Source organism: Notothenia rossii (assembly GCF_949606895.1).
Source record: "Notothenia rossii genome assembly, chromosome: 3".
In the NCBI taxonomy this organism is placed as follows: Eukaryota; Metazoa; Chordata; class Actinopteri; order Perciformes; family Nototheniidae; genus Notothenia; species Notothenia rossii.
In genome coordinates this window covers 79,613,417-79,747,784 of record NC_136901.1, presented here as the reverse complement: position 1 = coordinate 79,747,784, position 134,368 = coordinate 79,613,417, and the positions used below count along the sequence as shown (strand labels likewise).

Sequence of the window (134,368 nt, the reverse complement as noted above, 5' to 3'; positions counted from 1 at the left end):
GTTTGCTCAGCTGTGCGGTATTATTTTCTGTGCCCCACCCAGTAACCAAAGGCTTGGATATCTTTTTCCATTTCACTCTTCTCCACCCACCTTCTCTCCATCTCTCTCTTTCATATTTGCACAGGTGAGAGGACAGCAGTCCAATAGGTGTGGGTGAGAGACTTGAAAGTCAGGTTTTGCCTGCTGGTGGGAGGACTGTGGATGGATGGAGACCTGATGGCAGGGGCCCAGCCAGCCTTTTGTCTGGAGAGACAGACAGCAAACACGCAAAAACAGAGGAATTCTGCCGATGAGCTTTTCACTCATTAGGTAATTACTCATAAGGCCCTGCAACACCGTGAAAGAGCAGGAGTAGGGGGGACAACTGTACAAGGAACTGAAATAAGGAGTTGCAGAATAAAAACCTGTCTGACACACATAATTCGAGATGCACGAAATCAGAAAGGGAGGTACCCAGCGAAGGAGGACAGAGAGCAGGGAGGCAGGTGAAGCAGTGCAGGAGTCATAAGGGTTGGGAGGTTTTGCTCCCAAGGCCAAAAGTTCAGCGCGGGGCAGGGCGAGCAGGTAACCCTAGCCTCCATGTGCCAGAGCCTCACGTGTTCTCCTCATTGTCTTAACAAGCTGAAGCTCAGGTTTCCGAAAACGCAGAGAACGTCCTGGGAGATGAGGTCCAAGCACCCCCACCCTCCTCCCCTGGACCCCTTGCTCCACCCTGTGAAGGCAAACACACACTCAATAAGCAAACATATACATAATACATCAACACATACACATGTGAGCATTAGGCAAACATTGAGGTTACACGATTTAACCTGAGAAACCGCCTTTATCATGCAAGCTCAAGCACAAGCAACACCAACAGACACAAAACTGCTCCGAGTGGGCAAATAACGTACATTTGGTCCAAATCAAAGCAAGGCCCTTTTCTATTAGGGAGAATTGTGATGATCCACTCACCGCCTTCCCTTGTAGAAAAAACATACTGCCCATGTGATATAATGGCAGCAACTGGAGGAACAAGTCGTAAATCACCATAATTACCATTACGCCCATGTCAAGAGAGTCTCGCTCAGACACATGAGGCGGGATTATCAGACGTGAGGATATGTACACCAGAGGCAATTTCCCTCCCTCTCTCTCCTTCTCCTTCCCTCGCTCCTCTTGTATAATTCCACCAGAGGATCTTTAGTCTGATTCATTACTTAGTCACTGAGATGTTAGTCTTTAGTGACTGACATTGTTGGTTTGGGCAGCAACTGAGTGCAAATTCCTTTTTGGTTTCCTGCTAACAATGTGCGATTAATTGTAATTACAGATTTGATAAATAGCATAGTTTATGGTGCTTTAATTTGTTGTCCTCCGGTAACTTTTCACTTGCTTGATGTAATTCAACTCTGAGACATACATGCGATTGAAGTCTAATTATATTCGGACCAGCATGATTATTTTCTGTTTAAAATACTACCAGTTATGGAGAATCTATTTAAAAATATAGATTTCTCCTGGAAGCAGGTAAAAATGTTATAATTGCATGGGTAATCTTCCACCTTTAACTGAAGCAACTGGACTTGCCGATTGTCTCAAAGATAAAGCCAAGTTGAAGAAAGCCTTGTTTTTCTAATAAGCTTTTGCCAGATGTAAGGTCTTGCCATTGAGAGTCATGGTCCCAAGAGGAAGAATACTACTAGAGTGATGACTCTCGCGCCATTGACAGCAGGCAGACATATTTTTTCTTTTAGTGAAATATCTTGATAACTATTGCATGACTTGGGTTTTAACTTCTGTACATGAATCCACGTTTAACAGAGGATGAATCCTTCAGACATTGCTGATCTCCTGACTCTTCATTTTGTCTCATCATCAGGTCAAAACTTCAGCTTGTCAAAAGCTTCTGCACTTACAAAACTAATTTCTCGTGAGCCTTAGCTGAACTTAATGTTTAGTGCCAAATGGCGAATGTTGGCATACTACACCCTAAGCAAGCATTGGGTAACATATCAAGTGCTCAAGTACAGCCCTCAGCTGCATAGCTTCAGACTTTGTTCGTAGTTTTATTTGCAATGAAGATTGAAGGAGTTATCAATATAGTTCATGGTAATGTATTGCTTGTAAGGGCTGTGTTTTGCACAGTCAGTAAAAGAAAGGGCCCTTTGTGCAATTATTTAAGCACAGTGTTGAAGTCAGTTATCAAAGATGTTCAGTAGGTAGACCACGGATTAGGGTGCTACAAAGAACTGTGTTGATATTTGCCACTACTCTCTCTATACCCTCATTTCATGTCATATCGTTACGCCAATCCCTCAAATGAAGGAACATTTTTGTTCTTTATGCACTGTAAAGCAATGGTTCAAACAGGTCTAAAAAATGGCCAAAGCTTTGAATCTTGTGTTGCTAATCTTTCTTTCTTTCTGTGATAATTTGGTTCCGCTAACGCTTGTTGCAAGCTAGCTTACCGCAGTTATTGTAAGTGCTGGTGAAGACACACCAGCCACCTGCAAATTAAGACCACACTACACAGTCAAAATTCACACACTGCACTAAGTGTTCCCAGTGCACGACATGCAGTGAACTAAAGGGAAGTATCCGAATTGAGACACAGCACTGGTCTTCCTGTCTCTGTGTCTCTCACGGCTGAAGTTCCAGCCTGAAGGCCTGATCGCTGAACACACAGAGCCGGAATCACTGTGATGTCATCCGGATTCCACGAGGCCTGCACAATGACCGTCTCCACGACAACATTACTCAACCAATCATAGAGATGTGAAGAGGTAGGAGTTTTTTTTTTGAGCCCCCTGAAAAAATCCCACTTAATGTTTCAATGAACCTAACATTTGATAATGATACCACCTCAAGTGAAGAGATTCTGGTTAAAAATGCGGTCCAAAATATGAATGACTGTGTAGGAAATATCTGGTTCATTGATAAAAAAAAGTAAAATATAAAAGCTTGTGTAAATAAATATTTAGGATGATTTAATACGACCAAGGTTTATATCTGCAAGGAATGTGTCACAAATTTGAAAGTAGAGCTAGCATCAGTTGGATGCAAAAGAAATAAACATATTTTGTAATCAGCAGATTAAATCTGTTAATAAAATAAATGTTGTGCCACTTTTTGTTAACAAATGCAAAAACGAAGCAGCCACTCGGATCTGTTCCTATACCGACTTATTTTCCATGGCAACAGCGGTGGATGATTTGTATTAATTATGGCTGTTCACCATGCCAGAATGATGCTAAAAAATGATTTATCAGACAATTGAAATTGGCAGTGTAAATGTATGCGTGAGAGCCCCTAAAAGTATGACTTAAACTCCCATTAAAGCACCTCTCAAGGTGGAGTGTACTTAATAACGACATAAAGCATCATGTATCTAACGTCTACATATTTTAAAATAAATGTGAGATGCACCTCTGACTTCCAAAACAGCACATGGTATCTCAGATTGCTGTCATTCCCATAATGGCTGTATAGATACTGGTAGATAAGCAAGTCTCTCTCCATAGGGGGCCAAGGGCCACTGGTCTCGCCTTGATTGCTGTTGGCAAGGTGCTCAGGCAAATGGCCCCCCACTGGGAGAACAAATGACCCCAGGAGTTAGAGCTACATGGATTGCTGTAGGTGGGAATTCTAGCAGGTACAAGTAGTCTCACCTGATCAGGTCATGAATAAACCTGAATATGTATCCTCGACACCCCAGTATAGATACTGACACCCTTTTAAAACAATCGTGTCCTAAAGAGCTGCATCTCTCCTCTACTGAATTGATATACCACAATGTAAGAAGCGGTGGTGTGTAAACATACCAGGTCTGCACACATTAAAATAAATACCGTAGAGGAAAACTTCAGCCCAAAAGGACAAATGACATACCATGTACTCAACCCTTGTTACCTTGTATTTGTGTGTTGGTTTAAAAGGTTTAAGCCAAAAATGCAATCAGCAAACAAGCCCATGGCATAAATGAGACTTGGAATGTAACGCATGTTGTTTTACACTTTGTAAACTAGTGTTGTAGTTTTTCTGTTGTAAAAAAGCAGGCCCCATTTACTTCCCAGTGTTGGATTGTTTGTTTACTTTGGAGGCATGAAAACAAAGTGTTCTTCATTCATAAGTTTAACATTGCTGAAGTATTTATTTAATGCAAAACAACAACAGCATGGCTTTAAAACTGAACTTGTTAAATCAACCTCTCTCTGATAGTATGAAAACAATTAAAGCACAAGAAAGTACTATGTCATAAAGAATCATTGTAACGTTAGAGGCTCCTGTTTTATCTCCATAACTTCTTACTTCTAAGTTATCAAAGCTATAAGTCTGGTTTTCCTTGGCATTTTGGAGCCTCTGGAGCCATTGGCCGCTGTGTGGAGGTGTGAATGCTAACATGGCTCAATCTGTATACTACAGAGAAAAAACAATCCATGCTAATCTGCCTCCATAGACAGGAGTCCAGTTAGGCCAATCAGGAGGGGAATCATCTGGAGTGGAGAGGGCTCAGAAGCCTGGATCAGGGCCCTGATTGCAGCCGGGTGATTTACAGCCCGAGAACAATGATGGCTGCCTTGGTCAGCACTGATGAAGAGGCTCTGACTGCACCAGCACAGACAGCAAAAACTCACCTGACGTTTATGCACTGATGTGCATACATGCATGAGCACACGTGCAAGCACACACACAGCCACCAAATTTGTGTTAGTAACAAAGGTACTGGGATCAACCTTGCCAGGTTTGCTCTGTGACCTAAACATGCCCCCAAGGCTTGCATTTGACCCTCCGTGTTTCACTAACAACACACAAACCAAAACAACTCAGCAAGCTACTTCCTATGAACTCAGCACAGATAAAACGGGAAACTGCCTTTGCCCTGCAGCCGCGTGTGTAAATACGAAAGCAAAGGCTGAGATTTGCATGAATGAAAGAAGGAGGGAGTTCAGATGTTAAGTGGGCATATGAGGGCAGTGGGAGAAAGAAGCAGGGAGGAGGGAGGGGGGTCACTATTAAGAGTTCTCTTTAGAGCATCCTCTTTGATCTACCCGGTCATCATTTTGGGAAAGAGTGAGGACCACAAGGGACAAAAAGGTCTCTTCAAAATGACCCCGTGGTTCCTCTGGTAACACCAGCACCTGGGTGGTGCATCAGATCAATTTGGCTAAAACTAATAGATTACATTAATAACATAAATAATACAAATAGTTTCAATTCAATAAATAAATGATGTGAAGTATTCCACAAGTAAGTCTTTTTTTATAAAATAAGGTCTGGGGGCTTTTAGCAATGCACTTAATAAAATAAATAATTAAAGTTTATCAGAGTTTTGGATCCTAGGAATATGATTTAGATAAAACTTGTTAGCTGAGTCTCTCACCACAAACGTTATTCTTTAAAATAATAGCTGAAAACATACTCATAATGCAAATGATTACATGTCCTGCAGCTTATGTTCAATATTTGATTATTGACAACAGGCACCAGATTTACACCTTTAGCTTTGAATAAAGATTTCAAAAAGTGCAGATTTGACCGATTTTGCTGACAGTAAAAGTACCGTGGTCCTGCAGCTGTAAGGTGCTGTTAAAAGTGGATCTGGTCCCTACTTGCATCTGCAGGAGTTATACCGGTATTAAGAAAGAGTTAATTCAGGGTTTGGCTTGTGTGTTTCAAAGTGGCCGCACTATTGCCCCAGGTCCTGTGTGGGAGTTGAGAGGCTGGCTTTGACATGCGATGCTACACAGGCGAGATTGCTCTCAGCTTCTAGAATAGGCAGGTGAGTACATGCACATGTGCCCCCCCTCCCCACACACACACGCACACACAAACATAAATACTAAGTCATAGGAGATATAGTGATAGAAGAAGGGAGCTAAATATATTGTCATATTGTGTTGCACATTTGTTTTACAAAGTTCTTTGGCTTTCTTTTTTTCTAGTTTCTCCTGTATATTTCAACTTGTTGTAAACACTTGTCTTTATTCTTTTTTAATGTTAGATCGTTTTTGTTATTACATTTTCTTTGTAAAATCATCATATTTGTTATTTTGTTTATGTTTGCACCACCAGACACCAAAGCAAATTCCTTGTATGTGTTAAGGTAGCTGGAAGTGAGCATATCCTACATTTGGTAAACTTTTAAATAAATATTTTCCCCCAATAGACCTACGGATACTTTAAGTTGAACTCGTAGTAAAATGTTCCCAGGGTGTTTTGTAAACATCTGACAGTGATACATGGTGCTTATAGGACATGTCTGACGGATGACAGAGAGTGGAAACCATGGTTACTGTTGGCAAATAGATCCAGCTTTAGACCTCAGGGCCGTGACTCACAACACCAAAACCAACACCTAATACTTTGAGGGTTCAGTTGTTGTACGATCTCCTGGAAACTAACAGGCACCTTCCAGCAGCACGCACTGTACACCCTGGTGAGGGTGAGGAGGCAGTGGGGGAGGTGAGAGAAGACTTTTAGGGTGCCTATGAGTTTTGGGGTCTGACTGGGTCTATTTAGCCCCCAGCAGACTGCCCCCCTCTCCTTCCCTCCTCCTCCACCCCTCTCCTCCCCCTGGCTTTGTGTGCCCTGAGCCCACTCCTCCCCCTTTTGTCACCCGGGCATTCCGCTTTGGTTAGCACACACAATGGGCGCTCAGTGCTCACCCTCCTGACACTGCATTCTGCCTGTGCACCAGGGAGTGGGCATGGGAGGGGGAGGGAAAAGGGGTCCAGGGGGAGGGTTAAAGGATGACAGCAACTCGCCCCATGTGACCAAGTATCACCCCCCCCCCCCCAGACCACCACCTCCTCCCCTTTTTCAAAGACCATCGTCTAACTTCACCCATCCATACAGATGGGCAGTAAAAAGTGCCAGCGGGCCTGGTTGGCACGTAGAAAAACAAAACCTCGATTTCGCCTGGGCAAACAAATGAACAGGTGTCTCTCATGGCTGACTGGCGATGTGGAGCCCTGCCTCCCTGCAGTTGGCCTCTCAGGGTCTGTGTGCCCCTCTACATGTGTGTTCCCTTAGTCTTCATGCTGCTGGGCACACATCGTACACGGAATTTTAAGACCTGGCTTCAGAACATTTTTGTCTGAAAATTAATCCCCAACATCGAAAAAAAATGGTAAGTGTAAAATTGGCATCATTACAAGTCCAGGCTTCGTCGCTTTGACATGTTTATCAAATATTTGGAACTCTCTCTGGCCCTCCAGCATCTTTGCCCCGCTGGTAATATGGCACAGTTTCACATGTCAAGGCTTATGTTGTGTTTTGTAAATAGCTGCACATTAAAAAACGTACACATGATTCCCCCTATCTATAAAGGGATAAAGTCACATGAACCCAAATACAACAACACAGAGACAAACTAAATGGTATCAAGAGCAGCTTTCCTTCTAATCTGTACAGACATGACTCTTCCTTAATGGAACCATCAACAAACACCACATCCTGATCATGTGTCACCTGAAAGAATCTCAGGTGCAGAAAAGTTGAGAATGAAGTTGCAGAACATGTAACTACACACTGACATTTAATTCCTATTTAGGGATAGCAACAAGTGGAGGGCAAGAGGATGACTGGGTCTGTGTATGTGTGTGTGGCAGCAGCTCAGAGGCTGGTGGGGGGTTAGTTTGAGTTTCAAAGACCCTGCTTGTTCGCCCATATTTCACACCACGGTGACATCTTAAAGCCTAGACAGGCCTGGTTGCTTCGCCCTCTCTTTCACTTTCTGAGAAAAAAGGGGAATTGGGATGTGAGGGAGGGGGTTACTGAAATATATGCAAATGGTCCCCCAGAGGGGATACGAATTTTATGGGTTTCGAATTTAGTTCAGCCAACCTGAATAATCAAATGTGGGAACAAAAAAACGAGCCCCCCACCATCCCACCACCACTACTACTCCGTACCTCGAGCTTCTACCCCCACATCAGGCCTCATCTCAGTTCCCTCCTGCCAGGTCCTCACATAAGAGGAACTCAGTACGTCCAAACTCTTATTAGGATCTCCTTACGGGGCAGGGGAATGGAAGAGAAATGAGAGGGGGTCGTGGGGCTGAAGAGGAGGAGGAGGGGTCTGAGGAAAGGAGAAGAGGGGCTAGTGTACCTGATCAGGCAGAACTGCCGGCTCCTGATTACGACACCATTTTCTCAGCAGGCTTCCCAGCCTCATCCTGCTTCTGTGAATATGGAGCACAGGGCCAGCCAATCCCCTCAGCGCTGCCTCTCATCTAATGGCAGAATTAAGACCGTTTAGAGTGATTTCCTCTGCCTTCATGGTCGCACTCTGAAAGGGCTGAATCTTTTTCCCTTTGCACCGATTTACAATGTGGGGGGTCTGGCATGCAACGGGTGAGAGAAAAGTTCTACATGACTGAACATAACATTACAACAGGTGGGGAATTGAACAGAGGCTCTGCAGAACATGGCTGAGAACCGCTCCACTTCACCTATGCATTCATTGTACATTGAACCACTATTTCAGTTGTGTAGAAAAGTTAGACTTTAGTAGCACACTTACCTTGATGTGGGTTTATGAAGTGTACAAGAAGCTCTCCCGGGGAAGCCCAATCACACCAGGGCTCAGCCAACATGTCACCCACATATCTCCAACACTGCACATCTAAATCAGGTGATTAAACACATGCAAAGTGATGTCACAGATCCCCTATGTAAACTGTCTTCAGTGTTTCTATATTGTATTACTACTATGTCTGTGCATGCAAAACAATTATGAGGTTAAGTATACAAATGCACCCTGATTCATATGTTTTTAATTTACCCAATAACGTCATAAAATATGTTAGTAAAACTCCCTGTTCCCCATTACATGACCCCTGAGTGACATTTTCTAAATGTTTTTTGTTTGCCTGCTGAAGCATTTTAAACACATCATTCAAGGGGTTATGGAGATATTGACCCCGACATGTCTTCTCAGTTCTAATTAAAAACAAGAAAAAGATCCTCTAAACATGACAGAGCGGTAGGCAACGGTTCAAATGGAAGCTTTAGGCTGAACTTACTATGAAAATAAAAGTGTTATTGCTATTCAATGAATTAGCAATATAGTTGTGCATCTGTTTATTTAAAAAAGGACAAAGGAAAAGTAAACAATCAGCATACGAATATAAAAGTGCCAAAAGTAAAACAACCCATTATGCAAAACAGACCATGTCTGAATAATGTACTGTATTATAGAATTGAATTATTTGTATAGACTTATTCGATTTAAGAAATAAAAGCCCTATTGAGTTCATTTCTCATTTGATCCAGTAAAAACCATGTATCCCCTTAAAATAAAATCAGTGTTGTTTTTTGCCATTGAAAGTTTACATTTAGAAGATTTTCGTGGGACTTGTTTTCATTTAATATACATGTTATCCTTTAATAAAAGTAAAACATGCCAAAAGTTTAAAGCTGATCTTGCGTCAGATCAAACTGATTCAGAATGACACTCAGCCAAACAGAGAGTAAATCTGGACACAAATCTGCTTAAACGCACTCCCTTCATGTCAAACTGCATTACGTCAGGCCCATCACTGGGATAGGGCATAGCACCAAATCAAACAACCACACTTTGAACCTGTTGCTTTTGTGTTCCCCATGCTTAATGATTCCCCCCCCCCCTTTTCCTCCAACCTCCAGTAGACAAATCCTTCAGCTTTATTGCCCAGACTCAAGGGCTGCAGGTGCACAGGCCACAAAAGGGAGCCAAGAAGGGGGGACGTGCAGGGGTGGAGGAGGGGATGGGAAGGAGAATGGTCAGTGGGGAGATAAGAGAGGAAGGAACAGAGCCCCCCTACCCTGGTTTAACCTCTACACCCATCCATCCCACCCCTCATGTCCCTAACCCTGCAACACCTCTGTTTGGCTCCACTGCGCTGCCACACATGAAGGTGGAGCAAACTGTGATGTTGCTGCCTGGCGCTACCAGGCCTTCCTGGTGTGTGTGACAGCGGGCAGGGGGCAGGCGTGGCAGAGGGGCCATGTGGCGGAAGCGGCCCTTTTCTTCTGAGGCAGCAGAGGAGCAGTAATGGCTCTGAGCTACAGCTGTGCCCACTGAGGCTTGCCCTACCTTGCCCTGCACTGCTACCTTTAGAGTAAACCTTAAGGGTATGAAAGTCTAGTATTTTTCTCATCGATGAGGCATTTCTTTAAAAGAGAAAAACGTCAGATATTGAACAAAACTAAAATGAGAGATAGTGTTTCCTTCAATAAAGCATGAAATACTCCAGTTGGACTCAGATGTTGCACTTTTCCATGTTTATGTTATGTTTTGTTGTTGGTTTTTTTGCGTTAACTGACAAGTGGGACTAAGTATTTTTTTTCTATGTTTTTGTGTTTCTCTTATTTTCCTACGATACTGTTATGATTGGCTGTGAATAAGAACATATTAAGGACAGACCATCTAGTTCTATTTATTTATTTAATTTTGAGAAAGGGGCAGGTAATATACGATTATTTTCTTCTCCCTGCTCCTTTTCGGGTATGGTGTGTTTATAGAGACATGTTTTGTAAATAATTGTTATACATTAAGTTGTGCATACCATGAACGGAACAAATAAAAAGGAAATTAAAATAACTATTTAATAAGAAAGAAAATTGTTGTAATATATTAATTTGAGGTTTCCTACATTTAAAAAAACCCAGTAAACAAAAACACAGATATCAGATAATGATTAAACAAATAAAACGTATAAATCCTAGTCTGTTTTCTGTTGTCCAATCAACACTCGTAAAATAAAACAAACATTTTACAATCACATAAAACAATTTGTAAACAAAAAGTGTCAAATCCTTTCACATTCCATGTTAGTTTAAAAAATAGCTCAGTCTCAGTTGACGGACAAATGTAAAACATTTAATTGACACAATTTGACACCAATTGAACGTTTTTAGACTTGTAGAACTTCAATATCAGCATACTGTGACACATAGGTGTAAACAAAGGAGCTGTGGCTCAATGGATTAGTGCACAGATTTTTGGATTAGGGGGAGCACTGGTTCAATCCCAACAGCAATCAGCATGTTGCTGTGTCCCTGGGAAAGAAACTCAACCCCAAATTGCTCCTGTGGGGTTGCTTGAGGAGTATGTAAGTTGCTTTGGGTAAAAATGACATGTACTTGATTTATTTTCATTGGTAAACAGTCCTTGTTAACACAACTAGAGCGGGATATCTAACAAATTAAAAGGAAAGTATGAAATCGTATTTGAAAATGTCAGTGCTACATCAGGCCCAATCTTCAAATGCGTTGACCTTCTTAGGATTTGTTTTCCTTTTGATTGTGTGTTTGTTTAAGTTGTTTTAGTGCAGCTACGAACATATCAAATTGGTGCTCTAATGAGGCATACTGCATTGTTTTGTAAGATTTATTTCTGCCACGAGTGTCTTACAGGCCTGCTAGGATGTGTCATCCTTTTGCTATGAGACGCAAATAAGTGTCATTTAGTGATTTACAATTGGTTGCCTCTATAATTATAGCTGTCACTCAGTTGGAGTCAAACTGGGTATCCCACATTATGAAATATTTTTCTGTATTTAGATCTCAGTAATCTTTAAGAAAGCCTACATTTATTTGGCCATTATTGAGTTCTAAATGGTATCAGCAGGGATAAGACAAATGCAGAACACGATAATGTGAGAGAAAAATTAAAAAATTAAAAAGATAAAACCTCCTTCAAAATCAAAGAGGCTGCTAGATGGCAGGTTTTGTTTGTGGTTTAAATGAGTCAGTTTTAGTGACAGCCTTAACAGGACACACCGTGTGAGTCACAGATAGAGCAGATTACGGTGTCGTGCCACTGAAAATACATCCAACTTTACATTCGTGAAAATACTTGGCATGTACTCTCTGTTCCTCCATGTTTCTACTTATGGACAAGAAGTCACCTTCTATGCACTTGTAAAAATGCTAGCATAATGATCTAGCTTGCTCTCTGTCACATATATAAACACACACACACACCTGCCGTGTTACTGGAGTTGTTTGGCTGGGAACACACCCTCAGGGACAGGAATAACAGGCCACTCCAGAGCATGAGGACATCTGAGACACAGTGGCACCATATGAGCATGATGACTCTTTAACGTGTCCTTATCTCCATCCCTAATCCTTGCCAACTTCACCGTCGGCTACTGTTTACACCAAGCACAAGTCAAGAGTAGAAGCAAAAAATGGACTATCGTAATTCTGATTGACTAAAGTCCACTAGAAAGCCATTGAGGATGGCCTCTAGTGTGGAGGGAGCCTCATATTGAATACGGATGGAAATTTACATGACAACTTAGGAAAAATGCTTTTTTATTACTCATTCATCCCCTAAATCACTTGGCTCCCCCGCTCCTTTCCTCTGCCTGAGCTATTAAATCACCATCTTGACCCCGCGACCTGGGGCCGCAACCATAAAGAGCCCCCTGTGGGTCAGGGGCCTGATTGTAACATTTGAATATGAAATGGACTTGGTTGGGCTTGGAAACAGCCCCATGCGCTGAGACACTGGCTGACCCCCAGGAGAGAGGCCTGCCTCAGCAGCCTGGAGGCTCCCTCTTCTCTCAGCCAGGATTTACTTGGACTTGAGAAGGAGGGAGAGGGCTGAAGTCGGGGGTGGAGGGTGAAATGGGGTAGGGGTTGAGCGAGAGCGAGGGAGAGGAGAAAGAGAGATGGCAGACATTTGAATAAGACAAGAAGCGATTGGTGTTTGCATGACAAAGGAGCCCGCCATCTCCCCTGATTGGTGTCACAGCGCGGCACTAAAGCCATGCAGGCCCCCCCGGGGAGGGGTGATGTGTGGAGCACAGACATGTTTATGCATCCAAGGTGTGATATTAGTCAGGGATAGTGGGGGCCCGTCGTCAAGTTTCGGGTTAAGAAGTTTGTGCGCATATTCTTAAAAGGAGAAGGAGTTTGCATTATTCTGACTAAATTAACAATTTCAAGTGAAAATCCCAAATGTTATTGTTTCTCTTTAAAGACTGTTGTTTAAAACTTAAAAAAACTCTAAAAGGAGAAACATTAAAGGCTTCATTTCACACAGTTAGGCCTTCTTGTTTTGTTGTGAAAACCTTGTTCTCAGAAAAGTAATTTCTGCGAAGTGAAAACTATATTGACATTGTCACATCAAAATCCAACAGGGCCAGAAAGAGGAGCGTTCAGCCATTCAGACAAGTTGTAAACAAGCCAAACGTTTAGCCAGATTCTATAAATCAATTTAACATGAACATGAGGGAAAACCAAAAGTGAATTCACCCGAAATGATGGTATTAAAAAGGCTTTTGTACATAGAAACTGCAAAATGTCCTGAACATCGTTTGGCTAAAACTGTTGTGGTTTGGCAGTTCTTTACAAAAACATTTTGGAAGCAAGGAGTTTGTCTAAAACTTGAATTACTTTTTTCTTTTTGAGTACCTTCTGACTTATTTTCAGAAAAATAATTTTCTTGTTAAATGTTAATACAGTTATGCTGCCCTGTTCTCTACCTGAATTCTCAAGCCCCTAATTATTCCAGAGAGGTGTGAAGACCATCACCCTCACGGTCCCCTGCTGGGCTGTCAGTGGAGTCGTCAGCGCCTGCAGGTGGACCTCCAGCACCACCGGATCCTCCATCTCCCGGCTGCACCCACTCCTGTTACCCCTCCTTCCTAACGTTAGATGGGAACAATGACAGTACAAGAACAGAGATGAGAGAGGATCATATGAGTAGGCAAATCCAAGGGGCTATGAAGGGGATTTCCCAGCTCAATTTGTTTACAATCCCCATTATTGCAGGCCCCTCGGGAGTAAGTTTGTATAAATATTGATGCATTTTAGATATCAGCAGATTAGCTGGGAGTTTGGTCCACTCTGGAGAAAGATGCAAAAGTGCGAGAACCACAGGGGGTCAAAAGAAGACGGATGAGGATGAAGGAAGCACGAGTGAGAGTTAGCGAGGTCACACGCTCACACTCACCCACACAGGGTACACACACACACACACACGGTACACACACACACACACGGTACACACACACACACACACACACACACACACACACACACACACACACACACACACACACACACACACACACACACACACACACACACACACACACACACACACACACACACACACACACACACACACACACACACACACACACACACACACACACACACACACACACACACACACACACACACACACACACACACTCTCTCTGACCCCCTGCAGACAAAGCCTCCACAGGCTCATCTGGGCAGTGCTGCTGGCCCTCGGGGACACACCTCCAAGAGAGATGGCCTGACTAACTCTCCATGGCAACTAATCAATAAGTGACAGAGTCAGTCAGGACTGACCTGCAGCCCAGTGTCCCACCTCCCCCCATGTTCCCAGGGTTACACTCCCATAAACCCCACACACATACAGACTGGACTACACTAAATAACGAAGTGCCCCCCACCTAACTATTACCCTACAGGGAAATACATCTTTCATCCTACTTTGCATTTGACAACATAAGCTTGATTTTGTTTTGAAGTGTGTGTGTGTGTGTGTGTGTGTGTGTGTGTGTGTGTGTGTGTGTGTGTGTGTGTGTGTGTGTGTGTGTGTGTGTGTGTGTGTGTGTGTGTGTGTGTGTGTGTGTGTGTGTGTGTGTGTGTGTGTGTGTGTGTGTGTGTGTGTGTGTGTGTGTGTGTGTACAGGTTACTGAATGACTACTGACAATAGCAATATGATCACATCACACTATCATTGTGTATCTGTCAATCTGTGTTTCCTCTCACTGTCCTCAGCAAACACTAATCAATATCTGTGGCCTAGATGAGAAGCCTAATCTTCCCCCTTGCCCCCAACCCCCTTAAGTCCTTATGCCCCAAGACTCTGCATTGTCTTGCAGGAGTCCCAAATTCTCTGTACTGTCCCAAGGCATAGTACATACATCTGCCCACATACACTTGGCCCCATTTTTCTGGGCTTCCAAGACAGGTCAGAAGTGGGGTCATAACTCTAGTTTGGCAAATTAAAAGCAACGCTACATGCTCCAGTGTTCATAGACAAAGTGATGTGTTCTTCAGAAAGGGACCATCTGCAACATACACACTTTTACACACTACAGTGTCTCGCTAGGTGCCTCTGCTTTCCTTAACACACATTGGAAGCAACCGTTTGTATGTAATTGCCCTTACAGGTTATTCAGGAAAAGGCCTCCTAATCCAGTTTCATTCATGGTTGTGTGCTCACATATATGTGTGTTTGTGTGTGTGTTTTTATGTGTGTGTAATTTTACAAATCTTTGTTAACCACAATTACAAGCAAAAACAAGTCCGAGTAAACCTCAGTAGTGCTTGAACAAAAAAGTCAAAGGATCCTTGTCGGAACAACTCTCTAAACATACAACCCGGGCAGAGAAAAAACAGAATCCTCGTTTTCAGCTGTTCGTGTGATTTGTATTTGTTTTGTTTGGGACAAAAGAAGCGGTAATCCTGTCTCATATTTGAAGAGTCTCATATTCACACACACCTGCTGGGACAAAGTAAACACACCTTCAGAGTCAGACACCTTAATGGATGACCCTCGCATTAAAACTCTAAGTAAGGATAAACCCTAAATCAGGCATGTTGACATGATATAGTAAAGAGACATGCCCAATCCAGATATGAATGATGAGAAGTCGCCACATCACAGCGAACGCGTGTGTACTGTGTGTCTGTACATAGGTCGAAAAACATCATGGTCACGTGCTTTGAGATTTCTTTCCTCCCTTGTTTTAAAAATATCACATAGATTTCTCCAAAAATCTAAAAAGGTTTAATTGGGATTAGTTTCCCACCTGCTTCATCACAGGTGTCAGTTGTTTCTAACAAATCTTTCAGCAACAATCTCCTGTATCAGATCAAAGTCAACCCTTTGGCTAAGGCAGTAAAAACAAACTTGTCAAACATCTTTGCTGTTCTTCACTTAGAAATATTATTTTTAACTTCACCTGTATATTACCACCGTAAATAATATCTCATATCTCTCTATAACGCAGGCACCAGAAAGTCTATAAAGCCTTAACTTAAATAATTGTCTTTCAACTGCATAAACACAAGTAACTCGCTGCTGGGCGGATGCAGTTTGTTGAGTGGCGGCATGCTTGCCTTTGAAGCGTTTCCCACTCAGCATTCCTTGTGGTTTTGTAAGGCATAGCGAATCCAACCACAGCTATCAATAATGAGACATTTGCATCATGGAACAAGTCCCTCAGTGCTCACATGCGTGCAGGCGAGTAGCTCAAAATTGGGGATGTACTTAAAAGAGGAGAGGTATGGAAATGGTCAAATGTGATTTTCTAGTGTCTCCGGTGAGTGCTGTCAGTGAATGAGTGAATGGAGAGTGGATTGAGGGGACGGTGCAGTGGAGAGGGATGGCTCTCAGTGGGTCAGCCCAAAAGCCCTGACCCCAGGAGGATTTGATGCCATTTTCCCACGCAGGGAGTCGACCTGAGAGGAGCTCGTTAACAACATCTGCCCCAGTTCAGGGAGATTAACCCCCACCCCCAACCCCCGCACCTCTACACACTCACACCGCTCTGCTGTCAATCTCAGTACCTCACACGAGTCTCACCGCTCTGGACAGGCCTGTCTAGCATGGATAGGCCTGTCCAGCATGGACTCTAGGCCCCTCCAGGCTCAACTCAAAGGGCCTCCCAGAGACCCCAGCCACAGAAAATCAATACAGTCTGACTGTCAGGTGCAGTCCCAAACTGAACTCATCCGTTACACTAAAAATATGTCGTAGGTGATGATTGATCAGCACACCAGAGGAAGTTCCTGATTTGAGTTTGAGATTACGTGGAACCCTGAGAGTGTGTTCAGGTGTGTCCTCTGATGGAAGTTGCCAATCCAGTCGAGCAGGCGGGTCAGTGATGTCACCAACGTCAGTCTGTCAGCCAGATTTGTGTAATGAGTTTTCCACTCATCATGCTGACGTAAAGAAAGACACTCTAACCACGCTCCTGTTGCTCAAACCAGCTTGTTTACACATACACAAGACATGTAACTGGTAGGGCATGTTCTGACATAATATTAGGAGACGCATGTGAAAAACAGGATGGACTGAAACACGGCCTACAGCACTGCCGCTGTTAAACTGGAGCCTTGCATCTACGCTGCACCCATAGGTGCACGTAGACGCACAGTGGCAGAATCCACTGGGAATCCGCTGAATCCATGTTCTACAGGGCTATAATTAGGTTCGTTTTTGGAGAGGGGGTTAAACAAACAGGGGCTGTGAGGTCATAGGCAGATGGAAGTGGGATATGCCTGCACTTGCTGAGTGGGCACAGAGCTCCACATGACAGGAGAGAGAGGCCCTCCGGGTGCTCAGCAGGGGGAGAGAGAGGGGGGATGGGAGTGGGGGTGGTGGGGAGCCCAAACTCGGATGGCCTCACTGCCAGAACATTCAAACACAATCAATAGAGAGACACGGTGAAGCCACACACCTTTCCCCAAACAGTTTAAATTCTAAATCATCACAAGGGAGGACATTTCTGTGCCAGTCACGTATATATGAACAAAAACTGAGCTCCACTGACTGTTGAATGTTTTAACTTTTGCATGACTTGTTAAGCAGAAACCACAACATTTCGGTTGAAAGTTTACCTTTTCAATTTATCAGTTTTGCAGATGAAAGCCATACTGAGTCAACATCATTTTTAAGGGTGAGATAAATAATTTAAAAACCATCAGGCTGTCTAGCCCGCAGCAAACTGCTCTGACACAGAGGAGCAGGAAGAGAAAAGCTGCTTAATCACAAAAAAATGAGTTTGAAAGTGTGATTAGGTGACGGGTGGCTGCTGGCACGCTAGAGTGACTTAAGACCCTGTCAGTGAATGCAGGGAGGTCTGGATAATCTTTCCCTCCACAAAGGTGCGTGGGGCTAATCCAGGCCGCTGTGCTGAGCTGTGGATCAAGTCCTACAGGGAGTGTGGGAAGGCCAGCAGGACTGCCACTGCTCCGGCCGTCTTGGTGGCCGGAGCTCATTTATCCCAAGGTACACTGCAACAGCAGGCCCGGCCATTCTTCCACACACCTCTGCATTATTAGTGTCAGCCACAGTAAGTGTGGTTTAGAGCTTTTAAGTTCATGAATGTGATGTAATTTCAGTACTATTTGTTTAAATTAAAAGCACCATAAATTAGAGTTACCTGAGTCATCTCTAAATTTTAAATAAACCAACTCGCAGGTGGACACACCACCACAGAGATCCGCAATTTCAAAATGATCCAAATGAGCACAAAGTGTGCATTTAGGAAATGATACAAAAGACCAAATGAGGATATCTTATTAACATTAGAAAATGCTTATTGATGGGTTGGTGTAGTTTATTTTCCATGCCCAACAGAAAGTCACAAATGATTTCAGCACTGAAATATAAAATCAGTTAATAAATCTTTTCAAAAAATGTTTCTGATGGCGACTCTTGTGATTTATGGGATATATTTGTACGTTTTTGAGTTTCCAAACTTTTAGATGTAAAGTGATCGGTTGTTCATCCCTTGTCTATTTGCTTCATAGGTTATAGCATTCATTTTTATAAAGTAAATATATTGTAACCAAATTCTAAAATATGACAAACAATTTATATATGATTGAAGCCGCAAAGCAAAAACAACCTGTGGATTTAAAATCTCTCCAAGTAAATACTGAAATAAGTCAGTGCACTGGGTTACTATAGGGAATTAAAAAGTTTAACAATTTGATAAGGCAAAGACAGAGTCTGTTAACCAATTAAGAAATAAATTAGAAAGGGGGAAAAGTAAAAGACCACCCTTGGTTTCTACTAATGTCAATACCAAAACTAAAGCTTCTGTAAAGAAGTATCTATCGGAAATGTCAGATAACATTTTCAAAAGGCCTGAGAATTACGTAAAATGTTTTCCTTCATATTAAATGCATGTAAAAACAATTATTACTCGTAAACAAGTCCAGAAAGGGAATTTATAATTGTCTCACTATCCTATAAAGGCTTGTAAAAGGTATAAGAACACCAAATAATTTGTATAGCATTGTTTTGCATTTGGAAAATCTGATGTGTTGCCAAAGTAAAAATATCACTGTACTTTTTCTTTATAAAATAAATATGGTGAGCAAACATTTAAAATGTATTGTATTAGGGTTAGGGTAATATTATCCTTGTAAATATTACATATTGTCTTGTTTGAAGATCTTTCAACACCTTAAATAAACCTTGTTGTAAAACAATTTCTTTCAAAACACCCAAGGTCAACATTTCCTGTCATTACACAGTAAAAGACGGAGTCACAAATTATGTTTCATACAAATTTATTCAGCATTTAAGAATAGAGGATGGTCTTAAAATATGTAGAAACGTCAGTTTAAATAAACCTTTTCGTTCAGGATAATGAGTAAACATGACACTGTCAAAACCATCACAGAAAATAACATTTTACAAAAACAATATTTGAACATTTTTCACGTGACAAAAACATCGGGTTCACAAGCTATAAAGAAAAAGAAATACTATAAATAAAACTTGCGTTTGCGACCCGCAGTCTTAACATTTATTTTAACCTATAGGTCATGAGAGGGGAGAAAATAAAAATACTAGAAAATGTGGACACAGTCGAGACAACTGACATTCTACAAATTAAGTGTAAACATTTATGAAGCAACTTTCCATCCAGCTTTTCTGAAATACAACAGCCTCTCTTAATGAGGCCACATGCCTTTTCGTAGAGAGAAAATATGGCATTAATTAAAATATAGAAGTACAATTCTTCTACATACGTTGATTGCTTATACTTGTGATAAAAAGCCTCTTTGCAATGCAATTTACTCTGATGGGCTCAACCTTAAGTTTCGGTCCACTTCAAATTCATTTCGAATGGACAACTCAAGAGATATTGAGATAAAATTGTTCTTTAGCAACCAAAAAGTTCAAGTATCCGAAGTACTTTTTTTTTTAAGTTTGAAGTCTTTTGCTCTCTGTTGCTCTCAGATGTGGGTGAGAGGTAGTGTGCCATTGACGCCAGTCCCTGCGGTCTGATAGTGCGGATGGACGCTGTGTAATCGGCTGCCCTGCAGGGAGGAATGCTCCGCGTTCTCCCCGCCGGGTGGCAGGTACATGCTTATCATATCCCTCAGGTCCCCCAAACACGCCCGCTGAGAGTGGGATGTGATGGCCGGCGGAGGTGAGCTGGGCTCGGTCTTGCACACGGACGCCATGGAGCTCAGTCCCATGGCGCTGGAGGTCTGCTGCGTGTAAGCTGGAGACATGCCGTACGTGGAAGCTGCGTTCATGTAGGTCTGCGCCGAGGACATCATCGGGTACTGGAGCCCCGCCATCTCGTACCGGTGCATCTGCTGGATCTGGGGGCTGTTCATGCTGTGATGCTGAGGGTAGGCCAGCTGGTCCTGCATGAGGGAGTACGCACTGTTCGTCCAGCCGTTCATGTGCGCGTAACCGTCCATCCGCTGCCCCACCGACACGGAGTTGTTGACGGAGTTGACTCCTGGCGCCAACAGTCCCCCGGGCAAAGAATACTTGTCTTTCTTGAGCAAGGTCTTGGTCTTCCTGCGGGGACGGTATTTATAATCCGGATGTTCCTTCATGTGCATGGCGCGTAGACGCTTGGCCTCATCGATGAATGGTCTCTTTTCAGCGTCGGTCAGAAGTTTCCAGTCAGCACCGAGTCGCTTGCTGATTTCAGAGTTGTGCATTTTGGGGTTTTCTTGAGCCATCTTCCTCCGCTGTCCCCGGGACCAGACCATGAAGGCGTTCATGGGTCTCTTCACACGCTCCTGGTCGGTGCCACTGTTGTTCTTAGCGCCCGGCCCCTGGTTAGACTGCGGGAGCGGGGTCTTCAGCTCGGTTTCCATCATGTTGTACATTCTGGCGGCTTTTAGCGTTCACTCACAGGCAAATTAAAAAAAGTTCACTAAACAGCGCCAAAAGTCAAAGAGGTAGAGGTACTGACCAGTTTCCTAAGAAGATGGAAAAAAGTTGTGCCCAAAGAGGCAAGTGTGTCTGCAGGTGCTTCTGGTTGCTCTGCTCTCAAAGCTGCTCTGTCCCGCCCGGCTCTAAACAGAAGTCTGTAAACTTGTTCGCCAAGCGCATGTGTTAATAGGCCTAGTGGCCGGACCATGTGATGTAGATTGACAGCATGACAATGAGGGGCCGGCAACCAATCAGCGCGCAGCTCCCATATCCCCCGTGTAACCAACCGGAGCAGCCAGCGCTGTGTTTTGGTGGGAGGAGGAGGGAGAGGTAAAGTTTTAAAACAGCAGCTCAGCAACCTGATAGAGATTTACAACCTTTATAATGTAAAAAAACTAAATGAAAAGTTGTATTAAAACGATGGTGATTAACTTTGTTTTTGGAAACATTTTCCATCGAAACAAGGTTCTAGTCAAATGTTTCTTGTTTCACAATTGGGACTCAGATTAAACAAATCTGGAAGACTCAAACACTTAAATAAAACATTTAAATATAACGTAGAAAATGTAAGTTATTCCTGATCTAAAACGAAAATGAGTATGAGCTTTACATGCAGTAAAGGCTGCAGGGAAACAACGTCATGAAGGATCAATGCCAATAAATTAATTACAGAGGCGAATCCCAACAGGCCAAACCAAAACGACTTCCAATACTTTAGGTTAGAAGTGCAATATTGGTATAAATGTGCCCTAAGCAGAACAACCCCTTTCATGTGCCGTCTGAGGAGCTTTTGTTGCTTTAATCACAATTACACAATTATCTTTTTTGCCAACATCAAAACAACTCTATTTTGAGGAATTAAATGCTGTAAAAAGCGTCAACGTGCAGTTTATGTTTTAAAAAAAGACAGATGGCCTTAAATGATTCACGAGAAAAACATTATAAATTGGAAGTGTCTTTTCCTCAGGAGTTGTTTAGCCTCTTTCGACGCTGAACCATAAATGTTTTCAAGAAGAAAAACAAAATGTAATGATTTCAACCTGCCGAGAGGTTGAAATCAATCAATTTCCAATACGTCATATGTGGAGGGATATATTTCAGATTGAAATGTATTGAAATTAAAAGATGATAATAATAAATCAACAGAGTATAAATCCAATCCAATAATATTTTTGTTAAAGCAATTCATATAACCGTATGATCTTATAAATGTACCTAACCATGCTTTAGATTAAATAAACTTACATTTTTAAACTTAAAATGAATGGCACGTTACGGGGATGTTTCTGCAGCGATCAGGCACCACAAAGCAAAACTGTAATACATCAACGACCTCTTGTGGAGGGGACGGGCCATATCTTTAATCCCTGAGGAAAAGTTTGCTTTGGGACTCTTTACAGGCAGCTCGTGCGAGTGTCAGCTTCTGTTTGCGGACTTGTTTTCTCTCTGCAGTGTTGATGGTTATTAAAATGTTTCGCATGGAGTGGCCTTCATTTGCATGTTTCTGCTTACAAACCACCTGAAACCCCACAGAATCCGATCGCCCAACATGGCAAAGCTCACACCTGCTAATGATAATGAGAGAATTGCCCATCGAAAACCACTATTAACACCTCAGTATTTTGAAGAGCTCTGCAGGGATCCTGCTGGTTTATATGTGCATTTTAGAGCGCTTCACCTCCTGGAGCTTGCAATCTGAAAAGTACGACTCATGCATTTTATTATAGATGCAGAGCACCTTAGGGACCGGAGCACCCAGTCTTTTTTATTATAAATATATGATCGTTGTAGAGAGCAAATGCCAAAAACAGAGTCCACCTGGAAAACCACTAAATTAGTTTAAAACACTGACTCAGGATAAGGGTGCAATGAGCTGCATTTGATTAAATTAGCATTGAACCGATAATATCATTATTTCATTTCAATAATAAGTCACCGTTAAAAAAATACAACAATACATATTTACAATTACGAATGTTTTTCGACTGTCAATAACATTTATTTTTACAAAAGTTGTACTGTGGCTTTAAAAAAAGACCTACAGTACAAATAAAATGCTTGTTTCAAATGAGACCACATAAAGAAAAATGATGTGTTATCTTACTGTGAGGGAAAGCTTTAAATCCCTCGTATAGTTGCAGTAAATCAGCTGAAAAGAAACATCACTCCATGAATTTAATTTTCGCGTTCAATGGGGCGTTGCAAACAGAGCAAGAGCAATAAAACTAACGTCCAATTAGCAGCCATCTATTCTCAGGGACCAGTTATTTGTTTATCTGGGCAGATCTCAATACTGATCCGCTTGTAATCTTCTTATGGAAATTGACCGGTAGCAGAGAGGGACACAGAGAAAGGGGAGAAAAACACCAGGAGTAACCCGGAGTTTGGTAATGAGGGCCTCTGTGCAGCTAATTTCCTAATTAAGGAACGGAGGACCACCAGCACAGTCTGCTCTGATTCAACGAGCCTGACAGCCCAGAGGGGCTCTCAGGTCGCGCGGCTGCAGGATCACTGTTGAATTTTGGGGGAGATGTGGATGTCCTGATGGGAGGATATAACCTGCTTGTTGCTCGATAGATAATTAATCTTTATAAAAATTGATGAATTGCGCATGTATTTCTTCTCAAACCATTGATTTATTTAGGAGAATTCCATTGCATTCAAGTATTTTTTTCGTAATGATTCAGATTCTCAGTAGTATAAGAATCAAATGGCGTGTTAGAATTAAATATTCATGCCTAAACATCATTCAATCTGGGGGATCAGTTTGGCAGGACTCGCAGAAAACAAAAGGTTTTTTTTGGTCGAAAAAAAGTGTCTTATTCTGGCCTTTGGGCCTATAAAACAAAACAAACCAAAATGTAAGTTATATTTGCAAAGAGCTTTAAGGGAATTAAAATCCATTGAGCTCGACACAAAAACCCCATTAATCCCACCTTTGAAAACAGTTGAGTTCTCTGCATGTCCGCATCCTTTGCTCGGCCAATAGAGCTTTATGGTCAGACAATTTGAATTAATGACGGACAAAATACGCTCAACTTTAATATTATACGACTAGACACTGGCGCTGCATGTCTGCCATTCAGCTGCAAATAAGTGCTTGTAATCTATGGCTTTTTTATTGCCATTGTATCGTTATAAACTGCGTTTACAAGTTTTTTATCGTTCTTTTTTTTAACAATTTCCAAATTAGAAAAAGATATTTTTTACAATCGTAATCGCATATCAAACCCACAATAAACAACACTATTTTACGCGTCCATTTTAAACTCCACGACCTGCAGAATCAATAACTTTTTTTGTTTCAGCTCAGTGACTTCGGACAAGGCCTTTGAGAAACAGTAATTAACAAAGAATGGGTTTTCAATTACAGCCACAATGGAGACTGTCTCATTAAGATTTGCATGATTTTTGGACCAGGAATGCAAATGAAGATGCAATTTACGCACGGTCTGCTGTTCCCATTGTGTCGGCGTGAATGGTTGCGTCCTCACAGTTCCAACACAGGTAAAATAATATTCACGGGTCATTTAAAGGAATAAAAGTGATGCTATTATCACCTCTTTATTTGACAAAGCAGGGCTAGTACTGATGATGGTAATTTGACTTATTTGACCCAAAAATAGCTAAAAGTGTTTAATGCGTGTGTGTAATGCAGAATCATGGCTTTGGAAACATTTACTCTGACCGTCTTAGGGTTTTTACAGCAGACTCTTTAATCATCAATCATGGTTCATAATTGTATGGTAAGGAATTCTGAATAAAAAACATTATTTAAGACAAACATTTATTTTATTCCTGGATGTTCAGTTCAGAGAATAATATATATTAGCCAGTCCAGCAACAGGTAAATCTGAATGTATGCAACTTTGCCTCTTAAAGACTGCATATAGCAAATCTTTTAGGACAGTCACCTAAAGTGAGTTTTAGTTTACTTAGTTTTATAAAATACTTTTCTCCAAAAAATAATGATATGAAAATGATTTTTCCCTCTGCACTGCATATATTTATGTTTAACTTTTATTAAAGAACAACCTCAATTTGGGAAGAAAACAAAAGTTAAAAAAAACAAGAAAGTCCTTGATTTTTTATATATAATCTAATTACGTTTCCCTAATAAAGATGTCTATTACTAAATAGGTCCAACTTGGGTCTGGAAGAAAACCTCCAAAAAATTAATTGATTTTTTAAAGATGGTGTGAATACTATTTACTCACTAGCATTGATCTGGACATTTTTGGATTCTTACTGCTGCCTGTCATCATGTGCCCCATTTGTTGCACCACAGAGCAGCTGCTGTATGGAGCTTAAGTTAGAGACAATGGAAAGGGATGAAGCGGGCAGTAAACTCACCAAATGTTGGGATGCAACCTGACGATCAGATTTTACTGTGGGCCCATCGGAGGCAGTAAAAGCATCTACGTTCAATCATGAGGTGGAGGGACTGTCACTCAAACCTTCAAAAAAGAAACACAACACACGAGGACAGATGCATCGATTTTCAGGAGAGCTTTGGTGGAGTGTTGCAAGTCTGTCAGGAGGACTCAAGGGCTAATAGAGAACGCTACATTTCTGCCTCCACTGTAGCAGAGTAATTTGTATTTTCATTGTGGTGAAGGGGAAGTTAAGCCCAGGAGTGATATGTGTCCGTCACCTTGTTCTGCCCGGGGGAATGTGACTGTTTTGATTATTGACCTGGGCTTGTAAGACAACATGCAAAAAGCTGTTTTGCCTCCTGTAGCTGCCGGTGAAGAATGCTTCAAACTTTAGTCTCTTTTTTTCCCCGGCAGGCCAAGCATGTCCTTCCTCATTATGTTCCTGCGTGAGCAAGGCCAAGGCTGCTGACACAGACCCAGTGTAATCTCTTTAACCCGCCACTGTCACGAGCAGACAAGGCGTGACCACCCAACGCTCTGCTCCATCTCACTTAGCCAAGGGGAATAGTTTTTCACTCCATCACCTCACCCTTTTTGGGTTGTAGCCGCTTATCATTTAGGGATGCACATTTTAGACATATTTTATCAAGCATGCTCGACACACAAGTGCATGCAAAATTGCACACACTGCCGGGGTTAATCATTGTTACAAGACCACTTAATATAATCTTGTGCAGCAGTGTGCAGTTAAAAATTCATATACTCACTGACCCTTGGAGTTCCCATAATTGACACAAGCTTTTTCCCTGCGGTTATTGACTAATGAAGCTAAAAGCCAATGAAATTATATCACAGCAGAGGACGTCAGTAGAAGAATTTTTAAATGAATACACAATGATTATGAGCTCCTTGAAGTCATTTCTTAGACAAAGACTCTTTACGTTTACTTAGCAGATTAGGAGGTACGCTCATATTAAAACATTTGGTATATGATGCGTTAAATGAAAAATAAAATACTAAATTACTGTGAATTATAACCTCTTATCCATTGAAAGCTAATTTCAATTCAGTTTAAATTAGGCAGAAAATTTCAATAAATATGGTTTTGCTTCTGAGCCACTGGGCGAGGCTGGATTAAGCCATCTAGAGCGCAACATGATCACTTCTGTGTTTGCTCAGGAACAAAGTCTGCTGCCTCAACTAAAGCTCAGCTCACACTTGAACCTCTAATCTTTGCAATCTTCATTTATCCTATAGAGTCTTTGTATTACATCTAATTTGCCGGATTCAAGGGTTTGCTCTGCAGGCGTTTTCAGGATAAGATGCACCCTGAATAAAACCAAATGCTGTAAACGTGCAACAAAAGAGAACTCAGTTAAAATTAGGCCTCTAGATGCTTTCTTTGCAGCCGCATTAAAAGTTATGATCAGTCTGTCAGCAAGCAGACGCCTGCCGCCTGTGAATGGCATTATCAAGCACCTCTATATGAAGATCATTTTAAATACTGTTATTGCCTGACTGGCTAATTACAGCACTCATTATTTTCCATGTATCTTTTGAATCATTGCCATGTTCAGTTTTTCCAAAAACAATGGAAACTTTCTCAGTTTTTTGTTTGGAAGAAACTGCTGAATCGTCACTTTTTGATTTGTGCCATGCCCAAGCAAGCAGCCCTCTTTTGTTTTAGCCATAATTGAGATCCCACTAATCTAGCCTCTTTAAAAAAAAAATGAAACAGTCCCTTTGTCAAGCCTTCATTAGTTTAAGATAATATTGTGAGGATGCGCAATTAATTTGCAGTGTAACTTTAGTTAATTAAATCCACCCAATGTTGTAATATGATTAATGCCACCAAGTTGTTATCTGTATTCGCTTCCAAAATGAATATGTAACAGCGATACGGCACCACACATTAATTGCAGAAATTGGGGCTTTTAAGAAGCTAAAACTGGGTTAAGTAATTACCAGAGGTAATTTATTAAACCTTAAATAAAGAAACAAACAAGCATAAATTGATATATAAATCACGAGTACCATTGTGTGTAATCTGGCTGTAATTTGGGAGAAAATGACAAATCTTTGTTGCGTGCAGAGCACTTGATAAAGCAGATAGTGGTCATAAATTTAGCCCCAGTCAAGGTCTCATTAAAGGAGGCATAATTTAATTAAGAGTTAGCCATCGCCCTCTAAATATATTAATTACCTTGAGCATGACGAGATGAGTGCGGTGATTATTGCGTATTTCATTAGAGGCTTCGCGGGGAAGAGCTAACTAAGGTGGGAAGCTGACTGTGGTGACAAGGTAATGGATGGGCTGGTCTGAGATGAATTTGGTCACCTTGCTGTGGGCTGAGCTCAGAGGAGGTGAGACAGAGGACAGCAGGTCCTCCGGGAGGTCTTCGCTCTCTTTACTGGGTTTCCTATTTTCTCTGGGACTGGAAAAATATAGAGCATTCAGGTAAGTGTTTGAAAAAGGTTGGCCAAGTCAGACTTTCAATGATTTCTTACTACATTAAGTAATTAATATATGAAGAATAGTAGGGTTTATGATAAAGCAAGCATAATAAAAATGTTAAGAATCAGTTCAGGGTAAATAATGATTTAGTGTTTAATGTGAAAAACCAATATCATTATATTACATGCTGGAGCTTTTACTTTAAAAGAGGTTTACATTTTAAATACGTTCCTATCAGACAGAAAATGCATCTATATATATATATATCAGCTTTAATGTCTCTTGTTGCTATAACCTTGCAATATGAAAGATAATAATAACATAAAAAAGATGTGAAAGCATTACAAAAATAAATTGTGCATTCTACTTGATGTAGCTGCTTGACTCAGAGCTACTGCCTCTTAGCAGCTCCATCACTTGCAGTGCATTGCACTCGTTTACTAAAAAAAATTGCTTATATCAACTTTCACTAACATAGATAACAAAGACGTACACCTTGGTATGCCACCTATTTGTACAAACTCAGACACACACACACACACACACACACACAGGAACACACACAAACACACACCAGAGGACAGCAGAGGCGACGGCTCATTGCCCCATAGACTGATATGTCAATGAAACCTACAAGATGTTGCCGCTGCATTGGAGCGATTTCCAGCCTCGCTCCTCTCCTGGCTGACAGCGGGACAAAGAGCCTAAGCTACCATTATCTGGAAGCAACCTCTCATTCTTGCTTTCATTTTTCTCTTCACTTACACAAACATAGATGCGCTTGTGCAAACGCACCGAGCTCAGCATAAAGTCGCCGATGCATCCAGTGTGCATATCACACAAACCGTTGGTATGGTGAGGGGTTTGAACATCAACGTTAAAGTATCAAAACTGTTATAGACTGTTTGGCGTTGTCATATAAAAAGAGGCATAGCAGTATTTTCTGTCACTTTTGTACATTTTTGGTGCGTTACATGGGTTCAAATCCCCAAACTTTATTCTTCTGTTATTTTTAATGATTTTGTCCAGGTTGACGTATATGCCAACAGGTAACGTGTGATTAATAAAACATAATTTAGCTAAAGTCCGACGATGTCTTGACCAAAGCATGAACAGAGACAGTAAACAACTCCCTGCACCCTCTCCCTGGACGCCCCCTCCCTCTTCTCTCCTCTCTTTGCTACTAACCTCCTCCCACTCTGGCCAGAAATTTGAGGAAACTCACCAGGGTCTGGCTGGTCCCAATGCTGCTGCTGCTCCCCAATCCCTCTGTTAGACACACCTTCAGCAGCTGGCTGTCAGCAGGGCCAGGAGCAGGATCATGGCCTGGAAGATAGCAGTGACATCCACAGCACAGAGCCTCAGCGCACACACTCCAACCACGGCCTTTCAGACGGCAGCAGCAGCACCATGGCAGCTCCCTGTGCAGCAGAGAAATATAAAGAGGAGAGAGCCGGGCAGTCGCTGGTGTGGTAGTGCACACTGCAGCCGAGCTCTCCCTGCTCTGGGACCCATCTCATTCAGCCAAGATTGCTTCATACAAAAGTTGACAATGCACCAGTCAAAGCCATTGTTGATATTCAACATTTTTTAAATAGCTTAGCAGAATAGACAACATGGCAGGCTGCAAAACTTGGCAAGGGAAACTGACCTGGAGCTTCCCGTTTGAAAGGGTTGCCACGCTGGGTGAGAGGAGAGAGGGCTATTGTGTTGGAAAAAAAAAACCGAGAGGGAGAGCTGGTGTGAAAGAGCTCAAAAAACAAAACATCTCCCATCCCGAGAGAGTACAATGCTTTCTGTCCAGCCGGAAGAGGACAATCACCTCGCACGGTCACAAGCATATAAGCATTACCAAGACAGGGCAGAACAATGAAATCAATGCAATAAGATCCATTTTTAAAACAGGATATTGTGTTTCCGACTCTAAAACCAAAGAAGGAAGCTCCATCCACACATAAGGCCCTAAACCTGAAAACACTGTGGTGTCAAACCCAACATTCAGACCCAACAGTAAAATATCTCTAAAGTGTGAAGAGTCATTCCCTCAAAGTGCATTGGCTGGGCTAACATCCAGAGGAATGTCTTCCAGAGGGCCATCTATTTCTCTAATGTTGCACTGATGAGGACGATACTGCCTGACGCTGGTAATGGTGTTCAGTTTCCGTCATTGTCAAGCTGACAAGGCTGCAGATTGATATGGATATTTAAGAAACCTTTAAGCTTTACATTTGTCAGGACATCAGAGTGCCGCTCGTGCCTCAGAAGCTATCAAAACATCTCATGGTGTGTGTGTGTGTGTGTGTGTGTGTGTGTGTGTGTGTGTGTGTGTATGTGTTTGTGTGTGTGTGTGTGTGTGTGTGTGTGTGTGTGTGTGTGTGTGTGTGTGTGTGTGTGTGTGTGTGTGTGTGTGTGTGTGTGTGTGTGTGTTTCCCTGAGGCAGCTCCCAGTGTTGTGTTTCGTGCATCCTCGTGTTTCTCATGGGGAAGCAGGGCGGGAGAGAGGGCCACAGGGACCAATGATTTTAAACCCCTGAAGGAAACAGCTGCAACACCTGAGACCCTTCTCATCCAGCACAATACACTAAGTAGTACATTCACTCATTTCATAACGTATCACAATACTGTAAACTCAAAGTACCTAAAAGTGCACATTAAAAAAAACTCCATGGAAGGATAACAAGTGCTTTTTGCCTGCTGATGAATCAACTGTTGCAAAAAAAACCTACCAGCACTGAAACTGATGCAGCAAAGGCAACAAATGGCAATTAAAAAACCCAAGGGAATCGAAAAAGCTGCAAATACTTACTCCTGAAATGCCATTTTCTGATGTAAATGTTCTTAAATTATTAAATCAACTATTTTAAAATAGACAAAGATTAGACTAATGAACAGGATAGATTGGGGTAAACGCTTCCCTAAAATCAGGTATCAAAATGTTTTGGGGAAAAAAACCACATCCCAATAGACTCTGATAGGGAGCACTATTGAAAGAGTTCCATCAACTAAACCTCAAATGAAGGGCAGATTGTTTGCATTTCGTCATGTTTTACATCTGAGCTTTCTGCGAGCACAAACAGAAGTTACGCAACATTTTCTGTAGGGTATATCTAATGTGTTTGAATAAATAATGAATTAAGATAAAGTGTATTTTTTGAGGTTGTAAAAAAGAGCCTGATGTCTCCAGCATCAGGAACAGAGCATGACGGTTAATCGAGTTATTATTTCAGCACTAATACTACAGTCTCATACACAAATGTGAAATGAAGGACTTCAGTAACAAAATCTGTCCGTCCTGTGAGAGAGACAAGAAGGCGCACAGAGAAACGAGACCGGTCTGGCCCTTTGACACAGGCAGGCCTGCAGTCGGAGATGTATAATTACATTGAGCGGGGAGAAATTACAGCTCTGAGGAAGAAGGCAGGGCCCACATAATCTCATAGGTGTGTCAGTGCTTGGCTGCAGGACAGAGAAAGGCAGAGAGAGAGAGAGAGGGAACCTGTGGCGTCTTTACTGGAAATCCACATCAGCGCCACCCATCACAAACTATTAGCTGCCATCAAAGCTCTAATTTTACTCTAGCATTACACCCCACTCCCTGTATCCCCCTCCCTCCCCTGCTGCTCTGGATGGTGCAGCCTGGTGGGAAAACGACATTCAATCCGCTGTCCGCCCCATTCAGGCCAAATTGGCAAATGACAGCTCTCCGCCTCTCAGGTTTCGGGAAGTGAAAGGTACCGCCACCATCCGAAGGTGGGGGGAGTATAGGGGGAGAGTGAGGACCGGCGAGGCCGAGGAGTGGACCGAGGTGGGTTAACAGCTTCCCTTGTCCTCCTCGCTGGTGACGGTGCTGGACAGAGAACACAGAGAAAAGAGAGAAGAATGCCTACTCAGCAGATCAAAAGGAACTTCCCAGAGTCCAATGGGAAAAGTTGACCTAAATCCCCTAATCACCCACTTTACCAACTCGGGCAGATGGGAATACAGTGTTTGCCCTCATGGGGGTCAACAGTACTGAGAGGGCGGCACACACAGTTGAATTTAGAGAGATGCGCTGACTCGGAAGCACAAGCCTGCACTCTGCCTTAAGACCAGCTTTTATTGCGCACATCATATTGACATGTGTTTTATGTCTTATATAGATTTATGTTGTATTGTTACAAGAACCTATAACCCAAGACTTTCATTGCACAACTACACTTTAGCTGTGTACATGACATATAAAATCCTGCCAAAATAACAAGCCATAAACACAACAAGACATGACATGTTTGGTCTGATAAGCTGAATAGGAAAAGAAACTTGCAAATAAAATATAAGGGACATGCAGCACAGCTCGACACACATGCACCAGCGATAAGGTCTTTCATCAGCGTTTTACCATGACACACAGGGAAAAGACACAGACCATATTGTGTTAGACACTAACTGGCCGCCCGGCTGAATGGTACTCTTACTGCTAATTAAGTGCTAATGGCAGTTCCCCCTGCGGAGAATACTAATTAATGTTCCTTTCTTCTGCGGGCTGAGCGCGTACTCCAGCGCGGCCTAATGAGGGGAGGCAGGTACGTCTTCTCCCAGGCTGGGTTAATAAGCACAACACAGTGGGGTCTGAGTAGAGAGGGCCATACCAGGGGGCTGCTTCCTGTTCCCTAATCTTAACAGACCCCCCTCAGAACACTCACAAAGAGCAACGGAGGTAATGAAAGGATTTCTCCAATAAACTCAGAAAATAGGCCACCTTGTTTGTCTGTGTGGAAAGCACCTCGGAAGTTTTGGTGTCTGCATTAATGCAACATTAGCTTAGAGGAAATTACTCATTTTAAAACAAAACAACTTGTACAAAATGTGTGTCCATTTTTCACTGAGAAGGGTATGTAACTTAGTATATAACTATGAATGTATGTACTATTTGCACCCTGTATTGCAGTATAAAGTTCTTGAAAAACTGTTCCTTTAGTAAAAAAAAGCATTTTAACACTGAATACCATTTCATATTGCGTATGTCTTCTTCTGTGTCTTCCTACAGAATTACGACCTAGAAACTGCTGATGTCTCTGAGAAAACAACTTCTATATAGTTCCCAGCTCCCCGGGAATATGTGCCACGGGAAAATAAATAAATACATTACCTGTTTGGATGCAGAAAGCCTGAGAATCAGATTCAAAGTGTTGAAGAATGAATGGATGTGCGAGCATGCGGGTGCGTGCATGAGCGTAAACATAGATTGAGGATGGTATTGGAATTACCTGAGTGAGATAATGGTGGTGCATTAGATTAACTTTCAGCCCTTAAATGCAACACATTTAGGCAATCTTGTCCCTCAAAAACATGTCAATGTCTGAAAGGCCTCCCTCTCGCTATCAGGAGCCTCTGGTCCCCCACACTGATGCAGCTGGCAAGGCGCTACCGCCGACAGTCAAAACGCAACGCCAGATCTAGTTATAAAATAATTGAATTTTCATATCAGAGGGGACCAGAGTCCCAGCAGACAATAGGACTGCTGAGTCCTCTCTGATATTGGCTCAGGCCCTTTGCCATGCGCATGAAATCAGTATGTTAATGTTCCAGGGTTTTCTTTTTTTAAGGGCACTTGTGCTCTCGCAATGTACTACCGATGCGGTTTCAAAAAATTGCAACTATTGATAAGTAGTCAGCCAGCAACCCCCTCGACCCCTCCTCCCACCCAACATGCCCACCCCGCCTCCCCCCAACCCACCAAGGCTCTAGACGTTCTCGCACCCCCATCCTCCCCCATTATTAAAATTGTAATTTATTTTTCTAAATCAGAATGACAGCTTGCTTTCTTTTCTCTGCAGCAGGCAGTGAATCACCAAGCTTTAATTACTTTCGTAACTTCGCTGACCCTGTGAGCGTGCTGCTCTGCCAGAGAAAATGGGACCTCCAACAAAGGCCCTCCACCACAGCCGCCTTCGGTTCATTCAAAATGCGGAAAATTTATCAAACTACGGATTTTATACGATTTTGTTAACATTTCACCTCCTATCTTTTTCACACCCTCCCAAACACCCCCGCTTGCAACAGTTCTGCACTCCCTCCTGGCCCACCCCCTGAAGAAACTCAGTGCACCAAACAACCTTTTCCAACTCTCCCTCTTCCCCTCTCTCCGTGCTTGTGTTGACTCAACAAGGTCTCCTCGGGTCAAAACGGCCAGAGGTCACACTACCATCAGTAACCCCCTCATATCCAGGCCGTGGCCCCGGCAGCAGGGACACAGGCAGGCCATGGCCCCGGCAGCAGGGACACAGGCAGCGCGGGGCCCCGGGGCCACAAAGCACAGATCAAAAGGGATGAACGCCACATTTGATCACTTCCACAGATCTTTGGAATGCAGAGATCAGGGTCAAGCTTTATTTAGCACGGCCTTCAGAGTCTATCACACAGCTTTCCACAGCCTTTTCGGACAACAGGTCATCGCCACAAAGGAGTCGCTTCAGTGTTTAAAAGCATCCCTGAAACCGTCAAAGGATCATGGCTGTGACACTGATGTGCGAGCAAGGCATGTGCGACTTTTAAGTCTATCAGGAAGACAGTTTAAGATACTGCCCTCTTCGGCTTTGTTGCTACAAAGTTCAGCCATGTTTCGTGTTCGCCAACAGATCCCTATTTGCTTGACATTATTCCCCACGCCTGACTTATTAAAGAAGCTAATATGTTGTAATCCCCGCTATCGCTCTTACCTTCTCGCTGGCACACCTCTGTTTTGGGCTGTGCCACTGTGTGAACCAGGGGTGCGCAGGCACGGTTGGTCTTTTGCTGACTGCCTGATAATTGAATGAGCGATTATCCCTCCCATTAATAGACAATGATACAGAAAGCACTGCCATATGTACGGAATATTAATGAGTGGCTGCAGCGGCCTAGATAAGAGAAGCGCCATGCGGTTGCTGTAATAGGGGTTAAAACAATTTGCTCCCCAACACCCTATCCATCCTCACACACAGACACACACACACACACACACATGCACACACACCTTCCCAACGCCTTCCACTATGCTAATCCTCCATCCTCTCTCTAACTAAGCAGGCTTCCACCATCATCCACCCCCCATGGCCTGGACTTGTACTTTGTGCTGACCTCACTGCTGCCAAGGCCGACCCGCCATTGTGTGAGAATGTGAGCAGGGTCACTCAACAACAAAATGACATGCTAATGATGGGAAGTGGCGGGTGTTTAGTATTTATGGTATGAGGCATTTTTTAACAAAAGAGCTGGAAACACATGCAGCTAGGGCTGGAGGATATGGAAAGAAATATCAAATATCAGAGCATTTCTGATCAAATACCTAAACATCGATATTGAGATGATACTGTAGGGTTTATCATTGATACTTTTGGCCCTTTTTTACACAATGAGCATTTTGTAAGCATCAGTAATGGGGATTTATTGACTAAGTGGGTAAGGCAAATAAAAGCCACAACATGACAAGAAATTATATTGATTTATGGTAATACAATTGAATCAGGAAAAGACACTCATGGGATATTAAAATATCAGAAATCTAAGAAAATATCTATTCTCATACCACAATATCAATACAAATATCGATATTATTGCAAAGCCAGGTTCAGGAAACTCAAAACCTCCTGTTGTTTTATTTTTGAAGTTGTCTCACTTCATCTCAGTGTTTCACTGCTGAATCGGTCTTCATCATCTTGCTGTCACAAGTATTTTTTCCAGATATTCAGCTAAAGTAAAGCTGCAGCCGATCCATCACTCCAGCATCACCTCCATCACATTTCATTAAAAGGTTACAGAGAATCAGGCAGGTTGGGGCACACTTCTATATGAATGACCATGCCAATCAATATCTAACATCTATTAGCATTGGAAAGCAATATTTCCCCTTTTTACCTTGCAATAATTGTGCTTAATGCTGTGAAGTACCTTATCATAGGTCTGACGGCAAAAGAAAGGCCGGTTACCATGGCGACTGTGAAAGCCATTGGTTTCCTTTTCAGCAGAATAATGAACTTCTCTCCTCTGTGTGTCACTCTTCCACTCCACTCTCAGCCTCTTCGATTAAATTGAAGTCCACGCGTCCTTGAAATCCCTCGTCCCGTCTTATAATTTGCCAAACAAGAGAAAAACACAGAATTTTTTTTCCAAGGTTCAGCAAATGCATCGCTTTAAGCCGAGGCGTGGGTTTACCTCAGAAACACGGTGTATACTTTTTTAAATGTTCATACAGGATGTCTTCCTAATAAAGATAATCTATATTTTTATGATAGAATAGGGTGACATCTCATTGACAGTGTTAAGGCTCTAAGATTATAATCATTTAATTTTCTATTAGAAAATCTGCATTCATTCTCTCAGATTAAACAGTACAAATAATATTTAATAATTCCTATATAATCAGTTAAAATGGCTTTTATTTTTTAGGATTTGAAACTGAAATGCCTTAAAACCACCTTTTGCTGCAGGTGAAAATGTTATACTGTAAATATATTTTAAAGTCATCACACAAGGTAAAGGCTACTGTCACATTTAATGATGATGGATACATGGAGCTGAATAGACTTCTCAAAGTAAGTCTGAAACGTTCCCCACAGTCAGGTCAGTTTTTCTCTATTTCTATAGGAATTTTTTTTTTAAATCTAAATGTTGAAAATCCGATCAATGATTGCAAGCTCTATCCACAGCGTCCTTGAGCCCATCCTCACTGCCGGAGGACATAAAGAGTTTTATTCAGCATTGATGTCTGCACGATGGTCGGAAATAATAAAACATATAGTCCTGCAAGTAATTCAAGTAACCCGAGACAATCCAGACACACAGATCCAATGCCAATTAAAATCTAGATTTTTCTTTACGTTTTGTATTAGCTGAATATGGCAAAGCATTAATTAGTGATTAATTAATTTGAAAACTTTAATGACATCAACGATTGCTTTCTTTTTCACAGTGCAGAGGAACTGCAACTGGATTAAATGTTTTAGAGGAATATAGGTAGGTTTACCACATGGCATAAACAATGCATTATTTTTTTTATTTTTTTTCACGTAATGGTAATTTATGGAATGTTCCACCGACGTTACAACAGACAAATCCATCTAATGCGTTGATTTAATGTTGTTTTCGATTAGTTTTTGGCATGATCATTATTTGAAAACTATGTTTATAAATATTAATGCTACTGCTTTGCCACAATAAAAGTGACAACCGCTCCGCTAATAAAGTTATTGATCAAATAATTGCATCGTAAAACAAATAAAAATAAAGATGTGTCATTAACATCTTATTATATATTTTCCCCGTTAAACTGTAAATGATAGACTCTTTGATTTAAATGATTCAATTAGCGTTTTCCTACAAATTCAACAAATAAACATGAAAACAGAAATACTAGAAAGGGCGAAAAATACCCGCGTTGCTGTCTTACAGGCGTGGGATCAGGCCCGATCACAAACAACCCTGACATCTTAAACATAATCAAAGGAAACACAGCTACAGCTCAATATTGACATAATCCTTAAACCGCTTAGTATGTGGCAGCAAATTAAGAACATATCGGTGAGTCGGTGACACTTTGCAAAAGGCTTCTCTTCGCTGTATCACCTAGCAATATTGTAGTCATTAAGAACATATCTGATAGTACATGGAAACAGCAATATCAAGAGAACAATAACTTTCTTCTTATTGATAAAGTAATGTATAATCAGATCCTACAACGCACACAAGTGTTAACAACTACAGACAGCCGCACAGAGAGATGGTCACCAAAATGTACTGTTAGCATGAGAATGAATGAGACAAAGATGTCTAATGTTGGCATTTTTTCAACGTAGGCTTTTAGTAGCCGAGTTTGGAATAAATTAACTCGGATAATATAACACACAAACTAATAAAAACAACAAGGCCTGGTTGTTTTTGGTCTAATGGTCATGCATGTCAGTTTATTAAACTGTTCATTAAACAGGGACTCTTCCTTCAGTATGACATACACGTTCAAAGTCACTAAAAAGTAGTGTAGCCTAGCTCAATACTATTCAATTCAATCCAGATGCTTTTAATCCTTCAAGGAGAATTTCCAAAAAGCTAACTTTTCTGAGATCAACACAACAAGGCCAAAGCCAGCAAGTCAACCATACAAACTGAGAGGATGCAACTTCCTGAGAACAGCACTTCAACAACTTTGCACAATGCACCGATCAGATCAAGTTGATTAGAGGCATTCGCTAAGTAATAAAAATTGTTTGCAATATCAACAATGCTGCTTTTCCTTGGTCATTTTAATGAGGGGTCGCCTCCATTTTGACACTCGTCACCTGCTCTCGGTGTCAATCGACAAATTACAAACACCACTCATACCAGAGAAGGCCAGGCTCCTAAACTGCCCTCAGATATGCTTAGACTTCAAATAAAAACGAGTTTTAATATGAAATGTTGCATCCATATGAATGTGTTGCAACTTAAGCCCAGTCGATGGATGTGTCTGCGTGCTCTCGTGAAGGCCTGCATCTGCTACATTATGTTTCTATGTTAGTGTTTCAATGTTAAACAATTTATAACTTCACATTCACAGCGTTTGTTCAGCAGATTAATAGCTTGAATGTCCTGAACATAAATCTTACCGTGTTTCTGAAGCGTTTATAGGCTACTTTCCTCTGGTCTCTGACAGCGTCCAGGGCCTAAATATCCAATTGGCACTTTTAGCTCACTAAAAAAGACGAGATAATTTGGTTGTTTTTCCTGCAAAACGTTTTCTGATAATTTTATTTCAGACGCTCAACTGAACATGTGAACTTCCATGACCTGAATGCAATGTCCTGTCAACACCCGCCACAGGGAGGCGCTCATGAGCTTACATGACAGGACTGAATGCGCTGCAGAGGCAAATGTGCCATTCACAGTGAGGTGAACTGTTTAAAGGGAACAGAGCTGACATATGCAAACTTTTAAAAACATTTATCTGGGGTTTATCTGGGGTTAATTGTAAAATTAATAATTTTTACAATTATAGGATGTGTCAAGTAATCAGATCTTAGTCACTGTCTCCTTTTTCTGTTTTACATGCTAAGAGATGGTGAACTTGACTATGAAGTATAAAAGTTGGATGCTGGTTAAAAGAACGTTTTGAAGGCTGGTTACTTATAGTAAAGAGTTTTGAGATACACTCAGTAATTAACTTCAGTTTTGAAGAGATCAGAAATTACTGGCAACGTAATTTGTGTCTAATCATCCATTGTTTGCAGACAATATGGAGCAGTATATCAAAACAGTCAACAACTCTAATGAAAGTTAAATATCTGAATTTTTTTAGTGTTCCACATTGAACTATATCTTGTGTATATAGCACTGTATAATGCAATCGGCATTATCTCATGTCCTTCTGCTTTCGCATGACTCCCTCATTCTGACTGATTGAAGATTTCAAAATAATTCTGCCTGCACTTCTCCAACATCAGATACACTGCACGTCTGCACCTATTCAGTAACAGCAAGCAGTAGTGCATGCAATACTCAGATGCTTTACTTAGTATTTAAGTAATACCACACTGTAGAAATACTCTACGAAATATCCTGCATTTTTAAACTTTAAATATAATGAGGAACCAAAAATAAAAGTACTCATTCTGCACAACAGCCCATGTAAGAAAAGTATATATTATTTTATTGAGATATACTTATGGATTATTATTGTTATATGTTCTCCTATTCATCTGAATCTTAAAGTTAAGTGAAGTGATCAGATAAATGTAGTGGAGAAAAAAATACAATATTTCCCAGAATTAGTACAGTACAAGAATATAGGACCAGCAAAGGGAAACACTCAGTAAAAGTACTTTAAAATTGTACTTAACGATAGTAGTACTGTCCTCACTGAAAGCGAGCTGTGTTAGTTTCAGTCTGGCTAAACACATGTATTTAAGGTTTTCAGAACTGGCAGATATGATGCTGTACCTTAAATTCATAGATCACTTTACATCACTCTTTTCCTGAGTGTGAGTTATAGAAGAAGAAGAACTCAGAGCTTAGTGATATCACAAGTGATTTTCACCCAGGCAAGAGAGGAAACAGTCATTGCATAATGTGATAATGATACATTGCATATAGTACAGTTACTTATTATCTAACACTTTATATTACATATCTAACTGTCATTACAAAGATATCTTCAAAGACAGTGCTCACACCAAATATCACAAGCACAACATGTGACGCATAGCTTTATGAATACATCTGCTACAGCATTGGTTCATACAGTATGTCAACAATAAAAACCAGTGCGGACGGAGGCAGAAATGCTCTGTAATTAAGTTTTGAATGCTGCTTTCACATGTTGCAAAACCATCAAGAAAAAAAACGGGCTTAACATTCCATGTATCAATCCCAAAGGTAAAAGGGAAAATAGGAAAATTGCTTATCCCTCGAATGGGGCGTGGGTGGTTTGAAAAGATATGTCTTGTTTAGAGCCATCTCTTTGCTTTTACTCCACAGTCAAACAAAAGACAGCTGCGAAAGTTGAAGGACAAAAACAGCTGGGACCCGGAGCTGAACTGACCATAGCTGCAGTTTCTGGGTAACATACTGACATTGTTGATACAACAGGAAGGATTGCCTCATAATTTCCTCATTTCTGAGGACATAGCCAGAGTGTCTGTCATCTTTGGTCAGAAATTAACTTTAATACTTAGATCAGTCATGGTCAAATTGATGACAACAATTCAGTTACTATAATTTACTTTAAGGCACCTGTGAACAACTAACAAAGTTGCTCAGTTTCTGTTCCCATAATTTAAAAGTAAAGATTTCTTCTGCCATTTTATACTGCTATTCTTTCTATCCTCACAAATTACAGTATACAGCAGCGTGAATACTGTCTTTCATAAGTTGTGTTTTGACTTAAAATCCAATTGTGGTAGAAGGGTTGTAAGTAAGGAAAGAGTTCACACTCCTTCCCACACAAACACAGTAACCTCAAAAGAGTGAGGGAAATTAAAACATGGTCTTTATGCCTGTTGAACACAGGCATTACACAACATTGATGAATTGAAAGCATATACTGTAAGTAAATGGTACAGTAAACTAATTATCTTCTACATTTTTCAGTGCAAAAAAAAGGAAGAACAAACAGGCCACAGTTTGAGCAGTTACAAATGTTCGAAGACAAATACTTCAGATTCATGCAATAGTTCCCACTATTTCTCAGAATCTTCACTGGCTTTAAGAGCTGTGTTTTTATATGCCAGAGCGATGTCATGGTGATTTTTCGGCCGTGTTTGTGAACGTTCAGTTGTATGGTTGCTCGTCGTCTGTCTTCTTGCTCTCAGAACAGACATCATTTTGGACCGGTAGTGGTCCCCAGCCATGAAATACAGGATTGGGTCAATACAGCTGTTGATGCTGGCCAGAGGCCTGGTGATCTTGTAAGTAAAGTTGACAATGTTGAGGAATTCACAGTCAAGATTCAACACACGGGAGGTGTAGTAGAGCGTCCGTGTGATGTGAAATGGAACGAAGCTCACAGCAAACACCACCAACACCACGATAATGAGTTTAATGGACTTCTGACTTGTGGCGGTGCCCTGCTGGCTGGAAGACAATCCCTGTCTGGGTCGGCACAGCGCCCGCGCCATCAAGCAGTAACACACCATAATGACCAGAAACGGGATGCCAAACAGGAGCACCATGACCACAGAGCTGTAGTCCACATACTCCTCAAAGGACCCTTGGCTGGTGGTGTCATGGCACAGGGTGTCATTGTCCCTCCTGGAGGTGGTGACGAAGATGAGGTTGGGCACCAGGCACACGCTCACCACGGCCCACACCATGCCGCACACCAGGTGGGCATGGCGGGACTTCACAAGGGTCAGCGCCTTGATTGGGTGGCAGATGCCCAGGTAACGGTGCACGCTGATGCAGGTGAGGAGGAGGATGCTGCAGTAGAGGTTTGCATAGAAGAGGAAGCGCACTATTTTGCAGGCGGCCACTCCAAAGGGCCAGTGACTGCGGTTGGCGTAGTAGTAGATCAAGGTTGGCAGGGAGAGGACGTACAGGAAGTCGGACAGGGCGAGGTGGAACATGAACACGGTGCTGGGGTTCCACGGGCGCATCTTCAGGAACACCCACAGAGCGGTGGCATTGAGCACGAAGCCCACCACAAACACCAGGCTGTAGGACACAGGAAGCAGGATGTATTTGAACTCCTCATCAAAGCGACAGCTCGAGTTGAATATTGTGGTGAACACCGACGACTGGTTGTGCGATGCAGGGCTGCTGATGAGTGTCTCCATTGTGATGCAACTTCTCACTGCAGCACTTTCAAGGCAGCAGGTGACCGATCCTGCAAAGCAAGAGAACAACTCTGTGACATCTACATTTCATTAAACTCAAGCAAGTATTCATGAGTGATCTGGTTCTTGTAGTTTTAAATTTGTGTTGTTCTGTCTGAGTTTTCTTGTTGGGCTCTGAGTTGTGTGTATTCATATATTATCAGTGGTGTAAAGTAACTGAGAGCATTTACTCAAGTACTGTACTTAAGTACAATGTTGAGATACTTGTACTTTACTTGAGTATTTCAATGTTATGCTACTTTTTACTTCTACTCCACCATAATTCAGAGGTAAATTGTGCACTTTTAGTCCACTACATTTATTGAATACCTTTAGTTACTTAAAATATTTGGATTAAAGGTGTGAACTATGATAAAAAAAAAACAGAAACTGTGAACCCCTAGGGTTACGTGGGTTCACGTGACAGGGGTTAAAAGGGGAGTGATTTGTAAAATATCCAAAAAGAAAAATCTGCTTACAGTTCTCTTTCAAATGGGTGTTGAAAGATGAATCCATAGATCTCTTCATGTTGCTCTCAAAGTGCACCAGATTGATGCTTTTAACTTCAATATTATTCCCGGGGGAGCATGCCCCCGGACCCCCCTAGAGGAGGTTAGGTCCCCCCACTCCACTTAAATCATGTTCACAAGGATAGGATACTAAATACATTTGCACACATCTTGTGTCCATATCTTTCTGTTTTGGTGGTCATGCCACACCGTGCACATGCATGCATACGTGAGTCATGGTAAGATATCTGGATTAAGAGGTTGCTTTTTCTTTGCACAGAATGAAAGAAAGGCCAAATGAATGGGCTGTGAATTTAGTTTTTTGACACCATTTCAGCCCAGATTTACAAACTCCTGGCAGGACAAGCTCGAGCTCAATTCTCGCACTGAATTTAAACAAAGTGAGTGAGGGACTGCAATATAAGAAGGAAAGAAAGAGAAACTTTAAAACTGTTCAATTGTTATGATGTGTAAAGACTGATATCGTTCTATAATCGGCTGAAACTGTTAAGTCATGATGTGAAACGGTTAACAAAGAAAAAGGGAAACCCAAGCTGCTGCTACACTTTATTTTATTTATCTAAATCAAGCACTTTAAGATGCACATCTTTTCAAAAGCTATTTTATTTATTTTCTCTATTTTATTTTTAAATGCAGCCTGAGAGGAACATTACACATATCCACAGTATTTACTGTATATCTGTATAGTTCAATGTTAATTGACAATAAATATTGTTGTTTTTGAATTGTACTTTCTTTATTTGATTGGCAGTCAGTTGTTGATTACATGCAGACGTTGATAATGCTGCAGGCTACTTCAATATATATCACACTAATTCATAAAGCAACTTAGACATTTTGATGTTCCGGACCTTTGCATGGGGAGATTTTCTCTAACTGGACCTCGTTGAATTTTAGTTGAATACCCCTGCTCTATGTGCACCAACAGTATGACCTTTAACTCAGGTGAACTGAGAACATCCTGATATGGCCTCCCTAACTTCCAGAATGCTCCTTTCGGTATCACCAACCTCACCCCCTCCCTTTCTCCTCTCTCTTTGTTTAAATATGCAACCCAAACTCTATTTTCTTTCACTCTGCAGACTGTATGCTCTCTGTATGACTGACTCAACTTTCTTGCAAGAAATAAAATATGACAAAGACGGCTGAATGGTTTGATTCTCTATCCACATTTGTCCGACAGCGGCTCAGTCAGTACGGGCTTGGACTGGGAACTGTAGGGTCGCCGGTTCAAGTCCCCGACCAGACCTAAAATATGGAGTGTGGACTGCTACTTGGACAGGTCCCAGTTCACCTCCTGCCCTGCCGTGGTGCCCTTGAGCAAGGCACCAGACGCTCCCCGGGCGCTGTATAATAGCTGCCCACTGCTCCTAGTACTAGACTCCTGGTACTAGGATGGGTTAAATGCAGAGAACACATTTCACTGTGTGCTGTTAGGGTTTCATCCCTCCCAAGAAAAAAAAAGAAATCCCACCACAGTTCTTTAAAGGCAAATAAATGTGCAGATCAAAAACGTCAAACATTTTTGAATATTGGATCACTCCAATATTGAATGGTACTTTTTCGTGAATTAGTTTTTTCATGTACTATTTTTGCTTGATTATACATTTAAGTAACATAGTATTAAATACATAGTGTTTTTGTGGTTGGAAAATGCATCCTGTATTTAATTAAAGTAGTAATGCCACTGGGTAAAAAGACTATGTCTTTAATACTATGTTACTTAAATGTCTAATCAAGCAAAGTATTATATTAAAAAAAAAGTCAGGAAAAAGTACCAACATCCACTTAGGCATAGTCCCATGGAGTGTTAATAAGAGTAATACAACAAAATAGGAGGCTTGATATAGTATTCCTAATAGTTGCCATTATTATAGATGCATGTACATTTAACTTGATGCTGTAGGAGGTTATGTTGGAGCTATTCCTGTTTTTACTGTTAAATAACTTCTAACAAAGTGTAACCATTAACTAGCTCTAAAAGGAATTGAAAGTAAGCTAAACGTTTCCCTTTGACATAGTGGAGTAGAGTTACAGCGATAAAGTGAAATACAGCAGTAAGAGCTTCAAAAGTACTTGAATAAATAAATACACTTTCCACCACTGTTTGTTTTTGCAAAAATCCATATCCACCTCGGTCACACAAACATAGGAACCGAGTTCTAGTGACACTTCGGATACTCACCCCAAACGGGATCCTAAACACGGGGCTGGCGTCAGGCTGCTGTCGGTCCCGTCGCTCCAGAGAAGTCGTCTTCACTTTTCAGCCGGGATCCACTAGCTGCTCCTCTCCCTCCGTCGTCTTCGTCAGCCGTCCAGCTGGAGCACATTGGATACGCACTAAAAGTTATTTTTCGGTGTAGGCTAAGTCTTATGGGATGGGTGGGGGCACATGCAGCTCTACGGTGCACTGTGAGGCTGAAATGGGAAGTCACATTGCTGAGTGGACAAAACTACCGCCCCAAAACAGCCTTAAGTGTGTAAATCACGTTCAATGTTGTGCACCTCGTATAACTGGTATAGGATTATTTACGCATTAACACAACTCCCTTATTTTACCTGAGGCGTTTGGTTACTTGGAGCTGGTCCTTGCGCTCTTCCAAAAACGACTTAACCATCAATGTATGTCCTCATTCTGGGTTCAAATGTGTGTTGCAATTCAAAGGTAATTTCACAACAGTTCAGGTAAATATTATCCCTTTTAATACTATTATATTTTAAACGTTTGGGTTCATGGCATAATGCAACTATGGAATAATCCAGCCAAACGAAGTATAAACTAGACTCAATATAGGCTAAGACACGAGGAACCAGCCCTCTACTATGGAGCACTGAATGCATAACTCCATTGTGATATTGCTATTTTAGCTTAAGTACAATATGTGAAAACGTATTTCCCTGTTATGAGTCTGATTCCCACTGGTGGACTAGAGAGAGAGAACATTAGTGCCCTTTAGGAGAGAAAACGAGATGCCCAATCAAAGGCATGTGGTGCCCTTTTAGCCCCGCCCTTGGACAGCCTCAGTTCACACCTGCTTATTCCCATGACAACACTTAATGGCCCTCAATGCTGCAATGCTATAAATGTTATTATTTGCACAGCTGTATAGTAGGCCTACAGCTGTAATTAAAAAAAAAAAGCAACATTTGCTCTATGGAGCTTTTAGGGATCTACTGAATAGTCTCTCCAGTTATCTTTGTCTTCTCAGGCTTTTCTGTGAGATTCACGTGATAAGGCGTGGATTTATAAAGCCTGGTCATAAAGGAATAAAAGTAAGGAGGTGCAATGATGGTGTGACAGATAAAAAAGAAAGATAAAGATAAACAGCTGTGATGTGACGGTAACTTAATAAGTTACCCAAAAACTCAAGTTTGATTGACCCACAGTTGCTTACAAGTTCCTATAAACACTCCAATGACCAGAGACTATAAACACATAAGGATTTAATTACCCTTTTATGGTCTACATTCAGTTAGACAAAGGAATGTAAAATATGACTCTGTTCATGTGCAAAGGCATTTTATAATGACCTATAGGACTCAAATGTGGAGGCTAAATACCTATACATATCTAAAATACTTTAAATAATTGACCCTGTTCAAGGATGTAGCACGAACATACAGTATGTGTATATGTAGGGGGGGGCGGGGGGGGGGGGTCTTAGTGGTATGTTTCTGTGCTGTGTCCATGTACTGTTTGGGTTTCTCTGGTTGAGTTGTCAAGAATGTGAGTGGGCAACGGACAAAGCCTGTTCTTCATCTGTAACCCGCTCAAAGCACATTTGCAGACCCTCACTGACTAAAATATGTACACAAACTATTTTAATCGGATTGTTAATGAAATTGTTGATATTAACTTGTTTTTCTTAATCCCTGATTTGTCCTTCTGTCCCCTGCCTCCCCAGAATGAGCACATTATTACCTTACTAGGATGTTTGACCTCCATTTTGCAAAATGATGTGTGATTTGAAAACTAGTTTGTTTGGTCCTTTAGGTAACACGGAAAAGGGTGCTGTGGGACTCTGAAATAACCAAGTGCACAGACCATAAGAATTTAATTTTTACCATTTTGAATATATTTACATGTTAATCTATGCTTTTGGACTGGAGTAAGAAGGATGTGTAATTTTACTTTATGTTTGATAATTATATGACGAAGACTATTTTGAAGTCTGAAAAATAATCTCAAGCTCAATAATCATTTACTAAAGCATGCTGCTGTTTAATAATGGACCAAATGCACAAGCCTCTGGAATTCCCTGCCTGTCAGCTCAGAGCTCACTCAGGATTTATACAAATCCTACAGTCAAGCACTGGTAAAAAAAAACTATTAAACTATTATAAACATTTTGTGTCCGTGTGTGTGCGTGTGCGTGTGTGTGTGTCATCATGGATGCTTGCTTGTGCTTATTCTATTTACTGATATAACTATTTAAAACTAAATCATTCCTTATATTACAAACATCTTTCTAGGGACTCGTTTGGGCAGTTAGCTCTGCCTCTAGCTAAATGAGTGGGTACAGTACAGCCAAAACTGGTTCTGTAAATGTCAATGTTTCTCATTTTGTGTCTTTAAACACCACCACACCTATCCATAACTTCACCCTCAACATAGACGGCTTCCCACTTAAAATCTCCCCTCACATCCGGAACCTAGGCACCATATTTGACCAAACCCTCTCCGACAACAAACACATCAAACAGATCACCAAGACAGCCTTCTTCCACCTCAAAAACATTGCCTGTCTACGTCCATCCCTCTCCCCTACTGTTGTAGAAACCCTCATCACCTCCCTTCTGGACTATTGCAACAGCCTCCTCTATGGTTCACCTGCAAAAATCAAAACTTCAATACATCCAGAACTCCGCCGCCCGTCTACTCACCCACACCCGAATCCGTGAACACATCACCCCCGTCCTCATCAAGCTCCACTGGCTCCCCATCCCCCAGAGAATTCAGTACAAAATCCTCCTAATGACATACAAAGCCCTCCATAACCTGGCCCCATCCTAACTGACCTCCTCCACAGACACGCTCCCACTCGCTCCCTCCGCTCTGCTACTGCCGACCTCCTGTCCCTCCCCACCCGGACCAACCTCAAGTCCCGGGGCGGCAGAGCCTTCTCCGTTGCTGCACCCACCCTCTGGAACTCACTACCCCGATCCATCAGAGATTCTTACTCCCTCACAGCACACAACATCACTCAAAACACACCTGTTCAACACTGCATTCAACCACTGACCCCCCCCCCCCTATTTTCTGTTTTGTTAATCTCTTTTTGTATTTTTCTTTGTTTTGTTTTTTTAATTCTCTGTCAAAGCGTCTTTGAGTTTCCTGAAAAGCCTGAAAGTCTCATGTATTATTATTATTATTATTATTATTAAATAAACAAATACATACAATCAGACAAACTGTCTCAAACCAAACGGTCTGATCCGTTAAACATTTAAAAACAACAAATCATGAAGTTTCCCCCTTTTTCTTTGATTTCTACGTTACTGGAAAGGGAGATAACATCACTAGTCAGTGAACCTCATACCTGCTGCCAGAACACAGAGGGATGTGTTTGGTCATGCCCTAATGAGTAACTACCTCAACTGAGGACTACAAGCAAAAACACAGACACTCCCACACTGAGTGGATTACAATACGTAGGGGGTATTTTAAGGCCAGATCAAGGTTGTATCATCTCTTTCTGCTGTGGTCTATATTTACCTGAGCTGACAAATACAACTTTCATATGTTTGTTCATGGATTTGGCCGTTATCTTGGTCCCCCTCAGTCACAACTGTAGTCTTATATTTACACTGGGATATCATGGTTAGTAATTCAGTCTTTTAACTTTATTTTATAGGCATTTTCGAACTATAACCTAAAAAAAACAATTGCTGTTCATTATTAAAAATGTGGGTAAACCTAGCTAGTAGAAAAGCATATTGGTAATTGCATGGCTTTTATTGTAAAACAAAACCATTAAATAGGCTTCGCCATAGAGCGAGGTGACATTAAACAACATAGTATAAGCAGCGTTAGTGCAATGAATTGGAACATATTTGAATTGTTTCTCTGTTTCCAGCCCCTGACAGCATGAAATAACACTTGTGATTGCTTAGTGACAGCCAAGAGTTGCTTTATGCACTTTACTTTAAAAAAAAAAAAAAAAAAGGGTGCACAAAACATGCACAGTGGACATTGCTACCGATTAAGTGACATGATAGCAACAGTAGGACACAGTAAACAAACTTTACAGACAATGTTCCAGTAGATATGTACAGATATTGATTGTATGCTCCATAGGTTTAATAGAGGGCTTTTAGAAGGCAGGATCCAGGCTCAATAATAGCAGAGTAAAGGAAAGCACACAGTAAAAGGGATGAAGGTGAATGGTAAACACTAGCCTTGAGTGAACACTGAAAATTGAAGGACTATATTTTTATAGTCATTGAAAATCCATTAAACATGAAATCAATACCATGATCAATATTGGTTTATGTGTGAGTAACTCAAGATACGTGTCAACGCTTCCTGTCATACCACCCACAGCTTTCTTTATGCGTCAACATGGATAGATGGCTATAAGCCGGCTGTGCAATGAGTACTTTCTGCGTCACGTTCCCTTTACTGTATTGACAAACTAAGGTTACAGTATTAATCCAGTAAATAAAAAGGCCACAGCAGTGTGGCAAAGTCCAGCGGATGTGATTGATTTTTTATCAGTCTTTCTGTCCTTTAAGATCTTGGTTATAACAGTCATTCCAGTTTCTAAATGAGCGGACTACGAGGTTTCGTACCAGCATTTTTTTTTACGTGTATTTCAGTTCCAGTTTCTGGGCAGGTTGTCGAGGATCCTGCGCCGATGTGAAGGATTTGTCACTCCTGCGGCGCGTAAATCCTCCTCAGTGATACCACTGCAGGGAGGAAAAATGGCACAAAATCAAACCTGACTGAAACTTCAATAGTTAATTACTTAGTTCGTAAGGTTCCTGTAATCACGACCAGATTTATTTCTACATTTGTGCCTCAGTTGGGCTCTAACCGACATGTTCAGTCATCCTGACATGTTCAGTCATCTTACTTAAAATGAGCATGACTGTCACATGCACGCAGATAATTTGACCAGGCCTACAAGTGACTATTGCAAGTGTCTCATTACCACTGAGGTTATCTGTAGGGACAAATATATCTTGAGTAGTCACAGCCAGCCACAATATTTGTGTCTGAAGGTGAAATGCAGTAAATAGCCTACTTAAGTACAGCTTGGGAAACATGTTATCAGAAACAATTTTACCTGAAGTAATCCAGATCATCCCAGCCATTGAGGCTAAGTCCCAGGGTGTATTTCTGGAGACCCAGAGCGCTGAGAAGCTCCCGCACGGTTTCTGGTGCACATTGGAGGACCGAGACCTGCATGGAAAAAGAAGACAGAAGTTTTACAGAGAACAAGCCACGTCTTTTAAAAACTGTCTTAGAGAATAGTGACCTACTTCTTTCTCCCAGCTGTAGCCTCTATCTCCATGCATAGAAGGTCCATTCCTATAATTTGGCCTATGGTTGAGTATAGATGGGCCTCTCTGCATAGGGGGGAAGAAGTCAACTTCGCTGAGGGACTTGGCCATCTGCAGAGCAGTGAGCGAGTTGTCTCCTGAAGGTCCAGGCGGTTGCTGATCCACTATCCAGGGCACAGAGGCCTGAGAGTGTGCTGAGGCAGGGGGGGTGTGGGGGAACGCTGACGGCACCTTGGAGGCCCGGATAGGACTGGTTCTCTCTGGGAGAAGCTGATGATGATCCCTTCTGGTTTTTTCCCTGATGATTGCTGATTGGTTCATATACAAGTTCCTCAGGTTCTTGTCTGGCAGTACGGAGTCTTGAACGTTTTTCTTACATTGGTATTTGTCTCTGGGTTGTGAGGTCTGTTCCTGGTACTGTGACATGGTGTTGCCTGATGGTGGAGGTACGGGAGATTGGCTCTTGGCTGGGAAGAGCTGATAGGAGGAGTTTGTTTGGGGTGTATGATGGTCAGTGGTTGGAGTGTACTGGGGTGGGATGGCTGGAATTTCAATCTCTGTAAAGTCTGATCTGCGACAGGGTCTTCTGTCGAAGCCCTGACGTCCTGAGATTTTTGGGAGCTGCAATGCCTCATTTCCAGACCAGATGACCTGAGGGTCCCTCAGCTGAGGGAGAGCCTCCTCCACCCTGCGTGTCACTGACACACCTTCAAAGATGAAGTAGGCTGGGTTGGTGTAGCTGCTTGCAGTGAGTTTAGGAGGAACTGCCAAAGACCTGCAATGAAAACTAATACTTTTAGAATGTTTACGATTGAGTGTTTTTGTACTAAATGTGACCTCTATTCTCAATGAATGTCTTTGCATTATTTTTTCTTCTTCTCTGTAGTGATCATATCAAAAGTGTCACTGTGATAAAAAAATGTGTTTGGGCATGTGGCTTGAGTTACAGATGGAAGATAAAATACAATCAAAGAGTCCAGCTTGAGTCATACGGCCATGATTTTAACACTACACACCAGCGTAAAAAAAAACAAAGTTAACTTGAAAAACCATTAAAAGTTTGTGGTATAGTTTTGGAAATATATATTGTAACTATATTTATAGGATTTAGGAACTGAGGATTCTTTAAAAAGTTAGTCTAACTCACTCAAGTTTAGCTTGGGTCAGTGCCATTTAACACTGATAGTGGTGGCTGTGGCTTGGGGGGGGGGGGAGGGTAAGTGGGTGTCTACCAGGAGGTCAGTGGTTTGATCCCAAGCCCTTGCAATCAACATGTCAAAGTCTCCTTGGGTAAGATTCTAAACACCACATTGCTCCAGAAGGTCTAGGGTACTCAAGGGTATGTAAGTTGTGGGAAGTTTATTAAAAAAAACTTGGGAGAACTTTTCCTTGAGAGGCGTTCTGCTGCCTTACCCTGATGCTCAGAAACATTAAGAGGTGCTCACCTGTTTATTGGGACACGTGTAGATGCAGGAGACATGTGTCCTCTGGCAAGACCTTTGCCATTTTTCTCAAAGGAGAAGCACTCTGAAAAAAGTCAAATCAGAGGAAATAAACACATTTCATAATCAGCCACACTTCCTTCAAGTCTGTTTGGTGCCTGTAGGGAAAGGCCATGCCAGTTGCCAATCACACAGCATGGTGATGTTTGTTGGAGGGTCTGACCTGGTGACATGCTTTCAACCTGCCCTGTATCACTGTCTCAGGATGCATCTGCTCAGTGTCAGTCAATCAGGAGCCAAAAGAGGAAGCGTTCGATAGACCAGCAAGGATAAAGTCAGGCCAGGGGTTATTAGGAAACCAAATAGAGGAAGTAATGGGAGACTCACGGGGGAGTCAAAGAAGTCAGGGACTGTGCACATGAAAGTTTAGTGGGAAGTGATAGTGCAAGCATGGCAGAGGGTAGGAGAGGTTCAGGCTGACGCACCATAGGTCTTCTCCCGTGTTCCCCGTCTCTCCTTGGGCACATGAACCCTGACGCGTCCTCTTATCGAACCCATCTCCTCACCTCGGTGACTCAAAAAGGTCTCAAACTGCTCAGATGCACCGGTGAGTGAGCACAGAGCCACACAGCATTCCCCTATAAAACAACATTTATAGATTATTTATAAGATCAATATGACATTTCACACTGAAACAAAATGTAGAGTGCAATCTATTCTTCTAGATGGTTGAGCGGGATTTTCTTAGACCTTGACTGACTGTTGTTAAACTATATTGAAGGTAAATCAAATTTGATTTGGAGAACTAAATCATATCTTTATATACAACACTTAGTACCTCAAAATACAGTATTCCATCCACTTTAATCTGAACATTTCCTGCTTCTCGTATAGATGAAAAAACTCTCCGTAGAAAAAGTGAATTAAACCTTTAACAAATCAATGTGCCATTTTGAAAGATATTCAATACAACGTTTTGGAGGTCAAGTTTAAATTAAATTAGCCAAATGTATCAAAATCTAATGAAAATATCTAGAATAATAGATAGCACTTGTGATAAGAGTGTTAAAATAAGACAATTTCATGTTATGAGTAATTATTAGACAAAATGTATTTGCCGTGACCAACCGTATGACTCAAATCCATCACATGACTTGACAGACAACAGCAGGTGCTGGTCCTGAAGATACTCCATGTCAGACTTGATTGGAAAAAGCTATGACAGACATAAAAACATCAAGGTAAGACATTGATTTAAAAAACAAACAAATATTTTAAGCCGTTTCGAAATGAGTCTCTAACCTTTGGCAGTTGTTTGAAGGACCAGCCCAGTTTGAGAAATCTGGGAACATCACAGCTCTGTGAATCATTCTCACTTGATCGCCGTGTATCTGCGAAGAAGACAGGAAGGAATCTTTGCCAATGTGATGCATAATGGCTTTTCTATTTTAAAAAAAACATTGTAACCATACCTTCGATGCAAGGAGAATGAAAATCAATGAAGAATTTGGCCTTGCTTGCCGTCTTCACAATGGCCTCGATGCCTTCAAGCTCTATCCAGGCCCTCTCCACACCTGACTTTGTTTCTGTGCGAGACAAAGGCAGAACAACACTGTTCACTTGATGAAGGGGTTGAAACACATTCTCTCGGTTTGTGTCCAAAAGGCAACAACAATGACAGCACCTGTTTTGGAGCTGAACTGTGACGTGACTCCCACTTGGAACGTGGCAAAAACAGGAGAGTGATCGCTGGTGAAGATGTCATCCGTGCAACCTGGACACAAATAGAACTTTATTATGAGAACACTCAATATCTGATATGTATTATAGCTAAGCATGCAAGGATATTAAAATGCATATTTCGTAAATAGATAAGCCAAATAATTGTGATTCCTTATCCTGAGTATTTTTAATTCCTCACAGATTTGACACTTTGGGGCAAAATCCTTTTTAGTTGAAAAACAAACAATCCAACCAAATGTGATAATAATAAATCATAAGTTATCCCTGCATATATACTGTATTAATGTTCTTTCTTACAAAATACTTTCTGTTTCTTTAAAATCAGGGTCCATTTTTTACACCCTTACTGTAACAGCGAGATAGTCAGCATTTTCAAATCACTAATGTAAGGGTGTTAAAGATTATCCTGAAAATGTATTTTAGGCTTTATTGTGCTAGTGATACATTTCTATATAGTCGCATCTGTAATTAAAATCATATAAATTGCAAAGCACTGTAAGGCAGATGAGCTGTCAGCCATCCTGTTTTTCACAAAATGTGACAAATGGGGATGCATAAAGTACTATTGCTACTATGCAGGAGTTTTAAAGTTTTCATTGTTTTCTGAGGTAGGAGACAGAAGCTCGGGCAGAATGAGAGGAAATTACTTTGTTCCTCCATGGACCACAGACCAGGATGTAGGGTTTGACCGTTGGTCTTTTAGGGTTGCTCTCAATTTGCAGATGGTACAAATAAAGAATTACCACAGATATCTGATTCGAGAGTGCTGCATCAAAATCTTTAGCTACTGTATGTCTAGACCTATGCACTGATATCTGATGCTCTTAGTTTATGCATGGCTTAACTATTTACTTTTCTACTAAAGAAATCTGAGCTTGTTTTGTCCCATTCTCCAGGTCTTACCATATGCTGTGCAGAAGATGTGTGTCTCTGGGTAAGACTTCCACAGAATCCGATCACACCACGATGGCACATTGACTCGTACCTACAGGAACAGATTCAGCTATAAAACAACAATGTACAACAAATACAATTGCCAGATGTAGAAATGGTATGCAAGGAATGGTGCTTTCATTCCTGTTATGTCAGACGTATCTTCTTTTTGACTACAGCTATTTTTAGGGATCATGGCAGCTGCTGTCTGTCACCTCTCTCTACAGATCCCTTAAATTGGATCAAGTTACACATACAAATATCTGTTTACTAATAGTAGAATTGAAACATTAGTTGTTCTTTGCTGGTACAGAATAAATTGCATATTTAGCATCACAGTCTAAAATCCTTGTGCTTTGTTTTAACTGGATATTAGCTTATCACGCAATTATGTTAAAGACGTTGTGCTGCCATTGTATTGACACACTTACCGTCCTTTATAAAACAATAGACACACAAAATAATTATGTTTTAAATTGATAAAAGAAACATTCAATCATTTGAAAACTCTTCATCAGGAACTTATTATAAACAAGTAAAAAGTTGTGAAGAAATATCAGTCAGGACCAAAAAAGACAGACTAACAAATGGCCTCAAATCTAAAATCCTTGAATAGTTCATGGCTTGTGTGTCCAGACATTTTTCGTCGACTACTCAGAGGTGCGGATGTAGCTTTTATTATAGGCATCTGTTCTCTTTCCTGAAGCTTAAATATTTTTTGATGGACATGTCATCCTGTTTTTCTGTGTTGCGTTTGTGTTAAAAGAAAATGACTCACTCCTGAAGTTTTGTACTTTTGCCAAAGGTAGCAGTCTCTGGAGCCCCTCTCATACCGGTAGGTGGGTGGGAACGCAATCTTCTCTTCCTCTTAACCACGATAAACAGGGATAGAGAATAAAGTCAGCTAAGCCAAAGTAGAGCCGATAAAAAAAATGTCACTTATTAACTTATGATTAATTATGGAATTGCAAATAGCTTTAAAGAGCATTATATATTTTAATAAAGAACAAAGGCAAATTGCAAAGGGAAAACTCACTGAAATTGAGAAAGGACTTCCTCTTGTGTCTCTCTCGGGTCAGCTGGTCTGCACACATGAGATCCTCAAATTCCCTCTTAGAAACATGTTTCAGGATGTCCTAAAGTGAGGAACAGAAAGAAGCAGTTACATTAATGTCTGGGGATTTTTTAATAATACACCTTGAATTACACCTAGGCATTGTGCATAATGACTTCTATTATTATTGACAATTCAAGTCAGTGAGTTCCAAAAGAGGATCTGTGACAAAGGTTCCTCTGGGTTACTGCAGGGGTGCTGCCAAATTACAGTTTGAAAAAAATGTTTTAAAAACACATAACATTTACATAAATCCAATATATTATGCAATCTAGCAAAGGTAAATCAACATTGATAATAGGCTTGTTGCCCATGTGTTGTGTGGAATCCTTTAAACTAGCTTATTTATGCAAAATCCCTTTGTGTCACCTATCCACAATGGAAAGCTAGATAGATGGATACATTCAATTTTATTATTTTAATGGCAGAGAATGTAATGCACCATAAAACTATAAATGTACAGATTACATTTTAGGTCGCCTCACTTATTATTATATTACAGCTTAGTGATCCTTAGCCTACATTTTTTTTGAAAACCCCTAATTTAAGTATATTTTGATGCTAATACTTCAGTGCTTTTACAGAAGTAACCATTTGAATGAAGAACTGTTACTTGCAACATAATATTTCAACATAGTAGTATTGCCTAAAGATCTGAGTACTTCTTCAAACACTGCCATTAAGTCAGTCTTCAAGGGTGCTAAACCAAAACAATTAAAATAGAGCAATGAATAATAAAGAAATAAAAACAGACCTGTACGTCCAAGTCGAGTCTGTAGTTGAGGTCTCCGCACCAGAAGAGATGGGAGAAGTGCAGGCTGAGGTCAAAGGCCCCGAGCTGTTTGTCCCCCAGAGAGAGCAGCCTGAGAATGTCCACAAAGTTCTGGTTCCTCCTGAACAGGACACACATCATAAGAGACAATTGTACTATTTTATGTAATACAAAGAAATGAAACGGGAGCACACACATTTAATGTTTGTTCACAATACCTTAGGACTTTCTCACTTCCAGAGGTCAGGTGGCAGTTAACAAACCCAAAAGATGTCCCGTTAAAGAGGAAAGACACACCGACTGCTCCCTTGTTTCCTGAAACAACAGAGACATTCAACATCAAACCTCCAGGTTAATATCACATTGTATTCTGTTAATCATGCACTTTTATTCCTGGCTGGCAGCACTGATACTGTACATTTTCTGTGTTTGCTCTGTCTGTATTTGTACTTGTGAGATCATGCAGGGCAGTTTACCCAAAGTGTTTCCCAGGCCAGTCTTCACACTGGCCGTGTTCACATGGCTGATGCGACTCTCGTGCTCCGGCTTCACAAACACGGCCAGCCTCATGTTCCAGAGGGACTGTACTGCCACCTAAAGGACAATGCTCCACATTACAATGAAGGACAGGAATCGTTTCCAACCAGTCAAATAAAACATAATTACTGACTTCTCAAAGGATGGGATCAATTTCTATAAAGTCAGCCTCCAAATCCAGTAGACACTGCCAGTGAAACATATATATACTCTCACATTCAAACAATCCCTCAAAACTCACCTTTTCACTCTTGCCTTCAACTCCTAATCAACTAACCCCTTGCCCTTATTCCTCCTAGCTTAGCACTTTCTACTTTTGTTGTTATTTAGTTTTACTTGCCTGTAAGCACTTTGAGCACCAGGAAAAGCGCTTTATAAATGTAATGTATTATTATTATTATTATATTTATTACATATTTGTAATAAAAAAAATACCACCATATAAAATCTGTCGTTGAGGTGATATTTTCCAAGAATACTTTCAACAAAATATCAAAACCGCTCGTAATCCTTTCATTTAGTTTCAGATGTTGCAAAAACATTTCATTTTAAGTGAACAATGTGCTTCACGCTTAATGCGCAAAATTGTCTATCAGATGTAATATTTCAAGGTTAATCGTGGGGCTGGATTCCTTTTGAAAGGCTGAAGAATGTGTTTTCATCTTTCCAAATGTACAAAACTAGAATGAATTAAGCACTGATTCACAAAAGGTCAACATAAAAGCAATCTCACACTAAAATACCAGGATTGACCCCACCATTGCAGAATGTATTTAAAACTTAATGCGGCAGTTTATATTGAAGAAAGAAAGCTCGTCCAACAGATTGCACTAATAAGAATAAATATTTTTAGAAAATCTTAGCCCCATGATTTACCGTTTTTAGCTTGAGGAGAAAACATAAATGATTTTTGAAAAAATATTTTTATTTTAAGAGTAAGATAGCTGCATTCATTATTTTAAAAAAAAATGCATCTTAGTTTGAAGAAATGTGTCAAATCTATTTAGGTAAAGTATATTAGTGGGTTTGGCTTCACTTTGGGATGTTTTCAGGATGGGCATATTTTATTCAATATATTATTTTTGCATAAACTAAAATTAATTACAAAATGAATTACATTAGTAACGTCTGTTGATTGGGTATATACATATGCATATACACATCTTTATATACATTTGTATTATTGTGGGAAACGATATTTCGATCTCTCTGTCTGTACACACAAACTGAAAGATTGACAATAAAGTTGACTTTGACTTGACTTTGACTAGATGATCCCCAGTGATGTAAATCTTATTTTGAAAATCAATGAATAATGTATCGTACCAGTAAAACTTTGCTCTAGTTGCTTCAAAAGGCAACTGTAGGACTCACAATGAAGAACACAAAAATTAAAAAATAAACAATTGGATCGTGAAATCTCATTAAGTTTACCAGACTTCACACTGGAGCCACAAAATGCTTTATACATTTTCCTTCATGCAGTCGTACTCCCTGTGACCATGAAACATCCATTGATGCGTTTCCTTTAACTATTCAATCCAAGTAATATTCTGAATCTTTCTACTGTGAAATTATGGTAGCTTTATGGATAAAAGCACTCCAAAGATGTATTGTGCAAAGAGAACTTTTTTTGCTAAAAGAATTCCAATTTGAAGTGGAAAAAAGTTGGGGAAAAAATATGTACTTGTTTGTAGTCGATGTGAGTATAGCTGCGAAGAGTTGTTTTGACATGTTCAGTCCATTCTCTCTCCCCCTGAGGGTTTTCCTGAGTCCCCAAGGCGTAGATGTCATGAGGGAGCAAGGCAGTGGAGGCATCGGGGGTGTGTCCCAAACCGCAACAGGTCACCCACGACTGCAGGCTGCGAGGAGGCGGGGAACCACCTGTGTACAAAACACAATACAATTACTATAGGAAATACAGTAAACGTCCCCCTCTAAATTCAACCTGTGTTGCCTGACAGTAAATTAGACAACATCTGTCGTTACCCATGTTCCAGGTGCCAACGAACACAGAGATCACATCAGGTTCACTCAGATGAGAGTGTCTGGTTTTCATCAGCTGCAGGAGTTGGCAGAAGGCGTCGCGTTTCTGAATGAAAGGAAAGCCACACAGTCAATTATGGGAAAGAGACAGGAGATTCCAGTCAATAAAGCCAAATATTCCAGGCAAAATTACTACTTTCCTTACCCGTGCACTCTCAAATGTCATCTCCCGTGGTGTGTTGTGGTGGCTGTCCACCACCATGCGTACCTTGGCCGGACTGCTTTGGAACTTGACAATCTGAAAGACTGGTACACAAGAATAATGCCAGCAGGAAATTAGACGATATATAAGAATAATAGAGAAATGTTACAGGAGCTAAAGAGGATATGTTCTTACTTCTGTCATGTGAGACTCTCTCTATACCAAATGAACCAGCCTTTCTGTCAAAGAGCAGCACTCCTGTGTCCACGTCCACAGAAACCGTCTGTCTGCCATACCTCACCATCTTCACCTGGACGCACCAAGAAAGAAAAAAAACGGTTTACATTTACATGGTTAGAGGTATCTCTGCAAGTAAGTATTATTTGTATTATAGATTAATCTGCCGATTAATTTCTCGAAATATTAATCGTTTCATCTCTAACATTTCAGAAAAAGTTTAAAATGTCCAAAGTGATATCTTTAAGTGCTTTCGTTTTATCAGTCCAGAACCCAAATATATTCCCTTCAATATGCTTTAAAACACAAAAGCGGAAAATATTCGTTTTTGAGAAGCTGCAAACAGAATGTTCTGCCTTTTTTGACTTACTTTAACACAATTAATCAGTTATCAGTGTAATTGCCAATTAATTTACTAATACATTGTTTTGACAAATCATTGCAGCACTGGTCAGTTGAATAATTAGTGTTAATACATGTCATATTTGATAAAAATATTAACTCTTTTTCAGCGTGATTTACCTGAAAGGAGTGGACTGGCAGCTGTCTGGCCTGGTTCTTGACGGAGGTTACGATGATGGGTGTCGGTTCAGGAGGGGGCGGGCTCGGCTGCACTGCCAGATTGTGATTGGTCACTGCATCTTGTAATGCTTTCAGTACCTTTAAGAGCAAATAATTGGCAGTATTACAATCTAACATGTTGTCCATCACAACCAAGAGTTATTTTTTGTATCTCTCACAATGAAAACATCACCATTTAATAACCACTGCCACTAAACGTGAAAAGATGTGAGCCATAGGTAGACATCACCGCATTATCATCCATGAATCCTGTGATCATCAAAAATATAGCTTTGTGCAATTTCAAACATACCTTTTTCTCCAATGAAGAAAGGAGGCTGACCAAAGCTGAAATCTTAAACAACACGCTGTCTATCTCCATCTCTTGGCCCTTATTAAAAGAATTTGAAACATAAGGCACAATGAGTTGACACATATGACTGCTGCTTTATTATTAGAAAGGACAGCTACAGCTCTTTGGAAAGCCTAATTCATGTTTTGTATCTTACCTGTGCTTTGGTTTTTGTTAAAGAGCAGCTGGGATGGTCAAAGACATTTGCCAGGGTTTCCAGACTTGAGAGAGTCAGGTCGATCTCACTGTAGATCAGATCAATACACACCTTTAGTTTGATGATTTATATCCATTTACAAACATCTATGTTTACACACTGGTACTGCAAATATTTAATAAAGACTCAAATCTATTATTTCATTATCGTTCTGTATCATCAATTGATACTATTTGTTTTAATGTTCAGTTTATAGTTTAAAGATAAAAACATGCAAACCTGTTTAAGCCTTGGCACGCAGTACCCAGAGTACGCTTGAGGTGGCACAGCGTCGTTGCACCTTTGTGCACATTCTCAATGTCAAGAGGCAGCTCACTGAAGAGGTAGTCATTGAGAAGACCGATCACCTCTCCCGCAGTACTGTAAACAGGGTTTTGAAAAGACTGTCATTTTTTAGATACTGTGCAAGCCACTTTCACTCTTTGGATATTATTGGCAAAAACCACACAGAGGATAACAATCAGCTCAGTTTATTAATAGGGAGTGTTTTGCATGTTGCTTTCTCTATGCTTGATTGCAAACAGGTGCGTATTTAAATAAGACTTATTTTGTGAACATAACAGATGGCTAACATTAATGTCGTCACCTTCTTAAACTAATGGCCTAAGTCATATTTGAAAGTTTTTCAAAAAACTGAACCAAATATAGAATATATGATATATATGAATTATTTCACACAAAAAGGTTATGACAATATATGACTATTGACATACAAATAACACTGTCTGTCAATTGTGTAAAATAAGAGGATTAGATGACTTAGGCCAATTTACGAACATGTTGTTGTGACTTAGCCAATTTGAAACCTGACTTAGGCCTTATTACTTCTGGAGTAAGTGACTAAGGCAAAACAGTGCACTTCTCTTTTCCGCATTACTGTGACAGACCATGGGGCTGGGTCAGCCACAAACAGCTTGAAATGCTAGAAGAGCATACAGAGAATCAGAGGGCAGTTTGGGTTGGTCATTTAATTCAATATAGCAAACTCAAAAGGTACAACTTAAATCACTCTTAGCTAAATAAAACAAAAGGCAAGTAAATCAAACGCTGAGGAGGCATGTGCCTCTCCTCACTACTCCCTCCAGCTCTTCTTTGCTGTGTTTTGAATTGCAGCTAACCCTTTTCCATTTAAAGGTCCCATGTCATGGCCATTTCTACTGATCATTATTCCATTGTTGAGGTCTACTAGAATAGATTTACATGTTCAATGTTCCAAAATCACATTGGTTTCTCATACAGCATCTCTGTATAGAATGTGTATTCACTCTCTGTCCTACACGCCTTGTTGGAGCTCCTGCCCCCCCCCCCCTCCCTATGAGCCCACTGTGCTCTGATGTGTGATTATGTGTTACAATGGCGTTTGTTAGCAACCAGAAATGAGAAACAGATGAGAACGCTGCGTGGGGTCTGGGTGCCGTGTTGGCGAGACGTTGCGGGGCTCGCTGCTCCGCCCTTTGAGACTCGAGGAGCCGACAGTGTGAGCTGGATTACTGGTGTCGTTTCCTGGTTGCTGCGTGGGGTCTGCGAGACAGCGAGACACAGCGAAACTCAGCCCGAACTCAGCCTGAGCACACACACGTGAGTGTGTGACGAACTGTGAGTGGAGATCCACACAGCTGCGGCTGAGTGTGTTGGCGAAACTCCGCGGAGTATCGCAGCTGAGAAAAGATAAGGCTTGTGTGTGTGTGTGTGTGTGTGTGTGTGTGTGTGTGTGTGTGTGTGTGTGTGTGTGTGTGTGTGTGTGTGTGTGTGTGTGTGTGTGTGTGTGTGTGTGTGTGTGTGTGTGTGTGTGTGTGTGTGTGTGTGTGTGTATAGCTCCACGGATTGGTCCATTTGGACCTGGGTAAGATTACATCTCCTCGATTGGCAGAGCGTCAACTTCAGCAGTTGCAGCTGCCTGTTGATATTCCTGATGTAGTTGGGAGATGGTTGTGCCTGGGTGAAGGAAATTCTTGTCTTTGTAGGTCGCTGTGCTTCTGCAGTAGTGCGAATCAACAGTGGGCAGATCCTTCAACCAGTCCTTAAGGAAATCTGTGACAGCAGTTTCCAGCTTTGCATTTTTGCCACTCTTAGGTGGAGATGTAGTTGGCGGGTCTGCCACTTGTTTGTCATGGTCGATGGTGTCTTTGTTCAGCCAGGGTAATGGTTCTTTCAGGGATACCAAGTGTAGAAGAAAAAAAGCTTTGCATACTTTAAGATTCGTTCCATCCTGAAGTTTCAGTCGGTCGGAAAATTATGAACTGCGCCTGGATCCCTCACCAACTTTCTTTCTTACATGGCAACCTTTGTGACCAAAGTGGTGACGTATGTTCTTCCCAGTTGTCCATTGACCAAACTTTCTGAAATATTCACTGCCTCTGCTCTTCTGTAATGGATTGACAGTCTCGAGTCGTGACTCACTGACAGAACTTCGAATTGCAGGGAAGGCCCATAGCCTTTGCAGCTATTTCTTTGCCACCTTTGGCCTTCTATGCCATTCCTTTGAGACGTTTCTTCCTGGATTCATTTTGCTTCCATGTTTCTGGGCTGAGGTATTTATGTTGTTTCCTTTTGAACGTATTGTTTTTATACACATCCTCTAGATGAGGACCATAATGTTCTGAAGTTGCTGCCAGACTGTCTTCATTTTCAGGGACAGAGGACTCATCAGAGGATGGATTGTAGTTTGGGTCAATGATAACATCATCATCATCATCATCATCATCATCATCATCTGTGTCTTCTTCATGGTGTGGACGGGTCTGCTTGGCATCTTCAGCAACACTCTCTTCTTCAATGACAGTGTTTAAGTTATTGTCTGCTCCATCTGACACAGGGTCTTGGCCTGGTACATGCTGCTCCACCTCTTTAACGACGGTCTCATTTTCATTGGATGATTCCTGATCGGTGTCTGAAAAGTCAAGTGCATCTCCTACCAAAAAGGAGTAGGCGTACGGTCACAGCTGTGTGATCATTATGAAAAACATTTTTGTAATTGCACTGTGGTATTAATACATTAAAGCTATTTTGATGAATATCATTTGGCCAAATTCAATTAAAAAACATTTAATCTGTCCTAATAAGATGGAAATGTAATGTGGAAAAAGGAGACAATAATACCATATTAACAATTGAAATGTACTTTTCCTAATTCATAATTATGCAGTAATTGTAACCGTTACTTCTGAAAGGTTAGATTAGTTTTTAGATGAGTCTTTACTGTCCCAGAGGGAAATGTGTGCATGCTTCATGGATCTACAGTAGCTACATTAGCTGCAGTAACTATAGTACCTACAGTATAGCTTCGGTAGCTACAGTAACCATACATTGTGAAAGTAAAAGACTAAATAACTACACAACATTTATAGCCTAGCCTATAGTATAATATAGTATAACATCACTTACCAACAGGGGATAAGCCCTGAACCATGAAAATAACTTAATTTATCTGTTAGTTTTTCTTTTTCTTGAAGCAGCCATTTTGTAAAGCGTGTCAAATGGCCTAAGTCACAAGACAATGTGACTTAAGCCATTATCTTTTTTAAATATATGGCCTAAGTCACACTCTTGACATAGGCCATTATACTATCAGGGTAGGAACAGCACTATCCTTTCAATAAGGATCTAGGCAATTGTACCAGAGGTGGCCAGCATCAAGGAGAGATGATTTAGGCAAAAAAAACATTTTCTCCAAAATATGACTAAGGCCATTAGTTAAAGAAGGTGACGATGTGGCACTAAATGAAGAGTCACATATTTATCAATCCGACACTGTCGCATAATTAGCAGCTCTCTATTAGCAAGACAAGCAGCAAAGATGAGCGCTATGCAGGATTATCTTCTGGCAAACTGCATGTATGGTTCTGTGTTGTACCTGGATGTGTTCACCTCCTGCAGCTTATCCAGGAACAGGGTATGAGGGGCTGGTTTTGCTGGTGGTCCAGTGGAAGGTGCGGTGTGGACAGGGCTAGGAACTGAAGCCGGCTTCTCATCATCTGTGCATGCATGAAACATAAAATCAAACTAAATCAATACCAATACATATTGCAGAACCTGAAAGTAGCACAGATGTTAATATGTATGTATTTTGTTATTGCATATGCACAAATACACAATTCAGTGAGTCTGTACATGCTATACAGCAGGGGTTTCATCACGGGCCACATTAGCATGATGGTCTCACTCAAAGGGCCGGTTGTAACTTTAAGACTATATAAATATACATATATATAAATACATAATATCTATAAAATAATGTATTATATTACATAACTGCAAATAATTGCAAGTCTCTTCAGTGCGCATGTCACAAAATGAGATGCATCAGAATCAGAATATTACCAGGTAGGTTTACACATACGAGGAATTTTACTTGTGTCGTTGTGCATACATAAAAGTAAAACAAGAATTAAAAACACAGGTAGAGAACTACAAAAATAGTAAAAATAATAGAAAATATTGTAAAAATATAACAGTATTTACATTGCAATGGAATGGAATCAAAAGTAATAAAAGATGGGATAAAAATTGGCAGTAATACAAAAAAAATTATTGTGGGACATGTAGTTTATCGGCAACATGCTTCTGTTCAGCGGCATGTAACTGTATAATAAACTTATTATATTCTTTGCAGGCCACATAAAATGGGGCGGGCCTTGAGTTTGACACCCCTGCTCTACAGTGTTGGGTGATGAGCTCTGACGGCAGCTAGAGGGCCCACCTGAGCTCTCATCCCCAGTGTCTGAATCCCGGGGAACAGCGTAGAGCAGAGGAGTGACCAGGCCCTTGTGCGGATGCTGGTACCCCAACACGAGATCCTCCACTGTCCGGAAACAGTTCACCTGCACCCCCTGTGTCGTCTGTGAGACACACACACATAGACACATTGCATACATGTACAGTATAAATCACATGAGCGTCTGTGCTGCTTACAGTCTGTCAATTCTTTCAGAAAAAACTGGAAGGACCACAGAAACCGTACACAAATGCACTGTAGATGATAGAGTCATAATCTACACACGCACGAAACGCACTGATGTTGTATGTAGAAACATTTTTGGATATAAATGTAGGGGTATACATACATTTTTTGCGTTTGATAATCTTGCTTTGTGTGTGTCTAAGCGAAGAAATACACGTGAGCATGGTCTGCAGTTTCAAGGCCTCGCTAAAAATGTTTGCAATTTCAATTCCTTATTTGTTCTCAAAAATGTTTATAAAACAGAGCTGATCAAATTATTTCATATGAGGCTTTTTGAAACGACACTAAGAAGGCCTACTATGCTGTCATAGTATGTCTAAATATTATATTATCTAACTATCTATCTATCTATGTAACTTTCTATCTTAAATTAACACAAATGCAAACTTGTATACTTTATGTGGTTATTATAGCGGATGCCAGCCCTCTCTCGGAAATCTTGCTTGATGGAACAAAACAGAAGCATTCATTTGCATGATAGAAAAAGGCATATGCAGATGATTTACTGTGTTAAAAGAGTCCCAGGGGAGGTTCGAATGCTCTGCCCTGCACCAAACAGGATAAGTGACATCACAGGTTTACTTCCTGGCTGCAGCAGATGTTGGCTGTCATTTTTTATTGTAGCTCAAGATTCACAGTTAATCTAAAAAGCCATCAAAATAAAGATGGCAAGGAAGTTTCATTATGCATATGTTCACATTTAAGCCACAATCACCTTTCAAACGTTCCAACAAAAACCTGAACACTTCAGTGGCACTCAAAGCAGAACAGGCAAAAATGAAGATTAAATAAACACACATGCTGTGCACAGGTGCTGCATGCATATATTAACAATGCTACTGGTCACATGCAAGAACATCAACATGGTTCACATTAGACCACACCGACAAGGCTCTTTTCCTGTGCCCTCGTTTTAGACGTTTTTGTTTTCATTTTGCGGTGAACGAAACAGTTTTTTTAGCTCAAGCTAACCGTCTGTTTTGCCAGGACCTCTTCAAATAGTATTTTTTGTACCACAAGGATCTCTTGAAAAGCAATTAAAAAGAAATGACAAGGAAAGAGAGACAGTGAGAGACAAAATGGGCCCTAAAATATCTCCATAGCCATCTTGGAAAAGCAAAAAGGCAAGCATGCGACTTGTGAGTTAGTGGACCAAATCCAGGGAGGGAAAATACGTTCTGAAGGTTAATTTTGATGGCAGTGGAAACACAACTGATATAGCAACAAAGTGTAAGGCCTTCTTTTGAAAGCAAAGGATTTTCCAAGTCAGAGGCTTAAATACGACTGCCAGACAATCATTATTAAACTTGTTATTGGGCTTTAGAATGCAGACATTGTTTCTTTTTCTTTTGAAGCCGCAGATAATTTGTGGTTTTAGGCCCCGATATTGTTTATTTCTCTCCCTCTCTTACTTTCTCTCACCAACTGCGAGTGTGTGTGTGTATATTTGTATGTGTGTGTGTGTGTACTTGTGGGGACCTAAATCTGTTTGCACAGTCACGTGTGGGGACTCGCCTCCCTTATGGGGACAAAATGGAGGTCCCCATAAGGGGAATCATTAATTTGAGGGTGAAGACTTGGTTAGGTTTAGGGTTAGGTTTAGGGTAAGATTAAGGGTAAGGGTTAGGCATGTGTTGGTTATGGTTAAGGTTAGGATAAGTCTCCAGGAAATGCATGTGTGTGTGTGTGTGTGTGTGTGTGTGTGTGTGTGTGTGTGTGTGTGTGTGTGTGTGTGTGTGTGTGTGTGTGTGTGTGTGTGTGTGTGTGTGTGTGTGTGTGTGTGTGTGTGTGTGTGTGTTCATTTTCAAATAGTTAGATCATTTGCTGACTAAATGGCCCCCTGCTCAGAGTTTAAAAACCATAGTCATACCATCACTGTCTTAACGATGCCACATCCAACAGACTCATTATTTCTAATACAAACACCCCCATACATAACAAATAAGCACACCCAGTGGTCAATGACCTAGTGTGTGGGTTGCTGAGTAGGAATCTCTGAGACATTAAAACAATTTCTCCTCTGTGCTGCTCAGCTTAATGCTGCAAGCATGCAACCACATGGCACTGGCAGAGATGCCTTTCAAACAACAAGGCTACAGCATTCGCAACAGAGCCTGTACAGAGAGGAAACACAAACATTCCTGTTCTCCCTGAAACAGGCAATAACAAGCCATTGTTTGATCCCTCTAACTCCATCTGACTGGCTGTGTTTCTCTCTCTGTGTACAGTTTGTGCCAAGACATCGAATGTCTCTTTCCTCGGGTTGTCTTGTCAGGCAGGGCACGAGGATCTGTGAAGAGATAAAAACTCACCTGAACTGCTAGAAGGCCGTCTGCATCAGGAAGAATACGATAGGTGTGAACATGACGTTGAAACCTTCGGAAAACAAAAATAGCTCCTATTAATGCCATGGCAAATTACTACATACGCTTCTGAGCAAACATTCAAAGGGAAAATGTACTTAAATGTATTGTTTAACTACGGACCAGATGTCTAACTGTAGTTAAAGACATTGTAACTTTCTTAACAAGGCGCCAGTTGTTTTACAGATCACTAATGACGTGTTTTGTGTGAGAGACTTAGATCATCATCTCCATCAGTCACGTCAGAGGCAGTTATTTCAGGCAGCACGTAACAATGAGGCCATCTTTTACTAAGTCAGCTACTGTATATGAGCTGAACAAAAGAGAACCATGACATCTTGATGAGCTCATCAAATATGTGGAGAAATGTAAGAAACTAAAAGAGGGGAATGACATATCAAGAAAAGAACGAAGGGAAAGAGGGTGCACTGCGAGCGGCCCGGCTCAGCTTTCAGGAATGTATCTGGCTCAGGCTGATGAGCAGACAGCGTAGTGCGGTCGCCGGGGCTCCCGCCCTCTTCAGAGGCCCCAGGGAAGAAATAGGGGTAAGAGGGGAAACAGGGAGTCCTGGGCCAGGGTTTGACAGGACAGTTAGTCTGGAGAGGGTCTATGTGTGAGGTTGGCCCAGCCTGTGCGCAACATTCGAGGCCATTCTTTGCTGGCAGATGACGGTGAAAGTGATGGATATGACAGTGTGAGTGAAGCTGCTGAATCCATTTACAGATGAAGACATTCTGTAGAAATGTTACGTTTATGACTAGTTTCCAATCTTATACGACAACATCTAAAGGTTTTACAAAATAATGTGATTGGGCATAGTGTTACACAAAAGAAGAGCTTTCTTTTTCTTCTCTCATGGGGCAGCATTTACTACTTCAAGACATCCTGCATGAATCATTCATTAAGTATTTTCAAGTGGGTGGAGCACATCAAATTCTACGTATAAAGTAACATTCAGTAACTTCTAAAAAAAAAAGGATTTCTAATGAGTGCAGAGAGTAAAACTCCCTTTTCGTGTAAATGTACAAGCTTGCAGGTGCTCAAACAGAACATACCATCTAAGATAATAATAGCTTAGTACCTTGGATTTACAGTTCATTGTGATTGGTAAGATATGTCGGTTGTTCTTTAAGTAGTAAATGTGTGTGTGTGTGTGTGTGTGTGTGTGTGTGTGTGTGTGTGTGTGTGTGTGTGTGTGTGTGTGTGTGTGTGTGTGTGTGTGTGTGTGTGTGTGTGTGTGTGTGTGTGTGTGTGTGTGTGTGTGTGTGTGTGTGTGTGTGTGTGTGTGTGTGTGTGTGTGTGTGTGTGTGTGTGTGTGTGTGTGTGTGTTTGTACTCACAGCAGGCACAGCGCATAGGCTCCTGGCACAGACTCACTGTCTCTCACTAGGTAGCTGCCATCCCTCCCTGCCCGTGCCAGCAAATCCTCAGCATGCACACGGCTGATGTCACGATGATACCATGCCGCCGTAGCCATGGCAATCAATGACGGGAGATATGTTCATAAAAATAATCCACATGAGGTGATGAACTTGACGTAACACAAATGTAGCCTTAAAGATTTACTGTCTGACTTGCTTGGATGGCCTAACACTGTCATTCAAGTTGTCAGCGCCAGAGTGTGTTGAGTGGTCGACCTTAGGGTTTACAACTTTCCCATGATCCTTTTCTTGCTGGTCAAAGTGTCAAGTAGACAAGCCATCACTTTGTATTTACCAACTACCACTTCCTGGTCCTGGTTGGTTCCTTCTGGGTCACACATCCTGTTGAGTGGAGGAATAAAGAAGAAACATCCGGCTGATTGTGAGGTTAGTCCACTCCAACAATAGACTGCTCCTTGACAGAAGCTCCAGTCCAGTTTTCCGATAATATCCGTGAGTAGAGAGATCCTGTTTCAGTTTTTGCTTGCGAGTAGCTGCGCCCAGGTGGGTGTGTTGCTCCAACAAACACAGACCATCACAGCAGCGCGAGGGCGAGAGGTAGAGGAAAAATAGTGAGAGGTGCTGCTGCACAGTCTGAATGAGGCAGCCACCCCTGAGGCAATGACGGAGCCTGTAGCTTAACCACAAACACGAGCCCTCCTCTTGTCCCAAAACAAAAACCCCACATGCAAACAACGGGAAAAGAAGAACCAAGAATGGCAAAACAAACAAATCAAGCCGCAAACACGGGGCCCACACACTCACACACGAACACACAGCAGAGACAGAAACATACCAGATGGAACTCAGTCAGCACTAAAACCAGACAGGCATGCAACAAAAACCAGACTAATTCAAATGATTTCCCAGCTCTGTTGCCATATAAGGGAAAAGGAACAACCTCCAAAAAGTTCAGCTGATGGCTGCAGTTGTCTTTGCTTCTTCCAGGCCCAGATTCCATTTAGAGTGTGTCTCTGAAGTTGGATGGGGGCTGCTCCGGGGGTCTCACTTTCATGCTGTATGTTTGTGTGCTGGCTCGTGTGTCTTGTCAGTAGAGTCCCGTTCGCACTGGTGTGGTCTCCAGCGGTTCTTCAGAGTGCTGTCAGAGCAGAGGGAGGGAGCAGAGAGGCAGAGGACAACCCTGTTAGAGCGCAGGGCAGACAGAGGAAGTGACTCGACATTCCAGATGGCGGACATAGCCAGGAGAATTCTTGCGAGGGGCTCAACTTCACCACCAGTGTGTGAAACAGCAGACTGCTTCCTTTCTTCTTCCTCTGTCCTCTCTTTATATCTCCCTCACTCAGCCCCTTTACTCAAATTCAAAATAGAAAACAGGGCATACTGCAGGTGAGCTGCCTGGCTAATCCCTCATTGTTTTCATCATCTTTATCTTCAGACGTTTCATCCTTAGGCATGCATATTTACTTCCATTTAACCTTCTTTCTCCCGTCCCAACCCTTTTCTTTTCGTCACCCTAACCCTAAACTGCTCTTCCTCTCTTGCTCACTCCTTCCCTCTCAGCAAAAAAACAGCCTCGATAGCATATGGTTATGATCATCCTTCACTTTCTTATTTTTGCCCTCCTAGTACATCGCCCATGATTCAGCCCTCCTACTTCCCTCCTTCTCCATTAGCTGGAGCGAATAACTCTGTGGGAAGTTGTTTGATCCCATATTTACTGTTCTGCCTCTCACTACTCAGCAGAAATGTGCCGACCACCAACCGCAGGCCCCATAAAACAAATAGACATAAGTCCATCCCAATCTGATGACATATCAAGTTAACCCTTTATCCATAATCAGTTCTTCTTAATATTACTATGAGCTCTCTATAGCTTATACTTTAAAGACATATCATATGACAGGATGTCCAGCAGCGCTTTAAATTATTTAAATTAGCACTACACACAAAGTACAGCTGAGGCTAGGAATATCATTTGTTTTGTTGGTATTTGGTTATAAATCCTACTTGGAATATCAAGCTCGTTAGGATTCATCCTTTGAGGACAATGGGTGTCTGTCAAGGGGAAACCTCCATTCATTAAACCTGAAATATTTCTAATGACCAGCAGGGGGCGGCTCTGCTGGTTCCAACAATAAGTCTAAATTCATAGAAGTCTATGAGAGAATGACCCCTACTTTTGCCTTGATTTATTACCAGTCACAACAGCAAGGATAATTTTGTATTTAGCTTCTAAGTCTGTGTTTGTTTCATTATCACATGTCATGCAAGTTAAGTTAAAAAACTTGGCGTGGTCTGAAGAAGGGGGGCTGAGAGGCCATTGACCCTCCCATTTGACACCCATGGCTAATATGCAAGGCAAGTTTATCATGCCATCAAATAAATGTTAAAAGTGCGTAATTTAGATCAAAATCAAGGAGTAAACAATTTACCAATGAGTTTATGGTCTCAACTGTTAGTTTCAAATCTTCTTCAATACATATATTTGTTAATTTAATAAATGTAGTAATATAAATCAGTCAATAGGTGTTAAGTATGCTTTAGGGTGTGTTTACCTTGTGATTGACCATGTGTTACCACAGTGCTGTGGTACCCCAACTTGAGTAAATTGCTATCAGAGCTAGCTTAGCTTAAGAAGAAGAATTGGTACCACTTTACAATAAGACTACCCTTATAAAGGATTCATAAAGGGTTTACAATGAGGTTATTAATTAGGTTGTAAACACTTTATTAATCATTAAGAACCATTTAAAAACCAGTTCTAACATAGTTTTCATACATCAACACAGGCTCACTATTTGGCAAGATGACTAAGCCTTATATTGGCTACCTAGCTTACTTCGTGCATCCTTGGTATCTGTTGTTCACTGAGTTGATTCCCCCCCTTCCATCTTGATGTTTCTTGGCATCTCTTTATTACCATTTATTTACGAGTTACTAACATTTATAACTGCCAAAAGGGAGCCTTATTGTAAAGTGTAAAACACATTCCCATTTATTTATGAGTTACTACCATTTATAATAAGGCTTAGCAGTACAGATAAATGTGGGCTCACTATTTGGCAAGCAACCGGTCACAGTTGCCCTGTTTATCTTATGTCTTATAAAAGCTTATTAAGGATTTATAAAGTTTTCACAACCTAATTAATAAATGAATTACAAACTATTTGTAAACCCTTTATAAGGGTAGTCTTGTTATAAAGTGGTACCGAATAATTTCCCAAATTGGGATCAATAAAGTATATCTATCTATCTATTTAGCTGCTAACGGTACTTTGCCGTCTCGGGCCTCACTCCTCTCCAGCTCCACCCTTTTTTTCTTAATATGGTAAATTCTGGTTCCAAAAAACGAAGGAGTAAAAGGCCAAAACACAAATCTTGAAGCCACAATCCGATGGCTGAGGCCAAAGTGGCTAAAATTAAATGATCAGTCATTCGGTTTGAGCAGTTAAAAAAAATGCATTGTCCAAGAACCAAAGTGGTTCGGGGCCATTCCCCTTCTTTACAGAAAGATGACTTCTCTCATCTCAAATCAGTTCTACCAAAGGCCAAATGTATGCAAGCAGTGGATTAGACACTGAGACACAGCCGGGATAGCAACATGTACTCCATATCTCATGCCGCTCACTTTCATGCCAGCTGTGAGATCAGATTTAGAATTTAATTACATTGTTTTATTTAACTTGATTCAGACCCCCTATCTACAGAGATACTTGAAGAGCAAAGATAAATATGATTACTTTATATTATATAATCAAGAGCTGGGTTCCTGCCTGGCCTTGATTATACAACATGCAGGCAGAAACACAGTGTATCTTAAAGAGTGTTAGGACAATAACTATTTAAGTAAGGCATTTTCAATGGAAACATTCAGTATTATCAACCAGAGAATAAAATAAAATAAAATACATGTCTTTAAAAAAACAGTCTCAAACAGGAAGTGTTGATTTTAATTTTGGAAATATTACAAACAAAAAAAGTAAAGTCCACCAAATGCCTTGCAACGAATTAGCTATAGAATAGTGTTTTGAAAAGTGCAACACAATACTACGTTAAGTAACATCACGATAGTGAGGAGGATCAAGGGCTCTTTGTGAGCACATAACACGTAACTTTCTAATCGATGGCCGCAACCCTTCAAGGTTACAGCATCAGGCATGTTGAGTTGCAGCTGCTAAAAATACAGTTGGCTTCTGGCTTAATAGACAGAAAGCTAACAGGTAAGCTCTCTATAGTGAGATCATGCTGAGAGTATGTCAAAGTGTTTAAATCATTAAAATAATTTATGTTCACTGTAGTACTTTAAATCAACAAACCTTTGTTTAATTTTACAGTGCCAGCACTTTCTTGTCTCAGTATCTAGAGAGTCTGTCCCTCTAAGTAACAAACAGCATTAATGAATCAAATTAGCCACACACTTAAGACTGTGATGGTAAGAAGTGGTAATACCATGATGCTGTAACACACTGTGACAAGTTAGCAGGCACCCTAAAGGACAATGTTGACTGTCTACATAAAGAGCTGGCTAAAAACGGCACCAGATTAAGTGTAAGGGGCTTATGTAGCTGTATGTAACCTCACAAAGATAAAACTGGAAGAATGAAACCCCAGGTGAGAGAGAAAATAAGATTAGGATTGGTTTTTTTAGTGCCTTCATCCTGGAACGCAGACTCTTAAAAATAATAATACAGACCAGTGTATAGCTTGACCATTATTACTTGACTTGGTGATCTGAGATGTTGGTGATTAGAGTAAGTTAGATGTCTGACGTAATTTAAATCCAAAAGATACTGTGTACAAGGAAGGGCAATGTATTCATATCCTAACAGATCCCGTCTTTCAGTCATTTGCTTCCATTTGATCCCTTCAACTCTAAACTCATAATAATCTCGGTACTCTCTCAACAAATATGTTGTAATGGTACATTCCATTATCTTCCAGAGCAATATTTACATGGATTAATCTGCACCACTACAGCTGTTTAATGGCCTTATCTAAGGTTTTACTTCATTGTAAATGCTCTTACCTACTTTAATTTAATCTCTTTTTTTATGTATTTTATTTGTATACTTCACTGTATTTTTAACTATGATTTATGATATAGTGTTGTTTCATTGTAACCTGTTTTGTTTGTTTACATTACTTTACAGCTCAACATCATTTTAATTAAGGATATGCTCTCAATGTTCTTTCAGGGTAAAATAAATAAAACACTTCACACAGTACATAAATGTCTAATAATGACACCTTTAACCTGCCTTTCACCCAAGAGACCTGTGAATACATGTTATTAATACACCAAAAGTATTTATGAAGCATGCTGGATGGAGTGTCAGTTTTTAAATGTTCTAAGTAAATGCCCATGAGATGTAAAGCTTTGAGTCAGTGCTGTTTGGCTGCTTCCTCCCAGATGTGTTTTGTTTGCCCAGCGAAGCGCACAGAGTCTGTATCAAAATGACTGCGGATGCACACGGAAGAAAAGCTTATAGAAGCGTGCAGGTTAACTATTTTATATAACAAAGGAAGAACAGGGTATAGAGCAGCTTAAAAAGCTATTGCCCGTGAATTTAAGCAGAACCTGCATATTTAATATATAGAGGGGCATGATACATTCATCATTATCATTATAAACTCATACACAGATGAGAGATATTATTTATACACATGTTACAGAATGTATTTGATATTTAAAGATCTGAGGTGGGAGATAGAGTTTTGGGCGCTTAAAGGAAAATACTGAGCTCTGTTAGTTTTCTATTTTTAAGTTACATTAAAAGGTCCCCTATTATATTGTTTTTCATAAATATATTATAGGTCTCAGATATATACAAAACATGTCTCTGAAGTGCTCAAAATGCCAAACAGATCATGCATTGTAGCATCCCATAAACCCCTCTGTTTCAGCCCTGTTTCAAAAGTGCTGATTCTCTGTCTGTTATTTTAGATGAAAATAAGGAGCCACTCCCCACGCCCCTATTTGGTTTGGTTAAAAAAAACGCAATAGTGCTCTAGGAGAAGATTCAGGTGATAAGGTGGGCGGGGGTTACCTTGGTTGGTGATTGGCTAATGGTTACACAACCCAAAAAATCGTTATGACATCATAAAGTGGCCAAAATCTCATCAGCTCATTTTCAGACAGGTTTTTCATACAGTGACATCTGGTATATTACAGCCGTCTAAATCATGCTTTCCAAGCTGTGTGGATTTTATGGCACTGATGTGAATATTAAAGTCATACATATAAGAGTGACGCTGCTGGTTATATATGGAGCACTAGAGTAGAAAGCTTAGGAGAGCAGCTTTAATGCATTGAAGAGCATTACTTTGTATTTGTGAACTCCTGGCTGATGATCCGGCGTTGCAATCTTGTCTGGGTTGCTTTAAAGACACCTTAACCCTTGTCCCCTTATGACAGTTCAATTGAGTCCAATGGGAACATCCACCAATCTAATTCATTAAACTTGACCCGCCAATGTGTGACAATCGCTCCACAAAACCGGACAGGCAATGAATTCTAGCTGTGGAGGTGAGAAGATCCTCGACCAATCCCTCAGATTTACCTCTAAAGCCGGGTGCCAAGATGGAGTACTGTACTAAAGGTCACTGCCAGTGGCGTCGCCTGGCCTGGGCATTCGGGGCTTTTGCCCTGAATGTTTTTTCTGTAGCCCCGGACAATTCTCCCTCAATAATATGTTGCAACCCAGTCTCACAGCATTTCGTGTTATAGTCACGACATTTAATCTATTGATTCGTGTTCACCATCACGATTTTCCCCTTTTTTTCGTGTCACACAGAACGATTTTAAAAGCAATGTATTTCTATTGGTAGTATGTTTCGTGCCTGCAACACGTATTTTTGTCTGGTCGGGTCTTGGAAGACTGGAAGCTGTGTGGTTCATAAAAACATGTTCTTATCAAGCCACGATTATTGTTTTTATTTTAAATCGTATAATGTCGGACTTTTTTTGCCGTCTGTGAGGAAAATAAATGGGGCTCAGAGCCTCGGAATACTGAAATCTGTATTTGTTTAAACTTTGTTCCTTCTAATTGTGTATTATTTTCTAAATAACACAGTTATTTACTCAACAATAACACACAATTATCCTACAACAAACTTACTCAGGGTGTTAATGGAAGAGTTTGAAATCAGACAGAGGTGGAAGAAGTACTCAGATCTTGCGTAGGAATACAGTAAAAGTCCATCCATCCATCCATCTTCTCCCGCTTATCCGTGGTCGGGTCGCGGAGGTAGCAGTTCCAGCAGAGAGCCCCAAACTTTCTTTTCCCTGGCCACATCAACCAGCTCTGACTGGGGGATCCCAAGGCGCTCCCAGGCCAGAGAAGAGATATAATCCTCACCAACCAGTGACCAACCCTCACCTGAAATGGGTCCGACTTACTGCCGAGGACCCGGACACAGCTCTCGCTTTGGGAGTACAGAGATTGGATGGCCCTGAGTAGAGACCCCCTCACCCCATATTCCCGCAGCACCTCCCACAGTGACTCCCTTGGAACCCGGTCATATGCCTTCTCCAAGTCTACAAAACACATGTAGACTGGATAAGCATACTCCCAGGCACCCTCCAGGATCCTTGCGAGAGTAAAAAGCTGATCCGTCGTTCCACGACCAGGACGGAATCCGCATTGTTCCTCCTCAATCTGAGGTTCGACAATCGGCCTGACCCTCCTTTCGAGTACCTTAGAGTAAACTTTCCCGGGGAGGCTGAGTAGTGTGATGCCTCGGTAATTGGCACACACCCTCTGATCCCCCTTTTTGAAAAGGGGAACCACCACTCCGGTCTGCCACTCCTTCGGTACTGTTTCCGACTTCCACGCAACGTTGATGAGACGTGTCAACCATGACAGTCCCTCAACACCCAGAGCCTTCAGCATTTCTGGGCGGATCTCATCCACCCCCGGGGCTTTGCCACTGTGAAGTTGTTTGACGACCTCAGTGACCTCCCCCCGGGAGATTGGTGTCGATCCCCCTTCATACTCCAGCTCTGCCTCTAACATAGAGGGCGGAGTTGTCGGGTTCAGGAGTTCCTCAAAGTGCTCCTTCCAACGCCCTAACACTCCATCAGTTGAGGTCAACAACGTCCCATCCTTACTATACACAGCTTGGATGGTTCCCTGCTTCCCCCTCCTGAGGTGTCGGACAGTTTTCCAGAACAACTTTGGTGCCGCCCGAAAGTCTTTTTCCATGTCTTCTCCGAACTTCTCCCACACCCGCTGCTTTGCCTCGGCCACGGCTGAGGCTGCTGCCCTTCGGGCCTGTCGGTACCTTGCAACTGCCTCGGGAGTCCCCCGGGATAACAAATCCCTGAAGGCCTCCTTCTTCAGTCGGACGGCTTCCCTGACTACCGGTGTCCACCAGGAGGTTCGAGGGTTACCGCCCCTTGAGGCACCTAGGACCTTGAGACCACAGCTCCCCGCCGCGGCTTCGGCAATAGAGGCTTTGAACACCGACCACTCTGGTTCAATGTCCCCAACCTCCACAGGAATGCCCGAAAAGCTCCGCCGGAGGTGTGAGTTGAAGGCCTCCTGAACTTGGGCCTCCTCCAGACGTTCCCAGTTCACCCGAACTACACGTTTGGGCTTACCAGGTCTATCCAAAGGCTTCCCCCGCCACTCGACCCAACTCACCACCAGATGGTGATCAGTTGACAACTCCGCCCCTCTCTTTACCCGAGTGTCCAAAACATACGGCCTCAGGTCCGATGATACGATAACCAAATCGATCATGGACCTTCTGCCTAGGGTGCTCTGGTACCACGTACACTTATGAGCATCCTTATGTTCGAACATGGTGTTTGTTATGGCCAATCCATGACTAGCACAGAAGTCCAGTAACAAACCACCACTCCGGTTCAGATCAGGGGGGCCGTTCCTCCCAATCACTCCCCTCCAAGTGTCTCCATCATTGCCCACATGTGCGTTGAAGTCTCCCAGCAAGATTAAAGAGTCCCCTTCAGGAGCCCCATACAGGACTCTTTCCAGGGTCTCCAAGAAGGCCGTATACTCTGAACTGCTGTTGGGTGCATAAGCACACACAACAGTCAGAGTTTTCCCCCCCATAACCCGCAGGCGTAGGGAGGCAACCCTCTCGTCCACTGGGGTAGACTCCAACAACGAAGCACCCAACCGGGGACTTGTGAGTATCCCCACACCCGCCCGGCGCCTCACACCTTGAGCAACTCCGGAGAAGAATAGAGTCCAACCCCTATCCAGAAGTAAGGTTCCAGAGCCGACGCTGTGCGTAGAGGTGAGCCCAACCAGATCCAACTGGTAACGCTCCACCTCCCGCACAAGCTCCGACTCCTTCCCCCCCAGAGAGGTGACGTTCCACGTCCCCAAAGCCAGCTTCTGTCGCCCGGGTCTGGTCCGTCGAGACCCTCTGCCTTCACTGCCACCCTTCTGGCAGCGCACCCGACCCCATTGCTGTTTCCCGTAGGTGGTGGGCCCGCGGGACGGAGAAGCGGAGGTGTTGCCCACGTTGCCTTTTCGGGCTGTGCCCGGCCGGGCTCCGTGGCAAGCCCGGCCACCAGACGCTCGCCGACGAGTCCTCCTTCTGGGCCTGGCTCCAGAAGGGGACCCCGGGCTTCCTCCGGGCCGGGTATCCTCACTTCGTGTGTCGTCTTTCATGAGGTCTTTTGAACCAATCTTAGTCTGGCCCCTTGCCTGAGACCAATTTGCCATGGGAGACCCTACCAGGAACACAAGGTTCCAGACAACACAGCCCCCAGGTTCATCAGGGCACACAAACCTCTCTACCACGGTAAGGTGCTGCATTCAAAATGTTACTCAAGTAAAATTTGAAAAGTATTATCAAAATATAGTTCAAGTACCAAAAGTAAAAGATTGGTCCATTTCAGAATAATATACAAACATATCATATATATATACAGTATATATATATATGATATGTTTTATAATGATTGAGCATTAAAGTGTTATCAAAGCTGGTAAAGGTGCAGCTAGTTTGAATGACTTTGTATACTGCAGGGTAGCTTGTGGATTTACTCCAGGTGTAACTAAAGTCTGATTTAAGACTTGATTATATTTCACATCATTAATCCACATCTGTAAAGTAACTAAAGGTATTAAATACATGTAGTGGAGTAAAAGTACACCATTTACCTCTGAACTGTAGTGGAGTAGAAGTACAAAGTAGCATCAAAGTCAAGTAAAGTACAAATATCTCAAAATTGTACTTAAGTACAGTACTTGAATAAGTGTACTTAGTAACTTCCCACATCTGAAATCAGATATGACTTCAAGTCATGTGATAATTTCTTAGTATTTGATCCTTCAAATTGGCCTCAGGAAATGCAAGGACTTCACAGTTTTGGCAACAAGTTTTGGAGAAAGCAAATCAGAGTCTTAAAAAGAGACAGGGAGGTGCACCTTCATCATCTAGCATGCAAGAAGTGTAAATAGAGAAATAGAGTGAAGGAGACAGGAGGACCACGCTTCGTGTGGGGTGAGTACCAAACGCTGTTTCCTGGTACTCATCTGAGTAAATCACTAAAAAAGAAATACTATATGACAGTAAAACAAGAATAGAGTTTAAAAGGGGAGTGATTTTTAAAATATCCATAAAGAAAAAGTAAATCTGTTTACAGTTCTGTTTCAAATGGATGTTGAGAGACGTATCCATAGATCTCTTAATTTTGCTCGCAAAGTGCACCAGATTGGTGCTTTTAACTTCAATATTTAAAACAAAATCTTCCCGGAGGAGCATGCCCCAGACCCCCCTAGAGGAGGTGAGGACCCCCCTAGAGGATGTTAGGTCCACTTACACAAAATAGCACTTCACCCCTGCTTACACCATGCTAAACCTGTGACTCCGAACAATAGCAACCACAAATAAATAAAAGTAGCATTGAAGGACATTATGGTTTTGTAATTGGAGTGACACTAGATGTAAAGCCCTGCTTGCTAAGTAGTAAGTCGGAGATGCCTTCGATTTCTGTGAACCTGCCTTGATCACAGATTGCACAGAGCTAAGTCGAGGTGCCATCTGTCCCTGCTACCATAACAACCAAAATCCAACTAATACCACTCTACTCGGGATAAGCTATAAGAAAGGAAATCCTTGAACATTCACACATGGTTTATTGACGAGACAACCCTTTGACCCCAGTGATGCTCAAATAGCATCTCAAAACTTAAAGCAAGTAACTTAAATAAGTATTTTACCAGTGAACCACTTGAATCAAGTCCTCAGAGACATCGAGAAATCCCCTCCAGTTATTCTATTAATATCAGTGGAAAACTACCATTATTTATAAATTAGGCTTTAATAAGAAGATTGTGCAAAATGTAAAGTATAATATTGTTCACATCCTGCAGAGTGACAATGTGTCCAACACATTGTCACTCCAAGACATTTGTTTACACTCATGTTTACACTCATGTCTGTCCCGCCCACACAACTGCATGTGTCTGAGCTTTTTCTCTTGAAGTAACAACACAACATTATTTTTACACACACTGTGCACCAAAACAGTAATGTTCTAATCAACTAATCTGACTTTCTGCCATCTTTTTCAGGCTGGATAAGCTGAGGGGAGGACTTCAAGGTTGGGAGGTCACAGTATAAAACCAAACTGCAGGTAGGGGCTGGCACTCATACACTTTACTCGGTGTTCGCTGACAGTGCAGGATTAAAGAAGGCAGCAGAGAAGACTCATTGACAGAACTGAACGGTAAGAGAGCTTTTTCTCTTGCTGACCAACAGCATATTAAAATACACATTGTAATGATGATAATAAACTTGCAGAGGAGCATCAGCATTTACTGAATTGTTTAAATGTTGGTAATTCATAGAAAAACACAAGCTTTAAACAATTAATCCAACTGACAGGAACAGCATGCTTGATGATGCCAAATTTGAGGAATATTATGTCTTTAAAAATATTTAGTGAAGTCAGAAAGGCACTCTTTCTACCACAGAAGAAATCTAGATGTATATGGCACAACAGTTATAGGTAATTGATAAACGTCATCAATATTCTTTATTATTAAATGAACTGGGATTAAAACGGTAAAAAGAGGAGGAGATATTCTTTCATCATGTTTAAAAAAAAGCTACAACATACTAAATATATTGATTAATACAAATCAAACAATGCTCCCAAAAGTGTCTTCATGTTTTTGGTCACTCAAAAGTATTTTCATCTTTTTTTATTTGCAGACCGGATCTATCAACATGTCAAAGTGAGTATATGAGTTTTGCCAGATTCAATTAAGAATTTACCGGCTATCACATTAGAGTTTAAAATGTCCCCTTGTGTTTTAATAAATGAATACATTTTGAAACTTGATTTATTCAATGAAAACAAGAGAGGCTCAGGATGCTGGGTCAAAGTAGAAAAGAATACTTGGCAGAGGCATGTAAAAAGAAGCTCTGTGACTCTTAAGGCCCAGATACACCGGCCAGTCACCTGAGAAGTCGCCGACGCCGACACCGACTGTTGCGTCGCCGGACTCTCCTGCGTATTTGCCGACTTCGCGCCCTGGAACACACCGCAAATCCGAGCCGAGCACGTATGAACTGCGTATGCGTGAGTGGCAATAACTCTCCTTACCAGCAGGCGACGGTAGTGTGTATTCATCATTCAAAAGAGGCAACAACCGGAACAACCGGAAGACAGAGAAGAAGAACAGACTCCGTGATATAAACAAACAACAAATAGCGTTTTTCTTTCCATTTTCACTCTCGTCCATTGAAAACCTGAACGAACAGGACCTCTATAAACCGATGAGGTGAAATAGCCGTCCGTGTGTGTTCCATCTTCCATTTTAAATCATTTGTTTACCTCCCTCACTTCCGTTAACGCTTCTCATGCACTGATTCGCTAGCTGAACAGCCAATCAGTGTTATCCCTTTGTCGGACTTCCGGTGGTGTTCCCGACGCAACATGTTGAATCGGCAAGAAAAGGCGTCAGGTCGGCAGAAAAGACCCGACGGTGCGGCGCACACCACTCCGAATAGGGCGTGTACACGCTCATGTTCGGCCCGACTCCCATTTACTGCCGATTTCGGGCCGGTGTATCTGGGCCTTTACAGGTTATGGGTAAATCCTGATTAAAGTGGATTGTGTCGATGTGATCCTTGAAAAGAGGTTTACGATACAAAAGTAAAGTTAAACAGGATTACTTGGGACACCTTGGAAGGAGGCCAACCCCACAAAGGATTACCTGCTTGTTTGTGGCTGTTTGCATGGAGCAAAGAGACTGCGCTTGCATGGTTAGGAAATAAATTGATCAAACAAATATTTGGGATATTAATTTTGAGTATTTCACATGTTTACAAGCAGTATTCAACACTAAATAGAGGAACATAGGATTAGTTTTCAGGAAAACGCCATTTCCATGAGTGTAGTCTAGGCCAAGTATAGAATTTATTTACACAAATCCAAACTGTGATTCACAATGGGATTGTTTTCATTTTGCATGTGTTACAAATAACAATGCATTGACTTATTAAAACACATTTCGTTTTATGTCCAGATTAGACTCGTGCCAGCAGGTGACTTTCTATCCTGAGCACTAATCCCTGAGCGGTGGGGAGGGAGGGGGGGTGGTGCTATCCTAATGGGGGATGGCAACTAAGAAGTCACAACACTATTGCCTGAAAATAACTAAATTATTGTAAAGCAATAAGCAACAAAAAATGGCATTACAAGGGGGACATTTGGACTTGATTCCTGAAGGTGTCATGGTTGTTTCTAAATGTATTAAATGAGCTGTAAATTAATGGTGTAAAATGTAAAGACTGATTCAATGTCTTTTCCATTCTTTCTCTATTTAGGGTATACAAGAAGACCAGCGGCAACGGAGATGTAAGTGGCCTCTATAATATAATCATTACAGGGAACCTCTTGGGCTTAGGGAGGAGTGCATTTTGTATGGAGTTATATTCCAAATCCAGAAATAAATTCCAAACTCTTGTAACCTTGGCAGAGGAGTAAGTGTTTTCCTCTTTTCTCGGTTTCCCTCAGATTGCCCTGTACTTGGGGAAAAGAGACTTTACGGACCATGTGGGCTCAGTGGATATAGTTGGTGCGGGGCTCAATTTCTGTTTGAAATTCCTGAAATGTGCCCACATACACTCTGTGGGTTTGTATAATCTAATGCTTTTGTTTTTTGCTCTCATTTGCAGATGGTGTTATTAAAGTGGACCCTGCTAATCTTAATGGCAAAAAAGGTATTTGGACCACTTTCTTTCATTTGCTGTTAATGATAAAGGTTAACCAGCATTTATGCAATCCAAAGACTACACTAAATATTTCCCTTTTCATTACAGTATTTGTCTACCTTGCTTGTGCCTTCCGCTATGGAAGTGAGGATTTGGATGTTATTGGGCTGTCCTTCAGGAGAGACATCTGGATCCAGCGTGTTCAGTTGTATCCTGCCACAGGTGGAAGCCCAACCCTGACACCAATGCAGGAATGCCTCATGAAGAAAGTTGGGGAACAAGGATATCCCTTCTCCTTCCAGGTAAAGAATCACAACACAATCAGTCACTATTTTTAGAGCATAACAACTCATTTCAGTCAAATATTAGAGTGATCGCCAACAGATCATTACTTTGCTTTTACTTTCTAGTAATCACATTTAAAACGGTATTTTTTCATGTGCTTTGTTTTATTTGTTGTAGATGCCAACAGATCTCCCCTGCTCAGTCTCCCTACAGCCTGGGCCAAATGATACAGGCAAGGTACTCCTACATTTTTATTATCCCTTTCATTCAATTTTATAAAGTACTTTGAATGTTGGACCAATAAATCATATGTGGGTTGTGTTGTTTTGTAGGCCTGTGGTGTGGACTTTGAGGTTAAAGCATATATTGCAGACAAAGCCGACCCTGCAGATGAACCAGCCAAGAAGTATGTATGCTCAGTCAAACCGTCAGCCCAATCATGTATTGCATTAAGCTTAAACTGCAGCAGAATAAAGGACATATAGAAAGGCTAACCCTGACTGTCTTTGTGTGTCTTTTTTTCTGTTCTTAGGGACACTTGTCGTCTGATGATTCGCAAAATACAATTTGCACCAATTAGCAACAAGCCCGGACCCAAGGCTGAAATATCCAAACAGTTTATGATGAGTGACAAACCTGTGAACCTGGAGGCCTCCCTTGAAAAAGAGGTACATCAAAGTCTACATACTATATTTCTGTTGTACTAAACTGTTGCTAAAATAATTAGACATAAATTATTATTTTTGCAGATTTATTACCATGGAGAAACAATCACTGTCAGTGTGAAAATCAACAACCAAACTAATAAGATTGTGAAGAAAATCCAAATCTCAGGTGAGCAGTGAGTAAAGGTCTAAAGCTTGATTGAATTGAAATCCGTAATTCTGTTTTTGTATGTAGATTGTAATTGAATAAAGATAGAAAAGATTATAAGGGTTAAAGTATGCATGTGTGTATTTATTGTATGTTCAAGAGATATTTTCATAGATCATTCTAATTAAGCTATTTTTTTCTTTTAGTTGAGCAGCTAACAAATGTGGTGCTCTACTCATCTGACACTTACACCAAGGCAGTGTCCACTGAGGAGTTTGGGTAAGGCTTTCACTTTATCTAGAGACTTTCTGCCTAATTATTCTTAAAACATATGCCATATAAAAGGTATATTTTCACATTCCAATTCCCTTATATTGAAGTAATAAAGCTACTAAAAAAGATGAGTCATTGTTACATTTCCCTATGTGTTGAAAAAAGGTTAATTAACACAAATAATATCAATTTGTAATTTATGTATTTCACTGCTATACACAGGGAGACAGTTGAATCCAATGGTACATTGGAGAAGTCCTTCCAAATAACCCCCCTGCTGGCCAACAGCGTTGAGAAGAGAGGTCTTTCAGTTGACGGACGGCTAAAAGACGGCGACACCAACTTAGCATCCACAACCCTGTGAGCCTAGTTCTCTCGTCAAAGGGCTTACAGTGAGCCCAGGAGAGGGTTTCATCCTCTTATTGTGTCTTAGACCAAATCCTCAAGCTCTGAAAGGTAAAATTATTTCTGTCTTCTCGCAGGAGTCAAGGAGAAAAGGAAATTCAGGGAATCCTCGTCTCCTACAAAGTCAAAGTCAACCTAATGGTGGCTGGCGGAGGGTAAGTTTTAACAGCATAGAAAATATTAGCGGAGAATACTTTTACATTTAGTGTCAAATTGTGCAGACTAAAATGTTCTTCTTATTATTTCTCACAAAAGCCTGCTTGGTGGACTTACAGGAAGGTAAATATTGACCACCCATCACCTTTGGTCAAGTGTTATTACGTTGAATAATACATAATTAACTATTCTGTATATTTTTTCATAATAAAACCTTTCTTTTCAGCGATGTCACAGTGGAGCTTCCTCTGACTCTGATGTCCCCCAAACCCGCAGGTGAGTGCATTGATTTTTCACTTTATTGCAATTTTATTTTGCTTCCTGAGACACTTCAAACATTAAAACAAATATAGAAAATATGAATTTATTAACATGTTTTATTTAATTCCCTTCCCTTTCATCCTTAAACCGCTTATCATTGGTGTATTCTGAGCAGAAGTGTAAGTATAAAACAGTCTTTAAGAAAAACATGCATTCGGCTGTGTTTTTTAGTTTGTGACATGTTGCTTATACTTTTCTCCTGTGTGTTTGTTTTTTTCCTAACCACAGCACTTTGGAATAAAAACCTATTTAGTTCAGGTGAGGTAACCACTGATATAGTATGTTTACGTCAATGTATTTTAACTTCTTCCACGGCTGCAATGCATGTATTTTCTAATAATAAATACCTTGTTCCATCTTTCATGTGAAAGATGAGCAATTGCAAAGTTAAGGTTATGAGGACTTCGGAAAGAAGCTAAATGTGATGGCCCTTTATTGAATTTGACCTTTTAACTTTAAATTTGTATTAAAAATGACATTAATAAACATTAATATTACCATTTTATTGTAGTGTTGGACTCACAGAATCGGTTGTTATGTTTCATGCCAACAGGGCCGACATCTCAATCGAAGCCATGGAGGCTTGAGATGACCATCGAAGGAAAATCACCTCTGACAAAAACTCAGAACACAAAGGAACTCAGTACCAGTAAAAAAAGCACAAAGTGTCATTAAGTCACTAAATGTTCTTATTTCACATGTTCATATACAGTTGTATTAGGCATCATCGTGAGAGCACCACAAGAGTTCAACTCTATGGGATATTTACATGAATTCCATTAAAGCAATAATTAGATACAATAATATTTTCTTGTGTAAGGAAATGAACATTAGAGTAGACTCTTCTTTCTGTGTGTTAAGATTGACAACCCTTCAATTAATGTTTATTGCGTTGTGTGTGAAATTACCAAAATATTCCTACTTGTGTCATTCTCTATTGGTCAAGAAAAGGAAATAAAAACATTGTTTCACCAGTTATTGGATTATGTTTGTTTATTTTTGCTACAAACGTTTATGTTAATAACTATAATTTACTTTTGAAACTATAAACCTTCCTATATAAACCAATAACTTGATAAAATGCCAACATTCGTATGATTAATCTATTTAGTTTCTATATTGAGATAATTTATATATTTTTACTTTTATGTTAAACGCTTATATTTCCTTTGTGACTCAAATGAACAGCCACACATTTCTTTGTAAATAGTTGATATAATGCCCTGCTCTGGATCATATAGTTAATATATATATATATAATTTTAAACCATTGAGAGTATTTTTATTTATGTTCTTCTTCATTTTCTTTATGCCTTTATTTAAACAAGTTTTTTTTGTAAATGTCAGCTTTATCAGAGTAATCTACCTGTAGGTCTAATGTCAGTAAATGTTCACCACTTGTTTCCAGCACAAATATATTAAAAAATATTCAACAAAACACATTTACTCAAGTAGGCTACTGCACTCGAGTACAATTTTGAGAGACTAGTACTTTATTATTATTTTACATTTGTTTGCTGCTTTGTAGTTCTACCCCACTAAAATTACGATGTACAAAGTGTACTTATACTCCACCACATTTATTTAATACCTTTAGTTAATTTACATATTTTGATTAATGATGTGAAATGTGAAAAACACCCTGCAGTATACAAAGCAGTTAAAACTGGATGCACCTTTACCAGCTTTGATAAACACATTAATCCATCATGATAGAATCAAAACATATCATATATTACTCTGAAATTGGCACATTTGCATATTGAGTACTTTCACTTTTGGTACTTTAAGTATATTTTGATGCTAATACTTATGCTAATAAGTAACTACTGTATACTTAATACTAATACTTGAGTAACATTTTGAATCCAGGACTTCTAAATGTTACAGAGTATTCCTACACTATGGTACTTCTACTTCTCCTTAAGTACAATATCTGAGTACTTCTCCCTACTCTGAAAATACTTAGGAATAATAAAAGAAATAGCAATGTATCCCAATGAAATTGTGGACATTTACGCTTTACTTTACCATTTCTGTTGTCTGTCAGAAGTTGCCTCTTGGTTGCGCTATTTCACTTCTGAACGTGTAAGAAAACAATAGCCCTGGCTAGTGCAGGATAGATACACACTACTTGCCTCTCCGGTCTAGACATCACATCATTAGCATCAAGTCAGCTAGTTAGCTGTTTATTTTCTGTACAAAATGTCAACTACGACCGGCGGCGGAGAGTTTGGCAACCCTCTACGAAAGTTCAAGCTCGTCTTTCTGGGCGAACAGAGTGGTAAGCAAGTCACGGAGTACTTGTACCAAGTCTTCATTTGGTCTGATGTGAGGAATATGTTGTGGAGATGTGGCTAGCATTAGCATAGCTAGCCGCCTAGCATCCCAGCTCGAATCGCTGCTGGCCAGCAGGATAAACTTATCCCACGGTCAATAACGGCCAGTGATGATACAGAACGAAATATTAACAGTTCGCTTTGAACAACGTGTTAAAGAGAGTGTAGGATCAAAAATATATAATTGTCAATTTTCACACCCGTGATGATGTCATTGCATAGCTAGCTAACGTTACATCTGTAAGCTAGGCAAACATTTCGCTTTTAACGATAAATGCTTTCTATAAATAGAGTTACCCTTTCATAACATCAATATGTCGGACTTATTTAGTTGATGGTATGTTGTTTGACAAAAGCAGTGGTCCTTACTATGGTCGTTAGTGCAATGGGATCAGCATCCTCCTACTGTAGCTAATCGTAGCTGGCTAACTACTTTTAGCTAACAGTTAGCTGTCCTAGTATGAAATTCATTATCACTAGTGGAAGCTAATACCTTATTTAACTTCTTAATAAAAACACAATTGTTGCTTTCAATATTGTGGTGGGAATATTTAATTTCAAATATGAGGCCACCTCATACACGTCAAGGGAATTAAGTGAATCCGTATCTGTCAGTGTAGCTTTTCAACTCTTTACCGCTAGCTGTTAGCTTCCTACGGGAGCACCTTGCAGAGCCACGTCGGCCAGTGTGGCTCCAGACCAGTCGGCCTTCTCACATACCGTTTAACGTCGGTTTTTAGACACTCATTCGGACATTTTATAACGTGGTTGTATTTTAGGGATGATTGTCTCAAACAACAGTGACATAACGTTACTGTTTATCTAGAATATTACAAGTCAAGCTATTTTTATTTCCCAAAATGTTGTGGCTCCACCCATATTGCCAGCTCAGCGTGTGGGTTCAGCAGTCCACATTGCATCAATGATGATGACACTTTAATTCATTTCAATTCAGATAGCTTTATTGGCATGACGATAATGTATTTAATGCATAGTATTGCCGAAGGCTTACAATTACGATATCTATACATAAATATACATTTGGAATGTACTGTTATGTTCATAAACATTTTGAAGAAAAGCAGAATAACATGTTTTCTTTACATGAAAAACAATATACCTTTGACAAAAAAAACACAGAACAATAGAAAAAGTGAAGAGGAGTTGTGCAGGATAATGCTGATGGTAAATTCATATAATACAGAAGAAAATACTTTTGGCTTGTAGAATGTGGTCTTTCATTACCAGGAACAAGTCTGAACGTGTCTGTTTCTTTGATTTACAGTTGGGAAGACCTCTCTCATCACACGGTTTATGTATGACAGTTTCGACAACACTTATCAGGTAATAACGCATGTTCATACAATATGATGCCAATTAAGTTTAACAAGACACAGATGTAATGGTTAAAATTGTGTTTATTTTTAATATATGTAATAATAATTTATACTATTATTTTAATAAGCCAGGGCCCTTTCATGATCTTCCAGGTATTTGCTAGTGTGTATGATGAATTATTTATGATCTATACAGAGCCATATTAATGTTTTAGTGTCAAAATGTTCTGAAAAATATCTTTAGGCTTATATAATATTCAATATACAATGAGGTCATTATGACATTTTATATGGATGTTATGCATTGTCAAGTGCTCTCTCCATAACCATGTTTTTATGCATTGATTGTCTTACAGGCAACTATTGGCATTGACTTTTTGTCAAAAACCATGTACCTAGAAGATCGCACGGTAAGTCCTGCATATTTTATTGTTTACTATTCATCATTCCCATTGACATAGATTAAAACGCATGCACTCAGTGTTTAATAGCCACCATTTCATTCCCATTCACCAGTTCACATTGTTTTCACATTACCTTAGATGTAACCATTTATTTCTTTGTTAGACGTTTGATCATGTTTTTAGACTCCATCGTTATTTGAAGTTTTTGTTCTCCTTCCATCCCCTGGCTGGGTCATGAAATGCTCCCCCTTCCCACATTCATTTCACGGCTGGCCACAGATTCGGCTGCAGCTCTGGGATACAGCCGGACAGGAGCGTTTCCGCAGCCTCATCCCCAGTTACATCCGCGACTCAGCCGCCGCTGTGGTGGTTTATGACATAGCGAGTAGGTATCATGGGCTTGCCTCACCTCCTTGTCCTTCGCTTAGTATGTGGAAGGGCAACAACAAAAAAAGAGCATTTAGTAGCTTGGCAAACCCCACTGGACAGCAGGATATTGGAGACTGTTTTTATCACAAAGCATTTCTCCAGCAGTGTCCAGGGGGGTCTGTGCTTTGTAAATGTTACATATGATGGAAGGAGTAAGGGAATATCTCTTCTGATGTCACCTCATTGGCAGAGATCCTCTGAAGCCGCCCTCAATTCTAAATCGCCAGGGCCTATTTTAACATGTCTTAACAGCATAATAATGCTGGTCATCTCTGACCCTTCTGAATGATTCTCCCCATTCCTCCAATAAAAAGGCCATTTTCATCTCTGCTACTTGGCTTGCAGTTCCTTTATGACTGTCCTATTCTCCACTTTCTTGTTCTGCCTTTCCCCTCTTTATCTCCTTGTCCTTTTCTTCTCTTCCGTTCCAATCCTCAGGTCCGACTCCAGCTTTGGGACACTGCTGGACAGGAGCGTTTTCGTAGCCTAATTCCCAGCTACATCCGTGACTCTACCATTGCCGTGGTTGTTTATGACATCACCAGTGAGTCAGGGCTGTACTCTAACCTTTCTGTAGGGCTCTAGAGCAGTTGGAAGGAAGCTATTTTTTTTTTGCATAGTTCCTACTTTATGTACTTCTGCTTATAACCTCCTGTATTTCTCTAAGTATATTTTCCTTTTTCAAGCTTTTCTTAATATTACTCTTTCTGACTAACACTTTTCTACAAGCTTTAATTACACAAGATGCTCTTCCTTTTTAATGAAAAGTATTAGTGCTTATGCAATCTTTTAACTATAGCTAGTATATCAAATATTTGATGTCTTTAGGGGCTACATGATGTGATGTTTGCTGTAATTTTGTGTGGGGGTTTTTCATCCACAGATCTGAATTCATTCCAGCAAACCTCAAAGTGGATTGATGATGTTAGAACAGAGAGAGGAAGTGATGTCATTATCATGCTTGTTGGGAACAAAACAGACTTGGCGGATAAAAGGTACATGGTTGTGTGAGATGTGTGAATGATTGTAATGATTTTATTATCCTAGTTACAATACTTAATAAATAGAATGCATTTTTATAATTTGATTACATTAGAAAAAGCTTAGCATGAAGTGTTAAAGTATAGTTTATACTGCCAAAGCCTGGATTCCCACCTTCTACCCTTCATTGCATCTCATCCAACTTTTACTTTTATCATCCCATGGCATTTGACATACCCCAGCCCTTTTTCTGAGTGATTTTAGTGACTATTATCATGTATTTTTTTATTTCTAATGTTTTGATCATATTTCTTTCTTTTTCTTTGACTTCTGTGTCCCCTTTCCTGCTCTGTTCTCTCCATGTCATTTTGATTTTTTTGTTTTGTTTGTGTTTCCCTCAACACCACACTTCACACCACTCCCCCCCCCCTCCCTCCCCGGGACCATGGCAGGCAAGTTTCTGTTGAGGCGGCAGAGAGGAAAGCTCGTGAGCTCAATGTGATGTACATAGAGACCAGTGCCAAGGCTGGCTATAACGTCAAACAGGTTGGTGTCCAGTAAAGCAGTCGTAATACTGACAGTAGTCCTGATGGTTTTTAGGTTAGGGAGGCCAACCTGAAGCTTCTGGGATGTACAACTCCTCCCATGTATTCACTAAATGGATCAGAGTGCGACTGTTGAGTGAATGAGTGGTTTCCCTTGCTGCTTCATCTTTACTCAGCACAGCAGCTTCCCTCCCTTCGTCTTCCTCTCTGTCCGTCTGTGTTATAACTAAACTAACCTCTCTCTTTTTCCACCCCCAAAAAACAAGATTCTGTGTTGAGCTCTCTTTGTTTCTCTCTCTCCATCTCTTCACTCTCCCTCTGGCCTGTCCTCTTTGCGATGTTTCTTTCCATGTCTGTCTGTTCGTCCATCTCCCATCTCTGCTTCTACCTGAGCAGACAGATCACCACGGAGGAGGGTGAGCAGAGAGCAAAGGAACTGAATGTCATGTTCATTGAAACCAGCGCAAAGACTGGCTACAATGTCAAACAGGTAGAGATTCTGCTGTCTCGAGGTAGTTGAGCTAATTCTGCCCTCAAAGTCTCTTAACTCCTTCTGTCTCCTTTTCCCCCCCTCTCTTGGCTCATCGTGACATGTCTTGGTATTCTTACTGTGTCGGTTGTGTTTCCCCCCCCCACAGGCATTGCTTGTAGATGTTTCTGCACAAGTTTACTGCTACTCTGTTTTTCTCAAGTACTTTTTGTCCTATTCACTATAACTTCTGCAGCTTCAAAGTGTTTCTGTGACTGTAATGGGTTTGCTCAGTGGAGGAGGCTAGCACGGCAACCTTCACTTTGATCCTTTTCTCGCAAATCAGCAAAATCACATTTAGTATTCCTGCTTAAGCTGCTTCTTGTGTTTGCCTGTTATTCAATTAAATACATATATTTATGAGTGATTTCTTACAACTTGGATCAATTTCTCTGTCTACTTTGAATTGCCCATGTGACAGTAGGGGTGGGTGATGACTAAATATAGTGAGTCAATGTAAATCTGTCCATTCAGAGAGTCACATTGCCGAGGTAGATACTCCTCAATATCGCTTGTTGTGGCCATTGTTGGAACTGATTTTAAAAAGCTAGATATTCCTGTGTGGTTTTAGAAGAAAAAAAACGATATTATAATAGACATCAATGTCAATTTAATAACATGCAGATTGTTACCAAATCACTCACCCCTATGTGCCAACAGTTTACTTTAGCTGCACCTTTTTTATGTGTTTAATCGTTACTTGTTTCTGTTTTATAGCTGTTCCGCCGCGTTGCTGCTGCACTGCCTGGGATGGACAGCACACCAGAGAAAAGCAAAGAGGACAGTATCCTTTTTAAAGATGCTATCAACCGAAATTATTTTAATACTACTGTCAAGTTATTATTGCCATGGCTTGAATCCTGTAAAAATAGAATCAGAATTCCTATATCAGTCCCACAGTGGGGACATTTACTGTGTTACAGCCAAAGTGGCATAGCAGGTAAAAAAGGCGAGCAATAATGAAAAAGAAATACACAAATGATTTATAAAATGAAGACAAATATACATAACCATGGCTGACAAATTTGTGACAGCAATTTAAAAAATCAGAATAGAGTTCATTGCCTGGTAAGTTTAGACATGCAAGGTATTTGCTTTGGTATTTTTAAGAAACTATTTAGCATTAAAAAAGAAAGCCAACTATTTACACCAAATATAAATATACAAATAACCTTAAAAGCTAAAAAGTTAAAACACTTAGGACAATGAATATTTGGCAAACTACAGTGTATTATGTTAGTGGAGTGCTGTGCATTACATAAATGTCATATTAAAGTATTTAGACCTTATACCATTAAAAAATATATGTTTTACATAAGAAGCTTGAAGTTCACTCTGCAGAAAAAAAGAGAACTTCCACTGAAGCAATAGCAGCCAGATAGCGCACTGAAATAAAATGTGCAAATCCATGACGATGTTACTTAACCAATTCCTCTCAGTGATCGACATCAAACTGGAGAAACAGCCAGAGATGACTGTCACCGAGAGCAGCTGCTCATGCTAGTACACCTCACCCCCCCACTGCCTGTCTCCTCCCCACCAACAGCTTGTCTCTCAGTGGCCACGCTCTCCACCCTTGGCACACTGCCATTGGGTTGGAAGACCTGTCTTTTTTTCCCTTTTCAACTCAGTGACTTTTCAGAGTAACAGTGTGGATGTGCATTACTGTATTCAAACAGATTATGTGGTGGGGAAAGATGGTTTCCAATATAACATTAAGGAATAAGTTAAACGATATGTTAAAATTGTCATCCAGTTGCATGGCATTATATAGCATTGCAGACTGACATAGCTAACTGCTAACATGAATTATCGCACAGTTGGGAATCTTAGTGCTGTTACTCTTGTCATTGTTGTAAAGTTAAACTGCTTGGGATTATTTAAAGTGGCTTTGCAAGGTTGAGTTCTCAGCCCATTGTATTTTACTTTTTTTTCAATTTTAAATGGAGAGTTTGTACTCTACTGTTCTGTCTCTCAGATAACTGATTATTTCTTGACTTTGTCTTATTTTGAGGAAGTAGAGACAGGATCTTACCAGTAAATTAACATCATTGCTAACTGCCATGTTACTACATTTGGCTCATATGGACCCTTTTCATTGAGGAGGGTCAATGGATCATTTATTAGGTATAATAATACCGAACACATCTGTAGGCCTGAACTGCCAAATACAACAGTGTGTTAGGAGATCAAATTCACATCATTTGAGACCTGATCTAAAACAGTGCAAAAGGGGTGTGTGACCAAACAATGAGGTAGTATATTATCAAAGGGAAACCTCCCAGAGTTTACTAAAATGGCTGAAGCTATGTCTGCATTAAAACTATAGCAACTCTTTTTCCAATGTTGTTGAATTAGCTGTGCACATATTAACATATCTAAGGAGGAGTTTATGTTATTAGATACCCCTAATGTAGGAAATAAAAAAAGGTCAGTGTTTAGTTTATCCACTCCGATAAAAAGATGTCACTTTGGGCGCTAGGACGTTCCCACCATCTCATCGATCATTTGTGTTGTGTTGATTACACTATTGCAAGAACATGCAGCATGCTCACCATGCAGGATTTATATGGATAAGAACACAGATGCCTTGCTTGTTTGTTCACCAACGTTGTGCACTGAATCAAGCCACAATATTGTAAAATACATAAGAAGCCTGCTGACTGGTTCATGGCTTCATTAGTTGTTTTGTAGAGCTGGAAGATAAAAGTTTGTCCTCAGATGCAGCAAACGCTTACTAACACCCTTTCTGTAAAAAGTGCAGAGAAATTAGTCTCAGTATCCTTTGCTGTAATGCTATTGCCTGTGGCGGACTCTTGGTTTTATGTGTTTATTTATTTTGTTACTTTGACATACAGATAACATTGTATGCTTGACCAAAAGTACAGATGCTGACACGCATGTTGAGATTTTATTTATTGTTTGCGTGTCTGCCGGGACTCCACCTTGGGGCGACACTTGGGTGCAGCAACGTTTTTTCTTGTCACACTGCTATAAATTGCTTTTTTGCAGTGTGTAGTCAGTAGCTTGGTTTACAGTCACAGGTCAAGACTGTCTCGAGATACACACACGCAAATATGTGTAACACAAACCAACTAACTAGCCATAGCACAATAAAGACACTGGTCGTTTGCTGTAGCTTGTTTTGAAATATCAACGTTTTAAATGGATTTAAAAATGTAAGTATATAATTTCATCAAACAACCATTTTAACATTAGCAGCTCTTCTATTACTTGTCACTGACTAAATACTCAGCTTTGTGCCATTCTGAATTGTGTCTGTCCATTTGAAATATGCTGTCTACTCGTGTTTAGCATCGTTTGTGTGAATAATGTACTATTACTATCTGATGTATAAAAAGGAGAGTTAATTAAACACAAGTGTAGGCCTATCACATGGAATAAAATAAAGATATTTCACCAAAATGTAACACCTGTCATCTCTTTCTTTAATGAATCACATTCATAATTCTCTATTTTCAACTGCTCTGGATAAACCAACACACTTGTTCTGTACATGCTTTCTATGAGCGATAATATTCTGCGCTTCAGTTGAATGTGAGAAACCTGTTGCATTGGTGTGTGTGTGTGTGTGTGTGTGTGTGTGTTGTCAAAGTGACTGAAACTACTTGTTAGGTAATACTTCAGAGGCTTGCAATGTTACAACAAAGGTGTGTCCAAGTATGAACATTCTAGATGTACATCTTTAGTTTAAAAGCTATTGGAGGAATGTGAATAGAAACTGAACGTATAATCTGACTTTACGTAAATCTTATTGCCAATGTTCAAACATAACGAAAATATTTTCTAAATCTACACTTTAATACAAATACATCAAACATGTTTTTGTATTATAATTGGATGATATAGGCTGGAATGTATTGCAAATAGTAGTTTCAATAAAGCGGCCATTTATCTAGAAATACCCAAGAAAGATTTCAGAATCAGAAATGCTTATTTGATCCCTGAGGGGGGACTTAGGTTATTATACAATAAATAGAGAAGTTATTGGAACAAGCATGTAAAAATATGTGCATTATTCTACAATGTATAACAATCTGAAATGAATCTAGATAAGAAATGTGTAATAATAACATATTACCAACAATATATAACAGCGTAAATAATAATATGGAAAAATGTATATGATAATGAACAATATATGACAAAGAATATAAAAGTACAAGTACAGTATACAAAAATGCATGTTTAATAGTAATGTTAAAGAAGTTTGAGGAACTAAATATTGAAAATATATTAAAGCTAAAAGTAGGCACGAGGATAAGTTCAAGCTTGATTAATTTATTATTTTTTTAACCTTTTTGGTTGGTGTTCGTTTATTGTTTAACATTTATAGTCGTGATGGTAGGCCTACTCATCAACACTGAGCAATTCTCACCAACCCACTCCCCTGAGCAGCCCAGTGTTCAGCCCACTTGCTATGTAGCCTGTCTTCACACTTTCTGACAATAAAAACACAACACTGCTCTTTTTATATTCATATTTTAATTGGTATCAACTTTGACCTACATTAGCTCTATAATATTATAAAAGTGAATTAGTCTAAAGCGGGACTTCTTTTGTTTTCCTTTACGCTACCTGCGTAACACACCTGTCTTCAGGAAGTGCTGTGACGTCTGCGGGAGGTGGTTGAAGGTATGACTCAGGAATTCAACTCTGAAAAATCCTGCTCGACTTGAAGAGCGATCAGCTCGTATATAATAATCGTGTCGCCAAAGGCTAAGAGCCACAGCAGACTTAAACCTACTCACGAGTCGACTGGGTCCAACACATTGGACCGAGCAGGTGTCACATTCATTCTAAGGAAGTGGTTTTTTTAAGCGAAAAAGTTTTATCACAAAGATACTCAAAGATGTCTATTTTACCTGATGAGGCGGTGTTTGATGACTTTAAAAAGCAGTGTCTGTCTACGGACAATTGGGCCAACAAGTACGATAAGGAGGGGATACAAGTGTGGGTCGAAACGTCTACTTCCCAAAAAAAGAATCCTGTTCACAAAATCAAGGTAAGTTCAATATCCACCAACTTTAGAAGTCACTTTGGGATGTGTGCTAAATTGACAGCGGTTTATTTGTATAACACTTTAATGTAATGTCTGTTTCAGTGTAAAATGACAATGAAAGATGTATCAGCAGCCACAATGTACGACGTCCTTCACGATAGCCAGTACCGTAAGAAGTGGGACCCCGCCATGTTGGACACATTTGACATTGCCCGGCTCTCTACTAATGCCGATGTGGGATATTACTCATGTGAGGACTCCTTTCTATTCAGTCTTTTACCGTCTCTGTTTAAAACGTGATGCACCACAAACCTGTTAGTCCACAGCTCAGGCCTGACTCAGTTTCAACTGTTGTTCATTGAAATTACACACACACTGAAAAGGGAAAGTGCATAATAAGAGTTTGATTTTTATGTAAAAAGTGTGCTATATTAAGGCATGATATAAAATCGGAACTGATTCATATTTGTTTTTATTTGTATTTATGTTTTATAAAAGTGCAGCACACTCTAGATGCAATATGCACCATAATGAACATTCTTTTCCCATGAGCAAGATAGGATTATATTTAAATAGCCAAGTGCATTGTTACACCATCTCCTTTTAACTTGCATTTATATTAACATGTTTCTTCTGAAGCCCTCAGGGATGCACAATGAGCACCCTCTTGTTTCAGCTGTGTATTTATTGTCATAACAAGGGCTTGTTGTGTAGTTTAATGAAGGGAGACATAATGACTAGATTTGTATGTCTATTTTTCTGCAGGGCTGTGTCCAAAGCCCATAAAGAACAGAGATGTGGTGAGCCTGCGTTCCTGGAAGGTGACCGAGGAAGAGTACATCATCGTTAACTTCTCAGTCAAACATCCGGTATGCCACCTACTCCACACATTCCCAACATGCCTTTTGACATAGTGTTCTGTGTGCATTGATTTTCTTCTTCTACACACACCTAACTGAGGTGATAGTGTCACATGTCAACATTGCATAACTTTACCAACATCGTGAAAGTGGAGTTTGTAGTTAAAACTGGATAGTTGTAGTTTTTCTAAATTCTCTGCAAACTGTTTTGATTTAATTACAGAAATACCCTTCTCGCAGTGACCTTGTGAGGGCCATTTCCGTCCTCACAGGATATTTCATCAAGCCCATTGGACCAAACAGCTGCACTTTCATATACCTTTCACAAGCTGACCCCAAAGGTAAGACCGACACTAACGACAACACTATTTTTGCAAATGGCGGATTCTTGCCAAACATTTTTAGAGCTGTATTTAAATGTTGATCTCTTATCTCCAGGTTCTCTTCCAAAGTGGGTTGGAAACCAAGCTTCTAAAGTTCTCGCTCCCAGGGTAAGTAATGCAACGTCAGCAAGTTTTACTTTTAGTCAACAGCAGCCGAGGAGGTGCTAAGGTCAATAAATACAAGTGTATCAGTATATGGGCGTGTGTCCACAAGACAATTTTTTCCAAAGGTGTGTGTGTGTGTGTGTGTGTGTGTGTGTGTGTGTGTGTGTGTGTGTGTGTGTGTGTGTGTGTGTGTGTGTGTGTGTGTGTGTGTGTGTGTGTGTGTGTGTGTGTGTGTGTGTGTGTGTGTGTGTGTGTGTGTGTGTGTGTGTGTGTGTGTGTGTGTGTGTGTGTGTGTGTGTGTGTGTGTGTGTGTGTGTGTGTGTGTGTGTGTGTGTGTGTGTGTGTGTGTGTGTGTGTGTGTGTGTGTGTGTGTGTGTGTGTGTGTGTGTGTGTGTGTGTGTGTGTGTGTGTGTGTTCCGTCTTAAAAGACAATGGTAACCATAGAAACCCATTTTGAGTGCCTGCTCTGGTAAGGCTGCTGACAAAGGAGTATCTCAGCTCGAGTTGTTGCTCTCTCTCGGCAGAACTCGTTCCCCAGGTTTCGTATCCTCCGCCATTTGAAACTATTTAGACCAAACTGTATCAACGTGTGTGTTAGGAGTTGCCATTGACCTTTTTTACTGAGTAACAGTGATTTATAAAGACAAAACTATTAAAAGGCAATGACGCATACATTTGGCCAAGTAGTTCCAACATGCCAAATTAGAATGAAAATAATGTAGTCCTTAATTATAGATGCCTTTCCATGTCTTTAGAGGAGTATAAAATCAAGAGAAGAAACAAGAGTTAAATATCAAAAGGACCTGTTTAGTCATTTAAAAGATCATACTATTTTTGAAAGGCTTTGGTTATTCAATAAGGGATAGCAAGTGCATTCAAGCAGGTCGAAAGGGTTTTTGAAAGTAGCTGTTGGGACTGGTGGGGTCAGGAAAAGTGCTTGCCTAAATCTCAGAGACTGGAGTATTGTTGCAAACAGTTTTCTCATTGTTTAATATTGTAATGATTCATCGACTATGCATGTTTTCTTTAGTTGTTGCATTTGACTTTTATGTAGATTGTCAGAGCTGTAAATATTTTCTGTAGCTGCTTCCCACCTAATCTGTTACTGTGTTTTCTGACCGGCTTTATTTACATTACACGTTACTTGTTAGACGCTTTTATCCAAAGCGACTTACATACTCAATACTGTGGGCAATCCCTACAGTAGCAATTTGGGGTCTTGCCCAGGGACACAACAACATGCTGACTGCAGTGGGGTTGGAACTTGTGACCCCCTGATCCGAACACCAACGCACTAACCCACTGCGCCACACGCCTCGTTTATCTTCAGCTTTGTTGACTGAGAATGAAGGTGTGGTATGACCCACATTCAGACCTCACCCCTCTGACAATGGTATTCTCTCTTTGCCAACTCCTTGCAGGTGATGAGGAGTGTACACGAGGCGGGACAGAACTACCAACAGTGGAAAGGGCAGAACTCTCCGGCCCAGAAGCCCTGGTTGTACCCGGAGCAGAACGTCCTGCCCATGATGGACCCGGGCGAGCTGTCCATACAGAGAGCAGACTCGCTAGAAAACGTGGACGAGAGTTCAAAGATCTCCACTCAGGAGTGCGACGACAGCAGTTAAACCATATCTAAGTGATGTGAGGAAGGGTGCTCGAAGAGGGTGAGACCGGAGGACAGACTGTGTGTATATACTGACAACTTTAATAAGACTTGGGACCTCCCACTCTCTTTGAAGTCGCCCTTAGGCTCACAAATATTGATATGGTTTTCCAAACGCCACGTGCCTTTTGGGATGAGCATAAAGTGTTTACAGATTTCTTACCAGGCAGAAGTGAAATTGCCATTCACCTCGTTCTACGTTGATCCAAGCTAAACATCTCGCCAGTGTTTTAAGCAAACTAGAGTTTTAAGAACTATATTTTTACATTGTAAATGATTTGCGGTGTGAGGGTTTTAAATGTATCAAAGTTACAGCACTGCATTTACAATAGGTTCTCTGTCAGCTGTTTTTTTAAAGCTATTTAAATAAAGCTATGAAGTGTGGTTCTCCACTTTGCCTTTACAAGTGACTGGGAACGGAAATAAGATGAGTTACTGTAAGTGATGAAAATAGAGTGATGGGAAATAATTATTTTTCTTTATTGTATATCAGATCAAAATTAAGAGCCTGATGGTTACTTTTATTTAGTTTATTCCCATTGAGGCTGGTTGCAGATCACAGTATGAGCTCAGCATAAAACCTTTGAAGGTGAAGGGTTCAGGGTTGCACAGCTCTGGGCGTCAACCTGTTATCTGTTTTCCAGAAACACAATGTTATCTAGCCAAATGCAAACGAAAAGACACTTATTAAATGTGAAAATTGTATTTAATAACCATTAGTTCATTTTATTTAGACATGATTAGTGACGCTGCGTTTATATCATTCATGTGTAACAAGAAGACTGTTTGAAGGTTTGTTGTATTTGTTCTCTTTTACCATCAAAGGTTTATGCAATGTCATTCTTTGTTAAACAGACCCAAGTATGCATTGGCAATCTGTTACAGTTGATGTAAAATGTTCATACCAAGTTAGCATTTTGTCAGTTGACTAACACTGAAAGACTGGAAATGTTTTGTTTTATGTATTCTTGAAGTTTTTTTTGTGCACTCAGAAGTCATCGTGATGTAGTAAACATGCTGGAATGAAGCCCTGCAAGCTGAGCTAGCTCTTTCTTCAGAGGATATTTGATGGAGTGTTACATGGACTTGACTATTTTATCAAATAAACCTAACAAGGTTACCGTGCTATGATAACCACTGCCATTCACTGAATTCCCGTAAGGTTACAATTGAGTCTCAAGAGAAACCATCCTCCATAGTAGAACAAGTTTAGCCGCTTGAACCAGAGCAAACCGGTCCTTTTCTAGCCGGTTCAGGCTCTCCAAGTAAAAACACAAGGCTACAAGGGTTCAAAACGTTTTATTACATTTACCATGTCAAAGTAGTGCTGGAAACTAAGATCATCAGATGGAAAACCAAAAGCTAATCCTATAGTGAAAAGTATTAGTGTACAAAGAGTTGAGATGCAACAGGCAGGTATAGCATACAAACTAATGTACTAAATGTTTACAAGCATGCCGGAGAAACATCCAGAGGTATTCAACTGAAATGTCTGGAGATTTCATTTACACCCTTATCTTATCTCTGCTGATGTTACTGATAAGCACTTCTACAAAAACATAGTACAACATGATAAAAGTACCTGACAGTCTTCTGTCTGTTGTTATGATGTATAATTATACATCATAACAACATTATACACTAGTTTACAGTTCATACATTAAATAATTGCAATATTGTTTAGCCCAAAGCAGGTTATGAAATACCCATAATGCATGAAATTACGAAAAAAGAGCAAGTAAAGTTGGGTCCCCAATAGAAGTCACAGAAATACATATATACACATCTTAATATTTCATTACTCAACTTTGTTAAATATAAAAAAAACTGGATTAACAGGATATTCACAGTGATATTCAGATCAGTGATATTTACCAGAAGTCTTGCACTATCATTTGCTCTTACAACACGTAAGGCCCTGCTGTCTTTGTTCCATTATGTGTCAGTGCATACTCAAATCCAAGTTATGTAATTTTCTAGATCTACACTCAGTTTTCCAGTGAGAAACATGATGCTGACTGAGCATGACATTATTTTGAAAGCTCCACAAAGCTAGTTTGAGTGATTCTTACAATATGGCTTAAACAAAAACACCTTTCATGAAGACACTTATCAGCAACTTTATGTATAGGACTGCAATAGTTTTAGCTATCTGTCCATGCTAAAGCAACTGAGTGTATATGCATTTCTACCTTATACAAGCGTGACCAATGCAAATGTGTTCAGTAAACACAAATACTACTCTGTACTTGATTAAGAGGTATGTAAAAAGCTACAGTAAAAAAACACCTGATTATATGGATGGAGGAGAAAGATAATCAAACTATGCATGGTCTATAAATGTTATGCTTGACCGGAAAACATTATACATAATTTATTATGTGAAATGTTGGTTGAACTAAAACTTGCTTCACTTCCTGTGAACACACCCTGATGGAATGAGAATCATCCTGGATCACAGTAGATGAGGCAGCAGGTATGGAGGGGAGGGAGGAAACAGAGTAGATGCTGTCCTTACAGTGAGGACTGTGAGTGAGGGAGTTAGTCATACATCTTGACGCTGAGACAGCCAGAGTCTGTGGGAGGAGGGTAGTGACGTGTGGTGACGCAACTGTACAACTCTCTCTCTTTACTGCCACCTAATGTACAGTCCTCTCCTTCTGCCTTTGGTAGTCTAGTAATAGGAGAACACACAGAGAAAAATGTTATAACACTTAAAGGGGATGCCATTATATCATTTCCTTCCAGTATAATATAATCCAGTTATTTCAAAACCAGTTTTTTTTGTTTGTGAATATACACAGCGAGATCAGCCAGTTAGAAATCACAGCTAAAGTATGAAGGAGGTACTAATCGTGCCAACAAGCTTCAAATTCTTGAGGTTTAATCCTAGAGCTACGTAGTCTATGAAAGCAATTCTAACTTTTTCTTAAGGCCTATAACAAACTGCATACTTCACTTGAGCACACTATGGGTCTAATAAAAGCAAATCATGTTATGCATTTAAAATGGATTGGAATCTGCCCAAAAGTAATCAACTTCAGCTTTACTTTTCTCAATGTTAACTTCAGACAACAAACTTTCAAATCCATTCTCTCTGCCTCCCCTTTTCAACACGGTATCTTGAATAGAAGAACTCTGGCCCACAAAATATCTTTAACCTATGTGCCAATATCTCATTGGAAAAAATGTTTACATTCGCCCCAAAACAACAAACAATAAATTCAAGAGATATGATTACTAACTAAGCAACTAACTACTGACTTAAAAAGGAAAAGGTATGACATATGTCAAATCTTGAGTATGGAGAGCACCTATGATATGATTTAGTAGAGTAAGACTTACTGTAAGGAAAGAAGCGAACCCTCATCAGTATCTCTCGCGCAGTCTTCAGAATCTCTACAGCCTGAAGAGGAAACAGAAATTAACTTGATGCAATATACTAAAAGGGCTTTTTCCTAGAAAGAAAACAGCTGGGGAAACATGATGACAACAATACAACATGGGCCCAATCTATTGAAGCATTTTATTATTCTAAATAGTTACATGTTTTAATGAGAACATGAAATATTTAACTGGCACAAAAGGTCTTCGAACAGGCTTACACTCCAGTAAGGGAGTATCAGATATGGTGTAATGGTAATAAAAATAACACGTTGATTAAAATGTGTTTGGATCTCAGCATGAAAATAGAGCTCTGACTTACTCTTGAGTGCTCTATGTCTTGGAAATCCACCTCATTCACAGACAGAACCTGGTCTCCCTCTTGCAGTCCTGCTCTGTGGGCATCTGAGTCTGGGACCACCTGCCAATAAAAACACAGACATCCAAACTCACAATGTGGATACAATTAGACCGCGGAACAACAATTAATATTGCCAATCAAATCCATATAACACACACCTTGGAAATGAAGATGCCAAGCTGTGAGGCCTTGCCCCCTCGGATGTTGAAGCCCAGCTGTGCTCCGGGAGGTTTCTTTAATACGACAGTACGAGGCAGGAACTGGGTGAGCTCATTGTTGTAGTCAGGGTGTTGAACCCGCTGAAAATAAACAAAGAAAAAGAAAAGCGCATAGTATGTATGCGAGCCTGATTCTTCACATGTGGGTTACAGATTGTAACACACGGAATACTTAAATGAAGTGGGGACTTTATACTCTGACAAAGACTAAAATATACAGTTCAAATCTTTAGAAAAAAGGGCCCTAGAGTTCATGTTTCCCTGTCAAAGTTAGAGATGGATTAAAGCAGAAAGTGAGGTTTTATTGATTTGTGTCTTACCTCCTGTGTGGGTATCCATGCTGGTGGGTTTTCATAAGAAGGCAGGAATACCACAGGGAGCTGGTAGTCATCATAAGGAATTTTCTGATCCATTGTTTATAAAAGCACCTAAATACAGAAGAAAAAACATTGTTATGAAGAAGAGTTCCTTAAGATTTAGAGAACTTATTGAGTCTATATTATAGATGTTCTTATTTGCTACAACACATTTGTCAATTCAGAAGTTATAGTCTTAAAACAGTTCACACGTGAAAAACTAAAAAGTTGGTTTAGTTTAGAAGGTTTGAATAGATATGTTCCTATAAATCGGGGTTAGATTTGTTTCCCACGGTCATAGTTTGACCAAATATGCACAATCAACAGTATTTGGTTAAACAAATGTAATGTAGGGTTTTTCTATGACATAAATATATTTGCTATGGACACGTCTGCGGTACTAAGTGGACCGCAGTGTCGTTAAGCGTGTGTGAAATGTTCTGTATTACTTTAACATTATGTGAATATGTTAACTACAGCTGAGATCAAAACGCACCCAGCTAGTTACGAAGCTCTACTGAAAAAGCAGTTTCAAACCACAGAAATTATGCTGAAATTATACACATGCTGAAATGTATTTAAGTTCTGCTGTACTTATCGGTAGATATCAATGACATTATGTAAAGGGTGCTTTAGCTGACAGAAAATCATTTTACATTGCAATTTACAAACGAGATAGCTACAGTTAGCTTACAAGCTAACTTTGAAACGAGCCTACTCTGCTCTGTTGAACGCATCATCCATAACATTCACTGTTGTTATCATTTGAACTATAACTAGTAATATAGTGTATACAAAATGCAGAATGACAGTCAAAAAATGACAAAGTATCTTACCTGCTAGACTGAAGGCTAGCAACCGGCTAGCAACAGCAACAAGCCTTTTTTGTTGTTGCATTAAACAATTACTGGTATTCTGTGGTACAGCGCCACCTGCTGGTGTGGAGGGGTCACGGCAGTTTGAGAACATACAATTATGCATATTTTATTTTGTGTATATTGTGCATTAATTTGTATATCAATAACATTTTACATCTGGTCAATTGAAAAAAGTTAATGACATTATACTTCTGGGTAATAATGGCAATAAATCTCGTTGGAACTTATAATAATAGATCATGATTACTGATGTTGATTCATAACATGAATGTGAAGTAAGTGTTTGGAGTTCATTTCTACCACTGCGTTAGATAAAAACATTTAGCTATTTTTGTGATGAAGAAAACTGAATGCATGTTTTGTTACCAGAAAATAAAAAAATGTATCATTGATTTAAAATGTTCCATTCTCTTCTCACCTTGCTAATTCCCAGGCTACTGTAAATTAATTGCAATATATTTTAACGCAGGACAGTGAGTGTTTCATTTCTTTGGTGTCCTAACACAAATTACTAATTTCACTTGGATTTGACATGATGGCCAGGCAAGGACTGGCAAATTGATTTATATAGCACCTTTCAATTTAAGGCAATTCAAAGTTCTTTACAAAAATGAAGAAGCATAATGATATAGTGTGGCGGAATTACATCATAAAATGACATTCAAAAATAATGTTTGAAAAGAGAAGACAACAAAATATAAATAAAACAAGCGAATGTAAAATAATACAGGTATAAAGTACAATAATAAAGATTACAGTGCAGTGTAATACATAAATAGTTATTTGATAGTACATATATGTGACTCCTTCATTGAAGAATTTGTCTGCAAGGTCGTCAGCAAAAATATTTATGAGCATAAAGTGAAACATGTTAGAGCACCACTTTAGTCCAAGTCAATTTGAATCTTGTTTAGAAAGTTTGACTTCAAACTGTTTATTTTGATCGTCACAAAGACAGGGATAAAATTGCCAAAATTGAAATGTTTTTTGTTTCACAGCAACCATTGAACATTCAACTTCTTCAGATACGTTTATGCAGCTTTCCTCATATAATCACACAATTGTAATATCTGACGCGAATCTTAGATTATTATTTGACGCAATCTCATTTAAACAATTTTTCATCATCAGCTGACAACAGAATACAGCTCAGGTTCTAAGTTGAGTGTGATTTGGCAGGCATGATCACATAATAGCCTAATATGCCTACTTACATGTAATTTAATTACATCTTTGTTGCATCTACTTCCTTTCAAAGTGAAGACTGATTGGTTGACACATGTCTGTTCTCAGGATGTTGGTGATAGAGCTTAATGCAGCATGATTTATGAAGTAGATTTGCTAGGTAAATCTAAAATGTTTTATAAATGAACAACATGCCTCCTCTCTAAAGAACCAATACCTTACCGTGGTGGAGAGGTTTGTGTGCCCTGATGAACCTGGGGGCTGTGTTGTCTGGAACCTTGTGTTCCTGGTAGGGTCTCCCATGGCAAATTGGTCTCAGGCAAGGGGCCAGACTAAGATGGGTTCAAAGACCTCATGAAAGAAAAACCAAGAAGCGAGGATACCCGGCCCGGAGGAAGCCCGGGGTCACCTTCTGGAGCCAGGCACAGAAGGAGGATTTGTCGGCGAGCGTCTGATGGCCGGGCTTGCCACAGAGCCCTGCCGGGCACAGCCCGAAAAGGCAACGTGGGCAACACCTCCGCTTCACCGTCCAGAGGGCCCACCACCTACGGGAAACAGCGATGGGGTCGGGTGCGCTGCCAGAAGGGTGGCAGTGAAACAGAGGGTCTCGACAGACCAGACCCGGGCGACAGAAGCTGGCTTTGGGGACGTGGAACGTCTCCTCTCTGGTGGGGAAGGAGCCGGAGCTTGTGTGGGAGGTGGAGCGTTACCAGTTGGATCTGGTTGGGCTCACCTCTACGCACAGCGTCGGCTCTGGAACCTTACTTCGGGATAGGGGTTGGACTCTATTCTTCTCCGGAGTTGTCCAAGGTGTGAGGTGCCGGGCGGGTGTGGGGATACTTACGCGGGTTATGGGGGGGGGGGGATTCTGACTGTTGTACGTGCTTATGCACCAAACAGCACATGTGCGTTGCGTGTTGAAGTCTCTCAGCTATTCACAAAACTATGATGATGTTTTATTGTTTTGTCAAGGACTTTGTAACTTTGTGAAAAGCGCTTTATAAACAAACTTTACTTACTTACTTACATGTGGGCAATGATGGAGACACTTGGAGGGGCGTGATTGGGAGGAACGGCCCCCTTGATCTGAACCGGAGTGGTGATTTGTTACTGGACTTCTGTGCTAGTCATGGATTGGCCATAACAAACACCATGTTCGAACATAAAGATGCTCATAAGTGTACGTGGTACCAGAGCACCCTAGGCATAAGGTCCATGATCGATTTCGTTATTATATCATCGGACCTGAGGCCGTATGTGTTGGACACTCGGGTAAAGAGAGGGGCGGAGTTTTTAACTGATCACCATCTGGTGGTGAGTTGGGTCGAGTGGCGGGGGAAGCCTCTGGACAGACCTGGTAAGCCCAAACGTGTAGTGCGGGTGAACTGGGAACGTCTGGGGGAGGCCCAAGTTCAGGAGGTCTTCAATTCACACCTCCGGCGGAGCTTTTCGGGCATCCCTGTTGAGGCGGGGGACATTGGGCCAGAGTGGGCGGTGTTCAAAGCCTCTATTGCCGAAGCCGCGGCGGGGAGCTGTGGTCACAGGTCTTAGGTGCCTCAAGGGGCGGTAACCCTCAAACCTCCTGGTGGACACCGGTGGTCAGGGAAGCCGTCCGACTGAAGAAGGAGGCCTTCAGGGATATGTTATCCCGGGCGAGTCCTGAGGCAGTTGCAAGTTACCGACAGGCCCGCAGTAGGGCCTGGCTCATTTCGTGGCATCTGCAGGCAGTGGCAAGTACTTCCGGCATCTGCCACAGAGGCCGCTACTCCGTGGTATCTGTGGCAAGTATATGCCACAGATGTGGTATCTGTGGCAAGTATATGCCACAGCCACAACTTGCCGTGGCAAGTAAATGCCACAACCATGCCAGTATATGCCACAACTTATATATGCCACAACTTGCCGTGACAAGTATATGCCACAACTTGCCGTGGCAAGTAAATGCCACAAGTTAAGAGTTAAGAGAAGGTTTACCGTAGCTGCCACCCGCCTTCCGTGGCAAATGCTGATATTTAAACCCGTATTTATCGCGTAAAATGTCGCTGTTTTAGCATGACTTTATCGGACTGATCTGTACACAAGACTGATGATCTGTTACTGATGGTCCGATCATATTTTTTAAAAAGATTAAACATATGTTCAGATAATAAACGTGCTATTTTTATGATAATACTCAATATATATTATTAGTAAGTTGACATAAAGATCTAACATTGTTGACCAGAGGTGGGAAATAGGCTAACTTGTATACTCAAGTACTGTACTTGTGATTTAGAAATAGCCTAGTTGTACTTTAGTTGAGTATGTAAATGGTATGTTACGTAGTAGGCTACTTACCCCACTACAACTCAGAGGTAAATTGTGTAATTGTAGCCTACTCCCCTACATTTATTTAATACGCTACCTTTAGTTACTTACTACAGATTCTGATTAATGATGATACATATAATCAAGTCTTAAATCAGACTTTATAGTTACTCCTGGAGTAAATTCACAAGATACCCTACTACAGTATACAAAGTCATTAAAACTAGCTGCACCTTTACCAGCTTTGAGAACACTTTCATGATCAATCATTATAATGAAAACATGTAATATGCACTTTAAGTATATTGTTATGCTAATCATTTTGCGCTTTTACTTGAGTAACATTTTAATGCATGACTTTTACTTGTAACAGAGTATTCCAACATTTAGGTTGGCTACTTCTACTTTTACTTCACACTAGAACCACAAGGGGTCGCTGTATAGCCTACCTAAAACCACCAACGTGTCAAATGAACGAATGCATTGATTTTCAAGGTACAATGTTATTTTATTTATCATACTAGAACACAATGAGTGTTGCCACTACATTGCCGTGGCATGTGCCTTGGCATTTGTGGCATCTCCCACAGAGGCCACTACTCTGTGGCATCTGTGGCAAGTATATGCCACAGCCACAACTTGCCGTGGCAAGTAGGCTATATGCCACAACTTGCCGTGGCAAGTATGCCACAACTTGCCGTGGCAAGTAAATGCCACAGATGCCACAACTTGCCGTGGCAAGCATATGCCACAACTTGCCGTGGCAAGTATATGCCACAACTTGCCGTGGCAAGTAAATGCCACAGATGCCACAACTTGCCGTGGCAAGCATATGCCACAACTTGCCATGGCAAGCATATGCCACAACATTTGCGCATGCTGAACGGGAGTTGCCACAAGATGCCAGAGTTAAGAGAAGTTTTACGGTAGCTGCCACTCGCCCTCCGTGGCAAATGCTGATATTTAAACTCGTATTTATCGTGTAAAATGTCGCTGTTTAGGCATGACTTTATCGGACTGATCTGTACACAGGACCGATGTGCGATCTCTATTTTTCAAAAAGATAATAAATTATCATTTATATTCAATTTTACTTGGAATAGCCTACGTGGTTTGCTAAAATAAACAAACGTGCTATATCTATGATAGTATGCTAAACATAGGCCTATATTGTAATAAAAAAAAAAATATTGGCAAGTGAGCGTTGCAACGCAAGCCCTTGGCAATTGTCGCTTCTTGAGGGGAGTTTCCACTGCTTGCTACGATAACCAGGTGTATTGTTACTAGTAAAGACAAATAATTAAAAATAAATATCTGTATTGATACAGCAACGTGTACAATGGTGTTATTAGACTTGGCTACAGACTTAGGGCAGCTGTAACTGATTGCAGTTGCCACTGCTAGTGAGATGCTAAGATTTATATTTTATAAATGAGGCAAAGGACAGTTATATTTGATTGTACACATGTATAAATGTGTTATTTTAAATCCAGGCATATGTACTTAATTTGTATTATTTGCGTTGTTAATAAACAGATTAATGTCATTGTATCTGTTTTGTTGTTTAATATTTTAATTCTGGTTGAACATTTTTATTTAAATGCTTCAGATTATTCTTATTAGATATTGATATCGGTGAATCCAAACAAACCATGTTATTCCGTTAAGACAATCATGACAGTATATTAAAAATCAAGACACAATGCATGCTTTTTTTATCCATCCTTTTATTGCGTTTTGAAAGTGGTGAACAATTAACATGAAGAATGTTCTCTTAAGCATGATACTCCAAGCAATCCTCATTTAACCGTATAAAGTTGATTTAATATGTTGAGGAAAGAGGGTTACAATGTAATATAATTACACCCTTGTTAAAACTTTTTGTGTGCATCAGTAAAAAGGTTATATGTCATGCATGCAAATATCAAATCATTGTGTTGCTAATTAACATAAACAGATTTTGATATGATACGTTGTATTTAATTTATTTATCTAAAATGTTGAAATCTTTGCGTTACAGCAAATAATAATAATAAAAAGAAACAGGAAATAATTTACGCATTATTAGTAGATATTTATCTACAGAGTATCTAAAGAATAAACAATATAGCCTACTGAATATGTAAGAATACACTACAATAAACCATCTCACTAAAACAAATAGAAACATATATTTGTCTTTCTTAACCCTTTCATCCATGAATTATGAAAGCCTCACTCAGGATTTTTTTACCAATTGTTTTTATTGCTCTTGGGACATGAAAAACAAGATTTTAACTTTAGTTTATTTTTATCTATTTTTTTCAAATTTAGAACATTTAAAAATACATTTAAAAAAATAATTTTAAGGATGATGTTTTCCTTATTAATAAGTCACAAATCACAAACTCAGTAAATGAACACTGACATAACAAAAACACAGAAAATGACCACTAGTTGTCATAAAGTAAAACAGTAACAATAGGAAATTACAGTCTTTTCAAGTGAATGTATATATTTATATATAAAACAAACAATAGAAGCACACTTACTGTCAAGTAGCCTATACCAACATTAACATAAGATAATCCTTATGTGTATTATGTATGATGGAAATCCATCAAGGGTGAAAGGTTATATCATGTGCACAGCTATTGCTTATGGCAATGAAAATCGTATTGGTCCCGCCATGCGTTTTAGAAGGGGGATGATTTTAACCGTTTTTATTTCAGGGGGGATGCCATCCCCCCTCAACTCGAGTACCGACTATTATCATAAAAATAGCACGTTTATTTATTTTAACAAACCACGTTCTCCAAGTAAAATCTATAGAACATATGTTTAATCTTTTTGAAAAATATGATCGGACCATCAGTAACAGATCATCAGTCTTGTGTACAGATCAGTCCGATAAAGTCATGCTAAAACAGCGACATTTTACGCGATAAATACGGGTTTAAATATCAGCATTTGCCACGGAAGGCGAGTGGCAGCTACCGTAAACCTTCTCTTAACTCTTAACTTGTGGCATTTACTTGCCACGGCAAGTTGTGGCATATAGCCTACATGCCACGGCAAGTTGTGGCATATATAAGTTGTGGCATATACTTGCCACGGCAAGTTGTGGCATGGTTGTGGCATTTACTTGCCACGGCAAGTTGTGGCTGTGGCATATACTTGCCACAGATACCACATCTGTGGCATATACTTGCCACAGATACCACGGAGTAGCGGCCTCTGTGGCAGATGCCGGAAGTACTTGCCACTGCCCGCAGATGCCACGAAATGCGCTTGCTGTCTCTCCAGGCCCGAAGGGCAGCAGCCTCAGCCGTGGCCGAGGCAAAGCAGCGGGTGTGGGAGAAGTTCGGAGAAGCCATGGAAAAGGACTTTCGGGCGGCACCAAAGTTGTTCTGGAAAACTGTCCGACACCTCAGGAGGGGGAAGCAGGGAACTATCCAAGCTGTGTACAGTAAGGATGGGACGCTGTTGACCTCAACTGATGTTAGGGCATTGGAAGGAACACTTTGAGAAACTCCTGAACCTGACAACTCCGCCCTCTATGATAGAGGCAGAGCTGGAGTATGACGGGGGATCGACACCAATCCCCCGGGGGGAGGTCACTGAGGTAGTCAAGCAATTCCACAGTGGCAAAGCCCCGGGTGTGGATGAGATCTGCCCAGAAATGCTGAAGGCTCCGAGTGTTGAGGGACTGTCATGGTTGACACATCTCATCAACGTTGCGTGGAATTCGGAAACAGTACCGAAGGAGTGGCAGACCGGGGGGGGTGGTTCCCCTTTTCAAAAAGGGGGATCAGAGGGTGTGTGCCAATTATAGAGGCATCACACTACTCAACCTCCCCGGGAAAGTTTACTCTAAGGTACTTGAAAGGAGGATCCGGCCGATTGTCGAACCTCAGATTGAGGAGGAACAATGCGGATTCCGTCCTGGTCGTGGAACGACGGATCAGCTTTTTACTCTCGCAAGGATCCTGGAGGGGGCCTGGGAGTACGCTTATCCGGTCTACATGACCGGGTTCTCAGGGAGTTACTGTGGGAGGTGCTGCGGGAGTATGGGGGGAGGGGGTCTCTACTCAGGGCCATCCAATCTCTGTACTCCCAAAGCGAGAGCTGTGTCCAGGTCCTCGGCAGTAAGTCGGACCCATTTCCGGTGAGGGTTAGCCTCCGGCAGGCTTTGTCACCAATCCTGTTTGTAATATACATGGATAGGATTTCGAGGCGTAGTCGTGGGGGAGGGGGTCTGCAGTTCGGTGGACTAAGGATTGCACCACTGCTTTTTGCAGAAGTTTGTGGTTCTAATGGCTTCATCGGTCTGCGATCTTCAGCTCTCCCTGGATCGGTTCGCAACTGATTGTAAAGCGGCTGGGATGAGGATCAGCACCTCCAAATCTGACGCCATGGTTCTCAGCAGGAAACCAATGGACTGTCCACTCCAAGTAGGGAATGAGTCCTTACCCCAAGTGAAAGAGTTAGGGTACAATGGAGCGTGAGATGGGCCGGAGAATCGGAGCAGCGGGAGCGGTACTGCAGTCGCTTTACCGCACCGTTGTGATGAAAAGAGAGCTGAGCCAGAAGGCAAAGCTCTCTACCGGGCCATTTTCGTTCCTATCCTTACCTATGGTCATGAAGGATGGGTCATGACCGAAAGAACGAGATCGAGGATACCAGCGGCCGAGATGGGTTTTCTCCGCAGGGTGGCAGGTCATCCGGGAGGGACTCGGAGTTGAACCGCTCCTCCTTCCAGTAGGGCCTGGCTCATTTCGTGGCATCTGCAGGCAGTGGCAAGTACTTCCGGCATCTGCCACAGAGGCCGCTACTCCGTGGTATCTGTGGCAAGTATATGCCACAGATGTGGTATCTGTGGCAAGTATATGCCACAGCCACAACTTGCCGTGGCAAGTAAATGCCACAACCATGCCAGTATATGCCACAACTTATATATGCCACAACTTGCCGTGACAAGTATATGCCACAACTTGCCGTGGCAAGTAAATGCCACAAGTTAAGAGTTAAGAGAAGGTTTACGGTAGCTGCCACCCGCCTTCCGTGGCAAATGCTGATATTTAAACCCGTATTTATCGCGTAAAATGTCGCTGTTTTAGCATGACTTTATCGGACTGATCTGTACACAAGACTGATGATCTGTTACTGATGGTCCGATCATATTTTTTAAAAAGATTAAACATATGTTCAGATAATAAACGTGCTATTTTTATGATAATACTCAATATATATTATTAGTAAGTTGACATAAAGATCTAACATTGTTGACCAGAGGTGGGAAATAGGCTAACTTGTATACTCAAGTACTGTACTTGTGATTTAGAAATAGCCTAGTTGTACTTTAGTTGAGTATGTAAATGGTATGTTACGTAGTAGGCTACTTACCCCACTACAACTCAGAGGTAAATTGTGTAATTGTAGCCTACTCCCCTACATTTATTTAATACGCTACCTTTAGTTACTTACTACAGATTCTGATTAATGATGATACATATAATCAAGTCTTAAATCAGACTTTATAGTTACTCCTGGAGTAAATTCACAAGATACCCTACTACAGTATACAAAGTCATTAAAACTAGCTGCACCTTTACCAGCTTTGAGAACACTTTCATGATCAATCATTATAATGAAAACATGTAATATGCACTTTAAGTATATTGTTATGCTAATCATTTTGCGCTTTTACTTGAGTAACATTTTAATGCATGACTTTTACTTGTAACAGAGTATTCCAACATTTAGGTTGGCTACTTCTACTTTTACTTCACACTAGAACCACAAGGGGTCGCTGTATAGCCTACCTAAAACCACCAACGTGTCAAATGAACGAATGCATTGATTTTCAAGGTACAATGTTATTTTATTTATCATACTAGAACACAATGAGTGTTGCCACTACATTGCCGTGGCATGTGCCTTGGCATTTGTGGCATCTCCCACAGAGGCCACTACTCTGTGGCATCTGTGGCAAGTATATGCCACAGCCACAACTTGCCGTGGCAAGTAGGCTATATGCCACAACTTGCCGTGGCAAGTATGCCACAACTTGCCGTGGCAAGTAAATGCCACAGATGCCACAACTTGCCGTGGCAAGCATATGCCACAACTTGCCGTGGCAAGTATATGCCACAACTTGCCGTGGCAAGTAAATGCCACAGATGCCACAACTTGCCGTGGCAAGCATATGCCACAACTTGCCATGGCAAGCATATGCCACAACATTTGCGCATGCTGAACGGGAGTTGCCACAAGATGCCAGAGTTAAGAGAAGTTTTACGGTAGCTGCCACTCGCCCTCCGTGGCAAATGCTGATATTTAAACTCGTATTTATCGTGTAAAATGTCGCTGTTTAGGCATGACTTTATCGGACTGATCTGTACACAGGACCGATGTGCGATCTCTATTTTTCAAAAAGATAATAAATTATCATTTATATTCAATTTTACTTGGAATAGCCTACGTGGTTTGCTAAAATAAACAAACGTGCTATATCTATGATAGTATGCTAAACATAGGCCTATATTGTAATAAAAAAAAAAATATTGGCAAGTGAGCGTTGCAACGCAAGCCCTTGGCAATTGTCGCTTCTTGAGGGGAGTTTCCACTGCTTGCTACGATAACCAGGTGTATTGTTACTAGTAAAGACAAATAATTAAAAATAAATATCTGTATTGATACAGCAACGTGTACAATGGTGTTATTAGACTTGGCTACAGACTTAGGGCAGCTGTAACTGATTGCAGTTGCCACTGCTAGTGAGATGCTAAGATTTATATTTTATAAATGAGGCAAAGGACAGTTATATTTGATTGTACACATGTATAAATGTGTTATTTTAAATCCAGGCATATGTACTTAATTTGTATTATTTGCGTTGTTAATAAACAGATTAATGTCATTGTATCTGTTTTGTTGTTTAATATTTTAATTCTGGTTGAACATTTTTATTTAAATGCTTCAGATTATTCTTATTAGATATTGATATCGGTGAATCCAAACAAACCATGTTATTCCGTTAAGACAATCATGACAGTATATTAAAAATCAAGACACAATGCATGCTTTTTTTATCCATCCTTTTATTGCGTTTTGAAAGTGGTGAACAATTAACATGAAGAATGTTCTCTTAAGCATGATACTCCAAGCAATCCTCATTTAACCGTATAAAGTTGATTTAATATGTTGAGGAAAGAGGGTTACAATGTAGGCTAATATAATTACACCCTTGTTAAAACTTTTTGTGTGCATCAGTAAAAAGGTTATATGTCATGCATGCAAATATCAAATCATTGTGTTGCTAATTAACATAAACAGATTTTGATATGATACGTTGTATTTAATTTATTTATCTAAAATGTTGAAATCTTTGCGTTACAGCAAATAATAATAATAAAAAGAAACAGGAAATAATTTACGCATTATTAGTAGATATTTATCTACAGAGTATCTAAAGAATAAACAATATAGCCTACTGAATATGTAAGAATACACTACAATAAACCATCTCACTAAAACCAATAGAAACATATATTTGTCTTTCTTAACCCTTTCATCCATGAATTATGAAAGCCTCACTCAGGATTTTTTTACCAATTGTTTTTATTGCTCTTGGGGCATGAAAAACAAGATTTTAACTTTAGTTTATTTTTATCTATTTTTTTCAAATTTAGAACATTTAAAAATACATTTAAAAAAATAATTTTAAGGATGATGTTTTCCTTATTAATAAGTCACAAATCACAAACTCAGTAAATGAACACTGACATAACAAAAACACAGAAAATGACCACTAGTTGTCATAAAGTAAAACAGTAACAATAGGAAATTACAGTCTTTTCAAGTGAATGTATATATTTATATATAAAACAAACAATAGAAGCACACTTACTGTCAAGTAGCCTATACCAACATTAACATAAGATAATCCTTATGTGTATTATGTATGATGGAAATCCATCAAGGGTGAAAGGTTATATCATGTGCACAGCTATTGCTTATGGCAATGAAAATCGTATTGGTCCCGCCATGCGTTTTAGAAGGGGGATGATTTTAACCGTTTTTATTTCAGGGGGGATGCCATCCCCCCTCAACTCGAGTACCGACTATTATCATAAAAATAGCACGTTTATTTATTTTAACAAACCACGTTCTCCAAGTAAAATCTATAGAACATATGTTTAATCTTTTTGAAAAATATGATCGGACCATCAGTAACAGATCATCAGTCTTGTGTACAGATCAGTCCGATAAAGTCATGCTAAAACAGCGACATTTTACGCGATAAATACGGGTTTAAATATCAGCATTTGCCACGGAAGGCGAGTGGCAGCTACCGTAAACCTTCTCTTAACTCTTAACTTGTGGCATTTACTTGCCACGGCAAGTTGTGGCATATAGCCTACATGCCACGGCAAGTTGTGGCATATATAAGTTGTGGCATATACTTGCCACGGCAAGTTGTGGCATGGTTGTGGCATTTACTTGCCACGGCAAGTTGTGGCTGTGGCATATACTTGCCACAGATACCACATCTGTGGCATATACTTGCCACAGATACCACGGAGTAGCGGCCTCTGTGGCAGATGCCGGAAGTACTTGCCACTGCCCGCAGATGCCACGAAATGCGCTTGCTGTCTCTCCCTCCTTCGCGTCGAAAGGAGCCAGTTGAGGTGGTTCGGGCACCTAGTAAGGATGCCACCTGGGCGCCTCCCTAGGGAGGTTTTCCAGGCACGTCCAGCTGGGAAGAGACCGAGGGGTAGACCTAGGACCAGGTGGAGGGATTATATCTCTTCACTGGCCTGGGAGCACCTTGGAATCCCCCGGTCAGAGCTGGTTGATGTGGCCAGGGAAAGGAAGGTTTGGGGGAACTGCTACCTCCGCGATAAACAGGAGAAGATGCATTGATGGATGGATGGATGGACAACATGCCCTCAATAAAACCAACATATAGTTCTACTTTAATCAAGGTATCATTAAATACATTATTTATATGCGGTGGAAGAAGTGAGATCATCTACTTCAATATAAATAACAATACCAAAATGTACTTATATACTTCACTTTAATTTCAGCTATTTGAAGTAGGGTTCATTTTAATTGCTTTATAAACTGCTGGTGAGTTCCCCCTGGGGATCAACAGTCTTTCCATGTTTTGTCATTGACATTTATGAAAATACTCAAGTAAAGTAGGCCTATAGGACTGTAGCATAGCATAGGCCTTCTTACATCTAGTAATACTTCGTATAGTTTACTTAGTTACTTTTCTTCTATGTTGACTCTAGTTTGTGAAGGAAATAATTGTTTTGTTTTTTTTAAATGAAGAGAGATGAGATTAGATGAAAGGAATTTCATCAACAATTGATTTAAACTCTAAACTCACGTGCCAGTGCCAGCAGAGCTCCCATCAAAGGCATGCTTGGGTTTGTGTGTGCCTAAGACATTTACCGGGTCTTTGTTTTGAAACATTTTGAAGTACAACATGCATTTATCTTGTTTTATTTGATTCGAAAGTTCACTGTGATTATTGAGTAATGTTTTAAAGTCTGACTAGAGCCATTGGAGTAAAAAAGCCGTTGGGATACATAAGGAAATAAAGACAGAAAAATGATTAATACATTTAAAAAAATTAAATCATATCCCTCGGAATATTTAGAGAAACATAAGAATAACATTAACAAATTAGAATATATCATGTGGGGCTTTTCAACACAAGGCTAATTGGACAAAAGCAATATTTGGTGTCGTAAAATACCTTTCAGTCATTTTTAAGGGCTTTAATTGTTAAAGAGGATCCTGTGGAGCAGAAGTATTCTCAGAGAGTGTAGAGAGATACAGGTTTAGTGAGTTTACATTAAAGCCTACCTAGTGGAACTGTTTGGATCCTCCCTCTCCGTTAAGGCTACACCCCTTTGTCCTCGCACCCATTCATCTGGTACCATTCACATTCACTCTGCGACTCACAAATTGGAAAGGATGCAGGAGAAGTAGAGTGGAAGCGTCAGAGTGGTTTTCCCACGGAGAGAGGGAGTACGAAGGAATTTAACAAAGCAGTGTAATTTATGGTGAGTCTCTTGATTTGGTAGATTCTACAGATGCTTTTATAACACCGGTATGATTAAATTCCTGAATTCTTTTCATTCTTTGGGATTTTGTGCCCTTGATGCAAAGGATTAAAAAGATTCAAGTAGAAAGGTACAGCATCGCAATTTCTGCAAGGACATTTTGGCTTAAAGCTGAGGGTATCTGTCTTGTCACATGTAAACCACTATGAAGTTTTCAATCATTTTACATCATCATTTATATATATTAATAATATAGTATGGCATACTTTTTTTATTGTAAACATTTTAGCCATTTGTTATTTAATTGTTCAAGATCACAACTTGGTATTGACACCATTCACTCTTTGCTAGTTAAAAATTCATAAACACACCAAACTGAATGCAAAGAAAAAAGCAATAAATATAGGAAAACAAATCAAAAGGAAGCCTGAATACCCAACTGCTGCACCTTTTAGAAGCTTACAGGGAAATAATGGGGTAAAAGACTATATCAAATGATAAACTCCAAGTCAGTTGAAAAAGAAATACATGTTTACAACACTGAATACAATTAAAAGATAGGTATAAAAACAAAGCACTAGATGTGGGTTTTTGGATGCAGATGGTTGAAATGATTTTAGTTCACGTTGTATTGACAACTGTTAAGGGATTTCTGATGTGTAAATTAGATACTAAAGAGGGAAGTTGATTAGAAAAAATGAAAATAAAAACTTGATGATCGGTGGCAAAACATTTTCTAATAAGGAAAGTCCCCACAAAGCAGTATATTTCTTTTTTCAAGAGGAAGTTCAGCTGCATGATGGTATGCATAAGGAAGAGTGACATTGACTATTAATGGGTTTTATCTTATACTTTGTTTTATAAACATAAATCGTGTAAACAAATCTGTTTGGGCATGTACTCTGTCGTTATTCTTTTTTGCTTTGATTAACGCCCTAGATTTTTGTGACTAATTTCAGTTAACATTGCCAAACAGAGTAAAGTGGCAGAGTAGATTAAGAAGGTGTGTCTCCTTGTTATCGTCTAATCTGATTCACAATGCAGGTACCACAATGTGCTGTTCATGTTGATTTATCTATTGTATTAAGATATAGACTCCTCATTTGAAGCATGTATTAAATGTGCTTATGTATGAGTTGGTTAATAAGAGTGAGAATTCATATATTTAAATATTAAGCAGTGATGGCTTCCAGCTAGTGTCTTTGGCAGGGTCATGAAAACATTGTTGTAAGGAACTCAACTGTAAAGAAGAATTTCATGGTGCTTTGATTGTAAGTGGGACATTTGTATTTCAGTTTCTTTTGTCACACTCGGCTTGATCTCAATTACAACAGTTTTACTCAACATTGAGTTCCGGTTTAATAACTTCCTTGTACTGTAAATTAAGTCTGCTTTAGAAAACGTGTTTTATGTTTCATGCATGCAGCATTTACACCTGTGGATCTGTCGAAACATGCACAAATTAGATTTGAATCTCCTAATTATTTAGCAGAAGCTCATTCCTCAAGACCTCGTTTACCTGCTTTTTCTATATATGCCCTATAGCTTTCACTTGCTCAATACCCAGAAGGCTTTGACTGTGGGAAAAACCCACCGCTAAAATCAAGTCCAACAAGAAACAGTTGGTCGTGTGAAACCTCATCACAACAGAAACTTTTATTGCTCAATATGCCTGTATTGTTGTGACAAATAACATGTATAATCACCCACGTCAGGTCTAAAGGGGGAACGAAACCGGGCACAACTGTGAAATGATCTGCCCCAACAAGTTGAGGTATCTTGGCTATGGCATCTTAGCATGGCATCATCCAAATCTACCCCTTCTAAAATCATTATCCAGTTCCAAATAGGTTTCTCTTCACTTTGTCCGTTAAAAACCAGTTTGTTCTTTACTTGCACTGTTTGTTTCCTCCGCCCCCTCTCTCTGTGCATGGATGTGCCTGTCACTGTGGATGTTTGTGCTGCACAGCCTCCAATAGTGTGACTTCACTCACTGGCCAGTCTTTGCACTACTCAATACCCCATGGTGTTGGCTATTGTAAGTGCTGCCAGTGGTGATACCCCATTTTGCACACTGGTTCTATTGTGAGGGTTATTGAGCAGGGATCGCCTTAATACCCCCTCCCCTCATTTGCTTTCTGTCACAGTCGTCTTTTTCTCCCTCCTTTACACTTCGTAGGTTCGAAGAAGTGAATGAGTTGGGGCCTCTTCTTGGTATCCACAGAAAGCGCTGGGCTCCTCCATCCTTCTTCAGGCTGCATGTATCAGTTGTCCAGAGTGAACAGGATCTGTACCTCCTACACTGTGAATGAGGAGGAGACGTGATGCCTCGAAAAGAAAGCTGTAGCAAAGTGTGCTGCAGGGTCGCATATAGCTGCCACTGGAAAAGTAAGGTCAAAAAAGTGAGTATTTCTAGCCATATTTATGTTTATATTTAAGTTATTAAATGACCATATGGAAGTTTGAATCATTGATGTTCATCATTCCTTTGTCACCGCCTTATACTGTCCGTATGTGATGGTTCTGAAATAATTGACCAAAATCACTTTACCTTTTTCCTTCTTCAGGTTCTTTTGTTCCTTCATTGGGCGTAACTCCAAACAAATCCCTGTAATCAGGGATTAACATTCCACCAGACTGAATTCAGAAATATTGCTGTTTTTTTTCTTTTACAGAAAGCTTAAAAAAGATGGACTTTGTAAAATAATAATAATAATAATAATAATAATATTTTGTATTTGTAAAGCACCTCTCTAAATTCTCCAAGACACTTTATGATAGCATACAAACAAGCATACAAACTACATGAACAAACCAAATGTAATGAAATGATAAGAGAACATCTGAAACAAATAGCTGACAGTCAACCAGCGGAGACTTGAGATAGAAGGAACTTGGTGCAGCCTACAGGAGATAGGGATGTCATGAGGGTAAGGAAATATATGTGCCAACAAAAAGAAGAATCCTTGCAGGCCCAAACAGGTTTTTTATTTTTTTAAATCTGGAACAGGATTAAAAGGGGGAGGAGGATGTTGGGGACTTTAATTTACAAGAATGAGAGGGTAGAGGTGTGTTGTTGATGGCGAAGGAGCATAAAGGACCTGTTTGTGTGAAGTTGTCACGAGATTGAAGAGCGAGAGAGCAATCATAAAAAAATGTTGAAATTGTTCCATTGTCTTCTCAGATCAAATTCCCTTTGGTATCCATTCCCACATACTTTATTCTGATCACAAACAGAATACAAAAGATGTTATTTGATTAACGACCAAATAGCTTAGAAGTGTGAAAATGAATAATATTTCACCTGTTCTTTTCATGTTAGCATGCATGCTGTTGGCTATCATATGTGGCTCTGGTGTCCCTGCTCTGCCTGTGCTGGATGTACATCTGTCTGGTTACTTATAATGACCGAGAAGATGTGAACTGGTGAGTGATCACCAACATACAAACAAATAGCCCACATGGAATCTAGCTCAAAAGTCCAGAGTCCTCTCTTTTCTTTTCTTTTCTTTATCGGTGACCTTTATCCTGCTAACCCTGCGCTGCCCTCTTTTGTTCTCAGGCAGGGCTTCCAAAATCTGAAACTATGGGTGAACTGGTTCATGGTGCTCATCATCATTTCCGCAGTGATGACCAGCTACTGCGTTCTGCTGCTGGTGAGAATATAGAATAAAGCTGTGATGTTGAAATACTGTGGTACCGTGGTTGCAGAATAATACAGAGTGCTGGTAAATACTGGCATGAGATGGTATGATTATAAAAGCTAAATAGGAAACATTAAATAGCTATTGCCTTGTATCAGATTTGGTGGGTTGAGTAAAAACCTTTGTAGAGTGTATCCACTAATGATTAGAGAGGAAAGGTACCATAAACTGTTTTCATAAACAATTTTACAATCTAATATATTTCATTACAGCTATTTGCATTCTTCCAAGTTGCCTTAAGAGAACCACTCAACTTACACTGGCTGCACAAGGTATCAACAACATGTAAATCTCAATTTTTTTTAAAACAATTATGCTTTGGTTGGTGAGATTGTTTATTATGCTTTTTATTTTTTCTGTCCTCAGATATTGTTATTTCTTGGTGTGATTTTCGTGGCGTTGGGATTGACAGGAATTTCTTGGAAATGGTCAGAAGAATGGCCAACTATTCCTCTTTCACTCCAGGTACAGAAAGTGTGTAAGGGAATAATATAATGTCAAAGTGTAAATGTCTGTTGTTGTTTTTAACGTAGTTGTCATTGTACAGCAAGTTTTTGATGTGCACGTCGGCCTCTCTACAGGCCACAGCTCCTTTCTTGCAGTTTGGTGCTGTTGGGGCGCTGACGCTGCTGTCCTCGTTCGTCTTCAAGGGCATTCACGCAGCCAGAGAAAAATGTATGTCTCAGATGTTACATAAAATAACAAGAACCACAGCAATGTGTTCCTTCATCAACACAAAAATGGCCAAACACACGTATTTTTAAAGAGTCTATTTTGAGATGCATTATAGGTTGATAGAAAGAGTGAATCAAAATGTATTATATAAATGACAGAGGACACAGATATACATATCTGTATCACAACTGGCAACACCCTTAATTATGGAGTTGTGTCCCCAAAACTTACCCATTAATTTTCATGAAACTCAGCGAGGGAAACACAGATGTGTATTTCAACAAAGCTGTCACTACTAATTTCTCTTCCTACGGTGTTTTTGTCAAATATGTACCGAAACATTCATGTGTCAATACATGCAAGGACAAATAGGAAACATGGACTGGAACAGCACGATATGCATTACACTCCCACAGAACAAACATTGCTTGTTATTTACTCACCCTTTCAAAGGGATTTTGTACCGGTTCTCTGTTAAGTCTTGGTGTAAACAACTCAAAATGAAAGCCTTATTGTTTTACTTTTGTTCTCACCAGGGTCCAAGTTCCTGATTGGAGCAGTATTTGTGGTGCTGTCAGCAGCCATCTTCCTGTGTCCCCTGATCATCCAGTCTCCTTGTCTGATAAAGCAGGCTGAATTACCTGAAAAACCAAAGCTGATTGGTCACCGCGGAGCACCGATGGTGAGCATCCTGTTTTACTTGACAACACCCAAAACGTACACACAATTCTTTTCAACTTGTTTTTCAACTCTAAATGTATTGTCCTTCAGGGGAAATGTGTCTCGCAGCCAGGTAAAACAAATAACACAAACATGAATACTTCAAGTAACCTATAGAATCATCCATCAACAGTTCTTTTGGAAACTATTCATCAGCTATCCTCATGAGTATTTACCCGTTTGGTGGACGAGGGAAAAAACTATTGATTACCCCGTTTTATCTGACCTTTGATCTTCTAAATCCCGGAAGAGGATATGGAGGACTGTCAAAATATCTTGAGCCTTTGAAATTGCTCTCTTACAATAAATGTGGACGGATCAGGCAGTTTAGCAACAATAATCTTGTTGGAATGAGCTGCCATCCCAGTTATAAATATTGTGTGTGTAGTCAGAGGAGAGCAGTTTAGTGATAATTTAAAGGAATAATTTGACATTCAGAGAAATACGCTTCTCACTTTCTTGCTTGGAGAGAAAGTCTCCAAGCCAAAACATATCTGCTACATAACACCCATAGAACATCAATTTGTCATTTATTCTCCAACTATAACTATATAATTATGTTGAGTTTACATTACAATATTGTCAGGGAATAATTTGCCCTGCATGTCCTCCCTCGCCCTCTGACGCAGATGCCCAGCCTTGGACAGCATGCTATCTCCCTTAAGGAGGGGTTGCCCTAGCATTTTGTTGTTGTTACCAGTTTACGACCGGGCAACTCTCTGTCAGAGATAGTTATTGTTGTGGGACACCTGGAACACATCCTTCTCGGGGTGTAGATTAACCCGAGCCATATGCAACAACAAATGTGATTCAGTGTCCTCAGCTGTTTAGTCTATCTATTGAAGAATGTTGATTATTACACTCTGAACTAGTTCAAACCTGGAACTACAGAAGAGTTCTTCAGAATTGATTTGGCATCTCTACCGTGTGGTCAGATCGTGGCCCGTGACATGTCTTGTCAATTCTCCGGCCGAAGCTCCAAATAAACCCTCAGTGTTTGACATCAAAACTCCAGCTCTCCTCGTGTCTCTCTGAGTCCTGACTCCAATTCCTTCAAAAGTTTCCCCCACAAATATATGTAATTTAGCTGACGCTTTTATTCAAAGTGACTTGCAATAACCCATAAAGATACAACAAGGATGCACACACATTCCCTACGAAAAAGCCAATCCATTGAAGTGGTAGTGCATAAGTTTCAAATGGGCTAAATTATTTTACTGACATTTTTGTGTGTGTGTTTGTTAAATGTAATGGCAAAGGTACAAGCAAAACAGGTCAACAGGATTTCAGTTTGTGACGGAAGATATATAGATTTTCTTCTGTCCGGTGGCAATTGGGAGTTCTAGTGTGAGAACTGATATGTTGTGACCTACAAAAAACTGATATGATTGGCTCAGCTGTGAGTGCATGTCCAATCATGTGAGAGCCCCATATGCTGTGCAATTCTGTCCCTGTTACTTTTTGTGCTCTTGTATCACTGTCAATAAGCTGAATGTTACAGCTGTAAAAGTGAGGTTTGCTTTAGGTTATTTTTTTAGCTTAAGCCCATGAATGTCTCTCACCCATCTGTCCTCCCTGTATTCAGATGGCCCCGGAGAACACCATCATGTCGTTCAACGAGAGCATCTCGTGCGGCGTCATAGCCTTCGAGACAGACGTACAGCTCAGGTACGATGAATTTCAGTGATTTCAGTGATTTCTACAGATCCAAAGCACCAAAGCACCAAAGCACCAAAGCAAAAAAAAAGGTAAACTATAGCGAACACTCAGTGTGTTTGCTATAGTTTACCTTTTTTTTTACTGCACAAATACAGTTTTCAATTATAAAGCTGACATATTATGATGGAAAATATTTGTATTTATTTTGAAAACAATGATCAGACAAAAGTATAGCAGGCTTCTCTTTGTTGAAATAAATACTGGCTTTACAGTATTTGATCACAGCTATGTTGTCTCGTTTGGATGTCCCTCGTTAACTTTAATGAAATGTAATTCTAACATTTCAGTTGCCTGAAAAAGTCTTGTTCAGTGTATAATTGTACTTAGCTGAACCCTATTGTGTTGTATTTGGTTAAAAATAAAAAGATGGAGATGGCCAAAACGCAAATATGGAGGCTTAAAAACCATAGACCATAAACCAATTGGGGATATTACTTGACTAGTGGTGTCCACCTCCCCACAATAGATGCTAATGTTACATATTATAGTAGCATGACATTTATCATTTGATCAGCTTCTATCTGGTTGTTGATCAATTCAAATGACTGATCTATGTTGCTTTGTGTTGCTCAGTCAATGTTTTTCCTTTCAAGAGTGTCTTATTTGCCCACAGAGGTCAAAGAGGGTCATGAAGTACTCAATGTACCTTTAAAATTGGGATTGTTCCGGCCTCACAGATGCTTTTTTAAATTTGTTTTTCTACAATAGTAAAGATAGAATTCCATTCTTGATGCATGACAATCGGTCTGGGTTCCTGCGGAGAACAACAAATGTTAAAGACAAGTTCCCCAACAAGGACTTCAACCAGAGCGCAGACTTGACCTGGGAGGAACTGCAGAGTCTGAATGCAGGCGAATGGTTCATAAAGGTAAGGGCTGGCCGTGCTGTGACACATGCTTATCTTCACACTCACTTTTAAAGGTTGATGTGGTATCATGCAACAGTTACAGGAAGTGCGCTCTGGCTTTCCAGACAGATCCTTTCGAGTCAGTGTCAAAGCTGTCAGAAGAGGAGAGGGAAACGGCAAGGAATCAGACCATACCCTCCTTACGTCAGCTCCTCGACCTCGCCAAGCAGCACAACATCTCAGTGATATTTGACCTTTACAGTCCAAACCAGGAAAATGACACAGTAGCCACAGTCGACACCATCTTGAGATCTGGCATTGACCCAAGCCTGGTAGGTCTAATTCTGATGCATCTGATGGAATTTGAAATATTTAATGATAATGCATATTTTGTTAAGTTGTTGTTTCTTTTTATAGATCCTCTGGCTTCCTCCAGTTGGAAGAGAATATGTAAATAAGACTGCTCCAGGCTTCATCCATTTCTATAACAACGAAAGTGAGATGGCTAACGAAGAGGGGAACCACCTTAATTTGAAATACAGCAAGTTCAGTACAAATGAAATCAGGTAAAGAAATACATATGGAACTACATACACGCATATCGTCTATGTGCTAATGCAAAGTAGTGTGTTATTAACAGTATGTGCAGCAGGCCGAGACATGTTGCTGGCACTCAATAAAATGACACAGGAATGGCTTCCAGGGAAAAGGATAACAAAAAAATGTCTATGGATGAGAAAACAATCCTTGAAAAAATTGCTAAGGAATGGAATGCCTTTCAAGTGCTGAAATAACTTACTGTACATGTAACGTAATGTGACAGGCTTCATGTCTTCTACATAAAACGAGTCCATGTGAATTAAGTTTGAAAGTGTACAGAACTTTTTGTAGTTGTCTCGCCTTTTATGCAAGAATAAAAACCATTTAATGTTGATTTCTATTTGCTATTGATATTTGTATTTATAGAAATGCAAACATGATGTTATAAGAACACTTTGACAGCGAATACATTGACCAAAAAGGAAGTAAAGACAAGGGCCACAGGAGCGTAATAAATAGCCTACATTTGCATGCACATACATGCACCCATACATTATACTGCACAGAGACAAACATACATATACAGACCTGCAAACGCATGATGTCCTGCTTTTCCTGTCTTCCAACATATTTATCTTTTAATTTACTTACACTGTAATCGGAGCGAAGTTCTACATTTCAAACGCTGTGTTTATATCTGACAGGGAGACTCAGGGCAGGAACATTACGGTGAACCTGTGGGTGGTTAATGAGCGTTGGCTGTTCTCTCTGCTGTGGTGTGCGGGGGCCAGCTCTGTTACCACCAACTCCTGCCACCTCCTAAAAGACATGGAAAAGCCAAACTGGGTCATGGTGAGTAGGCCTAATACATAATAATACACGCACAGTAGCACATGATTCACTTACTTACCTTTTCGGTTTATTTCACTATTTTGTTTTAGATCCAACAAGTTTATTCAAATGTTTTCCAAAACATGTAATGAGCCTTGATCTTATGGGCTTGTTTTTGTGTTTCAGGCGCCTCTTACGTACAAAATAATATGGATTACAGTGGACATTGTATCTATTTTTATAATGATTGGACTCTACATCTTGCAATGGTAAGTGGAACAGATGTTTGTGGGCCTGCTATATGAAAGATATCTATAATAGATTGACTTATCCACCTCACTGTTTCTACCAGGAAAACAAACTGTTTCAGTCACAGACAAGGTAATGTATGATTAGATTTGAAAATAATATTAACATTAGGGCTATAATCAATGATTGTTTTCATTATTCATCCATCACCAGATTTTTTTCAATATTAAGTTTATTAATGTTTATCAACCTTTTTAGAAAACCCTGAGCAACGTCTTCAATGTTGTAGTCCAAAACTCAAATATTTTCACTTCATTATTATGTAAAATTAAAAAAATCTGGTGATGGACGAACTTATTAACCAACTAACTGTTTCAGCTCTAGTTTACATATATGTAACTAGAATCAATGTAGTTGAGAGTATTAACATTGAAAAATGTCGGCCTTCCCCAAATACCATTGCTATCCATGAATCAATATTGCTATTACACTTTTTTTAAAAGAGGTGCAAAATATTACAACTTTTTTCTTAAAGATTTGGTTTTGACGTCAAATTGAAAGCTATGAAATATTTTTACAATGATAAAAATGTTACTGGCAATAAATAAAGTGAGCCTTTACTTTTAATTTGAGATACATTTTTTAAGTAAGGTATAGTGGACAGGGTTGTAAGGTGTGACATTGACTCAATTAAATGTATAAATTATATACTGAAGCTTGCCAGGTTGTTAAAAAAATGTTTTACCAAATTGCAGATTCTTCACATTAACAGTATCATTTACAAACATTTACAATTGCAGAGTTAATGGATAAAAAATCCTTTGAAAAAAATGGATGGACTTAGTTTTGTAGGAACTGCAACAAATTAAAATGGACAATGGAAACTACGTAACATTACATTATCACTACCAAATATAAATGTGGTACTTAAAATATTAGAAAATGGGACCAGCTACTTCACTGAAATGGATGTGTTTAAAACTGTATTTTTGTGACCCCTCACAGGAGCAGAAAAGCAGAGTCCCAATACTTTGGCCTGGAACGAGAAAGAACTGTCGCCCTTCTTGCCCGCCAGGTAGATCCCTGATGCCAGCAGGAGATCCAGCCCCAAAACTGACCTACATCCTGGCCTACACCACAAGCATAGTTTAGTCCTATATCAGGAAGAAAGCAAGTTAATGTGACCAACTTTACATAGAGTTCTGAAGCCATTAAAAAGAAAAGAAAATCAGAGTTTATAAGATGTTGACCAAATATCAGCACTGCATGCCACTGGATGGCGGTTTTAGTTTTTAGTTTCTAACTCTAGCGGGTCAACTGGGTTTTGAAGATTATTCTGTTCTACTCAAAATGTAACGTTTCTTTCAGATTGTATGACTGCAATTGCACTGAAGATCTGCACTTGATTTCCTATTGGCACTTTATGTCAAGACGTTTTTTTCTGTTGTTGCTGTTCCATTTTCTTACAAAAATGTATTTCATGTTGTCACAACTGAATGAATCGTATGTACTGTACATCGCTTTTTAAAATGTTGTTTCCATTTCATGCAGTGTAACTAAAATCATCAAAAAAATCTAAATAGAATTGAATCCTCAACAACATGAATATATTATTTTTAAACACCAAGTACATTTTTATTTTGTTACTGTAAGGTTATGATATACATTAAAAGCGTTGCATCATCATGACAAACATATGGCTGCTTGTTTCTTTCAGAAATAATTCAGTAATTTTGTTTAGTCTAATTTTCATTTGTTGTTTTTGTTTGTGAAAGGATGGGCGTGACATCTTCTGCACTTTTCCATTCCAAAACTATATAAAAATGGAAGACTGCTTGCACAATGAATATTATTCATTTTATACATGATAGTTTTAACTGGCTACATATTGTAAGCACAGCTTTTACCTATGGTGTAGTAGAGTAAAATAGCGACATTTCTACTTCACATTTTTCTAAAACTGAGATGATAAATAGTAAAGCAAAAATGCAACATTATCCACCTCAGCTTTTCATGATCCATCTGAAACATTGTCAATATATTACAATGTGCATAGGTAACAAAAAAGACTCTCTGTTGCCTCAGGGAGTGAAATTATGACTATTCAAAATAATAGATATCATCTTATAGATTCCACTCATTTTCTTACATGTCAAAATGTGGTGCCTACGTTACCCATGATGCAACTCGACCGACGACCGTTAAGAGTCGGTTCTGTTATGCTAGCTAGCTTTAGGTACTAGGTAGCAGCTAAACTATAATCAAACTGACAGCCTCCAACAGGGATGAGAAACGGGCTACAAAGGTCTGTTTAACTCATTTATTTATCACTCCACACCCCCAGACTTGGTTTTGTTTCATTTTTTAAACTTGTAGTCGTGAATCCCAATCAGACTTATCACAGCTTCCTCTGATTTGTATGCGAATATAATTGTGTTCACATTAAACTGTAAGCAAGTTCTTACGGAAGAGGATTAGGGCCACATAAGAAAGGAATGATACATTTTGAGTTCTGACGTTCTGACCGTTCTGACTTTAATGTCAGAATCCTGAAAGAAAAATAATTTGTTTTTATTATCTCTTAATATTTATTTTTCTGAAAAATGTATATATTTTTTTCAGAAAATATCAGAATAGTCAAAAGAAAATTTGAATACACATCTCAGTTTTTTTTTTTAGGATTAGTCATTAGTAAGTAAGTTATCATTTACCTGTGATTTCGTAGCAACACTTTCACACACCGCTAGATGGCACACAATGCTAACGTTTAAAAAAGAGTAATGGAGAAGAGGCGATTTTAGGCTGAAGAGAGAAAAATATAACCCGAAGATATGCTGTTTCATTTACTAATTAATCACCCATAATGTAATGGGAAGTCCACCAAAGCTAATTATATGCAACTAGTTTAAATACTCATACTACACTGTCCATAAGAAGCTAAACCACAGGGCCGTGATCCATGAAGGCGAGGCATGTGTGCGAGGGGAGGAGAAACATGTCACGCACTGGGACCGTTTTCTGCCCAAAAACTTTGGAAAGTTGACATGAAGTAAACAGTCTCCTCTTGTCACATTTCAACCCCTGCCTGTGGGTGTGGACCTCTGCTGCAGAAACACTTCAGACAGACTGGGAGTGTCCAGGCTGGATTTTAAACTCAACCTCTCACTTGTTGTGTAGGAGGCGACCGTTATGGTTGTATAATTATCCGGGACTAATACTGTAATTATTTTTCTTCCTAAAAAACCCCCCCGAAACTGTAATTTACATGACTTTTTGGGGAGTTGACCACACCATGGTGCATAAATATGGTGAGTACCGTTAACATCACGTTACATCTACATCACGTGTCTACGTTTTGTAGTAAGTCTCGGTTAAGTTTTTGTGTAATGCCAGCTCAGGAGTTTATGAAAGTTTGTGTACGGGTTTTTATTGTTCCACTTACCTCAGTTATAGTCCATAGAGGAAAACGGGAATGTTCTTTTCCTTAGGGAATGATAAAAGTGAAATACTGTAACTGGGAATTGAGCAACTTCCGGCCAGGAGTGTACTGTTCTGCCAGTTTTTTCGCTCAGATGTTCAGAAACTGTGAAGTTGTTGATTTACCTCCGTGCATGAGCATCATCTCTGCTGAGTTCCTCACCAACCACCGGGTTCAACAACCAGCTGTACAGTCGTGTTGCAAGAGAAAAATACCTTTTAATGTGCTCTGCAGGGGAATGTAACAAACAGCAGTCAAGTCAAATATAAAACAGGATTATAATATATTTTCTAAAAAGGACAATCTCACATTTAGAGTTAACCATCTGTCTGAGAGAGTATAACATGAAGTTGTTGCTTCCTGTGTATAGCTACTTCATCATGTCACAACATCACTTTTTACAGCTCCTTTTCTATCTTACCCTTAAAATGTTTTTGTAAATATAAGGATCACATATTAAAGAATGTCTGAAATGGCTTCTCTTTCTCCCCATTTTCTCCCTTTTTTAACAATCATAACACATTTCTGTATCTTATGTGATTCTAAAAAATAATCACAAGTTGCAGACCTAACAGATTTAAAGGGGTATCCTGTTGCTTTTCATATTCTATTGCTTTAAAAAAACAATACAATACATATTTAATGTAACCAAATTCACCCTCAACCCTGTCACGAATGACTGCCAGCATAGGCTCTTTTCAGCTGTTGTCCTAAGAAATGCATTTATTTTGTTTGGCAGACACACAGCGAGCAGTGGGGCTACTCAGACACTACCAGGCCAACCTGACCAACCCAGAGGAGCAGGCCCTGAAGACCAGCGTGGGCAAAGTCTCCTCAATACTGGGCAGCCAGCTGTTCCATGCCCTTCTTGGTAAGAGAAAAACTTGTTTTGTAGAAGGGACACTTTATCCTTTAGCTTAAATTACATCAGAGTTTTTGCAGTGTGAATTTTCTAAATAACTTTTTCTGTTCATCCCCCTTCCTTCTAAATTAGCTATTTTTTTAATGGTTTACTACACTCGGTTGTTGAAAGTGATTTAGTGTAGCTTCCATACTCTGATATTTGTTGACATGTTGGCTGCAGGCAAGAAAGGATACCGACATGGTCAGGTTGTATTAATTTGTATGAGAAGTTAACTTGGTCTAAATGTTTCCCAATTAAATCTTATGAAAGAGGCCTTTCAGTTTGCCTCACAAAGGTTTCCTCTGTAACACACTAGCATTGTAATGAAAAACCCAATAAAGCCAACCACAACACAGTCTATCTATAAACCGAGTTGTTGTACATTCATACTAGTTACACTGTAAGAGCAAATGTATTCCCTTGACTTTATTTTTTATGTACCATAACCATAACTTACATCAACAAATTGTAGGTCATTGAAAAACTCACCATTTCCAGAAGGCTATAAACTGCTTCTTAATGAACTCCTGATAACACCCTTAAGTGTGCATAGCTTCTGCTACAGCCACTATATTTACCAGCTTCACTTCTTCACAACGTTGGTGTTTTCGAAAGAGGCTCAGGGAAGCCAATGTGAGTCTGAGTTCTTTTTAGAGCAGATGAAGCACATTACTTCAGCTTAACCAATGGTTGAGTGGTCTTTCTAATTACCACAGCCATGTTATAACGACGCCTGCCCTCGGCTCTGCTGTTGCTACTGCTGACCCACTGCTAGGGAGCTGAGGGGGAGGGGAGGCCCAGGCAGCAGTAAAAGAAATATAACATGACATTTACTAGTGATTTATCTAAAGCAATAGTGAATCAACATTATTCCATGTTGTTTGGCAGGTAGGCCGTTCCCCATTTTAACAAAGAATACTCAATGATACAAATGATAGTACCTAGTTCGTACTGCAATGAAAACGGGATGGGTTACTGGTTTTGCATGTGGGTTCGGACGGGAGTCTTTTTTTGTATCCCATAATTCAAATTCAATATTTTAAAACCAAATATGGCTAAACAGGTCAGGAAGTCTCATCTCAAAGCCTTTATAGTGCAGCATTGATATGCATCCTTTTTTTTGACGGATCAGAAGACACAACTGGTGCTTCTTTTATTGCTTAACAATCCCATAATGCATTTATCCGACCTTCCTTATCAACATGTAAAGTTACAGTAACCCTTTTGTTACAGATGTAATCTACCTTGCTATTTATTTTGGAGATTTTATGCTCATGTTCAGGTTCATATTTGTATTATGTGCCTCTACTGCGACATGTCTCCATGCTTTAATGTTCAAAAAAGTATTTATTTTTCTCATACTGCCTGTGCTGCAGCACCTCTTTTCACCCTCTGTCTGAAACCAGATCCCAGTCTGCTCTGATTGGTTAGCTGGCTGGCTCTGTAGTGATTGGTCCCCTTCGTTGGCCTATCATGTACAATGTATTTGAGCGCTTGCCAATAGAAGCGCAAGTGTTACATAGTGATGTCATTCTGTTACAAAGTAAACAAAGGAGTCCGATTAGGCGCGTTCACACCGGAGTACTTTTCCCCGTACTTTTCCCGTTTAGTTCTGTTAGTACCCCTTATGTCGCGTTCACACCAAAAAGAGTACTTAGTGCCGGGAACTTTTATCCCCATTTTTAGTGCCTGCTAGAGAGGTGGTACCAAAAAAGTACCAAAAAAGTACCAATTTCTATTGGCTGGGCGAATTGCAAACCATGCCCCGTAAAACTCTGAAAAGTTTTTTGAAGCCGCCATTGTATTTGCTGGCATTAGCATTATTAGCATTAGCCTTAGCCCCAGGCACCAACGGAGAGAGAATAACTTATGGCAAAAACAAACAAACATGGGAGCGGTGGAGTGATGAGGAGGTGTCGGCGTTCTGGCGATTTACTCGGAAGGCAACTCCGGGGACTCCCGGCCGGGGACTTCGGGTGGCAGTATTCGCCGTGAAGTTGTTTGCGGCCTGCCAGT

General features: G+C 40.3%; 9 protein-coding genes and 1 long non-coding RNA gene across 18 annotated transcripts in view; 5 read left to right on the top strand and 5 right to left on the bottom strand.

Moving 5' to 3' along the window:
* LOC307034384 overlaps positions 1–629 on the bottom strand; it is a 1,509-nt gene extending 880 nt beyond the window's left edge. Inside the window, exons 1-2 of the long non-coding RNA XR_013806875.1 lie at positions 454–629; positions 91–243 (exon numbers count right to left, since the gene is read on the bottom strand). This is a non-coding gene — a long non-coding RNA (uncharacterized lncRNA). The remainder of the gene's footprint in view (positions 1–90; positions 244–453) is intronic.
* An 18,646-nt stretch (positions 630–19,275) lies between these two features.
* Positions 19,276–38,570, bottom strand: sox3 (SRY-box transcription factor 3). 4 transcript variants are annotated; one of them, XM_079673218.1, is made up of 5 exons: positions 38,336–38,570; positions 28,964–29,159; positions 27,622–27,718; positions 25,261–25,364; positions 19,276–21,208 (listed from the first exon to the last, which is right to left on the bottom strand). In XM_079673218.1, exon 5 carries the CDS (start codon positions 20,859–20,861, stop codon positions 19,965–19,967), a length of 897 nt encoding a protein of 298 aa, XP_079529344.1. In that variant the 5' UTR covers positions 20,862–21,208; positions 25,261–25,364; positions 27,622–27,718; positions 28,964–29,159; positions 38,336–38,570; the 3' UTR covers positions 19,276–19,964. The 4 variants fall into 4 exon arrangements, with proteins under 4 accessions (XP_079529344.1, XP_079529345.1, XP_079529343.1 ...); XM_079673219.1 differs by lacking the exon at positions 28,964–29,159; XM_079673217.1 differs by lacking the exons at positions 27,622–27,718; positions 28,964–29,159.
* Positions 38,571–39,354: 784 nt separating this feature from the next.
* Positions 39,355–45,364, bottom strand: LOC307031684 (P2Y purinoceptor 4). Its single transcript, XM_079668981.1, has 3 exons — positions 45,127–45,364; positions 44,753–44,886; positions 39,355–42,048 (listed from the first exon to the last, which is right to left on the bottom strand). Exon 3 carries the CDS (start codon positions 41,996–41,998, stop codon positions 40,904–40,906), a length of 1,095 nt encoding a protein of 364 aa, XP_079525107.1. The 5' UTR covers positions 41,999–42,048; positions 44,753–44,886; positions 45,127–45,364; the 3' UTR covers positions 39,355–40,903.
* Positions 45,365–48,508: 3,144 nt separating this feature from the next.
* Positions 48,509–83,330, bottom strand: inppl1b (inositol polyphosphate phosphatase-like 1b). Its single transcript, XM_079667990.1, has 28 exons — positions 83,198–83,330; positions 68,832–70,011; positions 67,442–67,505; positions 64,869–65,007; positions 64,023–64,143; positions 60,389–60,529; positions 60,110–60,197; positions 59,914–59,991; positions 59,562–59,699; positions 58,998–59,112; positions 58,806–58,906; positions 58,604–58,706; positions 58,302–58,498; positions 56,554–56,671; positions 56,296–56,392; positions 56,060–56,198; positions 55,228–55,327; positions 54,970–55,058; positions 54,162–54,243; positions 53,200–53,289; positions 52,988–53,101; positions 52,818–52,906; positions 52,644–52,731; positions 52,001–52,153; positions 51,519–51,600; positions 50,053–50,848; positions 49,857–49,972; positions 48,509–49,476 (listed from the first exon to the last, which is right to left on the bottom strand). The coding sequence occupies exons 2-28, from the start codon at positions 68,966–68,968 to the stop codon at positions 49,383–49,385; spliced, it is 3,669 nt and encodes a 1,222-aa protein (XP_079524116.1). The 5' UTR covers positions 68,969–70,011; positions 83,198–83,330; the 3' UTR covers positions 48,509–49,382.
* arr3b (arrestin 3b, retinal (X-arrestin)) lies at positions 81,663–85,454 on the top strand (the record flags this gene model as incomplete). Its single annotated transcript, XM_079671329.1, has 15 exons — positions 81,663–81,947; positions 82,692–82,722; positions 82,882–82,942; positions 83,043–83,087; positions 83,187–83,380; positions 83,541–83,600; positions 83,696–83,769; positions 83,896–84,031; positions 84,113–84,197; positions 84,383–84,455; positions 84,672–84,809; positions 84,932–85,009; positions 85,110–85,133; positions 85,237–85,286; positions 85,447–85,454. The coding sequence occupies exons 1-15, from the start codon at positions 81,799–81,801 to the stop codon at positions 85,452–85,454; spliced, it is 1,206 nt and encodes a 401-aa protein (XP_079527455.1). The 5' UTR covers positions 81,663–81,798.
* Positions 85,455–87,425: 1,971 nt separating this feature from the next.
* rab41 (RAB41, member RAS oncogene family) lies at positions 87,426–95,326 on the top strand. Of its 4 annotated transcripts, none has more exons than XM_079667994.1 (8): positions 87,426–87,615; positions 88,956–89,014; positions 89,364–89,417; positions 89,691–89,796; positions 90,724–90,835; positions 91,763–91,856; positions 92,613–92,679; positions 93,335–95,326. In XM_079667994.1, the coding sequence occupies exons 1-8, from the start codon at positions 87,537–87,539 to the stop codon at positions 93,397–93,399; spliced, it is 636 nt and encodes a 211-aa protein (XP_079524120.1). In that variant the 5' UTR covers positions 87,426–87,536; the 3' UTR covers positions 93,400–95,326. The 4 variants fall into 4 exon arrangements, with proteins under 4 accessions (XP_079524120.1, XP_079524119.1, XP_079524118.1 ...); XM_079667993.1 differs by lacking the exon at positions 89,691–89,796 and adding an exon at positions 90,279–90,384 and having other exon boundaries at positions 87,428–87,615; XM_079667992.1 differs by lacking the exon at positions 91,763–91,856 and adding an exon at positions 91,274–91,367 and having other exon boundaries at positions 87,431–87,615.
* A 1,177-nt stretch (positions 95,327–96,503) lies between these two features.
* stard14 (START domain containing 14) lies at positions 96,504–101,066 on the top strand. Its single transcript, XM_079671953.1, has 6 exons — positions 96,504–96,921; positions 97,021–97,168; positions 97,684–97,787; positions 98,002–98,119; positions 98,217–98,269; positions 99,688–101,066. The coding sequence occupies exons 1-6, from the start codon at positions 96,769–96,771 to the stop codon at positions 99,892–99,894; spliced, it is 783 nt and encodes a 260-aa protein (XP_079528079.1). The 5' UTR covers positions 96,504–96,768; the 3' UTR covers positions 99,895–101,066.
* Positions 101,067–101,215: 149 nt separating this feature from the next.
* Positions 101,216–105,217, bottom strand: pdzd11 (PDZ domain containing 11). Its single transcript, XM_079671954.1, has 6 exons — positions 105,088–105,217; positions 104,216–104,323; positions 103,836–103,976; positions 103,639–103,737; positions 103,278–103,338; positions 101,216–102,606 (listed from the first exon to the last, which is right to left on the bottom strand). Exons 2-6 carry the CDS (start codon positions 104,306–104,308, stop codon positions 102,572–102,574), a joined length of 429 nt encoding a protein of 142 aa, XP_079528080.1. The 5' UTR covers positions 104,309–104,323; positions 105,088–105,217; the 3' UTR covers positions 101,216–102,571.
* A 13,336-nt stretch (positions 105,218–118,553) lies between these two features.
* gdpd2 (glycerophosphodiester phosphodiesterase domain containing 2) lies at positions 118,554–129,663 on the top strand. Of its 3 annotated transcripts, none has more exons than XM_079672880.1 (16): positions 118,554–118,685; positions 120,865–121,087; positions 122,008–122,111; positions 122,248–122,341; positions 122,602–122,661; positions 122,756–122,854; positions 122,971–123,064; positions 123,601–123,746; positions 125,370–125,452; positions 126,212–126,371; positions 126,476–126,682; positions 126,768–126,916; positions 127,595–127,742; positions 127,908–127,990; positions 128,074–128,102; positions 128,976–129,663. In XM_079672880.1, exons 2-16 carry the CDS (start codon positions 121,010–121,012, stop codon positions 129,047–129,049), a joined length of 1,608 nt encoding a protein of 535 aa, XP_079529006.1. In that variant the 5' UTR covers positions 118,554–118,685; positions 120,865–121,009; the 3' UTR covers positions 129,050–129,663. The 3 variants fall into 3 exon arrangements, with proteins under 3 accessions (XP_079529006.1, XP_079529008.1, XP_079529007.1); XM_079672881.1 differs by having other exon boundaries at positions 118,558–118,685; positions 120,910–121,087; XM_079672882.1 differs by lacking the exon at positions 128,074–128,102.
* A 1,345-nt stretch (positions 129,664–131,008) lies between these two features.
* The window catches only part of dlg3 (discs, large homolog 3), a 75,329-nt gene continuing 71,969 nt past the window's right edge, over positions 131,009–134,368 (top strand). The window contains exons 1-2 of the mRNA XM_079672262.1: positions 131,009–131,278; positions 132,188–132,319. Of these exons, the coding sequence (XP_079528388.1) occupies positions 131,236–131,278; positions 132,188–132,319 (175 nt within the window). The 5' untranslated portion in view covers positions 131,009–131,235. The remainder of the gene's footprint in view (positions 131,279–132,187; positions 132,320–134,368) is intronic.

What these genes read in the sequence shown, in the direction of transcription:
- gdpd2 (XM_079672880.1), top strand. Translation starts at nt 121,010, where the DNA reads ATGCCTCGAAAAGAAAGCTGTAGCAAAGTGTGCTGCAGGGTCGCATAT. An exon ending in GTCACCGCGGAGCACCGATG is followed by an intron (nt 123,747 to 125,369) that starts GTGAGCATCCTG and finishes CCCTGTATTCAG; the next exon opens with ATGGCCCCGGAGAACACCAT. An exon ending in GGACTCTACATCTTGCAATG is followed by an intron (nt 127,991 to 128,073) that starts GTAAGTGGAACA and finishes TGTTTCTACCAG; the next exon opens with GAAAACAAACTGTTTCAGTC.
- stard14 (XM_079671953.1), top strand. Translation starts at nt 96,769, where the DNA reads ATGTCTATTTTACCTGATGAGGCGGTGTTTGATGACTTTAAAAAGCAG. An exon ending in ATCCTGTTCACAAAATCAAG is followed by an intron (nt 96,922 to 97,020) that starts GTAAGTTCAATA and finishes TGTCTGTTTCAG; the next exon opens with TGTAAAATGACAATGAAAGA. An exon ending in TTCACAAGCTGACCCCAAAG is followed by an intron (nt 98,120 to 98,216) that starts GTAAGACCGACA and finishes TCTTATCTCCAG; the next exon opens with GTTCTCTTCCAAAGTGGGTT.
- LOC307031684 (XM_079668981.1), bottom strand. Translation starts at nt 41,998, where the DNA reads ATGGAGACACTCATCAGCAGCCCTGCATCGCACAACCAGTCGTCGGTG.
- pdzd11 (XM_079671954.1), bottom strand. Translation starts at nt 104,308, where the DNA reads ATGGATCAGAAAATTCCTTATGATGACTACCAGCTCCCTGTGGTATTC. An exon ending in TTGGCATCTTCATTTCCAAG is followed by an intron (nt 103,738 to 103,835) that starts GTGTGTGTTATA and finishes TTTTATTGGCAG; the next exon opens with GTGGTCCCAGACTCAGATGC. An exon ending in AAGACATAGAGCACTCAAGA is followed by an intron (nt 103,339 to 103,638) that starts GTAAGTCAGAGC and finishes TTTCCTCTTCAG; the next exon opens with GCTGTAGAGATTCTGAAGAC.
- rab41 (XM_079667994.1), top strand. Translation starts at nt 87,537, where the DNA reads ATGTCAACTACGACCGGCGGCGGAGAGTTTGGCAACCCTCTACGAAAG. An exon ending in CTTTCTGGGCGAACAGAGTG is followed by an intron (nt 87,616 to 88,955) that starts GTAAGCAAGTCA and finishes TTTGATTTACAG; the next exon opens with TTGGGAAGACCTCTCTCATC. An exon ending in GGTGGTTTATGACATAGCGA is followed by an intron (nt 89,797 to 90,723) that starts GTAGGTATCATG and finishes TTTCATCCACAG; the next exon opens with ATCTGAATTCATTCCAGCAA.
- sox3 (XM_079673218.1), bottom strand. Translation starts at nt 20,861, where the DNA reads ATGTACAACATGATGGAAACCGAGCTGAAGACCCCGCTCCCGCAGTCT.
- inppl1b (XM_079667990.1), bottom strand. Translation starts at nt 68,968, where the DNA reads ATGGCTACGGCGGCATGGTATCATCGTGACATCAGCCGTGTGCATGCT. An exon ending in ACGGCCTTCTAGCAGTTCAG is followed by an intron (nt 65,008 to 67,441) that starts GTGAGTTTTTAT and finishes TGTGTCTCACAG; the next exon opens with ACGACACAGGGGGTGCAGGT. An exon ending in TCATTCTCCTTGCATCGAAG is followed by an intron (nt 52,907 to 52,987) that starts GTATGGTTACAA and finishes TCTTCTTCGCAG; the next exon opens with ATACACGGCGATCAAGTGAG.